The sequence below is a fragment of the Metopolophium dirhodum genome, chromosome 1, assembly GCF_019925205.1.
Source record: "Metopolophium dirhodum isolate CAU chromosome 1, ASM1992520v1, whole genome shotgun sequence".
NCBI lineage: Eukaryota > Metazoa > Arthropoda > Insecta > Hemiptera > Aphididae > Metopolophium > Metopolophium dirhodum.
Window position 1 is genome coordinate 92,860,842 of NC_083560.1, and position 112,433 is coordinate 92,973,274.

At 31.9% G+C, this 112,433-nt stretch overlaps 11 protein-coding genes and 3 pseudogenes across 11 annotated transcripts; 10 read left to right on the top strand and 4 right to left on the bottom strand.

Moving 5' to 3' along the window:
- Positions 1 to 628: 628 nt before the first annotated feature.
- Positions 629 to 1,699, top strand: LOC132933512 (uncharacterized; annotated as a pseudogene).
- A 6,996-nt stretch (positions 1,700 to 8,695) lies between these two features.
- On the top strand, positions 8,696 to 10,892 carry LOC132936854 (uncharacterized). The gene is made up of 2 exons (XM_061003641.1): positions 8,696 to 9,005; positions 9,445 to 10,892. Exons 1-2 carry the CDS (start codon positions 8,946 to 8,948, stop codon positions 10,777 to 10,779), a joined length of 1,395 nt encoding a protein of 464 aa, XP_060859624.1. The 5' UTR covers positions 8,696 to 8,945; the 3' UTR covers positions 10,780 to 10,892.
- A 792-nt stretch (positions 10,893 to 11,684) lies between these two features.
- LOC132945904 (uncharacterized) lies at positions 11,685 to 13,707 on the top strand. The gene is made up of 2 exons (XM_061015720.1): positions 11,685 to 11,817; positions 12,884 to 13,707. Exons 1-2 carry the CDS (start codon positions 11,685 to 11,687, stop codon positions 13,705 to 13,707), a joined length of 957 nt encoding a protein of 318 aa, XP_060871703.1.
- A 974-nt stretch (positions 13,708 to 14,681) lies between these two features.
- LOC132945912 (uncharacterized) lies at positions 14,682 to 17,134 on the bottom strand. The gene is made up of 2 exons (XM_061015734.1): positions 17,043 to 17,134; positions 14,682 to 15,573 (listed from the first exon to the last, which is right to left on the bottom strand). The coding sequence occupies exons 1-2, from the start codon at positions 17,132 to 17,134 to the stop codon at positions 14,682 to 14,684; spliced, it is 984 nt and encodes a 327-aa protein (XP_060871717.1).
- An 18,043-nt stretch (positions 17,135 to 35,177) lies between these two features.
- LOC132945919 (uncharacterized) lies at positions 35,178 to 35,876 on the top strand. The gene has a single exon (XM_061015745.1). The coding sequence runs from the start codon at positions 35,178 to 35,180 to the stop codon at positions 35,874 to 35,876; it is 699 nt and encodes a 232-aa protein (XP_060871728.1).
- A 3,304-nt stretch (positions 35,877 to 39,180) lies between these two features.
- On the top strand, positions 39,181 to 39,667 carry LOC132933852 (uncharacterized). The gene is made up of 2 exons (XM_061000125.1): positions 39,181 to 39,405; positions 39,575 to 39,667. The coding sequence occupies exons 1-2, from the start codon at positions 39,181 to 39,183 to the stop codon at positions 39,665 to 39,667; spliced, it is 318 nt and encodes a 105-aa protein (XP_060856108.1).
- A 263-nt stretch (positions 39,668 to 39,930) lies between these two features.
- LOC132945927 (uncharacterized) lies at positions 39,931 to 41,831 on the top strand. Its single transcript, XM_061015757.1, has 2 exons — positions 39,931 to 40,068; positions 41,271 to 41,831. Exons 1-2 carry the CDS (start codon positions 39,931 to 39,933, stop codon positions 41,829 to 41,831), a joined length of 699 nt encoding a protein of 232 aa, XP_060871740.1.
- A 10,125-nt stretch (positions 41,832 to 51,956) lies between these two features.
- Positions 51,957 to 54,061, top strand: LOC132945933 (piggyBac transposable element-derived protein 4-like). The gene is made up of 3 exons (XM_061015771.1): positions 51,957 to 52,026; positions 52,271 to 52,419; positions 52,679 to 54,061. Exons 1-3 carry the CDS (start codon positions 51,957 to 51,959, stop codon positions 54,059 to 54,061), a joined length of 1,602 nt encoding a protein of 533 aa, XP_060871754.1.
- Positions 54,062 to 67,477: 13,416 nt separating this feature from the next.
- On the top strand, positions 67,478 to 71,822 carry LOC132945941 (uncharacterized). The gene is made up of 6 exons (XM_061015782.1): positions 67,478 to 67,562; positions 67,630 to 67,914; positions 67,979 to 68,181; positions 70,865 to 71,068; positions 71,559 to 71,629; positions 71,699 to 71,822. Exons 1-6 carry the CDS (start codon positions 67,532 to 67,534, stop codon positions 71,820 to 71,822), a joined length of 918 nt encoding a protein of 305 aa, XP_060871765.1. The 5' UTR covers positions 67,478 to 67,531.
- Positions 71,823 to 71,880: 58 nt separating this feature from the next.
- LOC132945949 (uncharacterized) lies at positions 71,881 to 73,326 on the top strand (annotated as a pseudogene).
- Positions 73,327 to 75,510: 2,184 nt separating this feature from the next.
- LOC132945958 (uncharacterized) lies at positions 75,511 to 76,312 on the bottom strand (annotated as a pseudogene).
- A 19,787-nt stretch (positions 76,313 to 96,099) lies between these two features.
- LOC132945977 (uncharacterized) lies at positions 96,100 to 100,172 on the bottom strand. Its single transcript, XM_061015837.1, has 3 exons — positions 99,434 to 100,172; positions 97,944 to 99,332; positions 96,100 to 97,880 (listed from the first exon to the last, which is right to left on the bottom strand). The coding sequence occupies exons 1-3, from the start codon at positions 100,170 to 100,172 to the stop codon at positions 96,100 to 96,102; spliced, it is 3,909 nt and encodes a 1,302-aa protein (XP_060871820.1).
- Positions 100,173 to 101,760: 1,588 nt separating this feature from the next.
- Positions 101,761 to 104,293, top strand: LOC132934827 (uncharacterized). The gene is made up of 2 exons (XM_061001209.1): positions 101,761 to 102,447; positions 103,306 to 104,293. Exons 1-2 carry the CDS (start codon positions 102,349 to 102,351, stop codon positions 103,843 to 103,845), a joined length of 639 nt encoding a protein of 212 aa, XP_060857192.1. The 5' UTR covers positions 101,761 to 102,348; the 3' UTR covers positions 103,846 to 104,293.
- On the bottom strand, positions 102,511 to 104,668 carry LOC132934826 (uncharacterized). Its single transcript, XM_061001208.1, has 2 exons — positions 104,300 to 104,668; positions 102,511 to 103,196 (listed from the first exon to the last, which is right to left on the bottom strand). The coding sequence occupies exons 1-2, from the start codon at positions 104,654 to 104,656 to the stop codon at positions 102,612 to 102,614; spliced, it is 942 nt and encodes a 313-aa protein (XP_060857191.1). The 5' UTR covers positions 104,657 to 104,668; the 3' UTR covers positions 102,511 to 102,611.
- Between the last annotated feature and the right edge of the window lie 7,765 nt (positions 104,669 to 112,433).

The window sequence follows — 112,433 nt, forward strand, 5'->3', positions numbered from 1 at the left end:
GTTCACGCTAAGAGGTACCACTAAATATCTCAGCTGGATGATTTCGGATTGAAATGGGGTTTTCAAGAGGTGATAGGGAGTACTTAAATACACATTTTCAGACAAATTTCAAATTTTTAACACTTTCGATACGCGCATGCGCGATACAACTTACTTTTTTTTAAATGGTAACACCATTTTTTTTTTACATATTCGGATAGAGTATTTTTTTCTAAACAATTTATGTATAAAAAGTTTTTCTAATTACAATATTCAACAATGAAATTTAATATTTACGAGTAATTTGTTTTTGACGAAATTTAAAACTAAATTCAACTAATTGTTACTTATTAGTATCCAATTATTGTTAAATACCTGTTTGCACACAGATAAGATAATAAAAATAACTTTGACTTTAAATTTTGCCTGTAATTAAGATAGTAAATCCTGTTCGTTATACATTTATTTTATAAATAAATGTTGATAAATTATTTTCGCTGACTAGTAATAATTGTTTTAATAATTTCAAACTAGTCTTGTGACAACTACTGTTACGTGTTATTTTTTGTTCTGGTTAGATATCACATATTTTTCTGAAAAAATCGTTATTGTTTTAATACACTGTTTTACATGAAAGAACTGTATTAAAATGAATAGCCGTGAAAAAGTCGAACTTATTCTTATTTTTGGTGAATGTAATCGTAATTCTCGACAAGCAGCTCGGGTGTACGCAGATCGATATCCAAATAGGTATCATCCACATCATAATTATGTCGTTAGACTTTTACGTGGATTAAGTGAAAACGGTCAATTTCCTAGCAATGAAATCAGACAACGGCAGCCTAGACCAAATAATTTTGATGAAGACACTGAATTACAGGTAATGGCCTACATACGTGCTTATCCAAGATCATCAATAAGACATGTATCTCGTGAAATTGGTGTATCAGTTGGTGCAGTACATAAAATTTTGAAAAAAAACCAAATGCACGCATATAAACCCGAGTTTGTTCAACATTTACGAATCGGAGATTCTGAACGTAGATTACAATTTTTGTCATGGTTTAGCGTTCAATTTGAAATCGACAATTTATTTTATAAAAATATTTTGTGGACTGATGAATCTAAATTCACAAACAATGGTGTAATGAACAAACAAAACAATAGGTTTTGGGACGATACAAATCCACACTGGTCCCGAGACACTAACTTTCAGACAGTTTGGTGAATAAATGTGTGGTGTGGATTAATTGGTGGAATACTTTTAGGTCCTTATTTTTACAATGGAACACTTTCAGGTAGAAGATATCTAGATTTTCTTGTTAATCAATTACCGTTACTGCTAGAAGATGTTTCATTAGCCACGCAGGAAAATATGTATTTTCAACAAGACGGTGCACCAGCACACAACGCCATCATTGTTAAAAATTATTTAAATGGAATTTTTCCTAACCGATGGATTGGTACCCATGGAGTAATTCCATGGCCAGCAAGATCTCCAGACTTGACCCCATTGGATTTTTTTTTATAGGGGCATTTAAAAAATGTTGTATATGCAGATCCACCTATTAATCTCCAAGATTTAAAAAACAAAATACGGCTGGCTTGTAGTAATTTGAGAAGAGAACAAATAAACGCTGCCACATCAACGGAATTATTAAAACGTTTGGAATCATGTTTGGAACATCAAGGTGGAAACTTCGAACAATTTATTAGATAGAACTGTAGAACGTAATTGCAAATAAATAAAAATTGATTTCAAATTCAAAATGTGTACAATTTTATAGTTTTCATTACCTTCATTTAACTATCTTATTTACGATTACTACGATTTACTATCTTAATTGCTGGCAATTGTTGTCAAAGTTATTTTTATTATCTTATCTGTGTGCAAATGTAATCTGTGGATACTAATAACTAGTAATGAGTAACAATAAGTTGAATTTAGTTTTAAATTTCGTCAAAAACAAATTACTCGTAAATATTAAATTTCATTGTTGAATATTGTAATTAGAAAAACTTTTTATACATAAATTGTTTAGAAAAAAATACTCTATCCGAATATGTAAAAAAAAAATGGTGTTACCATTTAAAAAAAAGTAAGTTGTATCGCGCATGCGCGTATCGAAAGTGTTAAAAATTTGAAATTTGTCTGAAAATGTGTATTTAAGTACTCCCTATCACCTCTTGAAAACCCCATTTCAATCCGAAATCATCCAGCTAAGATATTTAGTGGTACCTCTTAGCGTGAACACACTGTATTCTTTAGTGTATCGATTATCGACAGGGAATTTTATGCAGATTTCATTAAAATGGTCGGTTCATCCAATATTTAAATAATTGTCCAAATACTTTCAAAAAACAGCAAAAAAATAAAATATCATAAGATAATTTTATCAATTATAATTTATAATAAACAATCATGATTTGTTAAATTTGATAACAATTGATAACAATTTAAGAAATATTAATTGAATTACTGCCCTCGTGATTAATACTCCCAATTTAATTCATTCCGAAAAATACAATATTTTATTCCAAAAACTAATTTAAAAACTGATCAAATAAACAATTAACCCATTAAGTCCTAAGTAATTTTTTTTTAAAAAGTATTGTTTTTTTTTCTATAGTTACTAAAAATAACCAATTTAATAATAAATTTAAGTAAATTTCCTTGATTTGCTGACTCATTTACTTAAAATTCGATGTGGCCATATGGTAACGCTAGGATAATGAGGAGATATAATTTTACAATATTATTACAAAATATTTTTAAATAATTCTTATACACGTTTATTATATTATAATTCTTATACTAGTATGTTACAGAATCAAATATTTTGAAACATTCAATGCAGAGGCCCACGTTACACTTTTCACACATTGTACGAATACTCGACGAAAACTCTTCCCCTGCACATCTTTTTCTTTTTTTTTCTGGGGTTGGAATGATAATATGATTTTTCCCATCGTACCGAATATCATCACTTATTCTATTACAAGAGACACTTGACATCGATGTGGATGGCCTTCCTCCAACTTTAGGTTTCGTCCTGTATTTAAATAGCAAATTGCGGACTATTTCACGTCTAAATTGAAGTTGTGGCATATTTGGATTTACTTTTCTTTGTAAAACCCAAGCATTATTTACGCTTACATCTATTAACCAAGTGAAGATTTGTACTCTATCATCAAAATCGCCAGTAATCCATTCCGGAATTGGTTTTTGTCTGTTTCTTACCCATTTTTCGTTCTGTATGATAAACTTATCAACATCTATTGATACAGAGGGACTTTGGTCAATTACTTTAGTTGGTGGTGGAGGATCACCCAATGTATTAAATGCCCCGATTCTGTCATTATTTTCAAGTCGTATTTCAGCAGGTGCTAATAATTGTCGACCAATCAAATTATCCATTGCTCCGGCTCCATCTTCGTCAGTTAAAATATTTACTTCAGGTGGTTCAAAGTATATTTCTTGAACCCGTGCCTGATACTCGTCATCAGCTTCAAATAAAATATCCAGAGCTTCTTGAAGAGTAAACCCATTACTATAAAAATAAAAAGTATAGTTATAAGAATAATTGTTATCGTAATTGAAGAAAAATAAAATGTGTATTTTGAATAATGACACAAAAACCTATCGTTACCATATGGTAACGCTATAAAAAACGATTATGTGCGTAAATAAGTAAAATATATATGTGTGTAAAATTGATACATATCTATGCCCTAACATTCTAGGAAAATATATTCACATGTTTAAAGCAAAAAAGTGTATAGAATAAATAATAAAAGAACTTACCTTCCACGAAAATCCATAGTTATGAGAACGAAAAAAAACCAAACATTTATTTCAGCGTATAACACACGACTAACTTATATTGAAAATGTTGATGAATGATATCTATTTCTGTTATGTATATAGTGAATAAACATTGATAAATTCGATATAACACTAATACGTGGCGAACCACAGCTACTTTTAGAAATAATTTCAAGTTACCATATGGGTGCGCTAGGACATAATGGGTTAAGTTATTTCAAAAATTATTGTCCCAATAAATTATTATCCCAATGTTTGTTTTTAAATATCAATTATCCAAATACCCTGTAACCATATAATTTTTTATCCAACCGATCATTCTCCCAACATTGGAACAATGTGTGGGACAATAATTTTGGGAATAAACTAATTGGGGGAATTATTCATTTGCCATTTTCTAATTTGGACTAATAGTTTTTGAAAGAAAATGTATTTTTCGGAATGAATATGATTGGAGAATTAATTATTGGGGAGAAAAAAAATTGGGAAAATTGGTAGCGATTCGGTCTAATGATTCGGACCATGAGATATAAAAACTAATGGACAGCGCTTAGAGAGAGGTCTAGGGTACGATATAGAGTTAAATAGAAAAGAGAACGTGAGGGTAATATAGTATTAGTTTCATACTTCAATGATTACCCTTTTTATGTTCTCTCTCTTTTCTCTCTTCGTTCTTTCTTTATCTTATATGATTCCCATGCATTGGCAGGGCGAAGTGGAATGCGCTGTCCATTAGTTTATATGTCTATGGTATAGACAGACCCGTACAGTATTTATTGTATCAATAAGTTGTTATTGAGTAGGTACCACAGAATATTGTATTTGTACATTGTTTTCATAGTAAAATCAATATTTTATCGACATCATTTACTTTTTTTCTTGAAGATTTTTCTCGCATGAAAACAATTTTTTTCAACTATTAATTCTATTAATTTGTATTTTTAATGCCTTAAAATAAGTATTAAGACAAATATAGGTACATTAATGTTTGGTCTCAGCATAATTCTAGTTTAGCAACCTATCGATTTTTAAAATTTTTTTTTTCCATAATGTGTGTTTTATAAGAATGTAAAAAAAAGCCGGACAAACTTCGTTTTGAAGTTATTGATGAAAATTTTCAAAAACTTCATTTTTTCGTTACACGCATTTTTTTAAAAAAATATACTTTTAACATTTTTATTGACCCTACTTGAGGTGGTTTTGCATAGGAAGTCGAGGGATATTTTCGATTTTCGGAGCGGAGCGACCGCGCTGAGGAGCTTAGCGACGAGTGTTGCAACACGCGTATAAGCATTTCCCATACCACACGTGTAATTTTTTTAGTTTAATTTTCACATTTTTGCATTTTTATTGACCCTGTTACCTCCTTGAGGTGGGTTTGCATAGCAAGTCGAGAGATATTTACAATTTGCGGGGAGGAGCGTAACGACAAGTGCCGCAACACGCTTATAGGCATTGCCCATACCACACGCGAAAACTTCAAAAGCATGTATGTTAGGTAAGTTTTGATTTTACCAATCTATTAAGCGTTAAAAACCACACATTTTGAAAAAAATTTAAAAATTGTCAATTCTAAGTATATTTTTTAAACAAAATTCGCGTAACGAAAAAATTAAGTTTTTGAAGTTTTTTATCAATAACTTCAAAACGAAGTTTTTCCGGGCTTTTTTTTTACATTCTTATAGAACACCCTAAAACACACATTTTGGAAAAAAAAAATTTTTAAAAATCGACAGGTTGCTAAACTAGAATCGTTCCTTGGTCTCTCTTCACTTCATCTCTTCCACAATAATTATGTTTTTCTCCTTGTAGCTTATCAAGAGAATTTGCTAATGGCTCTAACAATAAACAATACTCCTCTAAAAATACCCATTCATTACCTTTAAGTTTGTTCAACTTTAAAATATCAAATAGTGTCACTATTTTTTTCTTATGATCCAAAATTTTTTTAATAGCATCATATTTTGAGTTCCACCTTGTCACGGCAGGAATAGGAAATTTACAGTTGCAATGTTCTACTACTTTATCAGATGCCATTGTACTTCTACTTAATAAGTTCCAGAACGTTTGTAGTTTGTTAAAAGTTTTTGTAGATAAACTGATATAGGTTTCATCTGAAATTTTAGAAATATCAGAAGTAGCAATTAAGTTCAACGAATGAGCTACACAAGTAATATGTTTAGGTAAACAATAGCTATTATCATGTTCTTGCTCTTGGACTTCTTGATTATAAAAAATTGAACCAACATCAATTCTTTCAATATTCTCGTTTCCGTTTTCAGATTCAGAGTCTGAATTGTCAACTATAGTATCACTACTAGATTCATCAGAATTTAAATTACCAATGTCATAATTTGCTGTTGAATTATCTGAAGAAGTAATTGAACTTGAGAAGGTGCGAAAACATTTACCGAAGTTACTAGCGTTGTCTGTAATTATATGAGTGACTTTTGAGTTGGTTATACAGTATGTATCCATTACTTCAGTTATGACCTTGGCGATGGCTAGAAAATTATGAGTCCCTATTATCCTTCGGCTACCAAGAACATACGAATGACGTTTATATGTATTTTCTTCAATATAGTGACAAGTCATGCCCATATAACTTTTATTATTTGCACTCCAGATGTCTGCTGTTATGCAAATGTAACTCTGTTTTTCTATTAAATCGGTCATCATATTTATAAATGTTGAATACCTTAATTTCAAATCATTAGCCAATTGTCTTCGATTAGGAAATAGGAAGTAATGATGAATCGGTTATTCCAGCTAATTCCATGACTAGTCTTCGAAAAGCAGGCTTTTCACAGCAAATGAGGGGTCTCATTTCTTGCATAATGTAATCAAATACAATACCTTTCACCTAAAATAAGTACAAATTAATAAATTGTAGAACAATTAATTTAAAAACACATAATATCATTAAATAAAACATAATACTTGAGTTATTTAATTTTACAATTTGTTTTCATTGGGTTCTAATTTATGTGAACCTTTTTAATTAAAAAATTGTGTTTTTATTACATAATAGAAAGTTATATAAATTAACAACATACAATTTAATTTTTAATTTTTACTTATATGTATTAAAAACAATAGCAATTTTTTTTTTTAAATGAAGATAATAAAGGTTTTGAGGGTTAGTTTTAAATTTAACCCAAAAACGTACAAATACATAATAAGGTCCGGATTATGCTAAACATGTTCTTAATATAGGATTAGTTAAATTAGTATTGAGCTTATAACGAGTACAATAGGTATGATTTGGTAGTATAATGGTATATTTATGCTTAAATAATAAGGTACCTATAAACATATTATAATAAATAATGCGAAGTAATGTTTAATATTTTCAATTATATTCTATAGTGTATTTGTAACGAATGGTCTTGGCTTCTAGAAAAGATATTTTACTAAGGAGTTTAAAGTGGTCTCGAGTTCATTGATATTTTATATGTATTTGATAAGCGGAACCACATAATGTAATTACTAATTAGTAATTACATATGTAACTATAGATTGTATTAGAGCATAGTATAAGTACCTCTACCATATTATTATTCAAAATATTTTTAAGATGTTAAATACATAAACATTTTTTCTTAAATTAATAATAACTTATACATTTAGACAATCATCAATATTCAGACCTAAATATTTAACTGTATTTGTCTTAAAAATAGCTGGGCAAACACTTTCTAAGTTATTGTCATCACGTTTACAAAATTCATTAGTTAAATAAATTTTTAATTTCTAAATGTGAATTATTTTTAATTTTTAATTGCAAAAATGTCCCCAAACGCCAAACCCTTTACACTGTATATTAACATATATGTATGTACTATATTTTAACACAAGTGAACAGTTGCATATTAAGAAAATAAACTTTCACAACTATTTTAACATAATTTATCTGTCCAGTAAAGTTTTTACTAAACAAATTAGTTATTTACCATGTATAGGTACTAGGTACTATAAAAAAACAACTCTCTGAATATGTTCCCAAAATTAATAATTAAAAGCAAAAATACTTGTATTATGTATAAAAATTTGGCAATTATTTTAGTTTATAATAAGTAATAACTAGATTAATTATACAATTTACCTGTTGTTTTGATAGTTTAGTAGATCGTTTGCCCTGTAATTCTGCATGCGTTGTTACCATTGATTTCTTTGCACGTTTTCGAGCCTCTTCAACTTTCGGAATCAATGTTTTATGTTTATACTAAAAATTTAAAATCACAAATATTTATTTCTGTTTGGTATACTAATAATTATTGCAGTTATTGCATTAAAAATTAAAACTATACGAGTATAATAGTACACTGTATATTACTATACTTAATTATTAGGTATATAGTTACTTTTAAGTGACTTAAGAAGTTTCCTGTGGACAATTTTTGTCCTTGAATGATTTTGGGACAATTTTTACATTGTGCAGTCAATTTTAATCCATCTTCTTTAATAACAGTAAAAAATTGACCATCTAATAAGTATGATTTAATCAAAGGTTCTTCAGATAACTTCGGTAGATCTTGTTCTTGAATATTTTTATTTTTACCAGGATCGTCTTCTTCTTCCTCTCGAAGACGTTGTTTTTTCAACTGACTTGCGTCATTTTTATCAGCAGTCAATACTAAAAATCTCCGCATAGTAAAAAATACTTGATCACAGATTCACTAAATTCAATTATTAAACTTTAATAAGAACACGCGTACGGTACTACGGTGAGTCGACTTCCAATATATAACATAATAAATATTATAATATGTCCCACGATTCACGAGGTAGTTGTACGACTATAATAATATTTCAGCTACTTGCTGTTTGTTGATATTGTTGGGACGTGATCCAATAGGTCTACTATACTCCGCGCCACGAGAGAATGCATACGGCGGCCCACCAAAACACGTTCTTTTTCGCGCATCCCCACCACTTTACCAGCACGATCGCCACCCGTCGGAGCTCTACGGAGCACATCGATTTTGTCGGCAGGTGTGTACACTGCGATTACAACAACAAACATTTTTTCATCACGTCGTTAGTCGTTTACCGATTTTCGTTTATCAACGTTTCCTATTTTGCGCCCGTTTTTTTGTTTTTTACTTGCCAATTTTACATTTTTAACTCTGTCAATACAATGGACGAAGACTGTGGATCCATCAACATTTCACCGATGAAAAGAAATCCTCGTGGAAAAGTAAGATTTTTAAAACATTTATTTAATAGGATGTCAGCGCACTGTTTTTTTTGTCTCTGGCCCATGCGCAACATAGGCAAAACATATTTACGCAGAATCATTTTTTTTAATGTTTTTGTGTAATTTTAGAGTAAATCACCTATTACAAAAACGATATAGAATAATATTTTTGAGGGTATGACACATCGATTTACCTTAATATAGTTTTAAATCAATTTAAACATTATTTACATGTACTTTTTTTTTGAAGTCGTATACAAAGTAAAATAACAATGAAATATAAAAATGATATGTCATACTAAAAAAATCTCGAAAATGTAATAATTATAATACAAATAATCATTAGAATTAGTTATTCGAATATATTATATGAAAATATTTACTTTTCATTTTTTTTTCAATATGTTTTTTTAATGTTCAATAAATTTTTATTTTTTAGTTTGTTGGTTCTCGACAGAAATTGATGATCGTAAACCTTTACAAGACTAAAATGGCTAAGCAAGACAATGCAGACGGCCCAAAATTAAAAGCGAAGGAGATTATTAAGCAAATATCCGAAGAGAGTGGTATAGGGCAAAGGACAGTGAGTGTTACTCTATCGGAATACCGAAATAAAGGCAGTGTATCATCACCTAACAAAACCAAAATCCGACCAACTGTTACGGAAAAAGTTGATGATTTTGACCAAAATGCCATTAGGAAAAAAGTACACGAGTTTTGGCACAGGCGAGAAATTCCAACTTTAAAGAAAATTTTAACTACGGTCAACGAAGATACAACATTACCAAATTTTTCCGAAACAACATTACGTAGACTTTTAAAACATCTCAATTTTGAGTATGTTCGAAAATCTCGTAATAGCGCTCTTATTGAACGAATTGATATTGTGTGTTGGCGTCGAAGGTACTTGGAGTCCATAAAAGAATACCGTCAGTTAGGTAGACCCATCTATTATCTGGACGAGACATGGGTGAATGCTGGTGAAACCACATCGAAAACATGGGTCGATAAAACTGTGAAGTCACCACGAGACGCATTCCTAAGAGGATTAACGACTGGACAAAAGGAACCGTCCGGTAAAGGAAAACGTCTCATCGTGGTACACATAGGTTCATCTGACGGCTTTGTTGTTGGTGGATTATTATGTTTTGAATCGAAAAAAAATACAGACGATTACCACGATGAGATGAACGGTGATACCTTTTATGACTGGTTCGCCAACATTTTACCGCTACTTCGTGAAAATGCCGTTATAGTCATGGACAACGCGTCGTATCATTCTGTGAAGAAGCACACGTTTCCAGTAAGATCTTGGAAAAAACAAGACATCATTGATTGGTTGACAGATAAAGGCGAGGTAATAGATAAACCAATGGTCAAGGAACAACTGTTGGATCGAGCGCAAATTTTAAAATCACAGTATAATGAATATGTGATAGACGAATTGGCGAAATCTGCAAATAAAACTGTGTTACGCCTACCCCCGTATCACTGTGAATTAAATCCAATAGAACTTGCGTGGGCGTCGGTGAAAAATTATGTTAGAATGAACAATCGTACTTATAAAATTAATGACGTTAAGAAATTATTAGAAGAAGGAGTCGAACGGGTTACGCCCGATATGTGGAAGAACTTTGTTGGCCATATCATTAAGGTAGAAGATAAATTCTGGGAGGTAGATTTTATATCCAACGAATTGTTAGATGCTGAAGTAACACCACACGTTCTAACAATTACGGGTGACACGTCTGATTCATATTCCGATTCCGATTAAATTAATATAATATTTTTAATTTTGTATTTTTGTATTATGTATTTGTATATATTATATATTTTTATTTGTATTATGTATTTATATGCACTGACAATAAATGATTAATTTGTAATTTTGTTATGTTTAATTATTTGCGATTTTGATAAAAGAAAATACCAAAAAAATAGGTCTTGATTTTTGGTATACAAACATAAATTGAATGGTACCAGGTAAATAATACTACAGGTAAATAATAATAAAAATTATACGAATATAAGTAAATAATAATAAAAATTATACGAATATAAGTAAATAATAATAATAATAATAATATTTATACGTAAATACGCGACACGGCTCGTGTTTCTATTGTGTTACTTGAACCGCTGTATGCAGAGACCAGTTGCCGCATGGTGGGGACATTTGGCCTCGAGACAGCGGAGCGCAGTCATTTGGATGCGCGTGCCGTATGCATTCTCTCGTGGCGCGGAGTATAGATACTAGATACTCCTACCATTTATGTTTATAACATCGTTGATAATAATTAATAAATACTTATGTCTATTATTGTACATTTTATAACCAATGATAATAATACTAAAGCCCGATTCACACTAGTACGACACGACACGTCACGTCACGGCACGACACGACACGACAAAATATTATAAACATTGTCTGTAATGGCGTAATTCACATATGTAAGGACCGACCACGACAGACACGGACCGTACCGACAAGACATCCTCGACAAGAATGTTTTGCCGTGTCGTGTCGCTGCCTGTCCATGTCTGTCCGTACAATGTGAATACAAAAACAATTTCTGTCCGACAATATCCGTCAATTGATGTCAATTTGTTTTCGGATGCCACTGGGTCCACAACATACTTTCAAATTTTTTTATTGCAATTTAAAAAAAAAAAACAATGGATTTAGAGATGCTTATTGAGTTGGTTAGAGAAAGAAAATGTTTGTATGATATGAGTGAAAAAAATTATAGTGACCACATGCTAAAAGAAAATTTATGGAGAGAAATTGCAAGCTCATTAAAACAACCAGGTAAATAAATTATTTTTTAATAATATTACTTATTAGCAATACTATACATATTTATTGATACATACTATTTCCAATAGTTTTTAAAACGCCGGGCGGAAATAAATAGGAAAAACGGGAATTTTAACCCGAAAAATCGGTTTTTGACAAAATTAATTTTGGTTTTTGGTGTAACTCATATTGAAATTTTCCATAGATAGGTTACACCAGCTAGTGTTGTACATTTTTCGTTGTACCTGAACAATTATTCATAATTTTTAATGTCTTATTAATTTCTTGATATCACCTATTTAGTTATAAATTTTTAATTTATAATAAATTTAACCTACTTAAAACTGTGCACTTGTATTACAGCCAATTACCCATTTTAATAGTATACCTACGTAAAGGTACATTAAATATAATATAGAAAATCCAAAATCTAATTAATAAATAAATTTATCTCGGTTAAAAATTTGCATTTCATTCAAATTTTATTCGTTGGGTCAAAAAACTTGAAAATTTAATACAAGGTACCCCATAAGTTAATATAATAGCAGTTGAAAAATACATAGGCACGTTTTTTTTATGACCATTTAAAGTTCAAATTTTGACAAAATGTGTTTAATTGAAAATTTACAAATTCTTTAGTTGTTAAAAATTTAAAAAAAGGTTTAACTTTTATAGCTAAGGATTGAAAATTTGAAGCAAAGTTCCACGTAACATAATGAATCTAATTTGATTAATTTGGAATTTTTTTTATAGGTACCTACATTTTTTTTTACATTATATAATATAATTAATATTGTATAAAATATCCTAGACTTACAACTCGTCTCCGATCAGAATTGTTTTTCGTATACAATGATATTATATCATTGAATTCAAATTTAATACCATACATTACAGTAACTCACTTATAACCTATAGTACAGCAGTGTGACACTTGCCCACTTTTTAAATTTTTAAGTTAAAAATTTTCGTGATTTGTACGTATTTTGTCAAGATTTGAACCTTGAATGCTTATAAAAAAAATCGTGACTAATTTTTAATATAATATTTAGAGAAAACTTAAAAAAAAATATTTCAGTTGAAAACTGTAAAAAATCGTGGACAAACCTAAGGGACGCATTTAGACGGGCTGCTAAAAAATCAGTTACCAAGTCTGGACAAAAAGCCAATAATATAAAAAAATGGAAATTTGAAGACGAGATGGGTTTTTTAAGACCACATATGAAGGAAAGAGACTCAATAAGTAACATTGAATCCATGGTAAATGATGATGACGATTCTGATGATAATGAAGGTCAGTGTGAAGAATCGGAAAATTTGAATTCTTCGTCCGAAGATAGTCATGAAGTACAATCAATACAGAGTCAAAATTCATTAACTTCAACATCACAACCGTTTCGTAAGCCAGTATCAAAAAACAGCTCTGTATCCAAAAAAAAAATTAAATTATCAGATAACTATCCTGAATCCGCATCTAAAACATTAATGCAATATATAATACAACAAAAAGAAAATGAAACGAAATCTAAAGAAGATGAAAAAAATTTAGATGTAAATGATAAATTTTTTTCAAGTATGTGTTCCATGGTCAAACAATTTTCATCATACCACCAACATGTAGCGAGATCCAAAATTTTTTCAATTGTCTCAGAACTAGAATTACAGCACATTACCCAACAATCATGTAATCGACCACAAAATACACCAAATCCACAGTCTGTATCTCATACACCAATACATAACCAACAAGACACTTATCAGTACCCGATCCCAAGTAACAGTCAATACCATTTTGCATCATCTACACCACATCTTCCACACGGTCAACAATATTATTACGAGTCTGAAACATCATCTGACAACAGTTATTTTAATACAGTACATACACAAGGTAAACAATAATATTCCTCTCTCATAATATTGTGCCAGTCAGAAGATTTTGATTTAATATATTTAAGATTTATATAATTTAAGTAGTAATATTTTCTTTGAAATTTTTAAATTTAACTATAATAAGGTTTATAAAAGTTGTTATTTTTATTCCATATGCATTTAGAGGCTAAATAGCTAAATATTTTAGTTTTTTTTTCTATTATTTGTATTTTATGTACATTGTACAATGTTTTTTAGTTTCTGCTAACATAGTAATATAGTATGCAAGGACTGCAATAATTAAATATTTATTTATTAAAAATTATGCTTTTTAAAGTTTAATATTATAATTATTTTATACTGTTCATTATAATTAAATTTATCGTATTAACTATACTAACCATATAGTATTTTTATTTTTTATTACCTACATTGTTTTATGAATACAAGTGTCTTATTTTAAGTGTTAATATTTTCTTTGACATTTCTAAATTTTAACTATAATAAGGTTTATAAAAGTTACTATTTTTATTTTACATGCATTTAGAGGTTAAATAGCTAAACATTTTGGGTTTTTTTTCTATTATTTGTATTTTATGTATAATGTTTTTTAGTTTCTACTAACACAATATGTAATGGACTGCTATAGTTTAATAAATCAATTTATGTATTAATGTTATTTTATTTTATTTAACATTATGCTTTTTAAAGTTTAATTTTGTAATTTTGTATTGTTCAATTTTTTATATCAAATATTTATATCAGACTGATCATTCTAATTCGATTTATCATAGGTACTAGGTATATTATGATTTTAAACATCATTTTATATAATAATAACACAACTATTTAGGTATTGATGAATAATCATATAATATTAACTTTTTCACTTATAATATTATGAAGAATACATTGTTAAACTAACTAATGTTAATAATATAATTATGAGATTACGTACTTTATGAAACGAAACAATAAAATTACAGTATAAATTTATAAAAACATTATTTCCAATGAAGTTGTCCAGCTGGAGAACAAAAAAATGTTTTATATTTATCTCGGTATTCGAATGCGCGTTTTTGTGCACTGCCTCCTTGTCGAGGGAATGACCTTATGTGACTAGGTAAACTTGTCGAATTTAATGGCAGTTCATGATTTTGAGTTTCTGGTCCATCTTTTTTTATAAAGTTATGAAGAATGCAAGTAGTCATAACAATTTTGTCTGCGTTTTGAGGTAACGCTTTAAGACGTCTACAGTAAATACGGAACTTGGCAGTAATTTGTCCAAAAGCATCTTCAACTACTTTTCTCGCCCTTGAAAGCCGTTCGTTGAAAACTTTTTTTTGCTCGTCATCGTATATTTGGGGACTTGGGTAAGGTCTTAATAAATAATTTTTTAGTGGAAATGCCTCATCTCCTATAATGACATATGGAAGTTTCTCATTTGTCCCAGGTAGTTCACGATCACTTGGTATATTCATTTTGTTTTTTTCGAGAGCTTTTCCAATATTCGAATGCGACAAAATACCACCGTCGCTATTTTTCCCATAGGCTCCAATATCCACAGCAATGAATTTATACTGGGCATCTACTAGTGCAAGTAATACAATGGAAAATGTTTTTTTATAGTTGAAGTACAATGATCCGCTGTTAGGGGGTGCTTCAATTACCACATGCTTGCCATCCAGTGCGCCAATGCAATTCGGAAAATTCCATATTTCCCAAAATTCATTCGCTATTCGTTCCCAATCTTCTTTTTTAGGGGTGGGCATAGTTTCTTCTTTCATATTTGAAATAATAGCTTCACAAACTTCTAACACAATAGATTGAACAGTAGAATGACCTAATCGGAAACTGAAGGAAATTGTTTGGTAAGAATCACCTGTTGCTAAAAACCTAAAAAAAATCATTTACCAAAATTATTTTTTTATATTATGTTGTTTTCTCTATTTAAGAATCCCAAACCATGTACTACGGCCAGTCTTGTAAAGTACTTGAGTAAAAGTATTCAAATACTTTTTAAGTACTCAAATACGTATTCTAAATAGGTACATTTGAAAAAATTTCTTGAGCGCAGTATTTGAATACTTTTTTGAAAGTATCTGTATTTAAAATCAAATACTATTTTTAAATACTTTTTCTGTCTTACTTTATTTACAGGTACGCCAAATTTAAATAAAATAATACAAATCTGAAATTGTACAATGTTTTTATTTTTAGATCGTTCATCGTTGTGTTTTAATAGGTAGGTATATTGTAAAATTTTTAGTGGCCTATACTAGGAATCCATATAGGATATGGCTAAGGTCATTAGGCCAAGGTAAAGTGTAAAACACGTAAAAAAAAAGTAAAAAGTATTTGAAACTTTGTAAGTATCTGATCTGTACTTGAATACTTTTTAAAAGTATCTTTTACAAGACTGACTACGGCGCCTGGTGCCAATGTAATTTTTTACACAAAAATAAACTTTACGGAAATAATGATCCTATTCGGTAGAATCAACCTAATATTTTGATATATATATTTTTTAACTTATATAAGGTAATATTCTATAGTCCTCATCGAGCTCTGTTTTCCAATATTTTAACCTCAACATTTATAATATGTATTCAAAAATATTACAACTTTATGCTTTATTTTTTTTATAAATTATATTATAACATTATTTGAAATAAAATAAAAAATCAAAGTTCGATGCACCCTGTAGGAAGTCTTTTTCTTTAAGATAAGAAAACTGTTATCAAAGTCTGACAATTTTACAAGTTTTGGGAATTATTCCCGTGAAGTCATTTTTTCCAAATAATACAACCTATAACCCTCACTCCCCCCTAAATAGGTATCAGTAGTAAACTTTTGAAAAAGTATTATAATTAAGGTGGCAACTAAAATATAAAATTTGAAAAAATTGGCACAAGGTCCCTTAAATATAATATTGAAACCTCTGTACATATTCTGGCATGCAATCGCCAATCGCAAAACTTTTGATTTGAAAATAGCTATATAAAAATACAATTTTGAATCTAATATATTTTCTAAATATATAGCTCTTTTTATCTTATTTTATTAACAATTATATAGTAATATAGAAAGTTATCACCTACTAATAGTAACTATTTAAGTATAAAATACAAATTAATTAAAAAATATATTAAAATGTACCAATCTTAAGCACACTGCCAGTTTTTCCTTAGGTGGAATTGATTCCCTAAATGGTGTTTTCTGTTTAGTGAACTGAAATTTCGTCATGCGAAAATATTTAAAAAATTTATCTTCGTGGTCTTCCAGCTGTTTACATAATGTTGCATATTCTCCTTCAATTTCGTTTTTTTAATATATCGTGGACCCATATTGATCTTTTTTTTTGCTTTTTTTTAGCCATTTCTACTTCTTGAGCTTCCTCTTCATCTAACAATATAGCCACCATTGCCAAATCAGAATTGGAAAAATTTTTGAACATTGTGAAAACTGGAAACACAACCTCTCGGTAACAAAAACGCGAGTGGAATGAATATTTTATAAGTTTTGCCGAGTCAAATTTGGTCGTATACGTCGTAACGTGTCTGAGGTTGCAGGTTTGATGTAAATTCATAGTGTCGTGTCGCGCCGTAACGTGACGTGTCGTGTCGTACTAATGTGAATCGGGCTTAATACGTAATTTTTGTACAATCAAGTTATTTTGAGTTATTTTTATATGTTATTCTGGACTGACGTAGTGCCCACTGGTGTATTTTATTTCTGGGTATTATGGATGTATAGATTTTAATTATAAATATTTTATTGCAATATGTTTACATAATATAGGTACCAGCATTATGATTTATGTTATAACATAATATTAATTATTAAATACTACGAAACCATACAAACAAAAACTCGTAGAAGTCGTAGCAATATACCTAGAATAACTTAATAGTATGGTATCGAAAATGTCGATGGTTATTAGGTAGTTATTAGTTATTAGTAAATACTACCTACTTATTACTTAATTTTCTACCTATAATAAATAAGACCCGTTTAATAAATTAAATTATCTAGATAAATTCATCTAGATAATGGTGATTTTTATCTTAGATAACTGTGTTAATTAATAGTCTCTATTTATCTAGATAAGATAAAAGATAAAAGAATATTTATCTAGATAATTTATCTAGATAAACTCAACACTGAGAACAGCCTTCTTAATCCGTGTGTAACCAGCACCATACAAAACTCTACGCGGTTAGGTAATGCGATTCGCGACCGCCGCGTGGAAAGAAATTAAACGGTCCAGTCGTGTTGTCATATGTGGTTGCTACCGATGTGAATAGCGTCGGTAGACCCTTTAGGCCGAAGGAATTCAGACCAGACGACGCGGGGATACGTGAAAATGCACGAACGGTGTTTCGGTGCTATAATTGTATTGTATTTAAATTTTGTTTGAGTAACAAATGGTAATGCTAATATTATAATAAATAGTTTGTACATTTAAAAACGTTGTGGATATAAAAAATCATCTGTCGTCTTCATTATATCTCCTCCAGTCACTGAAATCCCGACCGCCGAATAGATCAATTTACAGTTGTTAAAAGTTACCCACCTAATACCGACCACGGAGGCACGGAACATCTACCGTCACTCGTACCTTCTAACCAGTAGGTAGTACCTATACAGTTTACTCTGACCAACAACAGAGCGCAACATTTCGATTTCCAAATTCCAAATGGAATGCGTTCCGCCGTATCGGAGTCTGAATCCCCCCACCACGGGATATCTGAACGTGTATACAACGGTGACGCTGCGCGGTCTAGTGGCGGCGGCGGCAGCGTTCGAAAGGCGGTGATCGCACACGAGCGTTTAGAGCACGGTGTAAGATTAAAAGTATAAATTGCTACCCAACTGCTTTTTTTATAATTACTAAACGTGGCACATCATATAGGAGAGAATATTTCCCGTCAATAGACATAACTTTCAGCTCAATCGTCTATTATTAAACATTTTCTAATCAACGGGGTACGCGGAGTATAAAAAAAAATTGTGCCTATGTATTTTTAAAATTTTTCAACTGCTATTAGAACGATATACCAGGAGCCGTATATTGAATTTTCACGCTTTTTTACCCAACAAATAAAATATTATTGATATTTATAGAAAAAAAAAAACTAAAAAAATTAAAAACTGACAATATCCATTAACAGCTCAAAAAGAGTCAAATTATTTTCAAAATTTTATCGTGTATAGAAACAAAAAATTTTATGAATTCTTAACTCAAAATAATTTGCTAATTTTCGTGATTTTTCCGTATTTTGTCAAGATCTGAACTTTAAATGCTTATAAATAAAAACTGTGACTAAGAATTTTTATTATTATTCAAATGTCATTGTAACAATATAGTAGGAGCCTTGTATTAAAATTTCAAGCTTTTTTACCCAATAAATAAAATTTAATCATATTTGTAGAAAAAAAATCTAAAAAAAAATGGAAACTGAAAATGTCCGTAAACAGAACAAAATAAGTCAAAATATTTGGAAAATGTTATGGTGTATAGAAAATGCTAATATAAACATTCAGTCAAAACTTCATGTACCTACGGTCATTTGTTTTAGAGTTGCACCAAAAACCAAAATCGATTTTCTCGAAAACAGATTTTGTTTAAAAATTCCCGTTTTCCCTTAGTTTTTCACGTCGCGTTTGAAAACTACTGAGAAATTTTTACTTTTGACTTTGAATATTATCAGCTGTTGTTTCATATGAAACTCCTCCAGCTTTTAATCTTTTATGCCTTTCAGAAGTGTATGATTTCCTAGATTTGGCTTTTTCTGATTCTCAAATTTTTTTTTAATTCTTTACTTCTCTCTGTAAGCATTAATTATAACAATATTAACAACAAAATCATGCTGGTATATTTTATAAAATAAATACCTAAACATACCGGTTTTTACATGTTAAGTTTACATTAGGACCTACTTTTTGGACTTGAGTATGTGAATTAAACCCAAGACGCAATTTATTTGAATTAACTGAAAAAACGTTATTATTATATGAACTTGACATAGCTAATTGCATTTCAGATAGCACAGATAGTACATCAAACATGCAAGGTCAGTATGCAGGATTCACTACATGGCTTGAAAATAAATCTCCAGGACATATCCATACATGGTGTTACGCACACATGCTGAATTTAGTTATGAAAGATACTAGCAAGACTAATGTACCCTCAATTAGTTTATTTGGTCTGATAAACAAATGTGCTGTATTTTTTCGTGAATCATATCATAGAATAGACACATGGGTTAATCAATTGGAAAAATTTCATTCAAAACAAAATTCATTAAAACGTTTGATCAAAGCAACTTCAAAACGATGGTGGTCAAAGAGTTATGCACTTAATAGAATTTTTGGCCAGTATGGAAATTCAGATACAGCACTGTTTATAGATTTAGTTCATTCATTATATTTAATACCGTCGTCAGAAAAATTTAATAAAAAATACTAGATCTGATGCTTTAACATTACTTAACAGCTTAACTAAATTTGAGATTATAATAACAGCCAATATTTACTTAAAAATATTTCAAACAACCACTCCTTTGTCCAACTATTTACAGACTTCTGGACTAGATTTTATGCAAGCTCATCGTTTAGTTCGATCGTCAATTGAATTATTAAAAAAACAATCCAGATGTTTTGAAGATATATATGAAACTGCTAAAACTTTTGCAGTCACTCAAAACAGAAAGTTAGAAGAAATGGATTCTGAAGTTGAGGTAGAAACATCATTTCCGCTTACTAGATATCGTGGTAAAAAAGATAAATATAAAACTAAAACTACTGATGAATTACCAGCTGACGCAGCCCAACGATATAAAATATGTGGTTTTAATTGCATAATGGATTCTATTATCTCAAGCTTACAGTAAAGATTTACTAAGCACAAGGTCTTGTACACCGATATGTCATTGTTTGACCCTCGAAATTTTAAAATGAAATCTGAAAGTTTCAGGAAAAAACATTTTTAAAAAAATAACTCAGCTTATATGTCAGCATTTGAGTGAAAATGAAAAGTCAGAGTTCGGTGATGATGAATCTCGTATGACAGAACGTATTGAAGTTTTATTACGAGATGAGTTAATAGATTTTTCACAAAAATGGCCGAATATTAAGAACACTATTCAAGATAAATATGAACACGAAAACATCGATAATCCAGGTAAAATAATATACACGTATATTATATAAGTATTCAGTAAATTAATAATTTATGGTTTTTATAGACAGTGGTGATGAAAATGATGAATCGGAGTCAGTAGTGAACGATGTATGCACTATAATTAAAAAGGAGTCTTGCAGAAATTGTTTGAGATGTTGTTTTACTTTATTACATAAGTATAATATGTATAGTAAAGCATATGTTTCGCTATATAAAGCTTATAAAATATTATTAACTTTATCCATTACGCAAGTAGCTTGTGAACGATCCTTCTCAAAATTAAAGCAGGTAGTAAACATTACATTTTTAAATAATAAAATAAATATTAATTTGTTTATTGAATTTTGAATTGTTTTTATACTATGAAAATGAATGCAATTTTATTTTTCAGGTGAAAACCGTTTATAGGAACAATATGACACAGGACAACCTAGAAGCTTTTGTTTTAATGGCTACAGAAAAAAGTATTTTAAATGATATACCATACCAAACTGTTTAGCCCAAAAAAGCAAAACACTACATAAATTATTAATTCCTTAAGCCAATAAATAATCATTACCATGTATTTCTAAAATATTTTATTTATCTTTTGTTAGTATTAAGCTGGTTTCACACAGAATGATTTAATCGCGGGCGGTTGCGGTTAAAAATCGCGGTTAAAAATTGCTCCCGTGTAGACAAGAAGATCGCGTGCGATTAAAACGCCTTCGAATACCCGCCAAATTCGAAATGTGTTTATTGTCATTTGAACTTATAACATTAGTCTAGTTCATTAGTTCTTATGGAAAACGTGGTTTAGATAAATATACTGTGTACTTCACGTCTTTAAATAAGTTATTTTCCATCGTTCTACTAAATGGAGACCTTAGATGATGTTAAAGCGATTTGTGTAGTGTATAGTTTATATAAAAGACAACAGTTAAAATAAAAAATGACCAGGAAGATAAAATACTGGGTGCATCCGTTGAATATGAAAAGAATCAACGAAGGTCAGTTTCAAGTTAATTTCTTAACTTTGCGATCACACCCAGACGAATTCTTTAAATATTATCGGATGTCAATTTCGTCATTAGATTCATTGGTATGTTATTAGCTTATTCGATTACAAATGTTAATAAAATTATGTAAAACTGGAACATCAGTCTACAATATATATTTACCTACTGACAATAGTATTTATTTAATGATCTTAGGTCTCATGTATTGGTAAATACCTTCTAAAACAACATACTAATATGCGAATTCCAATTTCACCGGAAGAAAGATTGACCGTGACGTTAAGGTATGTGCAATTTAAACATTTAATTTGTTAGTATTATAAAAACCAATAACCTGGTTCAATATGCCTCTAAAGAGATTTAACAAATAGTTTTTTTTTTTTTTTTATTAGAAATCAAAATAAATGGTTACAAATTAAACATTTTTAACAAATAGGTACAGTTTTGATTACCTACCTCCTGTAAGCTAATAGTTTGTGATGGAGATAGGGAGTTATTACATTCACCAATAAAATAAAATAAATAATAAAATAATTAGGTAATTTCGTATAATATTACGTACATTGACTTATGAATATGAAAACTTTAAAAAAATATAATATAATAATAGAGAAGAAAAGACAAAGTGATGTAAAGTTTAACATAAATAAATTAGTAATACATTTAGTTGATACAGTATTATAGCAATCAAAATATACTATTATTTACATAAATAACATACAATTTAGCAATAATTTACAATAAAGAATAAAATTAATATACATTATTATTCAATTCTGAAAATATATATTTATATAAAAATCCTTTATTGTTAATTTTTTTACTTGTAATAATATTTCTTTTAAAGTCCAGAGGCATAGAATTGTAATAAGTCGGGCCTAGATAATCTACAAATGTTTGACCAAAAGATTTATAGGTATATTTAACTGGACAATCATATTTCCTAATTTCTCTTATGTGACTATTATCACTATGTAATTGATCAACACCAAGTTGTTTAATAATGAACATAATTGCTATTTTTTTATATAATTGTCTTACTGGTAAGACCCCTAATTCCTTATAATTTTCAATTGTTGATCCTTTTAGTGAAAGCTTATTTAGGCATATTCCAACAATGTTATTCTGATTTATTATTAGGTGATTTATAATATTGTCTCGAAAGCCACCCCATACTAATAAACCGTACTGGAAATTGGATTGGTATAGAGCAAAATAAACTAATCTCATTGTGTGTTTTGGAACTATTTTTTTTAGTTTGAACATATTATATGTTATGAAGCGTAGTTTCCCTAATAGATTGTTAACACGTAAGTTCCATTTCAAGTGATTATCAATGATTAATTTCTTTCAAGAAATCTATCCCTAAACATAGGGTTTAGAAATATTTAATAAAATTTGAACTTAACAAAAGGGTTACCATAAATCATAATCAATATGTAGACTATTATAGTCTTAAATTATTATCAGTATTTGATATCTATTATTTTTTTTAAAGTTAATAGGTAAATGAAAATATGAAAATATAACAATATAAATAATAATTTTAGATTCTGAGCTATCAGCGACGAATGCATTCATTTTACAGTGGTGTGTTTTTTTATTTTTTATTATTGTGTCTATCATCACTGTTATGAGCAGTAAAACTGCTTCAATATTTTGGAAGTCAACATTTTAAATTTTACAAATTTCACTGGTTGTTTATATTAGAGTTAAATATTTTAACTCGTTTTGAGCTGTTTGCGGATAATTTAAAATTTTTATTTTTTAGTTTTTTTCTATCAATATCATTATTTTTACAATAGCAGATGATATTTTTTTTAAAATACTTAGGTATGATTTTTTTTAGAATCATTTAAATATTCGAATTTGGTCAACATTTGTCAAATTGTAAATTTACAAATTATTTAGTAGTTAAAATTGTATAAAATTATTATATATTATAAACTTGTAAAGCTAAGGATTGACATTTTAGATCAAGCCGATCAAGGTTTCAGATATGTAGGTAGTTAGTAGTTCATAGTGTCACCAAAAAATCTAAAGAAATGAAGTTAGATGTTTAAACAAAGAATATATGTAGGTAGGTAGTTCTATTAATTAATAATTAACATATTTTTACATTAATACAATTAAATTACACATTTTTAAATAAAATAAAGATAACAAACTTTGGATTGGCAAACACTATTTTTTAAAGATTATTATTTTAATTAATACCAAATATGTGTTTATTTAGATATTTGGCTACTGGTTCTAACTTTTCCACTTAACATTTCGAATTTTTAATTGGAATATCCACAATATCAACTATCGTACGTGAAACTTGTGAGCACGATTAAAGATCAGGTAAGATAACACCGTACTTAATTTCTCCCCCGACGGGACCCACCTTGACGTGGTGGGGGAGCTCGCGGGCCTTTAAAGGCCTTACCAAGCGGTCCCATACCCGACTGTGACCTTAACCGGTCGGAGTCGGAGCCCACTGAGCTGGTCCTTACCTTCACTGGTAGGGATCGGCATGTCCGGCCCACTTGCAACCACATGCAAACGGACTCAGAAGGCAACTGCAAATAGACCCCCTGTCAGTAGGGTAAAAATGACAGAAGACCACTGTAAACCCAATATGAACAAACCTGTTGGAATTATAAACAAAACACCCTGTATAATGTAGTGTATAAGTAATATATTCACACTGTAGTTCATCAGACGCTGGCTATACATTTTTATATACTACAGCATATATGTCCTGTGTAGTGTAGCCGGGTATACATAGTTAGTCGTTGATTTATATTACGCCTCGTAACACTATAGTACATCGTATCATTATACTTATTATTATATTATATATATATCCGATCATATTATTATTTACCTTTTAACTTCTGTATATCTGTGTACTTCAACAAAACCAATTGAGAATATTGTTACTCCTTCAGGGCAACAGGATGTCCAGGAGGCGGCAGCGGTGAGTGGACCCGGGGTAACGCCCGGTTCCAACGTAACGGGCTCACTGCGGTCGTCATCAAATGACCGTGAGAGTGCGGGGGTGGCCAGCCAGGTCCCCGCCACTCTACCACCTACTAGCGCTGACCTGAGTGAGGATTCGGAGAGCTCCGATTCCGCTCCCTTTTACAGCTCACTGAGTGAGCTCAAGACAAGTTTTACGAAGCAGGATGGAGGCTACAAGCTCCTGCTTAAGAAGGCGCACTGCCTAGAGCAAGCGTCTATCAAAATAAGAAGCGCAGACGCGAAATCGGCGATCGATGATGTGCTAGAAGTCATCGCAGGCCTCAAGAAGAGTCGGGAAGACGTCCACAGGGCCTTCAATGCTATGGTCCAGCGGGTGCCTAGTAATCAGCTACGGAGGGCTTCGGTGTCGAAGCTAACTAGCACTAACACGCTAACCGAGGCCAAAACCAAGACCACATAAACAGTGACCCTCGTGGATGCCTCAACCCAGACCTCCGCAGCGGCTGTTACTTCCAGTGACGTGGGAACGGATACGCCGTGCTGGTGGGCAAGCCCGCCCCCACAACGACAGCCACCGGAGAAGCGGCCTCAGACACAACAGCAAAGGCAACAGCAGGTGCAGCAGCAGCAAGTGCAGAAGCAGCTGACGCTGGAGAGGCACAACTCGGAACTTGAAACGGTGGAGTGGAAAGAAGTCACCAAACGCGGGGCGTTCAAAAATCCCTCCAAGGCAACACCAAATTCAACCACCAAAAAGAAGACCGACGCGGAGGCCTTGGTCCGGAGGCGAGCTCCTAAGACGGAAGCGGTGACAATTGCAGACCCCGCAGACGGCGAAACATACGCCAGCGTGATGAGACTCGCGACTAGCTGCATCGACCCGCAAGAACACGGAATCCAAATCGGGAAAGTACGGCGCACCAAAGCTGGAGTTATCCTTATGGAGGTCAGCGGGAAAGTGGAGGCCGATAAGCTATCCACCCTCCTTTGTGAAACTCTTGGTCAAAGAGCGAAAGTCAGCAGACCCAGGAGAACGACCCCAGTCCTGGTTATCAACATCCCTGAATAGCTACACGATGACAAGGTGAGAGACACGATCGCAGCGGCAGACCCCTGCCTAGATATTTCAGGGATCAGCCTAAGAGAGAACGCTGGAGGTGGTAAGGTAGCTAAGCTGACTGTGGACATGGACACAGCTCTTAGACTATCTGCACTAAAAAGCATCAGAATAGGATGGAACTTATGCCGCGTCAAGCTCTTAGAGACAAAGACACCGACGTGCTACAGATGCCAGGTGAGTGGTCACATCGTGGCAGAATGCCAAGCCACAGCTGGTCTGCCAAAAAAGTGCTACCGATGCCGTGGAACAGGACACCTCGCAGCAACGTGCCAGGTAGTCAGACCTGAGCATAAGAAGAGCGGAGTTCCGGAACCTGCAGACGAAGGGGTAACCTACGAAAGAGACAAAAATAACCTACGTGCAAACGAGCGGAGAGGGTTGACCACGGACGGTGTCGCCCAAGCGCACACCAGCAATGCATAAGTATCTTCAGATAAACCTGAACTGCTGCAAAGCAGCGCAATATCTAATGTGTCAATAAGCGATTGAAGAATCAATTGACTACATTTTTGTATCGGAGTACAACAACTTAGGCAACAAACACTGGTACCCAGACAACACTGGAAAGGCAGCGATAGTCTGCAACCCGAGTAGCACGGTTACGGACAGCGGCCAAAGTGAGAGCGAATTTAGATGGATCGAAGTTGATGGCATGACGCTCTACGCATGTTACTGGTCTCCAAACACTTCGCTCCAGGAATTTAAGCAATTATTGAGCCGACTAGAAACTGACGCCAGACGGCAGACGGAAAACCACAGAGATACTGATAGCTGGAGACTTCAATGCGTGGCACACGGCATGGGGAGCAAGGTGCAGCAACGCTGGCGGAGAAGCAGTAGTAGACATGATCTCCTCCCTCGGGATGATTATATGTAACAGAGGAAACGCTCCGACTTTCCAACGGGGGAACACAAGATCAATAGTCGACATAACCCTTGCGTCACATGGCCTGAGCACCCACATGACAAATTGGAGAGTATCTGATGCCACATCACTTAGTGATCACAATTACATACGCATCGACACACAAATACGTACTCAGGACACAGTATGTCCCCAAGCAAAAACAAAGAAATTCAAGATTGACTACAGGAAGCTAGACGAAATCCTGGAAGAGGGTGACTTGATCAACGCGGACCCGTTAAACGCGGAAGAATGTGCTTCCGCTCTCACCGAAAAGCTCAGGAAAACATGCGGGATAGAAACCGACGGAAGAGCCGGGAAGAGGAAATCGGTATACTGGTGGACACCAGCGTTCAGCAACCTGAGAAAGTCAGCTAACCACGCTCGCAGAACTTTCCAGAGGAAAAAGCGAAGACTGGGACCTAATGAGTGCGCTGTGGAACTCGAAGAGATGAAGAATGCCAAGCTGGAGCTCACAAAAGCAATCAAAAACGCCAAAGAACTATGCTGGAAACAGCTATGCGACCAGGTCGAGCGGGACCCCTGGGGGAAACCCTACAAACTGGTTATGGAAAGCTTACCAAAAGCCGTCCACCAAAAGAGCTCCAGAACCACGAAGTCGTTTACAACATTGTCAAAGGACTATTCCCTGTGCACCAACTTCGCAACCCGAGACCTTGGCAGCGAGAGGACCTCCCCAAAAATCTCAAAGGGGGAGCTTTACAGGGCGGCCTGCTCGTTGAGAAACAAGATAGCACCGGGAATGGACGGCATAAATAACGAGGTACTGAAGGTAATAGTGAAACGCCAGCCTGAGATGCTGCTAATTATATATAACAAATGCCTAGAGGAAGGACGATTTCCGAAAGCGTGGAAGAGAGCGCGCCTGGTGTTCATCAAAAAGGGAGATAATCCGCCACTCGAACCCATCTCGTACAGACCATTGTGCCCGATCGATTGCACTGGGAAACTGTTTGAGAAAATAGTCGACAACCGCATTAGGAAAATCTTGGAACCCGACACCCCATGCGGACTATCAGAGAACCAGTTCGGATTCAGCAGCAAATGAAATACTACAGATGCACTAGCGGTGGTGTGCAAAGCCGCGGAGGACTGTGGTTCCAGAGGCAAAATCGGAATGCTGTCACTAGACGTTCAGAACGCGTTCAATTCTGCACCCTGGGAAAAGATCTTGGAAGCCATGGTGGCCAAGGAACTGCCCACTTACCTGTGAGTAGGATAAAAAAGAGATTTCTGGAACCGCATCCTGCTAGCACATCCCTATACCTGATGCACATCCCGCGAAACCCGTTTGCACATCCCACATACAACTCTACACCTCTGCACAACCCATGGGTTGAGCAGATCTATCACATACGTACACGACATTCCCCCCGCTACCCCGCTCATCATATACCCCCCACCATCAATCACGCACTTGTACGATATTCCCCCCGCCACTATTCCCTATCAATTAGCCGCGGAAAATAATTTAAAAATTTTTTTGCCGAATCGGGATTCGAACTCGAACAGGTCGATTCCCATACGACAACCACACCACTGCGCAACTTACTCGCTTAGAGTAACGCACCAGTTAAATGAGATAGAATTTAATTACAATGTAAATTCTATCTCATTTAACTGGTGTTTACGACAATCGTTCACATACGTACGAGATGTATAATTTCCCCCACCACCACCACCACAACCACTATACCTTACAAAGGGCCGCCGCGAACGCGCGCGAGCCCGCCACCGCGTTATCATACCTATGTTATCAGTTATCACATCTATAAATACTTACATACGCACTTACGTACAAACACACATACATACATATATACACGTTATACATCTCAAACAAACACACATTCAAATATATTATAATATAGTCTACATATAATATACGAACATACGTCATGCTCATAATATAATATAAGGTACCTACAACATCACACATACCTATCTACAAATATTATACCATAATATTATATACTTATTACATATATATCAATAAAACGCATCGTTAGCATACGATACATAGGTATATTTATACATATAAATATGATATAACCATACACATACAAACTATAATATAGTATTACACACCATACAGTACTCATCAGTTTTCATTCTGAACTTATATAATAATATTTACAACACACACAAGCTCAACATATATATTATATACCTTATCATACATACATGATACATTCATATAACATCACACACACACACACACACGATTCCAGTATTCCATATAGTATACAAACAAGCCGCCCAGTCTTTTATTCATTCAATTACATATGAACGCTCATACACACACATACATACATACATACAAACATACATACATACTTGCAAAAATATTATATATAATCAAATTCGAATAACACCTTGCTGCAGGTCTGCAGGTATGCTAGATATAATAAGAGAATTTAAAAAATGCGAAACTTGTGGGCGTCGCTTGCAGATATGGGTAGGAACGAATGAGTTAAAAAAATGCACGGTTTTATACTTGTACACTTGCAGCAGAAATAGAATTATTAACGCCTCAAATATTTAACACGATAAGTGAATTTTAGATAAGTAAACGATGTTTATACAGATACTAATAAACGCTTATTTATAACTATTTACCACGCTTTTTTTCTATTACTAGATACGTATCTATGGAACACTTTACCATACGGATATTAACACACCCGATATATACAACAAACCGACGACCCTGTATTTCATTGTATAACTGAGATCGGTGGTGGCAGCGGCGGCGGCGGCGGCAGGTCTTAGGTAGGGATTTTTTGAATGAATGAATAGTCGCTATTCATTACTCCCCATAGTTGATGATATTTTGTCGTACCATATTAACCTATATCTCTCTCGATCGCTCTGTGCCAATACTACACACGTAATTATCATATAACGTTTTAATTTTTCTTGTTAATTTATTTTAAAATGTTTAAATGCGAGCAATGTTTTTTGAAATTCGTATACAAGCCAAATTTGATCGCTCACCGAAAAACACATCTCGAAATGTTTAAATGTCGACAATGTCCTTCGGAATTCACGGTGAAACGTAGTCTAACTAGACACGAAAAAAATCACAACGCCGAGCGTATCCCTTGTATTAGGTGTGGTATTACGTTCAGTTATAAGACCAGTCTCAATAAACATTTGAAAAATGCTCATGGTATGTATTTTTGTATCCACTTTAAATATTTATTATTATTATTATATTTAAAATGTTTTATCAGGTATAGTACAAATCGCGCCACACGTTTTTGTACCAGACTTACAGCCTGGTACATCATCCGTTCGTAAAGATTGCGTATCAACTGGACAAGATAAACAAAATGTCCGCTTATCACCCATTCGAGATAACGCGAGGGACGAATTTACGAGTAACGTGAATGAATGCTGGGAGGTTCTAGACGATATCGATTTTCTCGGACAAAATGATCGCTTATCACCAGAACGAGATAACACGATGGACGAATTTTGGAGTAATGTGAATGACGATTAATGCTTGGAAGTTCTAGACACCGTTGAGAATCTCGGACTTTATGACTTTCAAGGTAAGCATTTTTTTTTTATAAGCGTGCTATAAGCTAATTAGATTTTTTTTTAAAAAATAAAAGATCCATACACTATGCTCGATAATGGCAAACGTGTCTCCAGTGCAAATACAACGTCGGCTGTAAGGCTAAAAAAATTACGTTTAAATCTCGTAAAGTCTTCAGGATTTACACAAATCTCTACATCATCAAATCATGCAATTACCTGGTATTACGTGAAAAATACCAACAATATTCAAAACTATATCTACTTTCTTGACTCGATTAAATCCGAACTAGTCGATTTACTAAAATCAATTGCGAGTAAAAATCCGATCAAGTTTAATTTAAAGCTTGAGGCGACATATAATATACCGAATGTGGAATATTCATCGGAAAACCGTGCTTTTAAAACATCGGCTAAGGCGATTTTCTGTGATACCGGAGTACAGAAAACTGTTGAAGAGGCATTCGCTAAATTAATGAAAGAGCAAGACGAGTATACAAGCAAGGGTAGTGGTTTCACATTACAATGTATAGACGGTTTAATGTTAGGTGTATATAAATATAAACCTATGGGTGGATCATCATACATACAACTACCAGACGCAATAGAAAATAAAAAAGCTGTGATTAATCCGCAGAACTTAGACTCACAATGCTTCAAATGGGCGATCCTAGCAAAACATGTCACAGGAAATAATAAACATCGTGTTGGTGATAATTATTTTAAACACCAAGAAAAATATAATTTTACAAATCTATCATTTCCAACACCACTACATCAGGTTAAAATTTTTGAAAAAAATAATCCAAACGTCTCTGTCAATGTTTACGGTATTGATAAACAATTCCAACCACCGAAATTTCCGGAATATAAAGTATTTTCACTAAAAGTAGTACATGAAGAAAAACTCGATCACTTTGATCTTTTACTAATTTCAGACCAGGACGATAACACTCACTATAGTTACATCTCTAATTTTTCAAGACTCATTAGCGCTCAAAAAACCAAACATAATGGGCAGTTAATTTTCTGCAAACGGTGCTTTACATCATTCGATAAACAACAATACAAATATAAATTAAACGGAGTTGCAGGACTTGAACAACATAGATTAATATGTGGGGAACACAAGCCCATACTACCTCAGATACCTGAACCCGGATCGATACTCGAGCTTACTGCATGGGATAAAACGCAACGTCATCCTATAGTAATTTACGCGGGTTTCGAAGCAATTCTAAAGAAAAGTGATGAGAAAATTGGAGAAAAAACAACAGCTTTTCAAGAACACGAGCCGATGAGCTATGGGTTTATGGTTAAAGCAAATGAAGAAATACCAGTGGAACTGCTTGAAAAATTCGGAATTCCGACATCACCTGTAATTTACCGTGGAAATGAAAATAATAAAGACGTGAATTTTTTGAATCCCAAAGAATTTGTTTTCTAATTGACATCCTGTCGAGAACCAAATTACAATCTTTGTCCTCTGTTGGAAAAGGAGAGCTTCAAAAACTTCTTTAAAAAAACCAGGTTCAGCGTTGACTGTAGATGTCCAATTAGAAATTGATGATGGGTGTGGCAATGTTATTATACTTCTAAAATAAATAATAACACAAAAAAAAAAGTATTACTTGTTATAAATTATTAAATAAATAAATATTTTTTAAGTGGTTTTTACCAATATACCAGTATAAATTAATATTATATATTGCGAATATTGTGAAGGAGTAAATTGTTTTCTTTTCATTGCCTGTAACCACTGTTTTGTCCAAAGGAAACCTGTAAAATAAATAGTTAATAACTAACAAAAAGTATTAAATAATTAAAAAATAACAAAATCAAATTTTTTCTACAGACGGTGAAATATTATTTTGCAAAATATGTGAAATAAAAGTGGTTTCTGAAAAAAAATTTACCGTTGTACAACACATTTCCCGAGATAAACACGTTTCAGAATTACGTCGTCGAGAACTTAAATCGGACCAACAGGTATCCACAATGCAATTTATAAATGAAAATCAGCTATCTCCGTTTTCTTATGATTTGACTAATGCCTTTCTTTCGGCCAATATACCACTTAATAAACTTGAAAATCCAATATTAAAAGGTTTTTTAGAGAAGTATACTAATAAATCAATTCCTGATAGATCGTCAATTAGAAAAAATTATGTGAGTAAATGTTACAATAATACCATGAATAAAATAGTTCAATATGTAGGAGATAAAAAAAATTGGGTTTCTTTGGACGAAACAACCGACGCAGAAGGACGTTTTGTTGCAAACTTCATCGTAGGTACGTTAGAAGTCGGTTGTCCTGGAAAAACATTTCTTTTAAACTGTGAGGTATTAGAAAAAGCGAACCATTCTACTGTTGCTAAAATGTTCAATAATTCTCTATCTTTATTGTGGCCAGGAGGTATTCAATATGACAACATATTTGTAAGTGATGCAGCACCTGAAAGCTGGAAAGTCAATCCAGTCATTTTATTCAAAAATGATACATGTGACTTGTATTGCACATGCACTTCATCGAGAAATAAGAGGGAATTTTTCGAAAGTAGATAAATTAGTTTCAAATGAGAAAAAAATATTTTTGAAAGCACCTTCCCGCGTAGATAAATTTAGAGAAATAGCAAAAGGTATACCTTTACCGCCGCAACCAGTTATAACTCGTTGGGGAACGTGGTTAAACGCTTCAATTTATTACTGCGAACATTTTGAATCTATCAAAGAAGTTGTCAATGCACTTGACAGTAAAGACGCTATTTCTATTAAAAAAGTGCTAACAGTAATTAAAAGTTCTAGCTTACACAGGAATTTAATTTATATAAAAGCGCATTTCGGTACATTGCCTGAATCAATTAATAAATTAGAAACTCGTGGACAGACTTTATCAAAATCTTTAAGAATATTAGGAGATATAAGTGTTTTAATAAATAAAGCACAAAATGAAATTGGTGCTGCAATAAATAAAAAAATGGAAAATATTTTAAATAAAAATAAAGGGTTGACAATATTACAAAATATTTCAAAAATTATAAATGGTGAAAAACCTGATGAAAACACAATACCAGAAGATATAACGACGGACGATATTTCACACTTTAAATATGCTTCAGTATCATCAGTCGAAGTCGAAAGAAGTTTTTCCACCTATAAAAGTATATTATCCGACCAAAGACGATCATTTTTATTTGAAAACATAAAACAGCATATCATACAGTGCAATAGCAATTTTTTTCAGGTTAGTATTTATAACAACTAGTAAAAACAAGTTCAAATATTAAATTTTTTTTTTAATTTATTATTTTAGAATGAATGATTATTGAATAAGAAAACAGAAGCACAAAAAAACTAAAGAAGTAACAACGTACAATAAACAAAAAAAATAGTGTAGTGTAATTTAAATTTTTTTTTCTAATTTTTAACCTATAATAAATATAATTTAAATGCATTTTTTGAAGTTTTTTAGATCATTTTTAGAGTTTTTAAGTCATTTTTGCATTTTTTAAGGGCATTTTTTGAAGTTTTTTAGGGCATTAAAATCCCAGCCCTACTTATTATAATACACACAATAGGTACCTATAATAAAGTAAATTTGATATTACCTACTATTTAAACATTATAACATTAATTACGTACTTACAGGTACTTAATGGGTTAAAAAATACAAAGGTCTTTAATTAATACTACAGTAATATGATTGGCATGAAGTTAGTTTTATTTTATTAACATTACCTACTTTTTCAGATAAACTTGAAGATTCCAAAACTGCAAAAAAATGCAATACCATGCTTGTTTCCTGGACCAAAATATTTGTCTAATCCACAGAAAAAAAGGAAATCCCCCACAAAAAGAGTTTCTTTGGGTAGTAATTGTAGGAATTCTAAAAGCATATAACTAACCGAAGTAATTTTGAACTATTACATTAAATATTTTTACTTATTCATTATATTTTATATAGGTACTCACTGATGAAAATTATTTTAATACCTATTCATATTATTATGATTACCTATAACCAATATGAACTTTGTGTTTGGTTATAATAATAATACCTAGTATATTTGTTTATATAGGTTGATTCTAAACTGTCTGAAACTGTTATAAATCAGGATGTATTGAATCAAGAAACTTCTGTATTTCTTAAATCTTCTATCATTCCTATTATAGAATACTTTGAAAACATGTGTAGGGAAATTGAGTTGACTAAACTTCCAGATAATTGGAAATATGAAATCAACAGAGGAAAAAATACAAGTATTACATTTTATACTGTACAATGTAATGAAAATGAGGTTGGAGTTTTTATTGAAAAACAGATATCTCTTGAAACGGATATGATTGTTAAATGTAAATTATATGATGTATTTGTTGACATTCAAGATATATGTCCAAAATTAAAAGTGTTGACTGACATTTGATGAACTGATTTTAGTTATAAATGCTGTTAACACTAAACAAGTTTGTAAAGGTGGACCTTTAGTTAAAGAATTTGATGGAATAACAGTTGAATGTGCAGATATAGTTCAAAACCATTGAACTATTATTATAATTATATAATATATAAAGTTCAATGGGCAAAACAAAATAAAGTACCCTACGTACTACTAGCGCCCTACGCTATTATAGTTGTAGAAATGTGTACCAGTCAACCGTAATACTTCCGGACCGCTTGGTTGGCGGGCGATAGTTAACCTGTATATCTTTAATCGTGCTCGTGAGGTTATTTGGAACATATTACAACCAATTGAAATGGCAGAACCAACTACTGACGATTGGTTAGACATTGCAGCCGGGTATTTCGAGAAAACTCAATTTCCAAATTGCGCTGGCGCCGTAGACGGCAAACATATACGTTTGGAATGTCCCAAATACAGTGGGACATTCTATTATAATTACAAACAATATTTTTCACTCATCCTGATGGCAATTTGTGATTCTAATTACTGTTTTAGAATTATAGATGTGGGTTCCTACGGTAAGGAAAGTGACTGTAATGTCTTCAAACAATCAGTGTTTGGTAAAAAATTATACGGTTATAATTTCAATTTGCCACCAAAAATTTGTTTACCTGGTGATGATAAGGGTGTTCCTCTGCCTTATGTTTTCGTTGCCGACGAAGCATTTGCGTTACACCCAAATTTATTACGACATTTCCCGGGTAGGTCGTTAAATGACGACAGGAGGATTTTTAATTACAGGTTATCAAGAGCTCGACAACAAATAGAATGTTCTTTTAGAATAATGTCGAAAAAATGGAGAGTTTTTGAAACAAGTATACTAGTTGAACCCAATTTCACTGTCGCTGTGACAAAAGCATGTTGTGTGCTAAACAATTTTGTTCGACGTAGAGATGGCATCAACAATGATAATATCCATAGTTGTACAATGGACGATTTAACAAATGAAAGGGATAAATGGAAATTCGTCAACAAATGCCAAAGAAGTTAGAGAACACTTTGTTAAGTATTTCAACACTCCGCAACATGCACTTAAGTGGCAAAATAAAGTCATTGGAAAATAATATTACATTTTTATTACAATATTATTATTATTTTACGTAAGAAAATAATTATAAAAATATTTTATATTGATCTGTATTACTACTTTAAGGTATAGACTCCAAAGTCTATATGGATTATTTATACTCTTAACACAATTTTAAGTAATACATTTTAAATAATTAAAATTATAAAGTAACTATACTTTCTGGTTGCCATTATTATGTACACTACTATTATTACTTATTATATTATTGAATATTAAATTTAAAATTAATAGTAATTATTAGTGGGAACATTAATTAATAGTAACATACTTGAATAGTTATAAACACGTAATCATACCTATAATGTATGATTATGTATTGGTATTGTCAAAATTAGTAGGCTGCATATAACCAGAATGTGTGGATGAAGCAGATGGCTGAGAATAATAAGTGTGTAATGTAGGAGTCACAGTTTCAATTTGATGTGGGTTTATAGCTGAGCTTAGTGCAGAAAATTCAGGTAAAGTTTGACTGGCGTTATAATATGGATAAGTTAAACTGGTAAAAGGAATAGAACTAGAGTTCACTGTGAAGGTATTTGTTGAATTTGAGGAGTAGAATATTTGACTCTTTGGAGAGTAGTCAAAAACTCAATATAAACTCTATTTTTTTATTCCTCGGTCAAACTACGGATTTGAGGAAGGAGTGACATAAAAAAAGAAGTTTCTACATCTTGTGGTTGCAGTTGGCGACGATTTTCTAAAATGTTCAGCAAATTTTCCTCAAATGAAGGTTTCTTAGTCGATTTAGTTTTTGTTGTTGTAGGTCTCTATTAACTGGGTCATCAGGAATATCGTTTTCGTCGTCTCAGTTTTTGTTTTGTTTTTTCGGCCTATTTGTAATTTTGATATTTCTGTATATCGTTGTTTCATTCTGTCATTTTATAAATATATATTATACTGTACTTGAAAATTCGGGCGTTTACTCAATAAATAAATAAACAAATAAATATACAACAAATATATAACGACAAATACAAAATTTAAAAAAATTAAATTAACATATTATAACATTAGAAAATATATAATTAAAATAATAAGAGCTCTTCTATCTAGATATTATCTAGATAGGACTTTTTTCCCGTGGGACTTTTTTACCGGGTACTTTTTTTCCGTTTACCCAGTCAGCGTACCTATGATATTACTTAGTATATTTGATGATATTATTGTAAAAGAAGTTATTATTATATTATAAACTATTTACGCTAAACCTTGTTTTAAATTTTCAATCCTAAGCTATAAAATTTTAAAATTTTATAAATTTTTAACTACAAAATAATTTTAAATTTTGCTTAATTTAAACTTTAAATGCTTATAAAAAAAATTGTGCCTATGTATTTTCAATATTTTTCAACCACTATATTAACAATATACCAGGCGCCTTGGATAACATTTTCACGGTTTTTTACCCTACAAACAAAATTTTAAAAATATTAATACATAGTCACAATTTTACAAGCATTTAAAGTTTGGCTTTTGACAAAATACGTAAAAATTACGAAAATGTGCAAATTATTTTGGGTTTGAAATTCATAAAATTTGTTTTTTTAAATCTAAGATTTGAAAATGTAATACAAGATTCCTCTACTAGATTACCTACTTATAAGTCTGTCTATCTTTAGTTAAAAATGTCAACGGGAATGTCAAATTAAAATTTTAATCCGAAGTTTTAATTATTACAATATTGGATATTCACTCGATATTTTTCATGTAGCGATTTTCATATTTTATTGCAATTCAAAAACTAATCTAAAATTTGCTAAATTTGAATGCTTCTCTTTTTAGATACCTAGCTACTGGAACTAATTTTACCGCGCTACATTTTGAGTTCTTGATGGGTGTGTCAACAATTTCCAGAATAGTTTTGGAAACATGTGATGTTATTTGGCAAATATTGCAACCCATTGAAATGGCAGCACCTACTACTCAAGATTGGCTAGAAATATCAAATGGATATTTTAAAACATCACAATTTCCTAATTGCGTTGGAGCTGTTGATGGCAAACACATTAGGGTGGAATGTCCAAAAAATAGTGGGACACTATATTATAACTATAAACAATATTATTCACTTATTCTTATGACAGTCTGTGATTCAAACTATTGTTTCCAAATAATAGATGTTGGTTTTTATGGAAAAGAAAGCGACTGCAACATTTTTAAAATATCGTCTTTCGGGAAAAAAACTGTATTCAAACCAAATTAATTTTCCTCCAGATAACAATTTACCAGGTGATGATTTCAGTGAACCTCAACCATTTGTAATTGTGGGTGATGAAGCTTTCGCCCTACATAACAATTTGTTAAGACCGTTTCCTGGTAGGTCATTAAATGACCAAAGAAGGATATCCAACTACCGGCTATCAAGGGCCCGACAAACAATAGAATGTTACTTAGGCATTTTATCTCAAAAATGGAGAGTTTTCCAAACTAGCATTTTAGTTGATCCTGATATGGCTACTACTATCACAAAAGCATGTTGTGTCTTACATAGTTTTATTCGACGTCGGGACGGATATAACATCGAACACACTCTCAGTTGTCCTTTGAAGTGTATAACTAAAAGAAGAGGAGTGGGAAATTCTTCAACTAGTGCCAAAGATGTGAGGTAGTACTTTGTTAAATATTTTAATGATCCTAGTCACGCTTTAAGCTGGCAGAATAAAGTAATTAGGAAATCTTAGTAACTATTGTTATTTAATGTTTTTTAGTATGTATTTTTTGATTACTTATAATTTATATGTTATAAGGTTATGGTATACTAAATTAATATAAATTAATAAATAATATCAACAATATTGATACTTTGGTGGTCGATATTTGAATGATCGAAGTATCGAACGGCGAACATTCGCGGCGGAAATCACGCGGTGTGTATCAATCCAGTCAAAACAATGTGTTTAATTTTAGCCGCCCGCAGTGAATGTTCGCCTAAAATTAAACTAGACTGATTTCTTGCGATTTTTCGCCATTCGTACCCAAGCGATTATTTATGTGTGAAGTTAAGACTTAAATGTAGCTGTTTAATTTTGAGCAAATGTTCACTAATCAAACTAATCAAAAGTCAAAATAATAGGTTATACAAATTGGAGCGAATCATTTGTCCCGAAAACGTGGTTGAGGAACACTTACAAAATTTTACCATAAATTTAAAGTGAATTTAAAGTTATTTAAAAGTGAATAGTGTACTTCATTTTTTCATTTAATCATGGAGTTAGACGACGTTGAAGCCGTAGCCGTAGCTTACGCTTTATATAAACGCCATCAAAAAGCAAAAAAGCAGAAAAGCTACAATAGGCGCCATTGGGTGCATCCAATTAACCTGAAGAGGCCTCAAGAAGGACAATTTCAAGTCAATTTTATGTCATTGAGAGCTCATCCAGAAGAATTTACTAAGTACTACAGGATGTCTATCACAACATTCGATGAATTAGTAAGAGAAAAAATAAACATTCTTTCAAAAAAGTTATACATATACAATTTACTATATATATTATATACTACTACAAAACTACATTAGTACTTGTTTAGTTTAATGTTAAAAATATTATATTTTATCTTTGTATTTTACTTTTTATATAATTTATAAATATATTATTTAGATTTCATTTGTTAGGCCTTATCTTACAAGACAAGTTACTAATATGCGTAGTCCAATATCAGAAGAAGAACGATTAGCCATAACTTTGAGGTAAGTAAATAGTACAATGACACGGTGAAATAATAACATTAATATTTACTACGATTGACAATTAAAAATATTTTATAAAATGTATAATATACAATATAATCAACTATTTTACTAAAATTTAAAATTCGAGATATTATAGTCTCTAAAGTCTTAATTGGATTTATGTCATTACTTTTTTTATGTATTTACGTATTTAGATATTTAGCAACTAGAACGCATTTCTCATCTCTGCATTTTGAATTTCTGGCGGGAGTGTCTACTATAGCTATGATTGTGCGGGAAACTTGTGAAGTTTTATGGGAAGTATTACAACCTAAAAAAATGGCGGAACCGACAATAGACGACTGGAAAGATGTTGCAAAAGGTTTTTTTGAAAAAACGCAATTTCCAAATACTGTTGGCGCCGTGAGTTTATCTGTTTGACAATACATTTATATTTTTAATATTGTCGATACAATTATAGGTAGGTAATAGTAATGTCAAATATAAGTGGACTTAACGATTATAACAACAATTAAGTAACAATATCAACTTAATAGAGGGGTGTAGGCAGTGTATTTTTAAGGAAAGTTTACTGGTGACGAAAAATATTTTCTTAAAATAAATAGTCAATTATAGTATGATAGAAGTATTTCATGTTCGCCCCCTCTTAATAATTGAAAAATAAATCTAATGATATGATTAAATGGCAAAAAATAATAAATAAAAAATCGGTAACTCGCTCTGCTGTACAGTAGGAGTTGAGTGGACCTCGGTCATAGAGTAGGTCACTATAATAGATGTGTTTAATTTGAATGCAATGATAGGTATCATTGTATACGAAAAACCATTCTGAACGGAGACGATTTGTCAGTCTAGGATATTTTATTTATTTATTTAAAATCTAAAACCGTTTGATATTTTTACGGGTGAATTTTTATATTTTTAATGTAAAATTTAAAATTTAGATGCTCTTAAAAATTTTTTAATTGACTGTTAATTCAACTGCCTATAAATAGCTCAAAAAAGTAAAAATTTTACTATGTTTAGATGATGTTAATATAAACATTTGGTAAAAATTTAAAGTATCTACAGTTCATAGTTTTTGAGTAACAGTCAAATTAAAAATTCAATTTTGTCGAAAACTGGTTTTGCGTAAAAATTACCATTTTTCCTTAATTTTTTTTTTGTTTTTCATGTCGCATTTAAAAACTATTGAACATTTTTTACTTTTGACCCCTAAAGTACAATATAAATTCACATTGCTACCCAAAACCACCCTTGATTTTTAAAATTGAAGCACTTTTACTCATCCAAATTTTGTCCTCTAACACAAAAAAAAAAAATAAAAAAAAAAAATCATTGTTAAAATCAATATATTGAATGTTATCACTCAGTTCAGAATCTAATTTTACAAAAATGTATAACTAGAATTTAAAACCTCTAAATATTAACATTATTAATATTTGTATAACTAACTAATCAATAATTAAAAAATAAAAATATTCAACTGTTGTTTTACTATTACAAAAAAAAATGTAGGCCTAGTTGTGCCTGTTTAAGTCGTTTAAGATATGTTGTTTTTAAAATAAATATTTATATTTTAACTTCACAAATTTTGATTACAGGTGGATGGTAAACATATACGACTTGAGTGCCCGAAAAATAGTGGATCATTGTATTACAATTATAAGCATTTTTTTTCATTAATTCTCATGGCTATTTGCGACTCTAACTACTGCTTTAGAGTAATTGATGTGGGTTCTTACGGGAAGGAGAGTGACTGCAATGTCTTCAAAACATCTGCATTTGGCAAAAAACTTTATACCAACAGAACAAACTTTCCAGCAAATCAATGCTTACCAAATGACAATCTTGGCGTACCACAACCATTTGTGTTAGTGGCTGATGAAGCATTTGCTCTGCATAAAAATTTATTAAGGCCGTTTCCAGGAAGAAGTTTAAATGACCAGAGAAGAATATTTAATTACAGATTATCTAGAGCCCGTCAGTATATTGAATGTTCCTTTGGTATTATGTCAAAAAAGTGGAGGGTTTTCCAGACCAGCATGCTTGTAGAACCAGAAACTGCGGTGAAAATCACAAAAGCCTGCTGTGTACTTCATAATTTTGTGCGACGGCGTGATGGGTTAACACTGAAGACACCTAAAGTTCCATGCAAAGCATAACTGAAAGAAGGGGGGTGGGAAACTCTTCAACCAATGCTAAAGATGTCAGAGAGTACTTTGTGCAATATGTTAATGATACAAACCATGCGCTTGACTGGCAAACCAATGTCATTTGTCATTAGCTTTTTATATACATAATACATTGTATGTTTATTATGATATAAGTACATGTTTGTTATTAGTATTGCTACAATGTTAATAAGCAGGTATATATTATATGTATATTGTACTATCATTTGTGTCTTTATTTTTGTACCTAACTCACTGATGAACTATATCTATAAAGCAATAAGTACTTTTTTCAAAATTCTGTGGCAGAAAAGTTGGAAATAATAAAATAAAGTAAAAAACAGTTTTATTAAAGACTTTATAATAATAGTATGTCCACTGAACCTTAGTGGTATTAAATTAATAGTAAAATAACCACAATATTTTAGGTATTGTTAAAATATATAATAAAAAACTTATCTTTAACTTATCTTCAGTCATAGATATAATATTAAATACAGTAAAATAAAAAAACAAAAAACAAATAATAATAATTATTATACTTTGATCCTTCAATGTTGTACATTTAAGTTGTGTTATTAGAGTATAAAGAAGCTAAAGTGGTTTTGACATGTTTAAATTTTGAATTTCATATTCAGAAGTATTTGATGGATAAGGTATAGAGGTATTTGATGGATTAGGTGTAGAAGTTGTAGGATAATATGTGGGGGTTATGGGATTGAAATTTGGGTGATTAAAATGTATAGAGTTGTTTGGGTGAAGAGCTGGTGAAGTTACATAAGATTGAGGTATATTTGAGTATGTGGGATTTGTATGGTGGTCATAAGCATGTGGATACATGCTTATGTAAGGTTGGATAGAGTTTGGAGGTTTAGATGTTGTTTGAATGTCAGAATTTTTTGGTTCTTTAACTTTCTGAATACTTTTTAGAATATCTATATATACTTGAGTTTTTTGCTCATCGCTTAAATTTTTTATGAGTGGAACTATGGAGAGTGCAAATGATGTATCGGCATCAACCTTTTGACGGTTATTTAAAATATTAATCAAATTTTCTTCAAATGCTGGTTTTTTCACCACTTATATTTTTTTTGACTGATGTTGACTGATTGTTTCTTCTTTGTTGCTATAGACTGTAAGGTTAGGTTTAGGGCACTTTTCGGTAACTCTTGCAATATCATCATCTATTTCTTCAAAACCTACATCTTCATCGCTTTCATCGCTATGCTCTATGTTACTTTCAGTCCTATACAAAATATTGACCAATTAGCAAAGAAATACATTATCTAATTAAAACTAAAATATGTTAAACAGTTAAATTGTGTTTAACTTTTTAACTTAACTAAATTAGTTAATTTCCATTTAACTTAATAAATATACCTTAAATTAATATTTAAAATATACCAAAACCACTGCAGATAATGTGTGATTAGAAAAATTAGAAAAGGATACATTTAAATTTATTGTATAAACATGGACATATGTATCACAATCACTAAACGTGTGAACTAGGTGGTAATTGAAAATAAAATGAAAGAACTTCAACAGAGTTAAGTTAGTATTTTTCTCTACATTAGCTATTAATTAATTATATTGTTTATTAAGTATATTGACTTATGGCTTACGTTTGTAACTTTTACTTAATTTAACTAACTCAAATAATTGCCAATACTTGTGGATTTGTATTAATTTCAATTTAGTTAACAACTGTTTTTAACCAGCAGCAAATTAATAGTAGAAAACTTTTAGGACGTATCATTTGGGCCATAGTCTCACAGTATAACTCACAGTCTATTTTTCATGGTTGGTCTTAAAAACTCGAGTATTTGAGAATATACATATGTATTTGATTTTCCTACTGCTTGACCTGACTTTGTTACACATTTCCTGCGGAAGGTGTCCCTAAATGATTTCCACTTCTTTTGCAATTCTGCAACTGTAAAAACATATTTGCAATAAAAATATTAATTTATGCTAAGTATTCATAAAATAAATTTCAGTTACTCAGAAAATACTAGTTTGAATTTGAATTTAGATGCAATAAGAGCATGCAGTGAACTAGTTGCTTGTTGCATTTGAGTCATAGAGAGGAAAAATACAATGAGCTGACATCCTCTTAACAAATTCGATCAACAATTTACAAGAGAAAATGGATATTTTTCATAAAAAAATTAATTTGTATCTGCATAGGATACTCATAAAATGATTGAAAAAAATCTAAGTATTGATTTGGCTTTTGAGTAAACATTTAAAAATTCAAAAAATAAGAATTTTAATAAATAATAATCAATAAATTTAATTTAAGGATAGTAAAAGGGTGAACATACTTCAATACTTGGCAAATTATCCAGTACCTATATTATACTATGACTGTTTTTTATTTATTTTTTAAACATTTATTATTATTTAAAAAAAAATATAATAAAATAAAATAATTAAAAAATATAGGTATTGGTTTTTAAAGGAAAAACTGGTTTAATGTTAATTAATTATTTTTAGCCAAATTGGTCTTTTACTGAGCTTTACAGGTTTTATCTCCACAGTATGTTTCATCTTACGTTTTGATCTTTTGTCTTCTTCTTCCAGACTATCAAAGTTATTGTAAGTAGATTTGGCTACTCTTGTCCAACTCACGTGCCTCGCAACCCTATCGTGGTATAGTTTTGATTCTAAAAATTGATTTATTCATTAATTATTTATTAACTATAAAAAGATAAATTTATTATTGTATACTATGTTAAACAAAAAAATTATAGGTGGTTAAATTGTCCAGCACCCTCACCAGTGACCAGCACAAACAGAAAAATATAACAGAATGTCACGTCATGTAATTTTTATAAAAGCTAAATTAATAATTTTATCAATTGTTTTTTTAATATTAATGAGAATTGAGAGGCATTGATAAAAGCAGTCTGGTACAGTGGCTCAAATAGTGAAATTTTTCAGGGAGTACTCAAACATACATATTGAACAAAAAGTAAAAAGTATTAACAACAAGTACATACATAACTTGCATCAAGATATTTAAGGAAGATTCAAAACGTAAAATCTACCAGTCAGTGGCGGTGACAGATATTTTTTATTGGAGGGGGTGGGTGGTGATACCGGGCCAAATTTTTTTCTGGTGAGGCATTTATACTTTTATACAGGCCATTTATACAGGCTACTGGCTCACCCATTAATTTGTTTATAGATAGGTATCATATTTTCAGGAAGTATTGCTTAAAATGTTTTGGGTATAATATACTATATTTCTAAATAAATGATCAAAAATATACCTACTATATTATTATCACAAAAGTACTACAGTAAAACTTAAAATTTCCTAATAATACTTAACTTTTTATTTTTTAATGTGTGAGATTTTAGAAAGTGTACAGTATTAGTATTAACTTAATTGAGTATTTTTATTTCTAAATGTGCAAAAAAAGCATATTAAATTTGAATATAACAGTCAAACTTAATAGGTATACTATAACTCAAGTCTAAAAACTCTTTGAAGTTATTAATACAATTTTATATGCAAATAATGATTTACAATTTCTTTATTTCTTTACATGTTTTTAACATTATGGAATCCAAAATAGGTAAAGGTATAACCTAAAGTACTTATATGTTTTATGTAAACTTGTCATAAGGTTATATGACTTATGACATAATATGAATGTGTTATATGCACATTAATATATTTTATGTTTATTGCAATTAAACAAAAAAAGAGAGGGCTTTTTGGACTTAGTATCTAAATAGCAACATATTAACATGTTGGTATTGCCTATTAAAATAAAAATCAATAAATTAGATTTATTATGTTAGAATTATTTATTTTATTATGATGGTTGAATCAAATTTATGCACAAGTACCATATTTCTAAATATCAACATTAGACATTTTAATGGAGGGGCAAAATCAAATTTTGGGGGGGACTTGCCCACCCTTGTCCCAGTGTAGCACCGCCACAGCTATGAGTAAAATTATATAAGTATATTTTTAATAAGATTTCAACCATTTTTAAAATTGTATGTATTTTACACAAGAGACATAAATAAGAAAGTGACCAGTATTTTTTTCTTAATTAGAATTTTCAGTTCGATAAATCAAATAAGTTTGTTCAACCTTTTTGAAATGTTTATAGGTACATTGTATAATTTTGTCAATTGTTTTGTTCTGTGATTCTTGAATGGAAAGTTCCGTACTATTTACGCACAGAATACCGTATATTTTGGATAGAAAAATAAAAAACAAGGAATATGACAATATTATTGATGATTGATCACTGGTGAGTGTTTTAATGATATTTAAATGATATAAATATATACACTGACCAGTATTCCAAATACTTTCCTCGTTCTGCACATCAATTATAAATGCCTCGTTGTCAAACATTATTGTTGTTTAGTATGAAATACTAAATGGATAGCAAAATAAATATCGAGCTCTAGTCATACCAATGTCAACTTTTTGAATGAACAAAAATTGGAAAAAACGCGTCTATGGAGCGTTAAAATCGTTTCGTCTGAATATGAACATTTGAAATACACGGTTTAATTTTAGAGTTTGATCGCGACCGAACGCGCTAAAATTAAACCTGCGCGATTTATCGCGTACACTTGCGATCCGAACGCGTCTGTTATTCCCCGTTTGAATATCAAGATCAAAATACACGTGTACTATTTCGGGCGATTATTTGCCGCGATTCGAATCGCGTTCGAATCGCTCCGTGTGTAACCAGCTTTAAGCAGTTCCGGCAACGCCGTCGATGTCACAAAAAAAAGTCCTTAGACAATGGTTTATGGGCGACGGTGTTGGTGAGTTGCGGCCTAATCCCTAAATAACGTACGAGTTGCGGCCCGGGTTTATTAGAGGTACGTACGAGTTTCAGCCATACAATAATCTATATATTACATTTATATATTATATACTATATGTCTATATACCGTGTGTTCACCAATTTAGGGAACACTGAATTTCTCGGCCGGATTATGTTTGAATAAATACAATTTTTTTTTACAAGCTAGTGGTATATAAATACACATTTTCAGATAAATTTCAAATTTTTAACCCCTTCGGTACGCGCATGCGCAATGCAACTTATTTTTTTTTTAATAGCAACTGGTATTTTTGATACCAAATTCGGATATACTGAATTTTTTTAAGTCATTTTGACCAATTAACCATGGCTTTACAACTAAAATTGACTGAATGAGAGCCATTCAAATCTTAATAAATAATACATTTTTACAATTCATTAACATAATATGGATATAAAATTATTTAATTAAAATTGATTACAACAGTTATTTTATAAAATATGAAGTTATCGAGGTTTTAAATAATAAGATAATCTTAATTTACATATAGTTATTCAGATAATTTAATACTAGATAATCAGAAGTTATAACAATAATATGCATTTATTGCACATTAATATTCAGTATTATTAGATGTTTAATACCATTAAGCGATAAATTAAATCTACCCATTAATTTGTAATTGTTTATAGGTAGAAAAACCGTTGTGATTATTAAATTTATACTTGAAAGTTTAGATAAAATGAATCATTTTTATGCTGGTTGTCATACTAGTACGATTAGTTGGGTTAAAATGAACAACAAAGAAAAAGTGCAAATGCTATTAATTTATGGTAAATGCGATAGAAATTCTCGGCAGTCAGCAAGAATGTATGCTGAACAATACCCAGGTCGGTACCATCCACCGCATACATTTTTTATTAAGATAGAACAATTATTGATTAATCATGGAGCATTTTCTGTAAAAGTAGTCCGTAACCAACAAATTAGAGAAAACAATATTAATGAAGATGTGGAACTTCAAGTTTTAGCTTACATTAGATTGAATCCAAGATCTTCGGTTAGACATGTTGGTAGAGAAGTTGGAATCTCATTTGGCCTTGTACATAAAATTTTAAAAAAACACAAAATGCATCCTTACAAACCTGACTTAGTTCAACATTTACGACCTGCAGATCCAGAAAGAAGGTTAAATTTCATTGCTTGGTTACTAGTTCAAATCGATACACAACCATTATTTTTAAATCAGATATTATGGACTGATGAATCTAAATTCACGAACAATGGAGTTATTAATAAACAAAATAATCGTATGTGGTCAGATGTCAATCCCCATTGGGCAGTGGATAACCGTTACCAAACTGTATGGGGTACTAATGTTTGGTGTGGACTTATTGGTGGAAAATTGTTAGGTCCGTATTTTTATGAAGAAAACTTAACTGCGAGACGATATTTATCATTTTTAACAAATGTTTTACCATTAATGTTAGAAAATTTACCATTAGCTACTCGTCAAACCCTCTATTTTCAGCAGGACGGAGCTCCTGCTCATAATGCGCATATTGTTCGAGATTACTTGAATCGGGTATATGTGGGAAAATGGCTTGGCACTTATGGACCCATTGAATGGCCAGCAAGATCTCCAGATATTACACCACTTGATTTTTTTTTGTGGGGACATTTAAAAACAGTAGTCTACGCAGATCCACCAGTTAATCTAGCAGATTTAAAAAATAAAATCTTGGTTGCGTGTAATAACCTTACTGAAAGTCAAATAATGTCAGCAACTAATAGAGGATGTCTACAACGTTTTCAATTATGTGTCGACAATCAAGGAGCAAACTTTGAACAATTTATTTAATTAATTGTGTTGATATAAAATAACTGTTGTAATCTATTTTAATTAAATAATTTTATGTCTATATTATGTTAATCTTATTTATAACACGTATAAAAAAAAAAAAATACGTAGATATTCAAAAAGTAACCAATAATAAATAATTATAAATGGTTTTATGCATTTTATAATGAATTGTAAAAATGTATTATTTATTAAGATTTGAATGGCTCTCATTCAGTCAATTTTGTTTGTAGAGCCATGGTTAATTGGTCAAAATGACTTAAAAAAATTCAGTATATCCGAATTTGGTATCAAAAATACCAGTTGCTATTAAAAAAAAAATAAGTTGCATTGCGCATGCGCGTACCGAAGGGGTTAAAAATTTGAAATTTATCTGAAAATGTGTATTTATATACCACTAGCTTGTAAAAAAAAATTTTATTTATTCAAACATAATCCGGCCGAGAAATTCAGTGTTCCCTAAATTGGTGAACACACGGTATATAGTATATAAACATCACAATATTACGTATTTTCTAGTATAAATTGTCGTAGGTACTTATATTAATATTTGTCTTAAAAAAAATAAATAATAAAAAAGGGTGGATAAGTGGATGTCGCTTTGATGTACAGTAGGTTACAAGTGAGTCACTGTAATGGATGGTGTTAAATTTGAATTCAATGATTTAATATCATTGTATAAGAAAAACGTTCTGAGCGAAAACGGTCAGTCAGCATATGATTTTACCAAGTATATTTGATGATATTATTGTGAATAAAGTAATTTATATATGAGGACTTGAATTCAATAACGGGCTAAGTGCCAAAAAGTTGATTTTTGAATTAGCCTTAGAAAAATGTTCTAAGTGTCAGGCCCAATAACATGTGAAACGGGCTAAGTGCCTTGGTTAATAATATTATAGGTAAAAACATCCACTAGATAACGTGTGTCGTATGTGCTGGTATTTTGTGGTGAAATAACGTGCTAAGTGCCACTAAATATATAATTTCTATTTTTGATCATTTTAATGTTATTTCCCATGCCGATAACACGATCCGTCCTATAGTAAAATGTATTATTATTTCTGTCATCAGTAGGTAAATGTTCTACTCATGACGACATGATCCATCCTATAATAAAAATAATTATTTCAGTTATCAGTATATGTTGGTCGTTCAAACGGAATAGGTACATGCACATTACCTGTATATTTTCACGTATATTTATTTTACTTAAAATATTACCTATTTATTACTAATAAAATGCCAAAAAAACAGTCAGTGCGTAATGAAAGAAAAATTCGTAGAAGTGAAGGAAAACCTTACGTGAACAAGAAAAATGTTTTGGTTGAAGGAAAAACAGAACCAAAAGAAGAGATCAGTTATAAATGTAAGTTTCGCTGTCACAGTATCCCACATACTCAAAAGAAACTTCAATTTCATGACTTTTATGCCTTAAAAGACAACTGTAAACAAAATTCTTATTTGATGGGTTTGATGATTATTACTCCGGTGAAAAGAAGGCGTTATGGAAAGTATGATGATCCGAAGGACAGCAGACGGCAAGTTACCGTATGTTTTTCTATGCCAGATATAACGGGCAACATCATACAGGTCTGTAAAAAATTATTTATGGAAGTTTTTGGGATTACTAAACGCAGAGTTGAGGCTTTAGTGTTAAAAAAAAGGAAAGACTGTATATACTGAAACACGTGGTAATACGCAGAATAGAAGCAAGTTTACTGATGCAGATAAAAACCTTATAATAGAGCATGTGAACTCCTTTCCGAGAGATGAAAGTCATTACGGGAGAAAAAAAAGCAAAAAAGAAGATTTAAGCCAAGATTTAAATATCAGTAGACTATTTCGTTCGTTTAAAGATAAATTTCCTGACTCTCCTGTTACCTACAGGTTTTTCTTTGAAACGTTTAAACAAAAATGCCCAAATATTTCATTCCATAAACCACGTACAGATACTTGCAGTAAATGTGATTTATTATCAGCAGAAATAGCGGCAAAGCTACGTGATAAACATACCAAATATATGTTGGAACTATATCACAAAAAAGCTGAAAAAGCAAGGCAACAAATGAAACAACGGCTTTATCTCATCTCCCTACCAGTGATATTTGCATGTTTTCAATGGATTTAGAACAGGTCTTATCTTTTGCCTTCATTAACGCATAGTCAAATGTTTTACTTGCGTCAGTTATCCTGTTACAATTTAGGTGTACATTTTGGTGACAGTAACATAGGGCACATGTTCTTATGGCACGAAGGTATGAGTGGCCGCGGAGGAAATGAAATCGCTTCATGTGTTTTTGAAGCATTGAATTCTAATCCAACAGTGAAACGTAAACTAACTATCTAACTAACTATGTGGGCCAAAATAAAACAAAATGCTATTATTTCTATGGATACATTTAACACTCACATATAAATTTGATGAAATTAATCATAAGTACCTAGTGTCTGAGCATTCCTTTCTATCCAGTGACAGAGATTTTGTCCAAATTGAAAAACGTAAAAGGGTTGAAAAGTGTGAAGTTCTAATGGACTTGGTAAAACTCATTGTCCACGCCACACCAAATAACCCGTTTATTGTCACTTTATTAGAACCCAGTAATTTCTATGATTTCAAAAAAGCAGCAGACATGTACTTAAATACTGGAAAACTTCAAATTTCAAAATGTTCTTGGCTCAAAATAACAAGGTTAGGGTGTGGTGCAAACAAAGACTACCTTCAGTGAACTTGAAGCTTGGAGCGCGTGCAAAGTCATCAAGAAAGGTGTGGAAACACGATAAAACACGATAAAAGAGTTGGATTTACCGTCCTTGGTTAGGTTGAAAATAAAATATCAGTCGAAAAAAAAAGATCTTCAGCAAATGCTACCATTTCTAAAAGAAGAAAATAAAGAATTTTTCGAAAAATTAATTAAGTAAATGAAGCTATTTTTTTTCTCTGGGTTTTTTTATTATTTGTAAAACGTAAGTCTAATATTACCAAAATATCTGTATTAAAAATCTATTAAATTTGTAAAAAAATAAAAAAATTTTTTGGCACATGCCACGTTTTTACTGATATTATATACTGCTGTGACTTAACACATTTTATCATTTTTTTAAAATAAGATTTTTGTTTTTATTTTAACCCTCGGGCACCCGCACGACGGCACTCTGTGCCGCACATTCATTAAAATTGATATTGCTTGAATGTGCATGGTATTATCGCCCGAAAAGAAACAGATATCATATCTAAAAATAGCTGGCTATTTTATTACCGATACACCGAATTTCTTGCTAGTTTACTCAGTTGACAGTGAGTTTGTGAAGTTTGAAGGTCAGTCTATCGGCATTCCGTACCGTCCGCGTGTGTTCGTGTTTTTTTTAAATCGGTACGCAGTACCGTCCGCGGGTGAACTTATATTTCAATCTTGCGTTCATATCAATTGATACTTGATAGTATGTCTCAGTTTCGTCGATTTTGCGGAGATGATGAGATCGCGGCTCTTTTACAAGAGCTAAACGACGAAGGTAAGATTGAATTTACTATCATAAATTATTATTATTATTATTTTTTTTATATGAAATATACTAATAAATACTACGTAAAAACTAGTTGTTACTTTTATAAACATATATCAAATACTTCTTTATGTTATATATTATATAATTTGATTTTTATAATAGTAGGTATTACAATTTTTTTTTAATTTTTCAATTTTTATGTTTTAATAAATAATATTTTCTAATAGCTCAAATTTTATAATTTTTTCAGGTGATGCTTTTTATAATACTAACGATGTTGATCCAATTGCTGACTTTAGTGATGACAGTGAGGTGGAAGATGAGGTAATATTACCAAACGATCATTCAAGTGAAAGCGAATTATCAGTAGAAGAAGAACATAGCTCTTCACCTCAATCTGTAAGTTTTGACTATAATAATACCCTATGATTATTCCGACTTTGACGTTTTTATGGGAAAAAATGAAGAAACTTTTTGGTTCAGCAATTGCCTAGCTTTGCCTAAACAAAAAATCAAGTCAAAAAATATAATAAAAGTTTTGCCGGGACCGACAAGATTTTCAAGAGAGGCCAAAAGTGAAATAGATATTTTTCTCAAATTTTTTTCACTTGAAATAATTGACAAAACTGTTTTTTACACTAATAAATTCATTGATAAGCGAGCTGCTAAAGTCTATAACAGATGTATTGAACTAGACAATGAATTCAGAAGTAGGGAATTCAAAACGACTACAAGAGGCGAAATTTTGGCACTTATAGGAATATTATTCTATATGGCCACATGCAAGACAAGTCGTGCGAACGCAAAAAGTTTTTGGAAAACAGACGGTACTGGTATGGTATTATTTCGTGCAGCGTTCAGTTACAATAGATTTTTCTTTTTATTGCAATGTCTTCGGTTTGATGATTTGGATACTCGGGTTGAAAGACAACAATCTGATAAACTTGCTGCAGTAAGAGAAATGTATACACTTTTCAATGATAATAACATGAAAAATTATTCCCCTTCAGAATTCGTTACTATAGATGAAATGTTGTACGCTTTTAGAGGGAGGTGTAGTTTCATACAATACATGCCGGCCAAGCCTGCAAAATATGGACTTAAATTGTATGCATTGTTTGATGCGAAAACATTTTACGTCTATAATTTTGAGATATATTGTGGCAAACAAAAACCCGGACAGTTTCTCGTATCCAACAAACTATTTGACATTGTTATGCGACTTATTGAACCTCTAAAGACCTCAAAACGAAATTTGACAACCGATAATTATTATGGTAGTTATCCCTTGGCACAAGAGTTACTCAAAAAGGGTATAACCCTCGTCACCACTTTGAAAAAAAATAAAACCGATATTCCACCAGGATTTCTTCCAAATCCAAAACGTAAAGTAAAATCATCACTATTTGGATATCAAGATGAGTGTACTTTGGTGTCTTACGTTCCTAAAAAAAACAAAGCTGTCATTTTATTATCTACTATGCATGATGGTCCTGGTGACATAAACGAAGAAACCGGAAAGCCTGAAATCATCTATGATTACAATAAAACAAAAAGTGGAGTAGACACAGTTGACCAAAAGTGCTCGGTAGCTTCAACAGCTCGGAATACTAGAAGATGGCCGCTTGCATTGTTTTTCCGTTTCTTGGATATGGCTGGGGTAAATTCTCATATTTTATACGTTGCCAATAATATATCAATGTACAATTATCGCAAATTTCGAAGGTTGCCGTTTCTTCAAAGGCTCGCCACGAATCTCTTAGAAGAACATTTGAAAGAAAGGGCCAAAGTGAAGGGTCTTCCTAAAGATGTACAGTACTTTCTCTCTAAATACAAAAATGAAGATGTTTGCTCTGTTACTCAAGGAGATAATCTACCAAGATCTGGAGCTTGTCATGCATGTGGAACAAGAAAAAACAACAAAACTACGGTTAGATGTTCCCTTTGTACTCGTTTCGTTTGTAAGAAACATTGTACGAATATAATCAAGTGCCACTCATGTCAAAATTCTGAAAGTTCAGAATCAAGTATGGAAAATTAAAATTTAAGAAAAGGATTAGTTGTAGTTAGTAAAAAAGTCTGTTATAAAAGTTTATTTATTAAAAGTTTAAAAGTATAATTTTTAGTTTTATCAATAAATACGTTTATCTATCATATTCATGTTTTATAATCACATTTCTCAAAATTATGATAAAAATATAATAAAAAAATGAAAAAACTACAAACTTTGTGTATATTAAATTCACTATAAGCCATTTTAACGTAGATAAGAGTCTCTGAAAGTAGGTATTATACTTATAATTACCAGATATTTACATTACGTATTTGTTTTGAGATTTTTCACAGTGCTTGTTTGAAGTAACAAATGTTAAAAAATCAACATTCAAAAAGATTTTTTATAGTTATTCACGAGGTATTTAAGTTTTTGTTGTAAAACCATTAATAAGCGAGTTATTAACAAATTTAGAACAAATTCCGTGGTGTCGGCACTGAGTGCCGTCCGCGGGTGCTGGGGTCTGGGAGTCAGGTGCGGGCGGCCGAGGGTTAAGGGGTGAAATAAAACTTATATTTTGCATGATTTCTTTGCAAATTTCTTAACTTTATTGACTTCAAAATGAACATTTATCACGAAAATCATGATTATTCCAACATAAGGCAAGTTTTGAACATCCCAACTTTTACTTCTCGTCGTGCAAAAGCAGACTTAGACTTTCTAAATTTAATTCTAAGTGGTTCTTTGGACGTTCCTGATCTCCTTGCAGCCATACCATTCAGAGTTCCTTCTCATTCTTCCAGAAACCAATCACAATTTTATGTCCCAACCAAGGCCGTCTTAAGCTTTGCAGGGGCCCATGGGCACCTGGAGCTAAATGGGCCCTTTTAGTAGGCCTACAAAAGTTGAATAAAAATATCAAAAGTTTATTTAATATGATTTATTTAATATTAATTAAAAACTATGTACATTTCACTGAATAAAAAAAAACAATGAAACTTATATTTTATTTTTATGTGTTTATTATTATTATTTATGTTTATATGTTTATTGTTTATGTGTATCGTTAAGTAAGCAACGGCTTTTTTCGAGATTTCTGATGTGCAAAATCTTCAATTATATCTTCGAAGTCTAGTTTTTGAAGGAGATCACTTTCTATGCACATTATTGACAAATTGGTTAACCGTTCTTGCAACATAGTTGTTCGTAATTCGTTTTTTATTCTTTTTAGTTGTGAAAATGAGCGCTCCCCACTGCAATTGGTGATCACGAGGCAAAGGAAAATCCTTGTGGCAACTTCCACGTTTGGGAATGTTTCTGCTAATTTGTCTGCTTTTATTAAAGAATGTATGTCTAAGATACTTAAGTCCATGGATTCATTTTTGAAGGTTTTCAAGTATTCCCTTAAATGAAAACATTCTGAATTTAACTCATTAGTGTTTATGTCTTCACAATAGAAATCTGCCAATTCTTTGCATTTTTTTTTCAAATGATTAGGTTCAATTGTTCGTAACTGAGTAAAAAAACTAAAACGTTCATTAATTTCTTTGTACGATTCCGATTGTTGCATTAAATGTGTATTTAGCGTGTCGATTATGGGAAGGAACGTTTCTACATAAAATTTTTCTTTACCACTCAACTGCACAGTCTCTGATGGATTTTCCAAAAAAGTAATACGTGTGCTTCGAATTCTTATTCTTTGAAATTTATCTTTATAGTCAGAATTTGGATTAATTTCTTTGGCGGCCGATTCATACTGATCAAAATTATTGCGTGCATTACTAATATACTCACTAAGTGATGCAAACAGTTTTGTTGCAACGTCCATTGTTATAGTATTATTCTGTAAACTTAAGCTTGTTTTATTTATAGCTCCCAGAAGGTCATTCCATGTCTCAGTTAGGATAACGGTCTCCAATTTTTCCATTTTTTTGCCAAGACTTTGTGCCTCGTTTTTCGTTTCTGCTGATTGATCGGTGTTTTTAGCAATTAATAATAAAGCTTCAAAAATATGATTATAACCATTGTGCAAAGCATTAATAGCATCAGCTCGTGCCGACCATCTGGTTTCAGATAAGTTTTTCAGAACTTTTTGTCCGCCTAAACATCCTTTTAATATCTTCCATCGATTGGTTGAACTTGAAAAAAAATTGAACAATTTCTGGACTAATTGAAAGTATGATACTGCTTCTGAAACACATCCAACCGCTTGGACCCCTACCAGGTTCAATGAATGTGCTGCACACGGGACGAAAATTGCAAATTTACATTGCTCTTTAATTCTTGCCTGTAGCCCAGAATACTTTCCTGCCATATTTGCTGCGTTGTCGTAACTCTGCCCACGACAATTTTTTATTGGAATTTTATGGTCTTCCAAAAAGTTTAAAACCGTATCTGCTATATATTGCGCTTTATGCTCTTCGATAGGCAAAAATTGCAAAAATCTCTCAATAGGCTTTCCGTCTTTAACAAACCGTACAATAAAAGTGAGTTGGTCCACATGAGATAGATCTGGAGTGGAATCGACGCTTATTGAATAGTATTTTGCTGCTTTTATTTCACTAATAATTGTTGTTAACACTTTTTCCCCCATTATATTAATAAATTCGTTGCAAATATTTGCAGACAAATATGATGTACTTCCTTTTCCACGACTTCCGTAGTTTTGTATATGATCAGCTGGAAAAGGGTCAAATTCGCTTATTAATTCTAAGCATCCCAACATAAATAATTACCGTTATTTTGAGATCCCAACATTTCATTATCACCACGAAATCCAAGTCCCCTTGAAGCCAAAAACTTTACCACAGCAACAATCCTTTTGAGTACATTCTTCCAATAATTGATTTCAGCATTGTATTGAGAAATCAATCCATTATCCACTCGAGCAATAGTTTTGCTTCTTGAGACATACTTCATCATTGATTGCTTGTGTAGTGAACTATTCTCATGCTCCATTAAAAAGTTACTAATATGTTTCCAATCTTTGTATCCATTAGAAGAACTCAAACTGTTGCCTATAGTAATAGTATAATTAAAAATACGACAGCAATAACAATATACAGATTTCTTCAACGGCGAATATATGAGCCAACTTCTTTCTACACACTCTCCATTCGTCAATTTGCGGGTGAAAACATTTCTAGTCAAGCTTCTAGTTTTTGTTTTACCACTTATATCTGAAAAACTTGTAAAAGTTTCGGAGAAGTCACTATTTTTAATCTGGAAAAACTCTGGTCCTTTGAGTATCCAAATATCGCGTTTTTCTTCAGTTAAAATATCATCACAGTAAGTACCAGGGTCGTGAGATATATTTTCTATAATATGTGTATTTGTAGTAAAATTTGGAGTTGATGAACTCAAAACACTAGTTGTATCATTAAAAGTGGGTCCAATTTCTGGACTTTCAAATTTAGAGGTACCTTGATATAACGAGGTCGAAAACTCATTCTGCCTGTTAGTTTCCTCGAGTGTAAAAAATGAAGTAAGCTTAGGCAATTTGTTAATTTTTTCTTTTTGGATCGCAAGTCTTTTTCTTTTTTCTGAACCACTCAAATATGTCCTTTTTGACATAATTAAATGAGACTACAACTCTATTACAGACACTAATAAAATGTTATATTTTATATTTTTATTATAGTTAAATAAACTAAACGAAACGGACAAACGGCGCACTTATACTGACAGTCAGTTTTATTGTGTAATGTGTATTTACTGAAAACGTTCAAAATAAAATTCCTATTCAATTCACTGCTTTGACATAATTAAGATAAGATAAATAATCTAGTACATAAACATAATGCGGGCAGGTGGAAACTGATATAGATTATTGGCACTGCAGTAATTGATTTATACATTATATAAAACTTGTTGTAGTTTCTTGCATTTGTGTGGGTAACCCCTCCCGCTCCCGATCGAAACATACTCCGCGAGTCGTTGCCGATAACCGTCGTAATCGTATAGGATCGGTAACGGCGAAAACATTACAATTTAAAATTGTAATTTCGATTTGGCCGGGGGCCCCATTTGGATGGGGCCCTGGGCACGTGCTCCACGTGCCCATAGGGTAAAGACGGAACTGGTCCCAACCCACAAGACCTCGTATGGGCACAACCACACTCTACACCGCATGCTCAGAGCTGCGAACAACCAATAATCCTTAGGCCACTAATTATACTTCTACCTTTATAATTATACTATTTATCTATATTATAACATGTATACTCTGAAATATTTATACTTTTATCTAAATTATTTATGTACCTAATTAATTATTTATGTATTCTAGCTTACTGTACTTATACCATACCTACTTGTAATAATATGTAAAATTGCCGTTTCGGCGTTTAATAAACAATAATAATAATAATAATGATTAGTGTTAAGTACAAGTTATTAAAGGGTCTTACATTTTTATTGATATTTATTTTCACAATTTTCCTCTGGTTTCAAAAAAATTGTGAATAATTCAATATCAACTTTTTGGCACTTAGCCCGTTATTGATTTAAAGTCCTCATATAACCTATTTACGTGGAGCCTTGTTTTAAATTTTCAATCTTTAGCCATACAAGTTAAACATTTTATACATTTTTAACCACTAAATAATTAATAAATTATAAATTTGATAAATGTTGTCAAAATTTGAACTTTAAATGCTTATAAAAAAAAATTGTGCCTGTGTATTTTTAATATTTTTCAACTGCTATTAGAACGATATATCAGGAGCCTTCTATTAAATTTTCAAGCTTTTTTACTCAACAGATAAAATTTTATTGATATTTATAGAAAAAAAAAACTAAAAAAATTGAAAACTGACAATGTCCGTAAACAGCTCAAAAAGAGTCAAAATATTTTGTAAATTTTATGGTGTATAGAAAATGCTAATATAAACATTCAGTCAACATTTCATGTCCCTACGGTCATTTGTTTTAGAGTTACACCAAAAACCAAAATCGATTTTCTCGAAAACAGATTTTGCGTAAAAATTCCCGTTTTTCCTTAATTTTTCTTTTGTTTTTCACGTCGCTTGTGAAAACTACTGGGAAATTTTTATTTTTGACCCCCCAAAGTACCAACCACCTAAAAGGTGATAACAGACACAAAAATAAAAAAAAATTAAAAAAAATTAAAAATTAAAAAAACAATAAAAAAAAATAAAAAAAAAACACACTTCATTGTACAATCAATACATTCATCGCTTCGCTCAGTATCTAAAAATAAATGTATTGGTATAATATAATAAAAATTTGACTATTGTTTTGGCAAAAACTTAAAACTTAACGATTTAACTAAATCAAAATTTCTTTTCGCTCATGTTTTGTTATCTGTTCTCTAATGAAAGATTCATTTTCACATATTTTTTTTGTTCTATCACTTTTACTTCTAAATTTAATGTATGTTTCCGATTGAATTTGTAGTAAGACATCAACAAAATTATATATATTAGGATGGCTATTGTAGAACGACATATTTAGTTTGGAATGAAAACTTTCACAGCTGTTTGTAGTACGGTTGCAGCTAGCAGTAAACTGTGCCCAAATATTCGGGGGGAACATAGCGTCCGGTGAAATATAGTTTTCAAAAATGTAGTCTGTAAATTTCACTATCAGGTAATTTTCAGCAGGCCGTATTGCCATATAGTCGTCAGTAAAGCTGTCTATGACTTTTGCAGGCTCCAAAAATGGTAATCCAAAAAAATATTTTAAATAATGACTATCGTCTGTGTTATCATTGTATAATTTAGTAAGTCCTAAACTTTGGATTTTCCTCCACCAACTTTGCCCTAAATGAAATCGACAACCTCTTATTTTTGCGTTAGGGAAGACTTCCGCTGCAGCACTATGGATTGCTGGTTCAAAATCTATAAAAATGTCAGTAGGAAAGCCCGATACACCAATGGATATGGAGTGACGAATTACATGTTGAAATGCACACGTGTATGTAGTACTTAACTTGTTGGGCAGTAAAAAAAACACATGAGGTAAATACACATCATTTTTAAGACCATGTATGGTAAAAAGTTGTGTAAAGTTTTTTGGGCAGTTATTGAACGTCCCATCGACGTATATTTTCTTTACGTCACATAGCACTTTTATATTTTGTTCCGTAGAAAAACCAACTATCAAATTCTCTTTATCATTTACAAATAAAAACGGTTCACCAATGTTGGTTTTAATTTCCATGGATCCCAAAGCCGTATGTAATTCTTCAATGCAGCTAGGCAGAGGGGGATGCACAGATAGACGGGCGCGATGAATATTATGTCGAATTAATGATAAATCATTGTTAGTCAAAGTCGGCATATCACCTTGTTTCAATTCCGAGCGAATAAGTTTTGACGGTTTGCAAGAAATGTCTACCAAACCCTTTTCTTTTCAAAGAATTACTCATTATTTGCCAATTTAGAGATTTGTTGTCAGGTTCGCTATGTTCGTGTTACTCTCAACTATTACATTTGAAGGTGATTGTTGCGGCCGAGAACGAACAATAATTAGTTCGTGCGCTCGGTACCAAAAATACTTCGTGCGCACTCTGTACACACCGACCAACCAGTATTATGGTGTGTAATGTGTATTTATGTATAGCACTCAACAGGAAGTGGACAGGGTCGCCGAGCAAATCCTGTGAGTGCTAGAGAGTGGGTGGGTGTGTAAATGTGTGTATATTGTGATGTGTGTGCTTAAAGAATATTGGACGAGTACCTAACTCAAATTAAGTAAATGATAAACAGTTGTTGTTGAGTTGCTGTATAATTCACAAATTTAATAATTTTGATAATACACAATATTAAATGGCCCTGCTGGCCCAACAGAATAAAAACAATAATAATATAATTAATAATGTGTACCTAACTCACAACTTAGTCGGTGCACTGCTGGCCAGCTGCTATAACCCGTGCTTGTATAATAATTTGATAATAGACAACAACAATAATAAGTTAACACGATTTACACGAAATAATAAAAATATAAAATCACTGGCTATCGTGCCAGACAATAATTTAAATAGCTATAACTAATTACGGCCCGTATGGGTAAACAATAATAATATAACAACTCAAATACGATTTAAATTATGATCGCACTCATGACAATATTATAACATAATAATAATATTTGAAATAGCCCGACGATTGGCGACGGGGTATATATCAACAGAAATACAGAATAATAAAAATATGCAATCGGCTATTAGAGCCGGCGCTAACAATCTAGATTCTATTATAAAATAAAAAAACAGTATGATATCTGGCTATTCGAGCCAGATCACAATATTATATAAAAACAATACACTTTCATATTACAAGGCGATTCGCGCCTGCAATATAATATAGGTCGTGTCGACTGTGTGCGACGAACGAACGAACTGAACTCACTGCCGTACCGCTGGACAATGCCCGGTCGCACCTAATCTAAATATTATGTAATAACTGTATAACTTATATAATAATCTTAATAATAACTATGTGTGTGTGGTCGGTGGGATGTACTAGTATGAACCTATATGCGAGTGGCGGTGACGACGGCGCGAACAGTGATAATTTAATAAAGCACTTACAATTTTTGACACAGCAAGGCCACCGCTGTACATCATCTTGTAGTGTCTTATGAAAACGGAATTTGTAGCCTTCGTAGATAATAAAAGGCTTCGATTTTTCACTAAATACAAATTCCATGACGAACTATATTAAAATACGTATAATACATTATATAAACTATTATACACACGAAAAAAACTTATACGAACAACGATTGATTTCGGAATGAATACGCATTGACAATTTTCATATTGCCATTTTAAATTATCCGATTATCTTAGTTATAAGGCAGATAATACGATAAAGCGATCAATATTATCTTTATCATATTATACAAAAATATAACTTCCCAATTTCCCATACGTGTTGAACATTTCGTTTATCGTTATTCGGTTATCGCTATGTATATCCAACACCGCATCTTACAGCAGTGTTGCCGAATTCAAAATGTCATATTACCATTTTATGATAGCAAAATTACCACAATTACCACATTACCATATCAATATTACCACTACGAATACCACATTAGAATTTAGAAATATAACGCGCTCGCTTCGCTCGCTACTATACTCCCTTTTTACCCATTAATATTTTAAGCATATAAACACATAATATTATGATTTAGGACGTTTATGTACTTAATACGATATAATATTGTATAGGTACTTATAGGTACTACCTATAGACTAGATATATTAGTTGTACATGTTTATTGACTTATTATAATTTACATATAATTTTTAATTTTTATCATATAATAAACCAACAATATATATTAAAACAAATAAATTCACAAAAGTTTAACTTTATTTTTTGAATAAAAAGAAAATCACAACTTGGATTATAAAATATGTTTAATGTATATTAAATATTTAAATTATATATTATATGCTTATAATTTATAACAATAAAAATAACATTTTTAGCAAAAAACAATATCACAGATTTTTTACTAATTTAATAAATACATAACTTTAACGAAAAAAAAAATATCACTTCTTGGATTTGGTACAAATTTAATATTTAAGTATACTTAACATTTTATTTATGAAAATAATATCACAACTTTCTTTATAATTAAAATTATAAAAAACATAACTAATACTGTTAAAAAAAAAATAGTTTCATTGGTTCTCTCTAATGTTAGAGGAGTCCCATGTCTTGTTTTTAACCATTGCAGCTGAAGGCTTAAAATTAATACAGTCTTCAACGGAATGTTTTGTCCTAAGAATCCCCACCAATGAATCTGTTTTAAGTTTATTGCGATGCAGAGTTTTTATGTTTTTAAGATCACTGAATTTAACACTGGGAATCTTTTTAATATATTAGCTAAAGATTTTGTTTTGAATTGTTTTACTAAAGACGGATTAGTTACGGTTACACAATCAAACACAGAGTCGTCAAATATAAATCTTTTTTTTATGTCCAATACAAGTTCTATATAGAATTCTTGGCATGACTTAAAAAACTTAAATATTTCATTAGAGTTAACAACGTTTTTATTTTTTAAATCTGTTATCGAATCAGTTGCACATATACCTATATAAATGTCGTTAAAAGGAAGATAATATTGTGACAGATTAGGCGCAACGTTCATGATTGAGTCAAGGTTTCTTATATACTCAATAGTCATAAAATTCATACTTATTGTTTTCAACAACTTTTCAATTTCAGGTTTTAGTAAATGTAGTAAAGGCCCTTCACCTTGAAACAAAGTGTTGAAATTTGTCAGGATACCAAGTGAATAAGACATGAATTCCAGATATATTATACTAAATGAGTTTTCCATAGTACTATAAATTAATTCTGATGTTTTGGAGGGATCTTCAAAATTAACCAGTCTAAAATATTCTTTGAGAGCAGAAAATTGTTCTAATACTCTATCAACACACGCTTTTAGTGACAGCCAGCGAGTTGTACAGGGTGACAATATTTTATGTATTTCCACTTGAAAAAATTCTTGAAAGGCTTTGTATTTGGTTTGGCGAGAATGACTCCTACTAAAATGAGAGCCTACGTTGCGCAATAAATCTTCAATAGACCGTGGTAGTTTTAGACACGCCTTGGATGCAGACAGATGAATCATATGACAAGAACATTTAATACAAGCAATACCTGGTATAGCAGTTTTCAAATTTGTGAAAACAGAATGAAATTTTCCAGCCATGGCATTTGTTGTGTCTGAAGAAAATCCAACCATCATATTTTTCTCTAAACCTTTATCTGAAGCACATTTTAGAAGGGTGTCCGTCAGATCATCAGCCGTTCCTAAACAAAATAATAACTTATTAGATAATGTAATATTTAAGTAGGTAATAAATTAAAAGGATATGATTTACCTGAAAATGTTTCAACCATATCCAAAAACTGAGTTTTTACAGTCATTGTTTTTGTATCAAAATATATAATCACAACCGCACACTGTTTGATTTCGGAAATATCAGTTGTTTCATCCATTATAAGCGAATAAAAAGAACCAGGCTGTGTAAGTGTATCACACAGTTCATTTAAAAAGTTATTTCCTAGTACATTTTTCATAACTGCTGTTGCTTTGGTTCTCTTCAGAGTTAAATTTTTGGCAATTTTAGAATCTGGAAATATTGTGCTTAGTAGAGGGGTTAGTGTGTCAGACAAAGAAAAGGGCAAATTATTTGTAGCAAAAAGGGCAGTAAGTTTCAATTCCGCAATTCTGGTTTTTTCGGTCAATGATGACATTTTAAAAACTTCATTGACTGAATTTTGTTGGACCACTTGTTTGGAATTGACAATATGTTTGGCGGATTGTCCGTGTCTCTAAATCTCGGTAAGGTGAGGACTCAAAAAAGAACTGCAGACCTTACAGTAAGCTACTTCTTTTTGTTTTAAGTTAATTTTGGTAGTAAGCCAATTTTTGTATTCTGTCATAGTTAGCCATTTTTCATTAAATTTTCTAACAGTTGTTTTTTTTTTTTTTGTTGTTGATGAATGAGAAGGTTCTAGCTCTTGTTCAGTAACTAATCTCGAATCAGCATCAAACAAACTCAAAATAGGTTCCGGTTCATCAATTTGTTCCGTTTCTTTTAAAATAACTTGAGTAGGCTGAGTTTTAGACTCGAGTTTTTTAAGCCATTTATCCATAACTAAATATTTTTTATAAATATTTATAAACAAAATAACAGATATAATTATTAATTTACTACTTAGAACTTAGTGAACGAATGTTGAATAATAATAAGTCAATAAAAACTAAAAAGTTCAAAATTCATATTTTCAACTTTCGTGATCGCTATGACTAATGACTATTTTGACTAATGAGTAATGAGTATTATACTATTATCATTTATCAGTTGACAGTTTTTATAACTTATTAATTATAATATAATTGTCAGTTAATTACCGCGGTTGCATATTCACAACCGTGTTATAGCATGGCATCTTATTTGTCATGGCTATAATTATAATACATAGTTAGTATAGATATCTGTGTACTGGCGTACCTACTACAGAAATTATTTACAGTAACAGTAACAGTTGTACAACTTGTACCGTTACGCGTTTAAACATTGATTAGGTAATCTGCTTATCTGCGATCATGATTTATATCTTAAATCATGTCTGCGATCAAAATAATATGTTAATCAATTAGTATTATCACCACAGAACAATACTATCACAGAATAGATTAAATTTATATTTTATTCTGTGGTATTATAGAAAATATCTGTGAATTATATAACCATAAATAATAGTAAAAAAAAAAATTTCAATATAATGCAATTTAGTTCTCTAATGGCCGGCTTACAAAGTAAATATAGTAAATAATACCACATTTTTTTGTATTTTCATAAATACCACAAAATTACCAACTTTTTAACTATACCACACCATGTACCACAAGTGGATTAAATTACCACCGTATCACAGTGGTCTGAAATGTAATTTTAGCTTGCCGAAATCGAATTTTTGATGACAACAATTATAATTGGAGCATATATATATACATTGGGGACAACCTATAGAAGACGATAAGTAAATTGTTTGTAGATAAAAATGGTCATTAATATAATTAACGTCTGATATTGAGTGAATAGTGCATAAAATATAATCTGAAATTTGTGACCACGCGCGTTATGTGTTACTCAGCTTTTGACGATCATTGTGAACACAACTGTGCAGTTTCAAGAGTTATTTTTTTCAATATATACAATGGATCATTTAAATGAAGGTAAGTAGTTAAAATTAGCTAATATGTAGACTCAAAACTTTTAAATTTTAACAATAAATTTCAAAATTGTTGACGATACTAGTTTTATTTTAAACAATAGAAGATAACTAAAAATTGACAAATTTTGACAAATTATCATTACATGATACTTATAGTAGACATACTTGGCTTAAATAATACATAATTTCCATTTGCCCCAATTTGCCCCAATTCATTACGTGATTTTTTTTTTGTAGCTGGATGTAGTCGAGATAAGTACGCAAAAAGTAACTTATCGTGATCTTTTTGAAATTTTACAAAAAAAGGGACCCCTTAAACCGTCAAACGTTGAATCAAGACAATTTTTACTGCATAAAATATTAGATATATATAATACGCCGGTATGGGATGATACATATAATGAAAAAATGAACGCAAAGGTTTTAAATTTTACAACTGTGCTTGAAAAAAAATGGTCAGAAAGTAAAAGAACCTATGACAGATTTATTGAAAAAAATAGTGAATGGTTAAAAAAAAATTTCATATTACCTACAGACAATGAAAGTAGTTCGAAGAGTGTGGGTCGACCAAAAATTAATTTTAACGAGTGTGCCGAAAGAACCAAAATAAATAAAGTGAAACATTTAGTAAAATCGTATACTTCTCCGGAACTCAGCTTTGCAGCCTCAGCTAAATATCAACTATCTGGGAAGAGTATTATAGTATTGATGAAGCTTTAGCACTGTTAATGGATAATAAACTAACTAAACAACAGTATGTTAATATACGAATTAGCTCAAAAAAACGAAATTGTGACATATATCCTCCATACGATGATATAATAACTGGAAAAAAAAAATGTAATCCGAATAACGTAGAAATCACAGAATCAGGATGCAAAATTCCATTGCAAGATCTCTTGGACCACACAACTAATCGAATCATACAAATCCCACAACATATTAGACCAATTGAATCACATATGAATAATTTAGAAATGTTATACAAGTGGGGGTGTGATGGTAGCAGTGGTCAGTCTCAATATAGAATAAATTTTAATCAACCACATTCACCATCATCTACTGATCATGACATTTTTATGTTCTCAATCGTACCACTTTAATTACGCGTAGTAAAAGATAATATTAATTATACTATTTGGGAAAATCCTCGACCATCATCCACTAGATTTTGCCGGCCAATAAAGTTCCTATTTAAAAAAGAAACTAAGGAAAGTACTAAAGAAGAAGTAGAGGATATAGAAATGCAAATTAACAAATTAGTAGCAACAAATATTACACATAATGGCATAAATCTAAATATTCAGCATAAACTCATATTTTCAATGGTCGATGGAAAGGTAAAAACAAGTTTTGTTTCGGATTCTATTCTAATTTTAATTTTTTTTTTGACATTTTTCTAAATTGATGTATATTTTAGGTATGTAATTCATTGACAAGTACATCAAGTCAGTCTTGTTATATTTGCGGATGTACGCCAAAAAATGTAAACGATATAGATAAACTAAGCAAAATTAAAATTAACTCCGATAATTTTAGGTTCGGGTTATCAACACTAACTACATGCTTGGATACGTTTTTTTGAATGTTTGCTGCACGTATCCTATCGTTTACCTTTTAAAAGTTGGCAAGTCAGGTTAGTTTGTTTAATCGTGTTTTCATATTGAATAAATGTATTAGGATAATTTTTTCTTAACATAATTTTAGATCGGAAGAACACAAGAAAATATTTTCGGAAAGAAAAAAAAAGATTCAAGATGAGTTTAGATCTGAAATGGGTCTTTTAGTCGATATAGTTTTGCAAGGTATAAACAAAAACAACTGAAAGATTATTTAAACAATATTTAGATAATAAATAATATTTTGTTACAGGGCATGGTACGACAAACGATGGTAATACAGCTAGAAAATTTTTTAAAAATTTTGAAAAGTCTGCCAAAATTACCAATATAGATGAAGAACTTATTAAAAAATTTGGAAATATACTGATGGTTTTAGCTAGTGATTACGAAATAGATACAGAATCATTTAAGAACTATTGTTTGGATACAGCAAAATATTATATTACTCTATATCCATGGTATAACATGCCCGCGAGTGTACATAAAATATTAATACACGGTGCTGATGTTATTCAACACGCACTACTTCCAATTGGTAATTTCTCAAAATATTTATATTACATTCGTACAAGCTTATTATTTTATATATTAACTATTAGGTCAATTATCCGAGGAAGCTCAGGAATGCAGAAATAAAGATTTTAAGATATTTAGACAACATCATTCAAGAAAAAATTCTAGGATCAATAATAATGAAGATCTTGTACATATGTTATGTGTATCATCGGATCCAGTTATATCAAGTTTACGTAACGTACTAAAAAAAAATATACTCAAGCTTTCCGATGAAGCACAAAACCTTGTAAATATCGAATAAATAAAGTAAAAATGTATATAAAAAACAGTTTATTATTCCATTGTGCACTAAATCCATTAAATAATAAAGCATCCTTTTTAACTATGATGTGTATGTAATGTAAAATCCATTTTTTTTTTCTGAATAAATCTTACAAAATTAAAAATTTGAACGAAAATAAATTATTGTAAAAAAAAAAATTATAATTTTTAAAATTTTTTTTAAAATATCAAAAATGTTAATAATAATGGGTTGAATTAAAAAAATATTGTCAAATTTGAATTTGTTGCCTTCGAATACATATGTTTTGATGTATTAAATAGTAATATCTAATAAATTAAAGATGATACTAATTTCGGCAAGCTAAAATTACTTGTCAGACCACTGTGCGTATGGGCTAATTACCACATCATCGGCAACACTGTCTTACAGGTGCATAAGTAATAGGCAAGGCTGGGCATTAACGAATTAAAAGTTAAAATTAAGTTAAAACATTAAGTTAATTAACTCGTTATTTAACGAAAAAATATGAGTAACTTTTAACTTAACTTAACTTTATTATTTTAAAATAATTTAACTTTTTGAGTTAAAAAAAATCGTTAGCTTGACCAGCCTTGGTAATAGGCATATATATATTATATAGGTAAGGTACATAGGTAATGATAATTACTCGGGTCGCAACTAACCTATACCTAAAATATTATCGGGCCGGAATTCACCGGTCTCCAACACCGGAAACGATAAGTCGGGCCGCAACTCACGTGGGTGAGCTGTGGAGCCATTGGCGATGGGCCATTTGAAAAAAAATCCCCGGGCTGCTTTAGAGGAGCCAGTCCGTCCCTGATTGTAAGTTAATTGTAATTGTGGGTAGGCATGTACAATACGTCGATACAACAATGACTGTGTACCTATAGGTAAATGAGTAATCTTTCTGTTAATAATAAAATATGTAAAATCAGGAATACTCAATTTATTTTATGATATATCTATATAATTTTTTAATTGTCCAATTATTCATTTTATTTGTTCACGATTATGTGCTATAAGGTAGATTTACAGATTTGAGTTCAGTAAACTTTTATTATTCCAATATTTCAAATTTAAACTGTGACACAGATTACCAAAGTTAAAATATTTTAGATATGTCGCAAATGAGTAATGACATATATTTTTTTGTGGTCGTTTTTATTACTTATACTTATTCGTGTTACAGAATTAATTCTCAAATATAATTTATATACTAGGAACAACGAGTTGGGTAAATGGTAAAATGTTTTTATTCTAAAAATGAATGATTCTATAAAATTTGCTATGCTGTATTCAGCCCATTATTATACCGTACCTAAATAAATAATTATAGACTTGCGAGCGAAGCTAGTGCCTTTTTCGTGTTATTATTAAAATATCGCGGTATGTAAAAAATGGCCTAAAACCTACGACCAAAGGGAAACACTTTGTTCGTGACCTATGAGCCGCACCGCGTGTGATCCGATGGCCAAGTCAGTAAAACTCATAGGTTTTGTTACGCGCATTAAAAATTGAATTTTAAGGATTTCTATAAAGTGGAAAAAGGTTGTATTCATTGAGAATAAGAATAAGTTAGGTAATCATATTGTGATTGTATTTTACATGGTTATATAATAAAATAGGCGAAGAAAATAATAATAATCAATTTGGCACATGGCAATGGCAATACAATTATGGAATTGTGCCATTTTTTCCCGGCCCACGGGAGGGTACGCATCATATCATTCATGATGTGCCCTCACAGGGTTCCCGGGAAAAATCATGTGTGAGCGAGCTTGCGACCGCCAGGATTACATCTGGAGGAGAATAAAAAATGTAGGGACCTGCATGTTGCGACGCCTCAACAATATACGTGCTTGTTCAGGGGGGGGGGGGACAGGGAAAGAAACAAAATGAATATATTACGACACACAACTGTGCGATGTGGTTGGCTGGTTAGGTTACTACTGCATTGGCATCGCCCGCCTTGGGCCTATAAACGTTGTCCTTAGCCCATCATTTTATTGGTGCAGACCGGGCGGACGAAATAATATACGATAATTTGAGTCGTTTGTACGATGTACGATACATACTTATTATCGTACAAGAAAATACGATAATTTTCATAAACCTTTTTTTTTTATGATATATATAATTTCAAATTGTTTTCTTCTTAAAATATACTTTACCGAATTTGATTTCACTAAGAAGTATTTTTAGCATAAGGATTTATCCATAATATACGGAGGCGTGCATGATTTTCGGGTGCCGGGTAGTGGCAGAAAACCGGTCGTTATCTTATCGCACGCACGCACAAAATTCTATAAATATACTATATAGTAAATTCTGAGTATTGACTATTGAATAGCGACTAACTGCGGTCGACCGTCGTCGATGTACGAACTACAAAGTCAATTATATTATAAATATCAAGATAAGTCAATGTCAATTATTGTCATAGTGTCATACACTTACACAGTCAGACGACTATAACACGAGTGTCGAGTATATGACCGTTCACCGATCACCGATTTGTATTGTTTCGTCGGTTCATGTTCATCGTTCATGTTTGCAGTATTTTTACAGCACGAACACAGTGTATTCTTGTCAGTCGTGTTCACTACGTGTTTTTACTTTTTTAAATTTTTTTAAATTTATTAATTAACAATTAATATGGATGAAGACCATGATACACCCGGTTGTAGTACGCCAAAAAAAAAGAATGATGCGAGGTGGAGACTTAGCAAAAGATGAAAAACCTAAGCACCGGGTCCAAAAGTTCCGTTCAGAGTGGAAAACGGATAAAAACTTTCGATATTGGATTGAACGAGATACCGACGAGACAAAAGCAAAATGTACATTTTGTAAAGTCTCTATGGTTTCAGAGGTAACCGTTCTCAAAAATCATGCAAAAGGGAAAAAACATTGTAGTTTTTTATCTTGTGCGCCATCTAAACAAAAACCCATGACATTTTTTGATGAGAAAACCCCTTCGTTAGAAAATAGAACACATAGATCTGTTCAAAATGCAGAAATCAAATAGGCTGGATATTTTGCGGAACACAACATTCCATTTTTGGCATCGGATCACTTAACTGACTTATTAAAAGAAATATTTCCTGTCTCAGGTATAAATTTTTTTATTATTTTATGTACCTAGGTCCTAGTTATTACATTATATATCAAACATGAGATTTTATATATAAAAAAAAATGCCCAGCACTCACCAGTGACTTTTTAACTTAAGTTATTAATATTTTATCATTTATACCTATAGATATTGCTAAATTGATATCAATGAAACGAACTAAGACTACAGCCATTATAAAAAATGTTATTGGTGCCACTCAAAAAAATGAACTTGCCAATATCTTAAGGGATATTTTAGCTTACTAACTGATGAGTCAACTGACATCGGAACCATTAAAACAGCATGTGTAGTTGTACGGTATGAGTAACTTATTGATTATAATATAATATCTATTCAATATACTAAATTGAATATTTTTTTTTTCAGATATTATGATAAAGGTTCAAAACGGATAGAAAGTACATTTTGGGAACTGCACAATGTGTTTGACAGCAATAATCCATCTTCGGCAACCGCTCAACATTTATATAATGGCTTAATAAACACTTAGTGATTTCAATATACCATTGTCCAACATAATTGGTTTTGGTTCAGACGGTTGCAACGTGATGATGGGGGAGAATAACTCTGTTGCTTCTCGGTTGCGTGTCTCTTGCCCAGGTATCTTTATTATGAAGTGTGTGTGCCATTCTGCTCATCTCTGTGTCAGTGAAGCGTGCAAATATCTGCCACGCTCATGTGAAAGATTTGGCGAGAAATATATACAATTTTTTAAAAAGCAGCTCAAACCGCCAAAGTGAGCTAAAACAATTTCAACGCTTTATGGATATCGAACCACATAAAATGCTGCACCCATCCCAGACAAGATGGTTATCCCTTGGTGCTGTGGTCTCGAGACTCCTGGAACAATGGGACGCGTTGAACTTGTATTATACTGATACATATTTATCACAGCGCTTAATAGCCACAGAGCACATATTCTAAAATTTAAATGATCCTTTCATGAAGCTATACTACTACTTTCTTGATTGGATTCTACCAATGTTTAACAAGTAAGTACTAAAGTTTTTAAGTTGAATTGTTAATGTTTAAATGCATTTTGTTTTTAGATTTAATAGTTTTTTTCAAACAAAGGAAGTAGTGGTAAATGATTTACACGACATGATAATCAACTTATACACAGAAATCCTTCAATGTTTTTTGAAGAAAGATTATATTTCTAGAACACCATTAGATGAAATAAATCCGAAAAACGGTCAATACCAATTAATTAATAACCAGCTTTATTTGGGCATAAGTGTTATGAGATACAAGGACAAACCAGAAATTGTGCAGGTGTAGGCAGTTTTTACAATCAGCTACAGTTGAAATTAAAAAAAGATACAACATGAATGATCCAGTATTGTCAAAACTAAAGCCACTTAAACCAATTAATGCAACATCATAAGGTTTTAGAGATGAAATTCCTTCTTTATTGCCATTAATGACAACTGTACCTAGGATCGTTCCAGAAGACAACAGCCAACTGATGCAATCTATTGATAGCCAATGGCGTAGAGTGTAGACTGCCCATCACATTATCTGGTTTAAATGAGGATATAGATGTAAAATATCCGGATTTATTTTGGTAATTTTTTTTTATTTTAAAATTGATATTGATATGTAACATGCTAAAAAAACTAATAAATATTCAATTTTTAGGTCAGCAGTAAAACAACTTGGTGACTATAATGAGCTAGCTGATTTTGCTTTGTCAGTATTAAGTTTGCCCCATGCTAATGCCGATTGCGAAAGTGTTTTCAACAGTGAACTGCATGAAAACTAAGTTAAGAAACAGACTAATCACTGAAACTATAAATGGGGCGCTTCATACGAAACAGCACATAAAAGGTGGCAGAGACAGTGGAAAAAATTGTGTCAACTTTCAGGTCAATGATGAAATGTTTAGTCGAATGACAAAAAATATATTGTATGCAAAATCAGATGATAACGAAGGTACCACAGATAATATATTTAATGTATTAAGATTTGAAGTTGAGGAAGAAGACCGATAAGTGATGACCATTGTGATATTTTTATTAATTATAATCTGTTTTATTTAACTAAAAGTTGAGCTACTAAAGTTTATAGTTTTGTTGTTCATATAATAATATATTTTGTTTATATATTCCACAAGTTAAATTTTCCCTAATTTTGTTCATGTTAAATTAATTATTTATCAATACATTTAACTGACTATAGTTTTAGTTTTTATATTTAGTTATAAGTTCCTTATTTTGTTTTTGTTAAACTTTTAATTCAGTTTATTCATTAATTGCATTATATATCGAGAAGTTTAAATGACTATTGTTTTATTTTTTTATATTATTATGTTTCTGTAGGTATGTGGAATTTGTATACTAACAAATGTATTTTAGGTGTTAAAATTAATAATATAACCGTAGGTTTAAAAAGTAATAACATTTATATTACACATATTATTATAGTTGAATTATGACTTATGAGTATTGACTATTTGGCTATTGAGTATTGAAGTATTAAGACTGAGACATTGAGTAATGAGTTATCAATAATAATATTTTATGTTTAATTGTTATCATATATCTAGTGATTAGAGCCCTAATATAATCTTATATTATCTATGAGGTATGAATGAATATAATATTATGGTTGGCATGTAACTACAAAGCGGGTTTTCGTGGAGGTAAGTATTTAGTGGTACTAATTCAGTCGTGATAATGTGATACGGCATAATATAAAGTTTGTTTATGGCCACAACGAAAATGTATTACCATTAATAATATAATACTAGTAGTTATAATCAATTGTATTACTAAGGCCGTCCTCCCACTAGGGTGACGCGACGCGACGCGATTTTAAATAAATATCGCGTGATAATCGTTTGTCTTATAAAACACGGATAAATATATCGGGGACTTCCCACTGACGCGACACGATGTGACTACGACGCGACACGACAACAACTAATCGCGCGCGACTAGTGCTGTCAGTCGCTTGATGAATAGTTGCCACTACATCACTTGAATTATACTCGTGTTTATTTCATTATATTTTATTATTTCATTGTAATAGTATTATATAATATAATTATTATATAGATAACTATAATTATAAAATTATGTCGAAAAAAGAGTGTGTGTTAACTATAAACTTAGTTGAGGCTATGGAAAAATATCCGTGTTTATATAATTACAAATTACCAGAATACGCCAGAAAAGATTTAACAGAAAAGGCATAGTCAAAAGTTGCAGAAGAAGTGAAAGAAACAGGTAATACTATTTATTATTAGTTCATATTATTTATTGTAACATAATATGTTAACAATACCTAACCTAACCATTATGGTATAAAGTCAGGGCCGGATTTAGGAATGTGGGGGCCCTGGGCCCACCTTAGAAGTGTGTATTATTTTTCGATAACATATATTTAATATTTTAATATATTATTATAACTTTATAAGTGAATTTTCAGTCGAAAACATAGCTCACGATTTCAATAACTACGCCCAATATAATGATCTGATATTAATTTAGAAAACAGATTTGAATTTATCACTAAATTATCTATGCTTATACAATTTTATTTTTCTGATTATTATTTTTTTTTTGCTTAGAAATTTTCTAACAAAAATAGTAAGAATAGATCATATTCATATAATTTCAAATTTAAATACATTGATATAGAATATGAATAATGTGTGACAGTTAAAGCATAGAACATTTAGAGGAGAATTCAAATCTGCTTTCAACATTTAAATCGGAACATCCTACTAAGCGTAGTAGTTTAAGTCACTGGCAGTATTTTTTGAAAAAAAATGTTTGTTATTTTATAAAGTAATATTTGGTGACTTGTGCATGGGCGTAGGTAAGATTACACACGTACATATTTTGTCACTATGATAAAATAAAATAAGAACAATGTACTAATATTAAAAACTCTACCACCCTACCCATCCAGAATATTTGACAACTAATATTATCGGTCATCGATATTAGGTATAGTATTTTGTTTTTAACAAATAGGTATGTATGAATTATATTTATTTATTGTGTTAAGTAGATATGAAAACAAGTTATGCAGTTTACCGTATTAATAAATACAAAATAATACAAATAATAATTAATAATAATATGCATTTAAATGCACTTTCATATACTTATTTCAAAACAAATTTAAAAGAAAATTATTATCAAATATTTAGACCATAATATTAATAATTATACACACTTATTCCACTGCCATGGCAGCGATACATAAGGCTTAACAAAATATGAAGACAAATAATCTCTCATATCACTCGCCGCTCGTGTTCTCAGCAACTCATTTTGATCGTCGTTGTCTCTGAGAAACTCAACTGGTACTTGAACGTCTTCTGGACAGTTTTCATCAAAATCAACGGGGAAGGTATATACTGTCGACCTTCCCTTTTACGTATAAAATTGTGGAGAATACATACTGATCTTATTATATTGTTAATAGTAGTTTTGTTATTACATCGTATTGGTGATAATAGTACTTGAAATTTTTGTGACATCATACCAAATGAACAGTTTTTCTACCTCTACTGAGTCTGTAGTTAAATATTCGTTTTTTATTTGTTAAAGTTCTCTGTGGGTATGGTCTCATTAAATTTTTTTTCAAAGGGAATCCTTTGTCAGCTACAAAATAATAAGGAAAACAAATGTCGTTAGGGTCATTAGGCAATGGTTTAGGATGTGGCATATTTAAACCATTTCTTTCAAGCCACCGACCCATTCTTGATGCTCGAAAGATACCTCCATCGCTATTTATACCAGCGAAACCAGTTTCTATCATGATAAAATTTCCATCTGCATCACTGCAAGCAATTAAAACGATTGAATGGTATGATTTATAATTAAAATTAGTGGATCCTGTATTAAGGAGTTTTTGTATTCTTATGTGTTTCCCATCTATTGAACCTAAGCAATTTGGTAAATTCCATAATCTATTATACTGATTTGCTATACACATCCACTGTTCTTCGGTTGGTATAGGCATGTATTCATTAAATAAACACTCCCATATTTTTTGAGTAGATTCTGAAATTATTTTACCGATTGTGTTGGCACCTCGAGCAAAATAAAATGATAGGCTGGAATAAGTGCAGCCCGTCGCCAAATATCTAATAAAAAATAGTTTTTAGGTAATTTTTTATTTATGTTTATGTATATTTCAATTATTTATTATTTTTGTATTATTTTATTTTTAGTTTCATTGTGTAAAGAAAAATGGAAAAATTTAAGAACTGTATTTGTCAGGAATATGAAACCAGCACCTAGTGGATCTTCTAGAAAAGCAAAGGAGCCATATTATTTGAATGAATATTTACAATTTCTTTTGCCATATGTAAAACCCAACACTGATATAACTAATCCGGTAAATCTCCCTTCTCCGACCTCAGATAATGAAATTACATTTGAAAATAATGAACAAAGCGATACTGAAGTCCAAGATGAAGATATTGTAGAACAAGAAGAATATTTAACCGATAAAATTATAAACATTGAAAAACCAAACAATGAAAAAGGTCGTCTTCCTCTTATACAGGAACGTAACCAAGGAAAAGGTAACAAAAAGAAACGAAAATTAGATGTTAGCGAAGTAGACCAGTCCTTTATTGATTTCGTGAATATGAAGAAGGAAAAGTCCTGTGAAACTAATTCAAGAAAGATGTTTCTTCTTAGTTTGTTACCAGAACATGACTGATCAACAAATGAGAAAGTTCAAAAAAAAAGTATTGGATTTGGTCGATGACATTTTAATTGAAAATCCGACTCCTCAAAATCAATTACCAATAACCATGTTCAATCCATCTCGTCCTCCGACTACATCTTCAACTTTCTCAAGTTCATCAATATATTCTTATAACCACTCAAATAGTTTCACGCCAATCCATTCTACTGAAGAATCAGTATGTGGCAGCTGAAGTTAGCAACCAGAACGAAAATGTTTGTCAAGATTTCATAAATATGTAAAAATGTATATGTAATAAATTACAAGGAGTATACTACCTATTATATTAAATTAAATATTAAATATTATATGAGTCATAATAATTATTTATTTTATTTATATTAGTATAATTATTTTTATATTAGTAAAAATTAAGCCATTACCTCAATGTTATTAGTAGTCTTTCACGTACACAAATACAACGGCGGAAATGTGTGTCTTGTTTTTCAATTTCTGGTCCAACTTTTTCCACAAGTAAGTTAAAACTTTCTTTCGACATTCGATAAAAAGATTGAAATTTAACGTCATCTTGTATTAATTTATTTGCGGCAACAAAAATACGACAATTAATATTATTCTGTATGTAAGGATGTACCCAATATCTCCTTTTCGTTTTTCGTCTCTTGTGGTTTTGATAATACCAGTATAATGCCAATTTTAGTTGCTGAAACATCGTCTATAATGTGCAGAACTCGAAATCAGATCGTACGATTTTTTGCTAGGCAATTATTTTTTTTAGTCGCGTCAACGTCGCGTCGCGTCGCGTTGCCCTAGTGGGAGGACGGCCTAATTATTATTGTTTTGTACGATATATAATTTGCTAGATACGATAATTTTTTAGTGGTTGTACGATGTACTCATCCACAGAGGTTGGCAACGCTATCTGGAGTAGCGACGTCTGGTCGGTAGGCCGTTGAAAAAAGAATTGAAAACACAGCGGCGCCGGAGTCCAGCCGTTGGTTTCGGCGGAGCTTTTTGTCGTCGCTCGAAGTGGGTCAGTGTTGTCGTCTTAACATTTATTTACAATTGTTGGGAACGTACGTTTTACGTACATTAAAGTATTATTATAATATATCGGCTTTACGAATCTTCGCGAACCGTCGCGCGGTGGCGTGCCGGGTCGCGAACATTCTAGAACCTGTTTTTGTGATAAATATAGGCGACAAGTCGCCGGCAGTCGTCGGCCGTCCTGGTACGTGAATAATTGTTCGTAATGTTTGTATGTGTCGTATGAAATAAAAGCATTGTAATAAACAGTTATCGATCTTTTTTTGTGTGTGTGTGTACGATCGCCGTAGACACACACATCACAATATTTTCGGCGGAGTACAGCTTGCCCTGCGGCCCGTACCGGCGGACGTGATAAAAGCGCCGACGACAGGCGAGTGGCGGACAACCGCGACTAGTCGATGACGGCCACTGCGTGATGTGGGGGGGGGGACAAGGTGTTACATAACTCTGTTGTGGCTTCACTTGTGTACGCGCAATAACTTATTTATAATATGGTGTGCAGGTGTGCTGATAGCTAAATTAACTGTAGACAGGTATGCTCGCGGTGCGTATTTTAATAATAATGATGCCTAAAATTCTGTTACGTTACAATAGCTAATTATGTTAACTAGGTACTTAAATGTAATGTGATTTTAATCTATAAGATCGTTTTTAGTGTTGCATAAATTTAATATTTCAATAAATAATAAAATGAAACATAAAATTCAAAATTAATATGCATCTTAATTTAAGAAATTATAAGATTATAATATGGTGTAGGGGGCAATGGCAATTGCATAATCATATAATATTAATGGAATAAATTGAATGACTTACAGTAGCAATATGTCTTTCACACGTCTTATAGTCAAAGTAAATAATATTTTTAATGTTTTTAATTTCACGCTCAATTTTCATTTAATTGTAAAATGTTTATTGTTTAAAAAAAAAGTCCAAAGTGGTTTCAAATTTAACATAATAAAATATAATGAAAAAATAATTTAAAAGTTGTCTAGCAATATCCAACAGTAAAAATTTTCCGACTTCTATAAATTTAAAATCATAAAACGCGACTGACGGAGTACACGTTGAAGACTAGTGAAAGAATGAAGCATCAACCTTACACGATGCTCTAACGCTTAATGACATTGCAACATGAAAGTCGAAAAGTAGGAGGTAGCGCCGGCACAAGTGGTACGCAGTACATGAAATAATAAAACATATAATTATATAAATAAAGGTAACGCGATAAGACCCCCTGGATTTTCTGATTTAATCAATATTGTTAGTACACACTACAATATAAAGGTGAAAAAAACCCAGACTAATCCGCACTCATAGATAGGTATCTAAAATTAAATAAACTATATTACTAAATCAGCCGTGGCAGATATTATTCTATTTTTACTGAATCCTTTGTAATTTTTGAGGTGAGCTGTGAAGTTGTCTTTAAAAACATTTGTCTGTTTCCGTGTTATTTAGATTCGATTTCTTGCAAGTCAATGATGTGTGACCCGTAGATTTGCAAATGAAACAAGTTATTTTGTCGTCAGTGAAGAAAATGTGGAATTGTGACTCGTTCGCAGAGATTAATAATGAGCTAGGGAGTTTTGGTATATCATCATACTTTATGTATATCTGACGACGAAAGCTGAGAATATGGTCGTACCCTTCCGCGAATATTCCAGCTTTGAGGTGGCTTATTTGGGAGACAGGTGTAATGTTGATATTTTTGAGTTGATCTAGGATGATTTGGTTGTTGATAGACGGGTAGACATTAGATATTACTATCCTTTTGGCTGGGTTGTTTAATCTTCGGATTGGTAATTCCTGGTTGTTTATTGTTATGATGGGGTGCGTTTCTATTAAGTTATCTAAGATTTGTTTGCTGGATAAGAATATGCAGAACCGGTTGTTAGAAATTCTAGACACGAATGTGATATTTTTAGGAGAGACTATTTTGCCAACTGCTAACACATAATCTTTTTGTGGGTTGCCGTCAATAGAGTTGAAGACTATCGCCTGGTCTCTCGACGGTGTTTTGTCGTTTGCGGCGATTGCTGCAAATGTGATACCAGTATTATTGTGTTGTGGAATATTAATGTTGCGAGTGTTAAACAGAGACGACGGGGTGCCGATGGATAATTGAATACGGTGAAGTTATTATCGATATTACTAATGGGATCGTTAGCGATAGAGGCATTATGCAATGTAGATAATGCGGTGGAGGTACTGTGATTAGCAGCCGCGTTAACGCTCGCTAATGATGTACCCGGACTGGATTGTTGTTTTGTGACTTGATTGTTGAGTTTAGTTGGTGATGTAATAATTTTGTAAGGCTTACTTGGAGGTTTGATAGTAATATTTTTTTGTTGTTTTTGGGCTGTTGCACCTATGGTGGGAGGTATTAACCTAGGTGAGAGCCCTTTGGGGGGGTTGGCTGACATGCTGGGGGATTTAATGGTCAGATAATGTTCATATTACCTGAGACGATTTAAGTAAGATATGCTATCGGAAGCTTGATAAATGCGAACTCGCGATACACACGTGTTAAACGTTCGAAGGTTGAACACGTACTGCATTTTATATTTATAATCTAAATAAACTGATAATGATTATGGTTAATTATTAGATGCTATTTATATTTTATTATTCATTCGTAATATTTCTTATTGACTTATTGTTAGAGAGTATGGACGTCGGACGGTAAACACTATTTCGTAACTAGTTCGTCTCCATTCTCCATCAGCACATGTGGATTTTAATAATTATACCAAATAATATATTATACAGATTACAGAAATACAAAACCACGAAAGTAAGTACTTACTACCTATTAGTTATAGTAGTTACTAGTGGCTAACTATATCTTATATATTATACATTGAGGAATTCATATAATTAAATATTTATTATTTATTTCATTAGTACCAAGTACTAAGTATTCAATATGAGTGAGGTATGGCAAGTTTTTAGCAAAGACAATGCTGGTCTTAAAGTTAAATGCTCAATATGTAAAAAGAAACATGAAAATCTTGGATCAAGTACAACGAACATGTAGAACCATTTAAAATTTAAACACAAGCCAAAATGTATTGAACTTGATCGAATTCGAATGGGATTATCAGGAAGTACATTTAATTAAGACGTTTTCAATGTTTCCATACACGAAGATGAGTAGGTAAGTAAACACTTATAAGCTCTAATGTAGATCATGATTCAATATAGTAAAATATTAGTTCAATATAAGTGTGATTTAAAATACATACAAATTGTAATTATTGTATAGTTTACGATTGCTAAGAGTTTTGAATTTTACCGAAAATAGTACCCAATACCTATATAATTTTTGAAATGCATGAAATTGTTTTTAAAAGTTAAGCAATACTAATTTTTGTAGCGTTAAAATAATATTGTATTCGAACCTCCAACGCGACTTATATTAGCTAACCCTTGAGATTTTATACATTTTATAAAATTATAGGTATGTCGAGTATTCAATATTTCAATTATTATTTATTAACTGTTGGTCAAAATTATACTAGGTACCTACTTAAAAAGTTAGAAATCGATTGAGTTCCTGCCTCCGGGGGTTGTCCTTATGGCTTATGGGCGATGGTGACAACATAAATAACTAAATTTACCAAATATACAAACTTTTAATATTTCTAAATAAAACTTTATGTCGTTACTGACTTTTAGTTATTATGGCAGATCTAGTAGGTATCTACTAAATGTCTAAATATTATCAAATATTCATCTGCTTTATCTAAAATGACGATTCCAGTTGATTTGTGTCTTATGTAAAAGTATAATAAGTATATATTATAATATTTTTCCAGCATCGCTGATAATTTTAGGTTAATAATTAAATAATATGAATAATATTAATTAATTTAACTTATTCAGCTACCGTATAATAACAATATCAATATAATTTAAAATATCCTAGACTGACATGCCGTCTCCGCTCAGAATCGTTTTTCGTATACAATGATATTATATCATTGAATTCAAATTTAATACCATCCATTATACAGTGACGTACTTGTAACCTACTGTACAGCGGAGCGATATCCACTTGACCCCCTTCTTTATGTTAAATTGAATTAAAGATAAAAATGTCTAAATATACATTTACCTATTTCATAATATTTTTATTAGGTCTGCGATTGAGGAATCAAATTCATTAATATCACAACCTTCTACTTCAAATTATGAACCAGAATTAGGTCAACCAGATTCAACTGATTCGTGTATTTATCCTTCTCCTATTACTGACACCTCATCAATAGCCATTGTTCACAAAACAAATTCAACTCTAACTAAACAAATGAAAATGACACAATTCACTCTGAATAAAAGTGCAAAAATCAAAATTGATAATGCACTTGCCTATTTCATTGCAACAAATATGATGCCGTACAGTTTAGTGGAAAAGGAGGGATTCAAACTATTTGTGAATACGTTAAATCCTAGCTACAAGCTACCAGGTAGAAAAACTCTTACAGAATCCCGAATCCCGTCTATGTATAGTGAAACATAATTAGGAGCGCCGATGTTTTTACTTTCACCACGGACTGCTGGACTTCAAGTTCAAACCTGAAAATAATAATATGGATAATTTTCAAGTAAGAATTTGAAGTTAAATTATTTTACTTTATTGTTACTACTTTTTTAATTTTATCATTGTAGGAAGTTCCATTAAGCCAAAAAATAAAAAATGAATTGGACTTATACATTAACAATCCAAAAATTGGTGTTGAACAAGATCCACTAGATTGGTGGAACATAAACAAGACAACTTACCCTATTATATTCGTTTCAACAAAAAAAGTTATGACCATTCAAGCTACAAGCGTAGCGTCTGGACGTATTTTTAGTAAAGGGAGATGTATATTAACTGATCATAGATCATCGTTAACTAACGAACATGCCAGCCAGCTTATTTTTTTAACTATGAATAAGGACTATATAGTTAAACCAGTGTTTTAAATATTATTTTATTTTAATATAACTTCAAGATTAAGACTTACCCTTAAGGTAAACGGCAGTTCATATTTGTTGTATTAGTTTATTTTATATTTTTATGGATAAATCGTTTAAACCAGACTATTTATTTGATTACTAAAATTAGTATATTATTATTATTAGAACACTATAATATATTGTGTAGTATAAGTATGATTATTCGATTAATCGATTATTTGAATATTCGATAAATCGTCAAATACTATTCGATTATTCGTCATTTCGGTTAAAAATCGTAATATTATATAATAATAATCTCAGATTATTCGATTATTGTGGGGAAAAAAATAATCACGCAGTCCTAGGCTAGAGTCCCCTCAAAAATTTAGTCAATTTGTGCGTTGTGCCTATGATTGTAATCATAGACGGAGCATGAGTCATTGGTGGTGGTGGGGGGGGGGGGGGGGTCAAAGCTTTCGGCATAGAAATGTTGTAATTTCTGACGACATAAAATATATTTATTCACATTTATACGATATATTATTATTATCATCATTATAAATATAATAAAAAACACACACACATCATTGTATAACAAATACCTACATTTATTGCTCCGCTCACAATCTAAAAAACTCAGAAAAAAATTATTTAGCTTACTTTTAAAATATTACTTATACGAGTGAAATTTTTCAGAGTTTGGTTTAAATTGAACGTCACAAACAACACTTTATAACCATTATTAAAATATTAATAATTATATTATGATTGTTGTAACAAATAAGTTATTAGCACAGATCAGTAGTCAGTAAATAAAATGTAAAACAAGTAACAACAGTGAATGTCTGTGTTGACAAGAGTCAAGATATAAGAATATTTCGAACTAGTAATTACGGTTTATAATTTATACGTATATGCACTGTGCGCGCCAACTCTCAAGAATAAAGACAAAAATAAATGTAATCTTACCGACTTACCAATCCATTATTATACAATATTTTTTTTAAAACGCAGTTACCGATCGTCCAGCCTGAAATTCTATTGCGCATGTGCGTAGTAATTGAGTAATAGTCGAACAACGCACTCACGCAGGCCGCTGGAACTAAGCCCGTGCTGTGTCTGAGTATAAGGTCTACGGTTATAATATCTAAATATATAGTAGATAATAGCATACAACTATAAAATATTGATCAAGTATTCAAATTATTGGTATAAAAGGTAATAAAGATAAATTAAGGGTGTCCAGTACTATAATTGCTATGGGTAGGCAGTTAGCCTAAATATCTATTCACTAATGCATAAAGTAATTAATCTGTATAAATATGTAATCATGTATATTTAATGTGCAGTAAAATTTTTATTTAGTAAATACCTAAATTCGAGTTACTTTCACATTACTGTAATTAATAAAAAGTTGAACTTAAATCCATATTATTTTTTTATGAGCATCTCATTGATATAAATCAGTTTGAATACAAAATTGTAAAAAAGTGCCATTTTTCAATTTTTCATAACTGTCAATCAAAATGAATGCTTGAATAAAATCTAAAGTAGGCGATTGTAAATAACTCGAGAGAGGTGATGTTATACTAAATATTTTCTTCATTAACAACAATATGGTTAATACAGGGTGCAGCAGTCAAACCCAACGATTTTAACATGAGCTGGTGGGCGTGGCCAAAGTGGTAGAGATTTTGAGTATGTTCTTATCGCTCTTAAATACCCGGAATTTAGTAATCATGGAGCATTGGTCGAGTGAACAACGTGCGTTCGCGGTAAAAGCGTATTACAAAAGTAATGATATATGTAGTAGTAATGTGTGGCGCACCAAGGAAGGAATTTGCCTGACACAATCATTAAAAAATGAAGCTTTTAAATATATAACATAAAATTCCACTTGTGTAATTTTTATTTGTTTGGCGAAAAATTAATAAACAATTGTTTTTCTACTTTTTTTATTTTTTCAAATCTTCAGATTTGACTGCCGCACCCTGTATAAATTTGAATGAAGTTATATTTTGGTATATACTTTTTACTTAAGATGATTTGATGGTGTCAGTTGATTTTGTGAGATGTTCTAAAGATTCCACAACAGCCAAGTACTTTAAAAAACAACATTAATTGCGCGGTCGTGTGAGGTCCAGCGAGTGGTTGATAGATTTTTCATTCTTTATACCCGAGCATTTGGATACAATACAAGTTGAAATTCAATGAAATCCGCCGTCCGTTTTCTTGCAGACATAAATAAAGTCACAGATTGAATGTTAGAAATAAATGATTTAATATGAATATTATAATATTTAGTTAATTGCCTAATTTTATTTATAACTTTATTGTTAACTTATAGAAATGTATATAAATAGCTGACAAAGTGTCTTCACTGGAAGGCTTCTTAAATCTGTCCTTTCCTCAAGCCACTTTTATTCACTTATCTATTTTACTTATTGTTCATTTTATGTAACAGATTGTAAATAAAAAATTAAAAAAAAAATAAAAAAAAAATATGAATATTTGACTCGTAAACATCTACAACAGTTCACCGCGGTCAGCGTAGCAATACACATCGGTGTAATCTGCTCCGCGCCATGCGTACGCTATCCGATGCAATTTGCAACCGATTTTACTCTAACTTAGATCAAAATCTTAAGGAAATTAATTCTCAAATTTACATACTACTCTCATTTTAATCGGCCGTAATTGCAAACCTTTACGGTCAAATAAGTGTTTTAACTAATTAGATCAATTATTTATCATCGCAAGGTAATCAATAATTAGACCGATTAGTTATCAAGCGTCGGTTCCAGGTACCGTACCCATACCTTGGTCCCGTAGATAATCTCGCGGCACAATGCCGGCCAAAAATAACCCGCTTACCAAAAACTCGTCTTCCTCACGTAACAGTATACAGAGCGGCTCAAATGATGAAGAGAATTCATCATTAAAAATTGTCATAGCAAAAAACACGCAGAACAATCCAAACGACAGCCCAGATTGGATAATTAAAACCGGAAAACGTCATAATTCCCCAGGTATCTCACCTGCATCAAAAGGAATCAATACCAAACAAAACAAATTTACATACACTACTCCCAACCGCTACGAAGCACTCAACATCTCAGATAATGAAACGGAAAAAAATATTGAAAAGGAGGGTGAAAACGAAAATATGCAAACCGAAAACACCATACTGCCTCCAACTCCTCCACCAATATTTATCACCACACCAGTCAACTATCAAAATTTTTGCAACCAAATAAAAACCTTAATCGGCGACGAAGAATTCCTATGCAAAACCACAACCAAAAATCTCAAATTAACACTAAAATCTTCTCAATCCTTTCGTCAAGTAATCAAATTACTAAACGACAATTCTGTGGAATACTTTACTTACCAAGTGAAGGAAGAGATATCATATCGAGTAGTTTTAAAAAACCTTCACCACACAACACCTACTGAACTAATTACCAAAGACCTCAACGAACTCGGATTTTCGGTTAGAAATATCACCAACATAAAGAATAAAAACCAACCCAACACTCCACTCCCTCTCTTCTTCATCGACCTTAATCCGGCACCAAACAACCCAGAAATATTTAAGCTAAGGACTATTTGCCACTCAATAGTCAAGATCGAAGAACCTCATTCCAGACGTGACATACCTCAATGCCACCGATGTCAAAATTACGGACACACGCGTACCTACTGTAATCGCCAACCAAGGTGCGTCCGCTGTGGCCAAGCCCACCTTACCGACATGTGCGAAAAATCCAAGGATCTACCGGCTACCTGCGCTCTATGTGGGAAAGACCATCCTGCCAACTACAGAGGATGCGTTGTACACAAAGGACTCCAAAGATCCAGAAACACGAAGGACGCTAGCAAGGACCCATCCATTCCAACCATCTCCAGCCAACCAGACAACAACGAACAACACACTCAACAAAACAACTCAAAGGGTAAGCCCCTCAGCAATGTCACCTTTCCTCGTACTTATTCAGACACAGTCAAGTCATCCAGCCCATATAATCCTCAAAAAGGGGAGCCTAATGAACCCCCACTTTCCACCCAACTTTCATCTTTCCTCGAAAATTTTTAATCCCTTATCACACCCTTAATAAATCTACTCACGACTCTTATAAATAAAATTTTAATCAATAATGAACATTAACTCAAATGCAAACCATCCATTAACCATTTTCTCCTGGAACGCCAATGGCCTCAGAAAACACTTAGACGAACTACAGCACATCCTAACTAACACAAATACCGATATTGCCCTAATCTCTGAAACACACTTTACTTCTACCTCATGCGCCAAAATACATGGCTTTAATTCATACTACTCATGCCACCCTGACGGAACTGCTCACGCCGGTTCAGCAATTTACATCAAGTCAAGCACACCCCATCACCCACTACCTTCCTACATCTCTCCTCACATACAAGCATGTAGCGTCTCAATCGTTACTCATAATAACATACCTATTACTGTATCCGCAATTTATTTTCCTCCCGGACTCATCATCACTATTGATCATTTCTCTGAATTCTTTTCTACACTGGGACATCGCTTCGTCTCAGGAGGTGATTTTAACGCGAAAAATACAACATGGGGTAATCGCACTCCCAACACCAGAGGCAGAGCATTACAGTGCTGCATAAACAATAATAACTTATCTTCCTTAGCTCCTCCTGGACCAACTTATTGGCCCTCTCACAACAACAGACTACCCGATATCTTAGATATCTTTGTTATGAAATTACCAAGTAATATACTCAGTGACCTTACCAACCTCTACGACCTGTCCTCCGATCACACCCCAATAATTCTCAAACTAGGTTTAAACGTTCCTCCATGCCAAAATGAAACTCTCACCCCCGGTCAAACAGATTGGTCTACCTTCAAAAACATTTTAAACGATGACATAAAACTCAACGTTTCCTTAAAATCAATCGATGAAATCAACAACGCTATTAATCACCTTACAACCTCCATACAAAAAGCCGCATAAGCTGCTGTAAAACCCCAAACAAATAAAAAAACAAAAAACCAAACTCCCCCCCATATACAAGCTCTACTTACCGAGAAACGTAGAACTAGGGCACACTGACAAAACTTTAGATATCCCAATGACAAGACCAAACTCAACAAACTAAATATCCAAATAAAAAAGGAAATCCAAAAGTACAAAAGTCAATCATACAACACTTATGTAGAATCTTTAACCACTAAAAATATGTCTCTGTGGAAAGCAACTAAAAACATATTACGAATAAACCAACCCACCCCTCCTCTTAGAAAAGAAGACAATTCATGGGCTATTACCGACACCGATAAATCTAATATCCTAGCTCAGCACCTAAAAAACTGCTTCTGTCCTCATGATATTCAACCCAGTCCCACTCAACTGGAAATAGTTGAAAACTTCCTCGAATCTCCTCTCCCAATGTCTCTGCCTGCCAAAGCCACATCCCCCGAAGAAATAAACAATGCAATAAAAAAAATCCTAACTACCAACTTTATAGTAAAAAACCTACCTCGCAAAGTCATAATTTATTTATCCCATTTATTTAATGCACTGTTTAGATTATCATACTTTCCTGGGGCCTGGAAACACTCTATCATAATTCTTATTCTCAAACCAAACAAACCACCTGAAAATCCAGAATCATACAGACCAATTAGCCTTCTTCCCACCATATCAAAAATTTTTGAAAACATTTTATTAAAAAGGCTACTCTCCATCGCCACCAATGCTAATATCATCCCACACACACAATTTGGGTTCAGAGCCCATCATTCAACCATTCACCAACTACACCGCACCGTCGATCACATCTCCAGCGCTCTGGAAAAAAAAGAATTCTGCCCCACTGTTTTTCTCGACGTCTCTCAGGCCTTTGACCGGGTCTGGCACGACGGACTACTCTACAAATTAAAAAAATTCCTTCCAGCCCCGTATTTTCTACTATTAAAATCCTACCTATCAGACCGTTTCTTCACTGTTCGTCTTAAAAACAGCTACTCAATATGTCACCCTATTAAAGCAGGTGTCCCACAAGGAAGCGACATCGCCCCTTTCCTATACTCTGTTTTCACCCATGATATCCCAAAGACTCATTACACATTCATTGGCACATACGCTGACGATACCCTAATTTCGGCGTCACATCGCGATCCAGAAATTGCTAGCTCAAGGATCCAAAATCACCTCAATATGATCAACTTATGGGCAAACCGTTGGAAAATAAAAATAAACGAAACCAAATCAACTCACGTAACATTCACTTTACGAAACTCTGACTGCCCCCCAGTTATGCTCAACAACAAAGTCCTTCCAACAGCAAATGAAGTTAAGTACTTAGGGCTCACATTTGACAAACGTCTTACGTGGGGCCCTCACCTGAAACTAAAGCGTAAACAAGTCAACTCCAGGCTGCACCTCCTTAGACCTCTTTTAAAATCCAAACTATCCCTAACAAACAAGGTGACAATATATAAAGTGATAATCCGTCCGGTCTGGCTCTATGGCATTCAGATATGGGGGTCTTCAAAGCCTTCAAACACTAGAACACTACAAGCATTTCAATCGATATGCTTACGCCTAATCACCTCCTCCCACTGGTACGTAACAAATAAAAATCTCCACAAAGATTTAAAACTACCCACTCTTAACGAATTGGCCAAATCCCATTATACCAAATTCTTTTCTAAACTACACACTCATTATAATCCTTTAATCCAAAAATTATCCTCTGCAACACACGTCCCTAAAAGACTAAAAAGGCTGTGGCCCCGAGACTTGCTCAAAGTATAAAATTATAATGTTACGAGTCATAACTTATGACCTAACTAAACAATAACTTAATGTAATCTCTGGTCAGGTGACACTACTGAGGGTCTTCCTATTCGAATATTTTATAATGTTATATAAACTTTGTCATCATACTTACTGATTATTGTAAAATAGATTGTAAATATATTTTTCTAAATAAAAAAATAAAAATAAGGTTTAAAAAAAAAAAAAACATCTACAATGACTAAATTCAACACATGTGCAAAACACCATATATAGATAGCTCTTGGATTCTGGAATTTTTCATAAGTTCTTAATCTCTGATACTCGCCTTGTATTTAACTTGCTCATGACAATATTGTATGACGATACGCTTGTGCAATAAGTTCCTCTTTCCAATTTGATTTATATTTTTCACAAATATTATTAAAAGTATTGAACAATTCTTTACCACTAGCATCTCATTAGCATCTTGAATTTAAACCATAATTTGTAACAAATCTTACTACAAAGGCCAACTGTTCTAATTTGGACAAGTCCGTTGTAATATCTATAATTACAGAAAAAGCACCACTACTCTTTAATTCAACAATTAATTTTCCTCGAATCATTTCACTCAATATTATTAACATTTTATTTTGGGTATTGTTAGATACAAATGTTAAACAGTTTTTTTTTTACTTTCACTAATTTTACATAAGTGATGTGAAAGATAAGGATTGTATTATCCCAGTAAATTTATAAGTTCCAAAAAAATTCCTTGTTTACAAGATGTGTTTTTTTCATCGTGACCACGGTATACTGAATTTTGTTTAGGTAGGTATAAAACTGATTTAAAATCTACCAAGACTATTTCTCAATTTTCGGCTACAAATTTATTGTTATGAGTTTGTAAGCCTTTATCAACTATTTGATTACTTCATGGGCGTCCCCAGGGGAGGGGGTCACTTGCCCCCCCCCTGGAATAATGTTATTTCCACAGAAATTGGTAAAATTCCAAATGATAAATTAGTTTCTAAAAATAGGTCTACTAAGTTTCCATAACATATTATGTCAACGCACGGCTGATGGCTATCTATGAAAACTATCATTAATAAAAATGATCTTAAATTGGAAAATGGTCGTCCATTTAGGCACATATGGCTTTTGATTTAGATATTGTCATTACACGTCCAAGAACGGTAAAGAAACAGTCACTAAGAGCGAACTATGAAACTGAGAGTTGTGAAGATTATTACAGAGTTTCAATTTTTATACCATATATTGATTCAATTTTACAATCTATAAAAGAACGTTTTGATAAAAAAAAATGATAATGAATTTTTATTACAATATCTTCACCCCAACATTTTTAAAAAATTGGAGAAGAAAATGTATTTTGAAAGCATTGAAAAAATTGCTGATTTCTATAAAATTGATAATCTCCAAGCTGAAGCGGAAAATTTGTACAGTTTTTGGCAAAATAAGGACTGCCAAGATATTGATTTTATCGATTTGTTAAATTGTAACTGTACGTTTTTTCCAAATATAGCTGTTGCATTGGAAATATTTTTGTCTCTTCCGGCTACAAGCTGTACAGCAGAACGTTCTTTTAGTACATTAAGGCGTGTTAAAACATGGTTACGATCAACGATGGGTGATGATAGACTGAATGGAATATGCATGTTGAGTGTTCATAGAGAAAAAGTAAATTCAAAAAAAGAAAAATTTATTGAAAATGCACTGACACAATTTGGTAGAGAATGTCCACGGAGATTGAAATTTATATTTAATGAAAAAGAATGATGTATAATAATATTTTTTAATGTTTTAATTGTAATAATAATACCTACCTAATTGTAATGTTTTAATTCATAATTTTAATAATGACGAAATATAATAATTTACTATAAATAAAATGTATAAAAAAATGTTCATTTATTTTTTAAATTAATTCCCCCCCCCTAGTCTGGGGACGCCCATGGATTACTTATGTACATTCCTCTGTTTATTTTAGAACATAAATGCTCTGGCTTGCATTCACGTAATTTTATTTTTTTAGTTATTCTAGACCAATTATTTGTGCCTTCAGCAGCTAAAGACTGCTTTTGAGCTTTGAGTGTTCCAAAAAGTTTGCAACTAGAACAATAAACTTTATTTTCTATGGAAGAGTATGATAACCAGAGTCTTCTGACTTTTCTGTTGTTTACTTGCGCGTAATAATAATGCTCATGGAATGATCTATCATTTGTATATGGAAATTTTTTACCCGGCATTTCTTGAGGTGTTGGTTGACATAGACCCATGGTGGCAAATAAATATCTAAGGTCTTCTGATATATTGTCTTGTTTTGGATAAATACTGGGATTGTTTACTTTGACTTCAAAGAAATGTAAAACAAAATAATTATAGTATTATTTTCAAAATTTCCATTATTACAATTTACAAGCATTATAAGCTAGTATAAGAAAAATTGATAAATAATTATTTTTACCGTGCACAACAGTATTTTCTTTGATTTCTTCATTTATTTGTTGATCACACTGTCATAGTCATTGTAAATTCCGCTCATTTAGTTAAATGCCTAATTTGACTTTATGCCTACGGCATATATACTGTGTATAATCTATAGTCATAGGTACCGACAAAAAATGTTTTATACTTCTGCATGAATGGCGGACATTTCCCCCCCCCCCTCCCCCCTGCTGTTTTAGGACATTTCCCCCCTTTTTTTTTGTTTTTTATTTTTAATTATTTACCTTCTAATATAAAATTATTATTTTTAAAAACATATTTTTTAGCTTTTGTTCATATTTTTTTTTTTTTAAACCACTGTAACTAAAATATCTTTAGTCTAAATTTTAATAAAAAAATAAAATAATAAATAATATTTAAAACAAGTTAAGTAAAAATATAATTTTGAATAAAAGATTGTCTAAATAATATAATATAGTACAATACAGCTGGCAAAAAATTCCAACATAAAAATGATACAAATGATCATAAAAAAATAACTGCAAACTCATTTAACAATAATTTATTATATGACAGCTGTATTTTTAAATAAAAAAAAAAATATTTATATGTTTTGTATTTATGTTTCTAAAGGAATGGGTGAATCATAGTGATCCATCCTATATTTTAAATGAAACTAATCATGAAGTTGATCCATGTTATAATAATGTATGTCATATTATTAATTATTAAAATAATTAAATACTTTCATTATTTTAGATTAAATAATAAATATTGTTTTACTTTTGCTATTTAGGGTGTAGACGAGGGTAAAGATAAGCCAAATAGTGTAGTGAACATTAATGGTGAGGATTAAGTATTTAATAGTATTTGAAAATCGTTCTACATGAGGTAAAAAATTCAATATTGTATCTTATAGCCTTAGTTAAAAAAATTAATTGATTGCAATTAAATCAATGTTTAATGTATAATATAGGTAGTTTGTAGGTATAATAATATTATGTAAATATTTTTTTAATTTTATAATAACATTTATTTTTATTTTCTTTGTTTGAATGTCTTTAATGTGAACAATAGTACATCTACCTATTTGACATTGCAATATAAACTTTTCAGGAGTATATTAATAGTTTTTGATCTATCAATTTTATATTTTTAAATAATAATAACTCTTTATTAAAAAATGTAAACTATTAGGTAACCTCGTAAGTACCTAACTATAAACTATTGGTGTCGCGTTCGGCTCTTAACAAAAATAAATTTCTTATAATTAAAGTTAAGGGTGCCTTCACGGCAAGGCGTTAGTTCAATATAAATATTTTACTAACGACCTTATAATAATAAAGAAGATATTAAAATAGATAACCCGAGCAATTAATATATTTAATGATTGATTTTATTGTAATGATAAGTAATGGTAGGTAATGAAATAATGATAATAATATGGTTCAAGAATAATACAGCTTAAATAATATAATATATAAATGTGAGATGCCTATTTGGCATCCACTAGGTAATAACAATATAATAGAATGCTTGATTAGCACCTAAACATAATAATAATTGAATATCAAATATTTAATAATTGAATACTACAGCTCGTCAGCTGGTTACCTGGAGAACTGGTGTCCGTTAGCGGCTTCGAACCAAACGCTACCGTCTCAGGATGCGCACATTTTCACAATAAAAATACAATATTATAATAATTAAATGTGCAGCAACCCGAGAACGTACGACTAACGAGCCACCAGTTCAAACGAATAAATCACTGAACACATGTAATTGACAACGACACAAAATTCACGTGCTTCTGCAAGTATCTCGTGGTACGCCAGAAGGCAATTCACAGGAGACGAGCACAAAACGAATGAATAACGAAAACGAATGTACTGATGAATGAATAACGAAACCGAATGTATTAATGAGTGAATAACGAAACCTGGCTAAGGTTCGACCGCGCAGCTCGAGAGACGAGAAGAAAAAAAAAAAGAAAAACGAATGTATTTTAATTGAATGTGTGGTTTTTACGAAAACGAATGAATTTGACTAGCCAATGAAAAAACACAAAATTCACGAAAATGCGATCAGTACCACCTTAAACATTTAATCCGTCGAAATACAGACTTTCGGCGGCACTGAAAGCGTCACAAAACTTTATGGACAACGAACAACATAAAAGTATATGAAAAAATAATAAAACGAAAATGTGACCGTTAGAATACGCACATTGCCCACTATCAGTTAGATAACACAATGTCACAATCTGACAGTGGGACAAAGCGCGCACTCCCCGATCCGTTGTCGTGAATCACACACACACATGCGCACACCAGACAGCCAGCTGATTTGCTGTTGGCGCGGAAACGAAGACATTTAATTTGTTTGCGGAGCGAACAATTGGCGAGTTAACACGTTGATGGACAGTCTCGTGGCCGCCGTCGAAAAAAAAAACTATCCTTAAAACGTCAATTTTCATTACTGCTATGGCAGTAATTTTTTCATTACTGCTATAGCAGAACTGCCTCTATACATCAAATTGTGTGAAGTACGTATGTCAAAATATTTATAATACTGCTATAGCAGTAATAACAAATAAAGTTTATAAAGTTAATCTTTATTAAACATATAGGTACAACATAACAGTTTTAAAAGAAATTAAATATGCATCTTTACAGGTAAAAATTATTTTTAAACAGAAAAATATTATTTTTTTTTTGTACAAAAAAAACTCCGAAAAAAAATTATACACATTAAGAATAATAGTAAAAAAACAAATGAATTCTTTATTCCAAATTTTTGTCTATATGGTAAACTTCGAAGCATTTTCCAGCACATAATCCAACCTTCCACGTTTTGCATTGAAATAAAGTTTGTTTTCGAACTTTTTTTTTGAAACATACAACGCAGTTTTTGAAGTATTTTTTTCTTTTGTAAACTTCAGGAAGTGGAATTGTTTCTTGAAAGTGTGCATTATCTGGTATAACAATGTCTGATCTTTTGGGTTTTATTTTTTTAAATAATTGATCACAAGTTGCATCTACAGGAATTTGTATGAAATTTCTAATAAGAGAGTCTCTGAAGTCTTTAAATCTCAGATTATTGAGAGAAAAATGTTTTTTATAAATAAAAAATGTATTCCATATTGTCACGTCTAATAAGTGAAATAAGACTTTTTTATACCACCTTGCTGACTTACGAGGGCAAGAATAGTAACTGATCATCTGATCAGCACGATCTACCCCACTCATAAATTCATTGTATTTCACGATTTCAATAGGCTTAAATCTTTCTTGACCATATTTATTTGTTGATAAAATAATGGTTGGTTTATGATTAAAGGTAATACATACTACATCTCGTTTATTAAACTATATCGACAACACCGATAACGATTGTTAATGTTGATTATTATTATTATAATATACTAGCTGACCCGGCAAACGTTGTTTTGCCATATAAATAATTTCCTAGTAATTTCTAGTGTAGACTAAAAATAGCTTACTTATTGGAAGTATGTATCTATGTTAGAATGTGTATATTGTATGTATGTAAGAATGTGGTATATGCGTGAAATAAGCATGGAGCGCTGTGAACGATGAGGGAATATAAAAATAACAAAAGGCAAACATTATTTTTAAGTTATTATAATTTATTCCGTAAAATTATATATCATTAATTAAACAATTACGACAGTAACACTATTAAACAATATCAATCTCTTAATGCTATAGCTCGAACAATATTTTTTGTTAGTCCATCATTAGCTAACACAAACAAACTGGATGGTTTACCCACTCGAGAGCATGCCACGTATAATTGTCTGTGTGAATAACATGGTGTTCACAAATCTAATCCACAAACAGACATCGTTTGACCTTGGGATTTGTTGATAGTCATTGCAAATACCAATCTAATCGGAAACTGAATACGTTTGAATTGAATTGGCACATTAGTAGGTATAATAGGAATCCGTGGTATGAGTATATTTTCACCTCTGAACTTGCCATTTAAAATCCTGGCTTCGATCACGTTTTTCATTAATTTTTGAATGACTAATCGCGTACCGTCGCACAACCGGGGCGGGTTCAAATTACGAAGCATGATAATTGGAGATCCAACCTTTAATTGTAAATTATGCGGTGGCATGCCTGGAAAATCCAGTGAGTTCAAAAACTCTGTGGGAAAGTTTACTGCTTCGCTGTCGTCGCAAACCGTATCAATAGATTTATACGATACCAAGTTCTCTGGCAACAACATCTGTATCTTCAGATTTATATTGTCAACGTCTACATTTATTGCCGCTAAAATCGCTCTTTCTGCAAGCCACTCATGATTTATGTACTGTGTGTGTACATCGGGAAATATTTGTTCAATGAGAGTATCTTGCGAATCAGCGATTGTGCAGAAATCGGTCGGTAATTTTACGTTTCCAGTTTCATCTATAGCAACTTTTCCATCACCGATATCTAAGAGTTGTTTTGAAAATGTTTCAGCGGATGGATCTTGAAGCATTTGAATGCGCATATTTATTTTTAGCTGTAATTTTTCAACATTACGCCACAATGGAGATGATTTTAAGCAAGCGTTGATCTCATCAGCGTATGTGGAACGTGGAATGACTGGAAGTGTTTGTCTGAAATCACCTGAAAGGACCAACAGAGTTCCGCCAAATAGTTTGTCACTGTTTTTAATATCTTTCAATGTCTTGTTCAACGCCTCAAGTGAATGTTTGTGTGCCATAGTACATTCATCCCAAATAATAATTTTACACCGTTTTAGCACAGTGGCCATGGACGATTGTATCTTAATGTTGCATACTGCGTCAGGGTTATTCTGAATATTTAGTGGCAGCTTAAATACTGAATGAGCTGTTCTACCTCTATCCAATATAGTTGCTGCAATGCCCGATGATGCAACGGCCAATGCGATCCCATTATTTGATCGTATTTCAGCAAGAATTAGCGAAATAACGAATGTTTTGCCAGTTCCACCCAGTGCATCCAAAAAGAAGAACCCACCTTGTCCAGCTGAAACTGCGAGCATAATGCGATCATAAATGGTTGTTTGTTCCTCATTCATTAGTGGGACATTGCGGGCAACAATCGCTGCCATTTCTACAGTACTGTACTGCAGTTCACGATTCATTTCAGTATTCATTAAATCAGATGCAGTTCGATTTGGCGAATTCATACCGAAATTACTAAGTGGTAAGTTGGCAATGACAATGCAAAGATCCTCAATAGCAATCAATGCTTCATTGTACATTTCGTCGCTGAATGTTATGGTTAGATCGTGGCACCGTATACGATGTTGATGCAATATATCATCAGTCATTGAATCTTTGTGATTTTCCCATAATATCTGTGCTCGGGCTGGGAAGCATGTAGTCAACACTATAGCGAATAGTAGACGAATTTGTATTGCTGTACAGTTCAATGCAGCTTCAGCAAGCATGCATTCCCACTGGTTGTCGTCTTCAAGCAAGCCGAGTGCAAGGCATGCATCTTTATACGTTGGATATTGTTGCCCATTCACTTTACGTATATCTTTAAATGATAATGGGCCAGTAACATTAACCAACAACAGTCGAAGATAAAAGCACTCCGTGTGTCTTGGATTGGCTGTAAATAATCACCCCAAGGCGTTTGATTTAAATAAATTGAGACATGCAGCAACTGGTGAACCTTGCTTGCGGGGCATCCATGTTTTTGTTTGAGTACATGTGAAATAGTGTGGTACTTGTGAATAGAGTAATGTTCGTGCAAAGGCACCAAAATCATCCGCACGATTACACAATTCAAAAAATGCAGTGAGTGTAGTTTTAGGTGGATTTATTGCACGATCAATCGCTGTCTCGTTCGTGAAAAATACACGCTGACCGTTTTCAAGATAGATGGCTAACTTAACAACTGCTGGATCCCGTTCATGAATTGGAAAACCAAAGATACGCCAAGCAGCTTCATTGGAGCTGATGTACCGACCAATTTGGTAGAGCGTTATTTCATCGTTTTTATTCACTGGAGGAGCTTTCACATTAATATTTTCCACTCTAAACACCGCCATATCACTGCCTTTATGGACATACTTGCAAATGTATTTGATGCTCTTCACAGAACTGCAGAACTCAACATTAATATGAGCATTATATGTCTTGCTCAGCAGAGGCGAATATGGCACCACCCAACGATTGTCAATATCAATGTCTGTGTTGATGATATTTTTAATAAATGACTGTCCGCCATTTTCTTGATTTCTTCGACGATATATTGGGTATTCGTCGTTATTTGTGACCGTATCATTGGTAAAATCTTTAGGGAAATTTTTAGTACATTTTCCATCAGCCATGCAAGGCGATGAACTATTTAGAGTACCACATGGACCATGAATCATGTTTGTTGTAACAATATCAAACAGCAGTTGGTCGGTGGATGGATCTGGAATTTCCGCAGAAATGATACTATCGATTTCTTCAGGACGGATTTTGTCGATGAACCAAACCAAAATGTGTGCATGAGGTAATCCTCGCTTTTGCCACTCAACCGAATACATCCAGCAACGTGTGGGACCAAATACATGTGATTTAGTAATGAAACTTATTAAAGACTTCAACTTTTGTCTGAACACACGTGCTGTAATGTCATGGCGATGTATTGCATTTTGGCCAGGCAGTAGCAAAGATGTAATCTCTGGCCATTTTGGATTACATGTGAACGTGAAAAATAAACATGGTCGTCCATATTCGCGCACGTAAGTCAGAGCATCCTGTATATATTCTTGCAAATGACGTGGACTGCCTACGTACGATGATGGTAAAATGACATGGTTACCAATTTCGGCGACGTCGGCGTTGTTGTTGATAGCGTCTCGCAAATGAATGTACTCATCCGCGCGCAGCTTTTGTTGATTATATCGTAAGTATCGTAGTCGTTTGCTCTCAATCTTCGCGTACATGTCGACCATGAATTGTTGACAAAGCTCACGACATCGCAAAATGACGTTGTCCAGGCCACGTCTAATCATTAATCGGTACGCATAATAATCCTTTGAGCTAACGTTCTTGTTTGTTTCAACTCCTGTAATATTTGTTCATAAAAATTAATTTAAATTTATTACGTTCAATAATTTAATTGTTTTGTTAAATGATTAATGATCAAATTAATAATCAATGAAGTACCTGATACGGGATCTCGTTGTTTTATGTTTATGCAATATCCGTCTTGTTCCTTCCAAAATATTAGCGTATATTGGAGAGCGTCATATGAACGATGTGTGTCAGCAATGAACTGAAAGTTATTATTTCTTCTACGAATCACAATTTCTCGTGCAGCTGTACAATCGCCAACCATGATTCCAGCAACATCATCAACAACGGGTGCATTGAATCTACGAAAATGCTCTCCAGCTGGTGTTTTATCAGGATTAATGACGATAGCGTGATTATCGCTTTGTAATTGGTGCATAATATGTGATTTGAATATTTTCAACAACTCGTTGTGCTCGTTCAAAAGAGCATCTAGCTCGCCGACGACGCGCCTGGCATAAAGTGAATCAAGGTTATTATAGTAAAAACGTGCATTCACGCGATTGGCAAGTGCGCTTAAGGAATCATCGCCGCCCATAAAATATATTTGTAAGAATTTATGTGGTTCGTTTGGCATTGGCAGCAGTGAGCCCATTTTATGATAAACTTGGCCTCTGATTTTGAATGTAGAATTGAATTGTTGACCATTTGCATTAGTATTTCGAACTATTTCTGTTGCTCCGAACAATGTCATTTGAAAGCTTGAATTGAATCTTCGAATTGACTTCAGGAACTCGTTAGAATCTGGATCCGTGCTGATGAGTAAGCCGATCAATGGTTCAGGTGGTGTTTCAATTTCAGGTAGTTGCACTTTTCCTGACGCGCAACACATCCCAGCTGGCTCATTTTTGAATTTCAGAGCATGACAATGCGGACATTCCTTGTCCATAGCACCAATTTACCACTTTTGAATGAGCATAATATTCAATATCGGGCTCATACTGGAATGCTAGACGCGGGAATGAATCAGATATAAATGCTCGATGTACCTGTTGTCGTTGTTGATCATTTGTTCTTCGTCTGACTGTGAAGCGGCGTGATTGTCGTTGTTCTAATCTTCTGACTTCATTGCGTTCAGCTCGTGTATCTTCTGGCTCTTCTTGATGCAATTGCGCCATTCTGACACGTGCATCAGTATTTTGTTGCTGGATTTGTTCTTCTGTTATTTCGGATCTGTTAATTCGCAAGTTTCGAGCTTTACTTGTACTGCGGCTCAAATCAGCCCCTTTGCATTTTCTTGGCATTGCTCACTGTACAAAACATCTAATATATAAAATTCTCGTTATCTATTTTATACAATTTAATTAATATTTTTTTCTGTAGATTTAATATATTATATTATGTATTTATTGTATTTGTATTGATTATATTTTTGCATTCAGCTTATATTATTTTAAATTATTTAAGATTAGGTATTTCATTCAGTTTGGGTTTATAGAACTCAAAAGAAAGACAAATTTTAAACTGTATAATAATTATTAATTTTATATTGTTTATAAACTCATTAATTGACCCTACTGTACCTATAGGTACAGAATAATAATATTTATTTTTTTCTTAATTTCTGTATTAGATTGATGGCATCAACAAATGGAACTGCTATGAGAATGAATATGAGTTACAAAGTCAACTATTAATACCCGATGAAAGCCAGAAAAGTCCCAATAAATCAGATACAATAAGTGTGATTCCCAGGACTCCAGATCATAATATTATATTAGGGCATGAGGAAGGTTTGATTAATGATGATGAGATTGATAATAATTTCAATGCAAGAAAAATTAGAATTAGTGTTAAAGGTGACACAGTCGATTACCGAAAATATAGACAATTTAAAAGAAATGCTGGTCAAGGATATACAAATAAAGGTAAAATAGTTAAAGGACGATCTTCTGAGCTATTACCAAACTGTCGAGCCAAATACAACACTAAAATAGATGATGATTTACGTGAAAAGTTATTTGCTTCTTATTGGTCAATAAACAATTTTAATAGAAGAGCTGCATATATTTTTAGTTGTAGGTATACATTTTACTGATACAAAAACTACAAGAAAGCGCAGAAATACACCAGAGAAACAAAAAAACAGAAATAAAACATTTCATTATGTTGTTCCAAAAGATGGAACTCAATATCTGTTTGTAAAAGTTGTTTTTTAAAAATTTTTGGAGAAACCAAAAAGTTTGTTAGCAATGTGTGTACACAAAAATTAAGTTCTCCCATTAGTAAAACTTCACCAGATAAAAGGGGTAAAGCAAGTCCACCCAATAAAAAAACACCTGATGATATAACACTGGTAAAACAACATTTAAATAGCCTTCCAACGTACGAAAGCCACTACTGTCGAAAACAGACAAGAAAAAAATACTTACCACCATAATTTACTCTACGTGCTGCTTAAGACTGAATTACACGTTACCAGTTGCTGGCATACTAGCTGGCATGGTAGCTGGAGGGTCACTGGCGTTTGGCAACTGGAATTGGCAAGTTACTGGTGCCCATCGTTTACACGACGCAAGTTACTATAAATGTATTGGCACATAGCTATTAATTTGTGAACCTATAATGCAGTAGTGCTTTTGCAGTTAACATAAATAAGCTTTATAGCATAAAATACATTTTTTAAGTACTTTAATTTCATTATGGCAGAAACAGCTAACATCATTGCTTTTAAAAAAGCAGTGCGTTCTATTTCTATATTGTTGTGTGACGAGCTATTGGAAATATGTGAAGAGGAATCGAAGAAGAAAAAACGAAAAGTTTGGAGATTTGATGGATAAAAAAAAATGTGGAGCATCACAAACAATTATAAAAGAACTGCATGACAATGACCCACAAGAATTTAGATCTATGATTAGGCTAACACCAGAACAATTTGAAGCGTTGTTGATTATGATAAGTCCAATCATTACCCTTGAAGACACTTTTATGCGCGACGCTCTACCGGCCAGGCTAAAGCTAGAAATGACATTAACATTAAATTTCTAGCTTCAGGAATAAATTTCAGAATGTTGTCAATTATGTTTCGTGTTTCTAAATCATCTATTTCAAATATGATTCCTGATGTGTGTGATGCCATCTACTCAGTTTTGAAAGATTACATAAAAGTAACTATAAAATACATACATTTTTTTTAAATTAAATGATTTATTAAATTTGATAAATTTAAATAATAATAACATAAATGATTAACCTTTACAACAAATTGTAATAATAAAAACAAATAAATGAAATCACAATTTTAACAAATTGTAATAATAAAAATAAATCATCAAACACTGGATCTATAAAATTCAGAACCTACATCACTATAAACCATAGCTGAATTTATAATGTCTCTAGTAGTACTTTGTTCACTTGAATTTGTCTCTGGTGTGCATGGAATTGATTCTATAGTAGAAGCAGTACTATTAGGCATGGGAAATGTAGTTATTGATGATGATGATAATGATTGCCTGTTCATGTTTTCCAACCGGTAATTCATAAGAATTTTTTGAATGTCAAAGTTTGCTAGTACTCTGTCGTATTCTATTAGCTCACGCAATTTAATAGCTATATGTTTACCTATGACATCACACTCGTCTTCCCTAGCTGTTGTTGATGGGTTCATTGATTGATTCAAATTTTTTAAATCTTGTACAGCGTCAGTTATGACCTCCAATCTTCTCTTTCCTCTAAGTTTTGAACGCGATGGCAGATTAAATGTAGTATTTTCACTTCTAAGAGTATTTTCTAATTGTTCAACATGTGACACTGTTGCACTATTATCAATTAAATCATCATCAACAGCTTCTTCATTATTTAAGTTTGAAGTGGTGTCATCATTGTCTTTAATTGTGTTTTGGGTTCCGATTTCCTACAAAAAATAATTTTCGATTACTTATAAAATTCATAATTAAAATATAAATATAAAATCAATAGCAAAAATACAATTGTATTGTTTCTTATGATGTACTATATTTCAGGTGCCAACTTTAAAAGAATGGCAGAAAATTCAACTTGGATTCAATGAAATATGGAACTTTTCTGGATGTTGTGGAGCTATTGATGGAAAGCACATAGTAATTAAAGCACCTCCAAGTGCAGGGAGTGAATACTACAATTACAAAGGCACAAACAGTATTGTTCTTCTTGGTATAGTCGACCACAACTATTGCTTTAGTTATATTGATGTCGGATCCTATGGACGAAATGCAGATGGTGGTGTATTTCAACAGTGTGACTTATATCCTTTACTGGAAAATGAGTCATTATTACCCAAAGGAGGAGTTCTAGTGGGGGATGATGCCTTTCCCTTAAAAACCTACCTTATGAAACCATATTCGAAGATCAATTTGACAAAGGAAGAAAGATTATACAATTACAGAACTAGTAGAGCCAGGAGAATTGTTGAAAATGGTTTCGGCATATTAGCCAGTCGCTTTCGTATTTTTGGTCAGCCTATAGCAGTAAAAGTTGAAACTACCATAAAAATAGTAAAAGCTACATGTGCTATACACAACTAGTTGCGATTAACTACACCTGCTTCTTACACACCACCTGGATGTTATGACTATGAAGATATTGTAAATTCTACAATAGTACAGGGGGAGTGGAGGTCTGAAATATCTAAGATGCCAAGTATTTTGCGTACACGAAATTACAATAGGCCAAAGAAAATTGCACAACAAGTAAGAGAAACATATAAAGAGTATTTCAACGGAGAATGGGCAGTTGAATGGCAAGATAGAATGATATAGTATTATAGTAAATATAATAAATGTAATATAATATAATATATAAATATAATATGTATAAATATTAATGTAATATTTGACTATAACAAAATTGTGAATATTTAAACTTTAAATGTGTTTTATTAAATACTTATTTGTTAGTTAAGTATTTAATAAGGTATTAAGTATAATAATTATTTTGATTTTAAATAAACTAATGAAAACTGAATTATGGTTTACTCACCAAATTACTGTCGGTTTCTTTTCCTTTCACCGTTGCTGTATTAATAATATAGCTCATATCAGTATACCACGGTACTAGAGGTTTGTAAACAAAACTAGTGCCTCCGCCACTAGCCTTACTTTTTTCAACTTTCGCAAGTTCTAAATAGTATGTTGACCGCAAAGATTTTATTTTTTTTGGTACGTCTTTCATAGTGAAGTTGGGAATATTTAATTCCCTACCAATAAATTGCATTGACGCACTTCTGGTATCACGATTTCGATATTCAGGAACAAACATGTTCCAAAGGTTTTCATGTTCGCGGTACAATTGAACAAATTTCAAAGTTGTTTCCTCATTCCAACGGCTATTAGCCATTTCAATTTTTACTTTTTACACACGTGTACGATGTACTGTTATTTACTGTTTTTTTTTTATTGATAAACAAAATATGTTATCACTGTTATAATCCAGTAGTTGGCGCAGGACTGTTGCTGTTTACACGATGCCAGTTAGCTGTTTTCGTTGCGGTGATGTAGTGGAGAGGGAAGCTGTCACGCCAGCAAAACAAAATAATTTGAATTGCTGGCAATGCCATCTGCTGGCAAGCCAGTGCCCACTGGCATTCTCCAGTTGCTGGCAGATTATGTTTAGACGTTGCCAGCCGCTGGCATTCAGTTACTGGTGACCTCGACTGGTACGCCGACTGGCATCGTGTAAATCAGCCTTTATAACGAATATATAAAAACCGTTGAAACTCCAGTTAGTAGAACGATTTACGAAAAATATTTTAGAACATCTGAATTAAAGGTAAAAAGTCCAAAAAAAGACACCTGTGCACAATGTGACAGACTACATATGCAAATTTCAGACAGTTTTTGTACATTTGATAAGAAAAATAAGCTCATTGCTGAACAAAAGATACACCAAGAAGAAGCAGAAGAAGCATATTCTGTAAAAAGAAAAGATTCATCTACACCAATGGAAAAAATCTGCGTGTTGACATTCGATATCCAACAATGTCTACCAACACCATGTTTAGAATATTCAGTAGTATTTTATAAGCGACAATTGTGGACTTATAATCTCACAGTTCACAATATGAAAACTTCTACTGCATCCTGCTACATTTGGAGTGAACCAATTGCCAAAAGGGGTGCTAACGATATAGGATCATGTGTATTTGATTTTTTAAAAGAACTCTCCAGAAACTAACCATGTTATTATGTATAGCGATTGCTGCTCTGGCCAAAATAAGAATAGCATCTTAATAGCTATGTGTCTTTGATTTTTAGAAAACCAGGAGTCAATCGATGTGATTGACCACACATTTTTGGTTCCTGGTCATACGCGCATGGAATGTGATTCAGACCATGCAAAGATAGAAAAAGCACGTAAAAGGTACTAAGCTCCTATAAATCATCCTAATAACTGGACAGAAATGATTCGTTGGGCAGGAAAAAATAAATTTTATGTAAAATATATGAATCAAAATGATTTTTATAACTTCAACAATTTACTTAAAACTAAATATAAGATGGCAAAAAACAATACGATCGGAGAAAAAATTGTGTTTAGAGAGGTAAAATGGCTTAGATATGTGAAACAAGAAAAGAATATTGTTTCTTACAAAACAACACTAAAAGAAGATAATGAGTTTTTAAAACTTGATCTGTCTCGTAAAAGAGTAATACATAATGATCTACCTATGGCCTACAATGAAGAGTTACCAATTACTAACGAAAAAAAAAAAGATCTCATAGCTTTATTGCCACTAATACCTGAAGTGTTCCATCAGTTTTACATTGATTTAAAAACAAAAACAATTACTGATCCTATTATTTCTGACGAAGAAGACATTTAAATTTAGTATTAGGCATTAATTTATAATATTTATAAATAATTAATTTTAATTATTTATCTATAGATAATATTTTAATTTTATATTATAGTTATTATAATACTCTCAAAGGTTGGAGATAATATTATTTATTACTATATACAAAGAAAACTCTACACAAGTTGGTAGTTTATAAGTATATCCTTGTACTTTTTATTACAATTTAGATAACGTTTGTTTTTGTTGTTTTTATATCCTTATATTTTTTATTATAATTTAGTTAACGTTTGTTTTTGTTGTTTAAATTGTTTATAATATTATAAATAAAGAAACATCATATTTATTATTACGTATTAATTGTTTTCGATAAACTCTGTTTTATTTATTTTTTATCTTTTTATTCTTTACCTACATATAAGAAAATAACATACAAATTGTTATTTTATTTTAAAAACCTAAACTTGATAGAGATAAAGGTTATTAATAAAATAGTAGTTAGGCGCCTACAATATTATAAGTCATTCTATTAAAATATTAAAGATGATAATAGTAACAAGTCGTAATAGAAAAAAGGGGACAAGTCATAAAATTAAAATTTTATTGATGACAATGGTGACAAGTCACATATGAGAAAGGAGATAAGTCATTATATTATTAATTTTAAATTCTAAACGGTATAAGTCATTAAAAAATTGATAACAACTATTTGAGTTCCTGAAAATAATTTTAAAAAATGTATATTTAAAAAAATATATATATTAAAACCGACTCCAATTTAAAGCATTTGATAAAATGTTATGATGTTTTTTTTATCTCCTGAAAAGTAGCTGTTTTGACTTGTCCCCCTTTACATGAACTCCGTCCAGTTCATCCGAGCTATTTCGTTTAGTCATAAATGTGGTCATTAATGAATTACGTTGCAAATTCTGTGTAGTTTTTTTTATGGTTTTCACTGTTTAAATGAGTAGTCAGAGCCTTTTCACCATCCCATTTTACAGTAAAATTAACATTACAAAATGAACATTTCGCTTTTTTCTCATCTATTTTAACTAACCATTTCTTATACTTTTCGTTAATTAACCATGACTCTTTAAACTTAGTTTCATACTTTTTGACTTTTTTTAGATTATCTTCAAATTCTTCCATGATGATAATTAATAAATCTAAAATAAATATCGATGCACAATTACACTGACACAAAAACTAAACGCAGATATTCGGATTCTATCAAACACACTCGACTGTGGGGTTGAAACTGATTCGTAAAATTGTAATCGTAGACTCATAATTCATAAACTGTAGTTCATAATCTTATTATTCTTATTATCGTGTTATTACTTTATTAGTATTTAGTATTTACTAGTAGTATAAATTGAATGTATAAGGCATAATAATAAAAACAAGTCTATATAAGACTATAATTCGTATCTTATTTTTTGGCGAAAGAAAATCAATGTTCTTGTTACTTATTGACAAACTTTTTATAATTATATAAAAATACGTTGTCATGTTATTGTAACGTGCCGTAGTCACCAGTTGAATGGAAGAAGGTGGTATTTAACATAACTCGTAAATGATTGTATACTTTGTATGTTTTTATTATTTATTCAAATATAATTATTGGGATACTATTCTAAGTCTAAATAATTAAACTGAAGCTAGCGAGTGGTGACAAGTATTTAGCTAGTGACTGTTCTGGAGTTAGTCTGTTGTTCGTCTGATGAACGCTTGTCCATCAGCTCTCCTCGTTGGGTCAGTCTAGTGATTACAATCCCGGTCCTATTTTACGATCCCGGGATTTCGGGATATTTAGCTATTAATCCCGAGATACCGGGATTATCCCGAAATTCGGTAAAAAATATTTAAAAGCATTATGCATATTTTTGTTTTATTTAATTATTTAAATTATTATGGTTTTTATTATTATTATACATTAGAATTAAATGTTCTACAGATTTTTAAAATATGAACGCAGGAATAATAGAGCGTCTAATGTTCCATCTCCCAGTCTGCTCCTTAGCTTATTTCCAATATAGGCTGCTGCTGAAAATGCACGTTCTGACTCGATACTAGTAGGAGGAATAGACATTAAATACTTAAATGCTAGCTCTAAATGATGACCGCGAGTTCCTCCATTTTCAAACAGATTCATTTTTTTTTTGATTATTTTAATCAAATCAATTTCTTTTTGTGTTTGAGGATCAGTTGTTCTTTTACTTTTTCCTATTTCAAGCTCCAACTTTTCTTGTAATGTCAATTGAGTGAGTGTAATAGATTCACTTATTGTTTGTTCAATACAATGTTGTTCTTCTTCATTAGGAGTAGGACTAATAGGATTATGTATCCTTTCAATTAATTTTATTATTTGTTTTCTAATAAAATCATTTTTAGGGATTGAAAATAAATCTTTCAAATATGTAATTTGATCATAGTTATCATGAGGATTCTGTAAATAATTCAATACGCCAGATAACTATTGACGTCGCCGTTTTTTTATACGATCACTCAAGCATGTCCTCATTTTATTCGCAAGTATTGAATTTTTTTCTGACAATTCCTTGAAAAGAAATTTAAAAGCAGCATCAGTTGTGCACAAATTGAAATCACGACGACCAATTGCTTCCACTGTCAATTTAATGGGGGCGAGTATATCTGTTATCTCAGTAATTAAATTATAATCAGAATCGTCTAGACTGACTGGGTGGTTTAGATCTATGAGCGATTTTTGAATGCTGGTTTTTAAAAGAATAAAACGTTTTAACATGACAAGAAAACTATTCCATCTCGTCTTACAATCCAGGAGTAGTTTTATTTCTTTTCCATGCTCTGCTTTAACATATTTTTGAAGTATAGTGTCATTTTTTTTCGAAGATCTTTTAAAATATAGTACAACTTTGCGTATTTTTTTTATTACCACATTAAAATTATATTCATTGGTTAAATCTGGCATGTCTTGAATAATATCATTTTGCGGAAGAATATTTAAACCTGAATCCGGAAAGTCCAATTCTTCATCTCATCATCTTCATTATTATCTTCATCGTCATTTTCATTTATAACATTTGCAGTTGATTCATCTCGGATATTTTTTTTATTATAAAATACATCACAAACAGCTAAATGTGCTACCATGTGCGAAACATAGCTGGTGTTCAGTGTTAACAAGTTTCCCTACTTTAAACATTAACTTTGGTCCATCAGTTACAATTGCGACAATATCTTTGTCTAGTGAAATATCAAATCGACTAAGTCGATCTTCCAATACATAAATACAGTTTTCAGCTGTCATTGAACCATTAACTCGAATAAGACCTAAGCTCCAATATTTTGTTTGCGAATGTACGTTAATATTCATATAACGCTTGTTAGCCGTGGAAGTCCACTCGTCAAAAGTTAAACTAAATCGTTCACCTGTATTTTTTAACTGTTTCAATTCGTTAATTATTTTTTTCCTGGTTGTTAAACTAAAATTTATTACACGATTTCGAATTGTTATGGCTGATTTTAGAAAATCAGAGTAACCTTTGAATATTAATAACTGTCTTAAATCAGTTGAAGTTATAAAAACAATAAAAGGGAAACCATCCAAAGCTGTCATTCGAGCCAAAACATGATCCACTCTTAATAACATATTCAACAAACTTGCGTTTAGCTGGCGGTGTCGAATTTTCTTCTACCGGTTCTCTGCCTTCAGATAATACTTTAAAATTATGTATTGATGACAAATGGGTATGTAAACCTTTTGTTGATCCTCCCGTCTTCAATACGGCTGGACATCGTTTACATCACGCACTTTTTCCATCGTTTGCAATTAGGAAATGACTCCACGCCGACGATGTATCCAAATCTTTTTTGTGTTTAATAAAAACAGTATCAAGTAAGTGTGACATTGTATAGTTAAAGTATTAAAGTTAAGTATTCACAGTTAAACAAACAAAAAAAAGACTCGTGAGCCATGAGCGTGACTCTTAACTGTAGCGCTACGTGTTGAATGTGTTCAGAGAACAGCGTAGTACCTATACTAAATTGTTCATACGGATACCGATCGGTCGTAAATATAATCTATAAGTCATAACTTATAACATAATATAATCTTATCTTATCTCATAAAAGCGTTAATCGGAATTAAATTATAAAATCGCTGTTACGTAGTCCTGACAATCCCGGGATTATTTATACTGGGCCCGGTATTTTCGGTACCTAAAAGTAGTCGGGATCCCGGGGTTGTAATCTCTAGGTCAGTCCCTGTCCCTACTTTACTCTGCACAACCGTACATGGTCGTCCTGTGGTTTGGCCTAGCGTGGGATTGTCATACGCCGGATGTCTAACATATATTTGTTGTTATTGTGCATTTGTGGTGTAATTCCGTATAACCACACAAGATCTATACGGACATATTAGAGTTATTTATATACATCGACGCACAACGCCCATGGTCACGCGCTCGATATTAGTAATTAGTATCTATATATTGTGTTGTTTACGCACGCATTGTATACGCTATTACTATTATTATTAATGTCACGCGGCGCTCGCTCGCGTATTATATATTTATAATTATATTTACGCGGCGCGTATTATATATGATTACGTATACACTATGACATTAATTAAATAGGTGTTCATATGGTAATTAAATAGGTAAATAGTCACAGCTCGCTATATTATGACGACCCGGAGAATAATTCACTGAACCCGTAGCCCGTAGATTTATATGTAAACCCGGAGAGGTGGCAACCCTAGATTAGGGTGGCCATTCGTCCCGGATTTCCCGGGACGTTACCGGTTTAGGAACCCATGTCCCGGCGTCCCGGACAAAGTTCTCGGGACACCGATTTGTACCGGTTTTGGACTTTTGCATAGTTATGTCCCGGAAATTAAAACCGTTTTTAAATTGGTATTATTTTACTTACTCGGTTATCGATTTTATTTTGAACAAATCCTAATCGTATATTATTTCGATAACGAACGTCGGAATGTACGACAATTGCAGTTATAATCAGTTATAATTAATTTTCAATCGGGAAAAACCATATTATGATTTTAAATTTTGAGTATTACGGTTACGAAAGATTATACTACAGAATGTATAGTTTACTTATAGTCCATACATTATAAATTAGTTAACAGTTATTTGCTGACGATACAAGTTGTATGCAAGTGCAATATTTATCAGATTTATCAACAGTTTTGTTCGTATTTATAATTTACAGTGTCGTAGTGTCGTAGTGACTATGCCGCCTAAAAGTCTTTGTCATTTTAACGAAAAGTTGCAAAATGATTTCCCATTTATTAAAAACTTAAATCTACTGACGATTTCAATGTACAGTGTACAACTTGCCATGGAACTTTTTCAGTAAGTCATGGTGGACGATCGGACATAAACGATCACCTCAAAACGCAAAAACATAAGTTAGCTACAAGATCATCGATTCAATCTGGTAAAGTTTCCAACTATTTTTCTACTTTGGTTCCTACTGAAAATGATTTTTTGTTAGCCGCCCGCGAAGCTACTTTTGTGTATCATACAGTAATTCACAATTACAGTTTTCGTTCTATGACTTGTACATCGGAACTGATTCGTCAATGTTTAAACGACAAAAAATGCACGTGTGCAAAAACAAAAACCAGGGAAATAGTTGTCAACGTTATTTGCCCGTACATAGTTGATAATACTTTAAAAGAACTATCTTCTGCGAATTATATATCTGTTTTAGTTGACGGTTCCAACCACAAAGCAATTAAACTAGTACCTGTTGTTGTTCGTTATTTTTTGCCTCATGTTGGTGTAAAAAACAAAATACTAGAGTTCTCAAATTTTCCCGGTGAAACGTCTGATTTAATTACTTCTAAAATTATTGACGTTCTTACTAAATTCGGATTAAAGCAAAAAATTGTTGCACTATCGGCTGATAACACAAACACTAATTTTGGTGGATTAAATAGAAAAGGAAAAAATAACGTGTACACAAAACTTCAGACAGAATTAAAAAAAGATATACTTGGATTAGGTTGCAACGCTCATATCCTACATAACGCTGTACAAATCGCGTCAGATAATTTACCTATTGACGTAGAAGTTATTACAGTTAAACTTATTAATTTATACAGTGCGGGTAGAAAAATTAAAAGAATTTTGCGATTTTGCTGATGTCCAATACCGTGATATTTTATCACATGCCAAAACTAGATGGCTATCGCTGTCTCCTGCAATTGACAGAATTATTTTAATGTTTGATGGCCTAAAGTCGTATTTTATTTCACAAGATTCGAGTCCTAAGATATTGGTTGACTTTTTTCAAAACGTCACTGCT

Coding starts and splice junctions, on each gene's coding strand:
- LOC132936854 (XM_061003641.1), top strand. CDS start 8,946: ATGGACGAAGACTGTGGATCCATCAACATTTCACCGATGAAAAGAAAT. Junction 9,006..9,444: donor AAAGAAATCCTCGTGGAAAA/GTAAGATTTTTA, acceptor TTTATTTTTTAG/TTTGTTGGTTCTCGACAGAA.
- LOC132945904 (XM_061015720.1), top strand. CDS start 11,685: ATGGATTTAGAGATGCTTATTGAGTTGGTTAGAGAAAGAAAATGTTTG. Junction 11,818..12,883: donor AAGCTCATTAAAACAACCAG/GTAAATAAATTA, acceptor AAAATATTTCAG/TTGAAAACTGTAAAAAATCG.
- LOC132945912 (XM_061015734.1), bottom strand. CDS start 17,134: ATGTTCAAAAATTTTTCCAATTCTGATTTGGCAATGGTGGCTATATTG. Junction 15,574..17,042: donor GTAGAAATGGCTAAAAAAAA/GCAAAAAAAAAG, acceptor GATTTTTTTTAG/GTTTTTAGCAACAGGTGATT.
- LOC132945919 (XM_061015745.1), top strand. CDS start 35,178: ATGGCAGAACCAACTACTGACGATTGGTTAGACATTGCAGCCGGGTAT.
- LOC132933852 (XM_061000125.1), top strand. CDS start 39,181: ATGGAGTTAGACGACGTTGAAGCCGTAGCCGTAGCTTACGCTTTATAT. Junction 39,406..39,574: donor TCACAACATTCGATGAATTA/GTAAGAGAAAAA, acceptor TATATTATTTAG/ATTTCATTTGTTAGGCCTTA.
- LOC132945927 (XM_061015757.1), top strand. CDS start 39,931: ATGATTGTGCGGGAAACTTGTGAAGTTTTATGGGAAGTATTACAACCT. Junction 40,069..41,270: donor TTCCAAATACTGTTGGCGCC/GTGAGTTTATCT, acceptor TTTTGATTACAG/GTGGATGGTAAACATATACG.
- LOC132945933 (XM_061015771.1), top strand. CDS start 51,957: ATGTCTCAGTTTCGTCGATTTTGCGGAGATGATGAGATCGCGGCTCTT. Junction 52,027..52,270: donor ACAAGAGCTAAACGACGAAG/GTAAGATTGAAT, acceptor TAATTTTTTCAG/GTGATGCTTTTTATAATACT. Junction 52,420..52,678: donor ATAGCTCTTCACCTCAATCT/GTAAGTTTTGAC, acceptor TTCATTGATAAG/CGAGCTGCTAAAGTCTATAA.
- LOC132945941 (XM_061015782.1), top strand. CDS start 67,532: ATGGGTCTTTTAGTCGATATAGTTTTGCAAG. Junction 67,563..67,629: donor AGTCGATATAGTTTTGCAAG/GTATAAACAAAA, acceptor ATTTTGTTACAG/GGCATGGTACGACAAACGAT. Junction 71,630..71,698: donor ACAGCATGTGTAGTTGTACG/GTATGAGTAACT, acceptor TTTTTTTTTCAG/ATATTATGATAAAGGTTCAA.
- LOC132945977 (XM_061015837.1), bottom strand. CDS start 100,172: ATGTGTTGCGCGTCAGGAAAAGTGCAACTACCTGAAATTGAAACACCA. Junction 99,333..99,433: donor ACAACGAGATCCCGTATCAG/GTACTTCATTGA, acceptor CAAATATTACAG/GAGTTGAAACAAACAAGAAC. Junction 97,881..97,943: donor ATGGATGCCCCGCAAGCAAG/GTTCACCAGTTG, acceptor GATTATTTACAG/CCAATCCAAGACACACGGAG.
- LOC132934827 (XM_061001209.1), top strand. CDS start 102,349: ATGTTGTCAATTATGTTTCGTGTTTCTAAATCATCTATTTCAAATATG. Junction 102,448..103,305: donor TTTTGAAAGATTACATAAAA/GTAACTATAAAA, acceptor ACTATATTTCAG/GTGCCAACTTTAAAAGAATG.
- LOC132934826 (XM_061001208.1), bottom strand. CDS start 104,656: ATGGCTAATAGCCGTTGGAATGAGGAAACAACTTTGAAATTTGTTCAA. Junction 103,197..104,299: donor AAGAAACCGACAGTAATTTG/GTGAGTAAACCA, acceptor TATTTTTTGTAG/GAAATCGGAACCCAAAACAC.